The sequence below is a fragment of the Phalacrocorax carbo genome, chromosome Z (assembly GCF_963921805.1).
Source record: "Phalacrocorax carbo chromosome Z, bPhaCar2.1, whole genome shotgun sequence".
NCBI classification, from domain to species: domain Eukaryota; kingdom Metazoa; phylum Chordata; class Aves; order Suliformes; family Phalacrocoracidae; genus Phalacrocorax; species Phalacrocorax carbo.
Window position 1 is genome coordinate 56,474,368 of NC_087548.1, and position 112,790 is coordinate 56,587,157.

At 43.2% G+C, this 112,790-nt stretch overlaps 1 protein-coding gene across 1 annotated transcript; it reads right to left on the reverse strand.

The window, feature by feature from the left end:
- Positions 1–13,457: 13,457 nt before the first annotated feature.
- SHB (SH2 domain containing adaptor protein B) lies at positions 13,458–94,244 on the reverse strand. The gene is made up of 6 exons (XM_064438166.1): positions 93,155–94,244; positions 70,223–70,340; positions 43,555–43,770; positions 34,393–34,564; positions 29,524–29,643; positions 13,458–16,402 (listed from the first exon to the last, which is right to left on the reverse strand). Exons 1-6 carry the CDS (start codon positions 93,725–93,727, stop codon positions 16,219–16,221), a joined length of 1,383 nt encoding a protein of 460 aa, XP_064294236.1. The 5' UTR covers positions 93,728–94,244; the 3' UTR covers positions 13,458–16,218.
- Between the last annotated feature and the right edge of the window lie 18,546 nt (positions 94,245–112,790).

Consider the following 112,790-nt stretch of genomic DNA (forward strand, 5'->3'; position numbering starts at 1 on the left):
AAGTTGCTGACTGGGGCTGAACCACAACACACAGGAACAGCAACCAACATAGCAATGATTTGTCATGACAAACCTTGCTTTACAAAATACATAGTGACTCTCAATGTCTCTTCACATGATTTTCAGCAGTTTCTGTGCAGGTTCTGTGTTAAGAAACCAGTAGGAAATATAAGCAATTCTGGAAACATTGGCATCTGGATAGTAACATGATTTCCTTCCTAAAAAAACAAGTTAAGAACAGTAAAAGGACTCATTTTTGCTAGCATGTGTGGCTGCATGCCTCATTAAGACATACAGGTACAGATTATTTGCTTAAGCATCTATCAGCTTGACAAGCATGTGCCTCAATATCCAGCCGTGAAATATGTGCAGAAACCAAAAAACACTGCAAGGAAGGCCAAAGTTTTGCTAATCTCAGAGATGGTAAAATTCCTTGGCCCACATGGCAAACTGATTGTGTAGAACCTCTCCCTCAAACACCTGAATCTCCTTACTGGACTTGAAATGGTATTGGGCTTGGAGAAAGCTTTCCATTGCTGAAGAACAGATGGTCTTGCCACAATGGCAGGGCTTAATCAATGATTTGCTGATACTCCTATGCCCTCAGCCATGCAATATGACAATGGCATGCACTTTAAAAATAAAACTCTCCAAGGATGGTGTGAATGCCATGGAGTCACCTGGATATTCCAACTGCCCTGTAGACCTCAATGTAATGGTATGGTTGAGAGGTGGAATGGCATTTTAAAGCAAGATCTAAGACAAAATTAATCTATAGGAAAATGGGGCAAAGTCTCACCTAAGGCCTTTTGGTGTCTAAACAACAAACAAACAGCCACTGTGTTTCACCCACAGTGAAATGAGCTCATTTTCCAACTATCCAACCCCACAAAACCTCCAGAGAGCCCTCTCATAATTTTTCTCAGGGTGACACTGTTCTTATTGACCACTCTTCAATGGGTAATATGTCTGTCACTTTACCCTCTCCACAAAAAAAGGCATATGGATAGCCATTTCCAAATGGGGACTCTCTTTTACCATCAGTGAGGATTGGCTAATTATCAAAACTGGATAATCTCTTCTCTCTTCCAGGTAACTGATTGTACCTGGATAGACTCTTTGGCCTGGACAAGACTAGAGTGTGGACTAGAGTGCACACAGGACATCATAACCTACAATATCCATGCCATCTGTGGTACTGTGCTTATCCTTATTTGTATCTTGTTTTTCCTTATCCCCAAAATGGAACAATAATCCTATAATTCAATTTATGCATACAGTTTCTCAGCTAGTTAAAGTGCCAAGTTGTTGGCATTGCCTACACCGCCCTCAATCGTCTTTTTGGATAGTTAGCTGAACCTGTTTCTGAAGCATCTTGATATCAACCTGATTTGGCACACTTACCCCCCAATATTCTTAATTACCAACACCAAGCTTTTAAGGCACAGCCTAAAGGCTAAAGCCCCATGGTGCATTAGAATGCCCTAGAGCACAAATCAACCTGGGTGGGAAAGCAAGCAACTGTGATTACCCAAACACATTTTAATTTAAATGTAACACAGTGTACACTTGTATTGGTTCTGCCCTGAAATCTTCATGGACTTGCAACAATGAGTCAGAAATAACAAATGTTCATGGTTTTGGTAGTCGAAAGCTCTGGAATCTTATATCTAATATTAACAATAACAATAATGACGTATTCCACAATTTCAGTGGTCCTAAATTAAACATGTGGTCCTGGTGGCACATCTGGCTGTTTAGGGCACTACCCCTTTTGGATAAACCTATTAAGCCAAACATGTTTAATGAAATTTGATTGTCCTTCCTATCCGTTATGCTCACTTTGCTGATATTGCAGAAACTGCTGGCAAAACTGGTGACCTACCATTCTGACAATTAGATGGTTCTGGGTCAGTGGCACAAGTGCCTATAAAAGTCTGCCACCATGATAGGCAGGTATTTGGCTTGCTCCCTATGTATTTCAATAAAAAAATGTAACTTTTTCCATTTTACACAACCATTAGCCTCTACGCAATAAGTTTAATGTGAATAATCCCTTGGTAGAAAGACCAACCAAATTCCACCAATCTATACATGCATTGTTTCCAATTTTGAACTTTTCCAAAATTCAATTTTGAATCCAATTTTGAATGTTTCCAATGTTGAACTTGAAACAGCTATTGTAAATATGTCTGCTATGTTGGAAGTTATCCAGAATGATACTGCAAAGGCTTTAAAAGATTTACAATCTGAAATTGGCTCACTTTATCTAATAATAAAACTCTAATTATAACTACAACCTTGTGGCCAGTTTTCTTTCTACAAAGAATCCTTAAAAGAACCTGTCCCTGTTGCATTGCATAGCATTGGGTGACACACACTACAGGGTGACATGCCCAACCAGCAGCTCCAAGACTGGGAAATGCTTCTTCCTGGGGCAGGAAGTGCTGTCACTTTTTCCTTCTAAGCAGAAGTGGAACTGTGAGGTGCGCCAAGGGTGCGTGTGGTTGTGTGTGTTTGTGTGGCATTGGCACCAAGATTCAGGGGTGCCTGTTGCGATCCAAGCTCTGAACTCACAGCTCACCCAGGGCCAGATTCCCGGTGAGCCACAGCTTTGGAAGGCCTGACTAGCTCTGTAGGGTCCCAAACCAGCTGGGCAGTTGCCCAGGTCAAGGAGGACTGCCAGACCTGTTGGACTCACACCGTGCTCCTACGGTAGTGCTGTCCTGCACACGCCTGAGAGAACACGGAGTAGAGACAGAAGCCACACTAAGGTCTTAGCTTCACAGTAGGGCCTGGCTGAGAGACCTAACCTGTGTGAGGCTTCCCTCAGAGGAAGCTGAAGGCTGCAGAGCGTTAGGACTCATAGATGGTGAGTGTATTGGGTCTGCCTGGGATAACTGTCCCTATAGCAGCCAGTATAGAGGTGTGCTTTGTATTTGTAGCTAGAATGGTGTTGATAACACACCAGTGTTTTGGTTATTGCTGAACAGGGCTTGCACAGCATGAATGCTGTCTATCCAAACCCTGCCCAAAGGCCAGTAGGCTGGGGGAGGGTAATATTTGGAGGGGACACAGACAGGGCAGCTGACCCAGGCTGACCAAAGGAATATTCCATGCTATATGACGTTGTGCTTAGCAATAAAATAAAAGCTAAGAATTTGGGAAGGGGTTTGTTATTAAGGTGTTTGCCTTCCAAAGCAACCACTATGCATACTGAGGCCCTACTTCCCAGGAAGTTCCTGGATATCACCTGCTGATGAGAAATAGAGAATAAATCTTTTTGCTTTGCTTTGCTTCCATGCATGAACTTTTTTTTTCCTTATTAACCTGCCTTTACCTTGACTCATGATAATCTTCATCTAATTTTCTCCTCCATCATGTTGAGGAGGGGGCATGATAGGGCTCCTTTGTGGGCACCTGGCAGCCAGCCAAGGTCGACTCATCACAGTCCTTTCTGGTGCCCAACATGTGGCTTGAGACAATGGGAGTTTTTAACTGAGCATGCTATAGCTACAGCAATTATTAATTGGCAGGCTTCTGTATCTGTGGCGTTTGCTTGCTACATTGAATGACTCTTTATTTTGCTGAGCTTGGGTACAGAAAGAATGGCCATGTGCTTGGCCCTAGCACTGATGTACTTAATGTGTCGGGGGAGCTATCTTGTGGAAAGGATGAGAACATACACCTCCCTCTTCTCATCTGAGACTGATGTGGGTGCTTTTATTGCACAGGCTCTGACAGCGAACGGTCCTTGTCCACCCTTATGTGAGCTGCTTAATATTACTAACTAACATTTTTGGCTCATTGTTGCGTTTGTGGCAAAACCAGCCCTATCGCGGCCAGTCTTGAGGCCCCATGTGTCCTTGGCATAGACTAGTTGGGGATAGCATACTTCAAGGGCCCAAAAGGGTACCACTGGACTTTTGGTGTAGCCACCATGAATACAGGGAAGTTTAAAGAGCTGTCTAGCTGGATGGGCCCCTTGGAAGATCCCTTTGCTGTGGTCTTAGTGTGGGTTGACAAACAGCAGGTGCCGATTGCTACAATGACGGTGCACCAGCAGCAATATTGCACCAACTGAGATTCCCTGGCTGCCATCCATAAGCTGTTTCATCCACTGGAGAGCGATCAGAAACACTCAGTCATCTTTTAACTGTCCCATATGGACAGTGCAAAAGTCTGATGAAGGGTGGAAGTTAACAGTGGACGATCATGCCCTGAACGAAGTCACACCACTGCCAAGTGCTGCTGCACTTGATGTGCTAGAGCTCCAGTATAAACTGGAGTTGAAGGCAGACAAACAATACGCCACAAGTGATATTGCCAAAGTGTTTTTCTCAATTCCTTTGGCAGCAGAATGCGAAAGTTTGCTTTCATGTGAAGGGGTGTTCAATGCACATGGAATTGATGGCTCCGGGGTGGAACCACAGTCCTACCATTTGCTGTGGCGTAATCCAAGCTGCACTGGTGATCCCCCTGACCACCTACCATGCACTGATGACATCATCATGTGGGGCAACAAAGCAGCACTGGCGGGCAGCAGGGTCTGGGGTAGGAGCCTGGGAATTGATGCCCAAGGAATTGAGTAGCAGGGTATCTAGGGGCTGGCAAAGACCGTGACACCTGGGTTCTTTTGGTGTTGAGAAAAAGAGTTGGGGATAGCAGTGAGAGCAGAGCAGGGGCAGTGAGCAGCAGGGCACCGGGGCTTCCTGGAAAGCAGCAGGACCCAGCGCTCCTCTCCCCCGCCTCTCCTCCCATGAGATGAGCATCTCCAGCCAATCATGCCTATGTTATTCCTGCGTCCCTGCTGCTGCAGGTAGTGTTTCACCTGAACCTGGAGCCTCAAACGGCGCTGCTGAACGCTGCCGGGTGGGGGCGCGGTGTCCCCGGCCCCGAGGGGCGCCGTCGCCCGGCCGATGGGCCCTGCAGACCCGCACGGGGCTGCGGGAACGTCTCCTTCCCCCCTTCCTGCGCTGCCTGCCCGGGGGTGCCGCTGCACAGCTCCCGGTGGTGCCACCCAGGGAGCCCGGGCTCCCTCCAGCCGCTTCCCCTGCAGCCCGGCACTGCCCGGGCCCACCGCAGCCGCGCTGCCCGCCCGGGCCCAGCGGGGCCGCAGGGGCTGGGGGTGGCCGCGCCCACCCAGGCTGGGCGGGAGGGGACGAAAGAAGCGAAGAGGCGGCGTTTCCGTCCTCGCCTCAACACGCGAGTGCTTTTTGCCTCTTACGAGGCTGAAACGGTGTTATTTGGCGTTTAGATTTGAGCTTCTCCAGGCGGTGGCAAAAGCAGGAGGAGACGAAGGAAAGGAGAAATGCGGCTGGAGAGACGAACGGCAAAGACTGAAATGACCACAAGCAGGCCAAACCCCTTTCTGTTTCCCTTGGTGCTGTTGCTGAAATAACCGAAATGCTAGGGCTCGGAAATAAGCAGACGCGGTGTGAAGAAAAAGCTGGAATATCATGAACGTTAAGTTAACATTAAGCTTAACTAACTAACTAACTAACTAACTAAATCACGAGAGCCCCTGCTCCAATTGCTCCGGGCTTGGTCAACGCGTCCTTTCTTCAGGAGCCGGAAAGCCTCGTTTTGCACGTGAAGCAGCCTCCTTCCTTCCTCCGCCGCCGGTGGCACATGGCGGTAAGCTGGGGAGGCGCGAGCCGCGGCGCCAGGATGCACACCTGAGCAGCCGGCGCTCCGCGTTGGCGCAAACACAGCAGCTCCGCGCCTTTGCGGATCCCAGGATGACGTCACAACGCGCGTTTTCAGGAAGGCTTTGGGCTTCGCAGAACGTGGAGGACACGAAGGTGCCTCGAGCTGCGTCGAAGAACTCCACGAAGCAGTTTGCGGTAGGTCTGATGGCGCAGGGAAGGGCTTTTCCCCACAGCTGAGACGGTGACCAAAGCTGTGTTGGTGGTTCTGTGTGTTGCAGCTCTCTGATGGCACCTGCCGTGTTACAGAGTTCTGGAAACAACAACAGTCAAACAAACAAACAAACAAACGACTCAGAAGGAACCAGGCAAAAAGCAGCTGACCCTAATTTGCGTGATTTCAGTTCAGTCTCGCATTTTTAGGAGAACCAAAGGAATGATTGCACTCTCATATTTGCACAGAGTTGAATCGGGAAAAGTTAAAGCTAATGCAGTGAAATTAAAAAGGACAAGCGCCACTCAACAGGGACTCAACGGACACCAAAGGAGCCAAAGTTGAAGTTTCAAGGTCAACAGTTTTGTGTTGGGCCTCTCACCTGCCCAATGTCTCTTCTGCATTTGGAATTCAACCTGGAACAAGAGCCGTGCACAGACACACACTGACAGAATATAGTCAGCCATTTGATGTAATTGCACAGGGAAGCTCCCTTTAAACAAGCAAGAACACAGAACCCACCCGCCCACCCAAAATGACTTTCATCACTGTAATTCTTTTTCTCCATCTTGTAAAATTAAACCTGGGAAGAATTATAACAGGAAAAATAAGACTGCACAGAGTCCCTCTTGAGCAAGACTTTCTCCCTGTCTAGTTCTCCGCCTCCCCAGAATCAGTGGTGTAAAAAACCCCCAAAGTTGAACAGATCAAAGACACCAGTTCACTAGAATTGTTCTAGACTAACTGAGGACACACAAAAATATTGTCTCTGTGCTGCCACAAAAATTACGTTAGTTTTCATCAAGCCTTGCCTGCGAACAGGAAGGAAGAACAAGGCAGAGTGGGAGGGATGCTTCTAGCTCCAGCTGCATGTTAAAGGTCTATTTCAATGAAGTGTATTATTCTTTACTGAAATGTGATCACGCATCCAGAAAAAGCACCGCTGGTGACCTCGCTCAGGCCGCAGTTACAGTCCCATAAGTGAGAAGTGAGTTTTTGACGTGGTGAAGTTGACCCGGGTCCAGCTCTAGAATTAGGAGTTACAGCACAGTAGATTCTGTGAGTGCGGATGGGCTCAAACCATGAAACCAGAGGAGGAAAATAGCGGGCAGGAGAAAAAGGAAAATAAAATAGAGAACTGCTGAAGGAGGTAACTGGTGATGAGGGCTGCCTGAGGGCTCTCTCTCCTGCTCAGCAGAGCGCGCTCACTGCCATCCAATAGCGTGTTGAAACTTGTGGCATATTTTCCTGCCCCCACAGCTGCCTTTTTAGATAAGATTTCCTGTTTTCATGGCTGAAGGCAGCCCTGCTACCCCGCGACAGCAGAGGATTGCAGTGACCAAGATGGAGAACATGCCCAGGCGTGTCATTTCTCTTGCTCTTTCATGCCATTCTTTCTTCCACCTGTGCTACAGCAGCATGTGACGTGTGTCAAGTGTCACTGCTGTGACAAGGAGCAAACCCAGGTGCCTTTAACTCACTGTCTTGACACTCTTTCCTTCAGCTTCTCTCTGCCCCTCTCACTCTGGTCCTGGTTTCATTGACACATACACCCTAGTTTAAGTAAGCATAATAAACACAGATAGCGCTAACTATGCCAAATTATTTATTTCTTTCTAAAAAAGGATGAAGTTTAGGAACCAGTGCAATGGAGAGAGCTGTGGTGCTGAAACCTCTGTCAGTGCACAAAAAAACCCTTTCTTGAAAATGGATGGAACATAGGGCATTGTGTGGAACTAACAATGAGATCTTTCCTTCAGAAGTTCTTCTTTTCCTTTATAGTTAGATTAACTCCTCAAGTGCTACCAGGAAAAAAGTGGGGAAAACACTATGGGAAAATGAAAGTCTCTTCAATTTAGAGTAAGAAAGACAACTTATCTTGTTCTCAGGGAACACATCCTTCAGTACAGCCAAAATCCAGAAGTTGCTTTGGACCAGACTTTTTGGGGAAGCTTAATGTGGAATAAAGTTCTTCCTTCCCTCCTTGTGCAAACACAAGAATCTCAGCCTCAGATCTATGTTTCTGGTTTCTTTTTGGGAAGCAAAGGTTAAATAAAACTTTGACCATGATCACCACAATTTACTTTTCCAAACAGGCTCAGATTTAGTGCAAAATATTTAGTTCTGCAAGTGAACTGTAAATTTAGGTTTACGTAAATATGTGTTTAGTCCCATGTAAATAGGACATAAGGCTTTTACAGAAAGCTTACTGTCAATCTGGTTAAGTACTACTTATCTATTCTATCATCCAGTGTGCTCTTGTGGCTTCTCCAGAATATGACATATATGTACCTCGGTGTACTTGTACTCATTTATAAAAATATTATTTATAGCCTTGGCCTTGTTCATAGAACAGTATATATTGAGGTGATATTTTTAAACTCAAGAAACTTGTTGTGGATGTAACAGGAATCCTTCAGAGTACAAAGCCTGAACGCTCAGTAAAATAGTGGTGGTCTTCAGCCAACTGGGATGAATAGTATTTGCATGGCTCTCTTCATTCTGTAGAGATTAGCAGGACCTGCTTAACTACAGCTGAAGCCAAGAGGAATTCCAAAACTTATGGGTCTGAGCTTGTTAATTACAGCGCTCTTCAGCAGAAAAGGTGAACAACCAACACCTCCTCCACACGATTAAATAACAGTATAATGCCATTTTGATCTGATGTCAGTATTCATGTCAAAGATTCAGACTTAAACATTCCAGTCTATGGGTGTTCCACAGACAGGAAACAGCAAGGAAAATCTAGGACAGACAGACTACTTGCATAGGGAAATATCACAGTATTGAGCCTGGACACGTTTGGAATACATTTTCATTTGAAAAAAAAAAAAATCTAAACAGCACCAACAGTTTTCTTTCACCAGAGAATGTTCTCAGTTATTCCTCTGGAAAATGTAAGGATATTCAAGAACTGTATCAATATCACAGTCCTGCCTTTTTCCCATTCTGTGGGATGTGGTCTCAAATTCAGAAGGGGATGGGAGGGCGTAGGCAGAAGATAAAAGCTGCTTCATTCTCCACCCACAATTATTCATGCAAAATTTTATTTCAACCTTTTAGAGTGTGGATACTTTTACAGATATTCTATATATCCAGTTCATCAACAAGGATGAAGAAAAAGAGAAATTTATAAGCACTCAGTGTAAGAACCAAATATTTGGAAATTAATGTAAAGAAGCAATGATGATCATCTGTATGAGTTCATGTGGCAATGTTTTGGTATTGGAAGGGCTACAGGGGTGGCTTCTGTGAGAACATGCCATAAGCTTCGCCCATGTCAGATGGAGCCAGCTCCAGCCAGCTCCAAGATGGACCCACTGCTGGCCAAAGCTGACCAAATCAGTGACAATGGTAGCACCTCTGTGGTAAGCATGTTTACGAAGGGGTAAAAATCTGCTGTGTAACAGCACCCAGGAAAGAGGAGTGAGAGAGACAACTCTGCAGACACCAAGGTGAGTGAGAAGGAGGGGAGGATGTGCTCCAGGTGCTGGAGCAGAGGTTGCTCTGTAGCCCATGGTGAAGACCATGGTGAGGCAAGCTGTCCCTCTACAGCCCATGGAGGTTAGTGGTAGGGCAGATATCCACCTGCAGCCCATGAAGGACTCTGCACCGGAGCAGGTTTGTGTGCCTGAAGGAGGCTGTGACCCCATGGAGAGCCTCTTCTGTAGCAGGTTTCTGTCAGCACCTTTGGCCCTGTGGAGAGGAACCCATGCTGGACCAGGTTTGCTGGAGGACCTGTGACCTCATGGGGGATCCACGCTGGAGCAGGCTGTTCCTGAAGTACTGCACCCCATGGAAATGACCCACGCTGGAGCAGTTTGTGAAGTACTGCAGCTCGTGGGAAGTACCTACATTGAAGTTCATGGAGGACTGTCTCCTGTGGGAGGGACCCCATGCTGTTGCTTGGGTCCCCACATAAAGCAATCTTGCTTACACTACTGTTTATAGTGGTTTCACTAGTTGACTCTATCCAGGAATGTGTGTTTATCAGAATCCTACCGTTCCAAGGGAGCACTTGAGCTTCCTTTTTGTTGGTACCTTTGGGAGACATACTAATCTTTTCTACCACTTCACTGGATATGTCAGCTTCCATCTATCCATTTTACTTGTAGTAATTGTATTTCTGTATTGGACTTTGGACTTCTTGATGGCCCACCTTGCCTTCAGCAGGATTTTAATGACAGCTTAACCTTTTTTCAAATATTTAATCTTTTGTTTGTCCCCAGATTATTATGTCATCAGTGTACTGCTGGTGTTCAAGGGGACTGCTCATCTCTGAGGTTTCTTGAATCAGCCATGGCAAATGATAAGACTATGCTCTCATCCCTGGGGTAATTGGTTCCAGGTGCACTGGATTCCTTCCCAGGTGAAAGTAAACTGAAGTCTATGCCCTTCCGTTATCGGAATAGAAAAGAATGTGTTGGCTATGTCAGTGCTGGTATAGCATTTTACTACTTCTGCCTCCAACTCTTACTACAGGTGGAGTATGTCCCTTCAAATTAAACACGGAAATTAATCCCTTATTCTTGTCTACTTCCTTGTAACTAAGTTTAGCCAAGTCCAACCCCGGTCAACTGCCACACTGACCGAAAAACCAAAGGTTGTTTTCAAACCTGCATTGTGGCTGGGTCTGTGTGTGTTCCATATGCACTTCAATGCTAAATAAAGTGCCTTGCTCGAAGCCCACATTGACAGGCTGCTTCAAAGCAAATGGTAGTGATGAAGATAGGGAAGGTGCTGGTGGCAGAAGATGGCTAAGCAAACTCCCACCCTCCATCAGATTAACTGATGTCAGAAAGGATCTGCTAAAATCCCTACCACCCGATCCCCCACACTGAGCTTGCAACACCAAAACACCATCTGTGTGTTCCAGTGATACCTTCCAGAGTATCTAGAGAGCAATGCAGGAGGGAGACCTCAAGTCATCAGCAGCTTGAGGTGATGCAAAGCACCAGATTAGAAGTAGGAGCAACATTCTTCTCCTTCTAGGCCAGGTACCCGGGCCCTGGGGTAGCCCCCTTTTGCCTCATCTTATTCCAGATAAGCAGCCTGATTCCCACTGCCAGTCCTCATACATCATGTGTTCCAACCCCGAGACCATCCTAGAAGCCCTTATCTAGACTCAGTTCAGTTTACTGACACCTCTCCTTGTACCCGGAGGCACCCAAGCCAGACAGAGTATCCAGATGCAGCCTCACCAGTGCTCTGTGGAAGAAATAATCACCTCCTTCACCCTGCTGGCTACACTTCCACGACAGCCCTGACTGCAGTAGGTCTTCATAACTGCAAAGGCAGACTTCTGACTTCTGTTCATCTTCTTGTTACTCTTCTCCCACTGGTGACCCTCCAGTTTGTCCTTTCGCAAGGCGTCAGCGCATCCCAATGCAGGACTGCCTTTATGGAACTCCAGTTGGTTCATGGTAGCCCATTCTTTGTGCCAACCAAGCTCCCTCTGAATAGCTCCCTCTGAATTTCACTCCAGTATAACAAGAGCTAACAGCCATCTCCAAAATATTGACTGCCAGATGAAACCAGTCCAGGATGTCTGTTGGAGACTCAGACATAGGAAAGTAATTGGATTTACTTTTCAATAAACTCTTGGTCTACAAGTTTTGTACACTTTGACCTTTAGCTGACAGGTAAAAAGTCCCATTCTGGTGGCAAAATAGCTTGACGCAAAACAGGAGAGATGGTGATATGAGTCCCCTGAAGTAACTTCTCCAAGCAGTGTGGCTGGCAGTAGGAACCTTGAGATTTTTCTGTGCCTTGGTAGTGCTGTAGGCTATGCTGTAGTAATTGCATAAACCCCAGAAATAGAAGTCAATTACAGAAATGCCACATCAGCTTTGCTTATAGGTAGCCACTGAAGGCCTTGTGTGCTACTTGGGGCAATACCAGGACCAAGGAAGACTCTGATAGTCTGGCACAGAATGCAACGTTTTGTTTTTCCTAATGCTACTGCTGCAGGTATCAACACTTAACTGTTACCTGTATCCAGTGCAATGTGACAGTAATACTCATTCCCAAACCAAGCTTAGAAAGAAAATTGAGCCCTGCAAAGCTGCAATGAAGCTACTGTATTTGTGTCTTGATTGACAGCAGCGATAAATAAAATCCAGAGACCCTGAAATACACTTGAGAAAGCACGGGCTAAGATTGGATTGATCTTGTCACTGACCTAACTAGAAGGTCCAGAGCACTGAGGGCAACTCTGTGACATTGAATTGTGGGTTCTCAGAGTAAGCTCAAAGCTTGAGACAGGCAAACGTGCTGCAGAAAATAGGATTGTACATGGTCATCCCTTGCAATCGACGAACATCCTTTTTCAGTAGGACTTGTATTTGCTTCCTTTCAGAATAACAACTTTAATCAGCTGCTACCATTTCCTTCTTTCCTTTCGTTGTCCCTTCTTACTGGGGACTCCAGCAAGAAGGAATAAAAGGAAGCAATTTCCAGTGTTTTATGTGGGATTGTTGCAGATCATTAAAAAGGAAAGAATGTATGAAAAACAGTTGACTTTCCACTATTCATTCCCTCCCCTCCTTGCTCAGACCAGGAGTGCAGACAGGTCTGTTTCATTTCTGTTTTGTTCTTCTTCCTCTCCAAGGAGCTAGTGCAGCAGTGTGTTGGATGGGGTTAATTTATTTATTTATTTAAACAAGCATTAAGACCTTGCTTGTTCTGCTCAGGCATCACCTTAGTTACAACCTGAGGACAGCATGAATAACGAACAGCAGCAGAGGACGAACTGAGTACCCCGGAGTGTAGCTTAGCAGTGTAGCAGGGTGAATATGGAATCATAGCCTAGAGGAAAGATGGCATTTGCAGCCTCTACCAACATTGCCACACCGTGTTTGTGTTGCCAACTTGAGCCTTGACAGCAAGAAAAAGGGCAAATCCTGAACCTCATTGTGATGGTAGGGAGCAGCACGTAAGTGTGTCATCTTCCAAAGAACAACTGGTTTTCCTCAGAGAATAGACTCAGGCCATGTTCTCTGAGAAGCTGGAAATGTGTGTTTTGTACATTTGCACTTAAGAGAGCCCTGTACTTTGCACCCTGTGTCTAAAGACTTAATTTCGGAATCAGAGAATAAACTATTATTAAGTACAGAACCCATGGTGATGACTGTACTTCCAAAAAACTTAATGATTTTTCCAATTATGGAAGGAGCTGTGAGATGTAATCTTGGTCACTAAAACTCACCTACCCATTATACACACGTTCACAGCTTGGGAGCTTTCAGCATGCTGTGAAATACTCATCAAAATAGAAGTCTAATCAACACCTCTTATAAAGTCTGCAAAAAGTGATTCACCAGTGTTACGTTGTAAACAGCAATAACTGGATTCCTTGAGCACCTCAACTGGACAGCAATGCCATTCACATACACACCTGTGTTGTTTTGGCAGAACCCTTGCAAAGGTGCACATTGTCAAGAGAATTACTCAGGGCAGAACTGAACCATATGATTTTCCAGACCAGATTATAGCCTAATGATTACTTTCACTACACAGTTAAGACACACAAACACAAGTTGTCCTGAAAGGCCACTTCAACTATTAGTTGTTCAAGACAATCTGAGTACACATTGACAATTGGAGGAAAAAAAGAGAGAGGTTTATAATTTTTTAAAATAAACTTTTAATGTGCTATATAGGCATGATTGCTATGAGATCTTCCACCTATACGCAATACTACACACTGCAACACACCATATTTTTCACTGTACATTAAAAAGTCTGGGAAGAATATTCCTTCACTGGAAAAATATCATACAATCACTTAAATAAAGTCAACATTACAGTGCAAACAAAATCCTGGTTTTATTTATTCTGCAATTACTGAGTACCTTCTAAAAGTCTTTTAAAAAAATAATCAAAATAACCTTCCCACAGACAACCAACTTTTTCTGAGATTATTTCATCTTGCTGAACCAAGAATCCTGATCTGATCCTTGAAGCTATAACAAGCTGTACACATATTTGTATGATGCATATTGACCTGATTTGTATGAAGCAAGGGATCCCAAACCAAAATCTGCAGACAGCAATAAAGTGGCACCTGCTGGCTTCAGCTGACTTTCAATCAGGCTCATGACAAAAAAGATTCAGTACAACAGTCATCTCCATGAACTAAGGACAATGTGCTTAAGGAAGCCTGGCAAGGCCTTGGTTAGTGATAATGTTGGTTTCTACTGGTAATTGCTGTTAGAGAGAGTAGGGGCTTATTCTTTCATTACAGAAGAAGAAAAACATCCAATAGAACAGCAACAATGCCAGATTCTCAAAAATGCACTTACACATGCAAAAGAAGAAATATGTCATATTTCTGTCCCAAGGGACATGACGGAGTTTCCAGAGCCCACACAGGCAAAGACTTAGCAGCAGATGCAACCTGATTCCTAATGTCTGTGAGCTCTGCCACCTTCACAAACTCCTACTCTGCTAAGAGAAGAATATGCTAATTTAATAGTGCCTATATGCTCTTGCTAACTGGGTGATGTTAAGAGGAAAACGAAGAGTTCTGCAAAGACTAGTGAAATAAAAGGCACATGTAGGTGAGTACATGAAAAAGGGATGTCTGGTTTCACTTGGAGAACATTGTCTCTTTCTACTCCATTGTGCCACCCTTCTCTCAGAAAACCAGTAAGAACCTAGTCCAATGCACCTTCAAATTCTGGGTGAGACAGGGACAGCTTGACTCACTACTGTTGCTGCACAGAATGACACTGGGCTCCTCACATATGTGTGATCCACTCCTGCTCAGACTGTTGTATGTCATATAAAAGAACAAAGCATGCTTAAAAGGAAGCAGACATTCATCACAGATTACATTACATGGGACATCCTTGAGATTCTTATCAGATTAGACAGTACAATGAAGCACTACTTTTACAGGCAGTAAGTGGTTATTCCTTTACAATTTTCAGATTTGCCCTTCTTTCTAAGCATATATAAAAGGGAATAGTAGGTAAGAAAGCTGAATTAAATAACACACAATTCACAGTCCTATTGCAGTCCATAAAATACATAAACTGCATATAACCAGTTTGCTACTACAACAGCTGATGGGTTAACACACAACATTCTAGACATAGGTGGGAGATGGAACAAAGTAAGGACTACCAGGCTATTTATTGATTCCCCAGTTCCAATTTCTGCACAACTATATTTTTTTTCACTTATCCCATTCAACAAGCACACAGAAAATGTAGAAAATATCTCTCAGATGGATGGGCAGTTGGCAGGATTAAGGTACAGGGCAGCTTCTGCAGTGCTTCTGGCTAACAGTGACTGAAATGCAGCAAGGGGCTTCTGCTCATGGTGAAAATGAACACTGGCCAGAAGGTATGTGTCAAGGGACCATGTTTAAAGAATGCCTTCCTACACCAGAAAAACAAATTCTGCTCTGCAGTTCTCATTTACACAGCTGCAAAAGCCATCTTATGGAAAGGCATTGTGACACACACTTGTTAGTCTGCTACCTCAGTGGAACAACTGTTTGATCCAGATGAATGAGCAAGTGAAGATTTTGCCTACTAAAGCTTTATAAAAGCCTTTGACCACCCTCATGCATAAACACTAATCTACATATGAAAAAGACTTTTTTCAACTACTTAAAACTTATGGATTAAGTGCCCCAATCAGAATTAGCTGCCTGCATCTATGAATGAAACTTGCAAATGAAGACAGTAACCCTTAATAGATTATTGTACCAAAAAGGATAAAAATATATAACAAGCTATTTTTTAATCACATGCCCTATTCATAAATAATTCACCATGATTTGCTCTTACAAAATTATTTTAAGATTGTGTGCCTAATAGGAGTTCAACATTTGACTACCCCAAGAAACTGCATTAAAAACCCAAAACCCACCAAGCTAAGTGACAAGAGCTAAGGGACTTGCCTGCTCAGCAGCTCCTTCTTAGGTCCACCAAGAACCCTCAGAGTCAGGGTCCCTCAGACAGGTTACTCTTTCACATGGAGAAGTTTCTTAGGGTAGCAAAAGAATAAGAGTTGCTGGTGTTTTACTGCTGAGAACCTGTTGATTCTGCTCAATACATGGATGAAGAATTTTTGTTGGGAAGTACCTTCATTTGTAGAGAAGCTCTGGGAAGGTTATCTGTTCTCCTTGCAATAAAATACGATTTCTTTCTCTTATGTAGAAGCACAGTCCGAGAGGCATGCTGCAGCACGGGCCATACACAGAGTCCTATACACAACTCTGCAGAGTGCCCATGTTCCCAAGATTAAAGGCCGCCACTCTCCATCACAGACTCAAGCACTGAATTCTGTGCAACCCAGCTTATCTCTCACCTCCCAACCACAGGAAGGGGTGAGACCAGGTTATTAGAGGGTCCGCACAGCCACAGGGTAGAGCAGTGACAAGTGTTCTGCTCCTTTGATAGGCAGCTTTTTTGTGGTGTAGTAGTGGATGACTTCAGGAACACTGTCGAAGGGAGGGCTGTTCTGACCCAGGATGTATTTCTCTTTGGTTTTCATCAGTTTCATGTGCATAAAACCTTGACTGCTCCTGCAAGGAAAGCAAAACATTAGTTCATGCTTGTGTATCAGGATGAGGGGAGCAGCACCACAACCGGCTCTCCTACATGATGTAGGGGAATGTAGGAGAACAAAATGCAGGTAGTTGCTGGGTGACAAGCCAAGACAGTGGCCAGACTCTGACAGACAGTGACTGCTAGCTGCAAACCCCTATGCACAGTCCAACACAAAGGCAGCCTAAGTTAGTGTTTTGTTTTCACCACCTGTGCTCTCTGGATCCAGGTGCAAGGCTGTCTTACCCTGGAATTAATGCAGAGGTGTGCCAAAGCACAACCCTTTTCCTGTCCCCCGCAATGTTTTCCTGTGAAAATCTACGTTTTGCTATGGCCAATCATTACTTCTGGACCAAAAAAGTATCATTGGTTTTGGCCTGTCAGAAGCCCGAGACTCTGTTCATAGACACATAGGCAAGCCATGAGTTTCACTCAGATGAGGCAAGGCCTGCCCTGCCCTGTCCAGTGGAGGCCTCAGGACAGACCACACCCATCCCACCCTGGCAGCAACTGCCCAGAACATGGTTATGTGCAGAACCAGGTGGCTTCAGCTGGGAAAACTTCCTCAGATGAGCCCATTCCCAACATTAATAGCAGGAAGACTTTCACCTGCACCATACTGAGCAAAGGCTGCTATCCTGCAGCCTTTCTGTATGCAGAAACAAGTCTGTGACTTCCGCACCAGAAGAGTTCGATTCCTAGATGACTTGCCTGCCTGCACAGCAAGCTGCCTCTTTGACAGAAGGCTTATGATTACACAGGGAAGAGAAGAGTGGCATGGTAACTGCCCTGTCTGCTCCTGCAAAAGCAACCCATCCCACATAACGCCACTCTGACAGGTAGCACGCGCACTACCATACAGCACATTAGATGGTGGAGTTGACCTCATCTCTTCCCAGTAGTGACCCTTCAACATCTGTATTTTGCATGCCATAAAGGCTATTTTAAGAGTGTAGAGTTTAGCTAGGACAAAACAAGAGCAAAGGACAACTCCTACACTTCAAGATGTTAAATGAGGTCTAGAGGATTTTTACAGCTTGCTTGATGTCCCACTCCCTAACTTTCTGGCTCTAAACCATTGTTTCTTCCAAGCGTGTCCAGGGACAAAGACAATAAGTTAAGTTAAAACTGGGGTTGGTCTATGTCAGCAAAGAAACCCAGTTTAAGATGACAGAGACAGCTACAGCAGGAAAACAAATCATGCCATGTTAAAAGCAACTTCTCTAAAATCTGCCATTTTCTAGTTAGCAGGCACAGCATTCCCTCCAAAAGTGCTTGTAGCACAATCAAGCTCATCTCTTTCAGATATGTTCAACAATTCTCAGATTAAGTGACCCTTTCTGGTGAGCAGAAACCACTGCAGGCACTGTAATTATAGCTCTACATGCCTAAAATCTTGCTTTAAATATCAGTTTCTTAGAGGAAAAAATCTCTTTCAAGTCATAGTTGGTCTCTACATCATTTCCTTTAAACAAGGGTGGCATCCTTAAATATTTTATTATGAGGACAGATAGAGGCAAGTCCAGAGCAGGGCTACTAAACATGATCTGGGGGTACAGATGATACACGAGGATAGGCTGAGGAAACTGTATATGTTCAGTCTGGAGAAGAAAAGGTGAGATGGAGGGTGTCACATTGCAGTCACCTATTGCCTAAATATGAGAGTTACAGAGAAGATGGAAGTTTCTCAGAGGTACACAGGGAGCCAGTAAGCACAAGCTGCAACAGAATTCCTACTGGACATAGGGAAAATCTTCTTCCTCATGAGAGTGGTGCAGCCCTGGGACCAAGCTCAGACAGGTCAGGAGGTCTCCATCCTCCCAAGTTTTCAAAATTTGCCTGCACAAAGCACTTAGCAACCTGATGGGTGTGTCCTGCTTGGAGCAGGGTGTTGGACTAGACACCTCCAAAGATCCATTTCCAACTAGATCTCTCTAGGATTCTATGATTAAACTTTACTATTTGTATATTTTCAGAAACCACTAAGTAGAGCTTCTAGTTCAACAACAATTTTGATTTGAAACATTTGTAAAACTTTACTATTAAAGAAAAAAGATCAAAAAGAATCAAAGAAACCTGTGAAATGTAATTTCAGTACTTCTAAGTAAAACTTTCCTCAAACTGCAAATGTGGGGTTTTTTTCTGCAATTATTTCACAAGAAAGCACATGAAAATCCACCTCTATTTCAAGCTAGGCACAAAACAGTATTAAGGGGAAGGTCTGCAAAGAGGACAAGTTTTGACACCTCAGAGTTTCAAGAAAGTGAGAAGTCTATCCAATGCCTTGGCAGAGACTACAAGGTGCAGGCTGCACGGCAGATTGCTTGCCTCCTGCTCTTTGGATTTGCCCTTTGCCAACCAGCCAGTAGGGATGACATCACCTTGCAACTGTCTGTAGAGAAATTTTGCGGCTAATGGGGACAGGACTGTAGACAACCTATTGTCCTGCATGCAGGTCTATGCTAATCTGACACAAATGCTGAGGAGCCAGCTATACTAAACTGGGCAGAAGAACAACTACTTACTCTTGGAAGAAGGAAACACTGTACTTTGTAGTTTCCTGTGTGGCTGTACATTTTAGAGTCTTCCATTTTCTTTTGTTTTATTGGTGCCAACTGCAAATTGTCAGCTAAGACCTGGGAAAGAAGAATCTGCTTCCATGGTCAAAGGATGAAAACACTTTAGCATAATGGGCTTGCCAGACAAATACAGTGGAGACTATTTCCATCAGTAAGTTAGAGCCATGGCCAGGTAAGAGCCAGCTCCTTTGGGGTAAGTATCCTATCCTATCCTATCCTATCCTATCCTATCCTATCCTATCCTATCCTATCCTATCCTATCCTATCCTATCCTATCCTATCCTATCCTATCCTATCCTATCCTATCCTATCCTATCCTACCCTACCCTACCCTACCCTACCCTACCCACAGTTTCAGCTCCTTTAGGGCAAGTGTTCTGGCTTAGCAGTCAGAGCTTTAGACCATTTACTTACAAACAAGGGAATATTTCTGCTGCTGTTTTGCTTCACTGCAAAGCAGCTGAAGTACAGCATGAGCTAATAGTTCTATGATCATATTGTTTCACCAAAGCACTATCTATAGCTCATAGTGAAGCTGCACAAGGCAGCTCCGGTGGCTTTACTTCCTATCAAAAGAAGAATCTTGTCAATTTATCTTCCTTTGATAAAACATGTTTGAAGAGCAAGCTGCAACCACAGAGAACTCCCCAGCAGGTAACACATCTCATTAATGTATGCAATCTTTAATGCAGTTAACACCAATGCTGGATATCAATCATTATCACAACAAAAAAAATTTTTTTTGATCAAGACGACCATGAAATACTGCTAATGAAACTGACCCTAGTAACAAAATCACCCTCTCCTAAAAATCAAGGTATTTAATAATACATTACATAATTTTGCAGGTGCTGGTGGATATTGCTGGCAGCTAGTATGCACCTCTTACACCTCTTACTTTTCCTGGTAATTGCTCAATGACTTTTTCATGAAGAATATAGGGCAACACTTATACTAAATCAAATTCCTTTCATGACAGATGACTTAAAAACACTTGCATACAAAACTGATATGGCCGGAAGTAGAAGGGTCACTCTCATCTCTCATAAACATTAGTATGCAATCCACATACAGTTTGCATTTCGAGGACCAAAACTCCATCACTGTCTCCTGAGCCTTCTATCTTATTTCACAGCAATGGAATGTCACCCCACATCCCTTCCTTTCAGGCAGTTTCCATTACAATTTTCAAGCTGTATAGTCCTCCAATGTTAAAACCAATAACAAAGCAAACTGACTTGTGGGGTAGAAGGATTAAGCTCCGTGAATGAAGGACCTCTCCTTGCATTCACGGAATCACCATTTTATCATCAGAGCTCTCTGTGATATTTGGCTTATTTAGCTATTGAAAACTGACTGCCTAAGACTAACAAACCTGGAGATTTTATTTGCACATAGCTTTTCTGTTAAAACCAACTGCTACCCAGGATCTTTGTGGAACATCCCAGATGATTCAACTGTCAACTGGCCATGTGTAAATGAAAACTTGTGAAGCTATCCTTATTCAGTTATCAGTAATCTTCTGTTATCTTCATACTCAGAGATCTCCTCTGATTATCCAGTAACATCTATAACAGCCCTCAGTCAAGCACTATCCCCCATTTTCTTTTCAAGGCAGTATGTTAGAAAACTGGGAGGAAATGGATGGCCACTTAACCCAGCATTTTGGCTGCTGAAAAGTAGTTATTTCCCATCTCCATTCTATCTCATGTCCTACCTCCTTTGTATCTTCTCCCCTCCAGCAAAAGTGGCGTTTCTTCATCCTTTAGAGTTAGAGTATGTCAAAACCTTGTTTCCCTTTTGCAGGTATTCCCCTTAGTGGTGCTTTGTAGCTGGTTTGAAACGGAAGTGGATTTTGTTGTGGTTTCTTGTGAAATAATTCCACAAAAATCACATTCCAATCTATTTCTTCCCATGTATTTCTATGGTGTTTTGGTTCTCTTGAGAAAAATTGAATTACTTTTGTTAAGTAAAACACAGTCTGCATGGAAAGCTCTCAGAAGCAGATTTCAGAGGCCATTTTGTGTGAAGGTTGAGGAAGAGTAGAACCGGCAACTGGGAGCTATGTGAAATTGACGTCAAAGCTTTGCAATGTGAAGCATGCAAATTTTCTGTTCACAAAGCAAAAGGAACTGAGAGGCAAGAACGTTCAGCCAATGAACTGATTTTACTGATTACTCGTGTTTGCAGCCAATAGTTATCACCATGTTGTAAATGATGGGCTGAGTTCTAATTTCTATCCCAGCCGTGTTTTCTGGATGTCTCAACTCTTTAAATTGAGCATTATTCCAGGCTTACCGGAAAAAAAAGGATTATGAAAGTAAAGATTAAGTTTTCAAAAAACTCTCCTCTTTTACTCCCTTCCTGCCTCCTTTTAGTTTCCAAAAATTACATTGTGAATCTGTTTTCTGTGTTCCTTGTTGCAAGTAAACCAACTGAGCTGTCACTAGTTGCAGCTAGAAATATCAAACCAGACATTTCTCATCTTCCAGAATGAAGATCAAATTAAGTTGGAAGAAAGTCAGCTTATCACCTTGAAACCATGTGCTTGAACTAAGCACTTCCAGGTGTAAAGGATTTGAAACTGTTTATGTCTACACTAACGACCCTTCTGTGCTCCTTGCCCTTCCCCCATTTGTTCTGATTGTGTGTCATCCTGGGTTTGGAATATGGATTTCTGAGCTGTTTCAACAGCAATAACCATTAGAACCTGCCAGGCCCATGGTTTTCAAAGAGCAGAACCTAAACGGCAATCCCAAATTCACATACATGAACACTGATGAAAGCCAGCACCTTGAAGAGGTGAGACATGTACATTTTGCAACAGAAGATGCTGGGACCTGAATTCTTGATGTCACTAAGGTTTCTCAAATGTTGCAATAATTCTTTCCGAAGTTTTTGTTCAACTGAGGGAAAACAGTGACAAAACAGTGCCACCACAGGCAATATTCACTCCTTCCTTTCCATATTGCGACCGTTCCCACGAGTTTCAAACACAGAACAGAATTCCTAGTTGCTAATCCCTGCAACAAATTGCTTTGGAACTCTCAAGCACAGATGTTTACACAGACACAACACTTGATATATGACTAATACTCACACCTTGTTTAAAATATTTTGCAGCACAACCATAAAACCAAGTAACTTTGAATTACAGTTTCCCACACATTTTCCTTCAGTTTTCAAAACCCAGTGAGGATGAGAAAGGAGTTGTGCAGACAGCTTATCAGACTGTGCTTTTTATCATCTCATGCCTGAAGTGTGATATAACAACGTTCAAGAAATATTAATTAGATATTAAACCCAGTATTTCTTCCAGAAAAAGTTAATACCTTTGAAACATCATTCAAATTCGCAAACAGAAAAATTAGCCAAGCCTTCCAAACACTGTTTTTGCTAACAAAAAAAAAAAAAGTTGCCGTTTTGTCAGAACGTATTTTTGCATTCATTTTGGTAAAATGTCACTTGGACAAGGAAAAAAGCAACAACTTTGCAGTAACATCAGAAAAAAAACATTCTAGCAATGTACGAAACGTGTTGTTTTGTTTTTCATTCTGCAGTGCCTTTCCATTTCGAAATTATATTTTATGTTATATGCTGTCACTTTGAACAAAGCCTGTAACGTTTCATGCCAACCTACAGCAACAAAGAAATAAATTAAAATCTCATCTGAAAAACTCTGCCCCCTCGCCCTGATGAATGATTACTTTGAAAAATCCTTTACTGGAGACATTCAGAGGCTGACCTGTCCGCTACTTTTCTGTCTCAGCTCTCTTTTTCAAGCACAGAACACACAACACTGTCATTCTGTATCTGACAGCTGCTGCCTCCGTGGTACAAAAAACAATGTCTCTTCCCCTGCTAGCAATGGCTAGCGGTGTCCACTTGCAACAGCATTCAACATGTGTGAAGACCACCCTACTGCGCTCAGGTTTCATTCTCTATAACCAATACTCATCTACTGCTTTGAAGGTAGTAAGGAAGTTTAGCTTGCTGGAGTTCTGTAGAAGTGACAGAATCCTTGCTGTCTGCTAACAGCCAGGTCCCTATCATTTTTGTTTAGGCCAACAGCAGACTACTTATACACTTTTAGAAGCTTTTATTCCACTGCTGATTTAGAGAACCATTTTTCATGGTAACAAAAAACTTTGCTTGCAGTCCCCTTTGCTATTTAGGGAAAACCACGTGCCTGCTTATGAGTCCACAGGATCAGGATGTCAGCAGACAACATCCTCTCTGAATTAAGTTCTGTTCTCCCTCCAGTGGCAATGATTGTGCAGAAACTATTTGACATAGCAGAAAGCAGAGCCCATTACTGTTTTTACTCACAGTTTGCACATTTAGATGACTTATGAAATAACCCTAATCTAAAATTGAGAAAAGCTACATTTCACAAAATTGAAATGTGAGTCAGGAAATGAAGTGGTGCAGGCGTGCTGCACAGCCTTGTTAAGGGAAAATCCTGATGGAAAGAAGTAGCTGTTAAGGCCCAGCGGGTGGCTGGTCTTCACTGAGCAAGACTGACACCTAGTACCCTATACTGAGATGTTCTACTGTTACATTAGGAAGGCACCTCTATGAGCTTGATGTGCAGTGAAGTCATTGCTCAACACCTAAAACACAGTTGTAAGTGAGAGATGGCTCTCCTCTTCCCTTTGCCCCTTTGCACATCTGCTTCCACTTCTTTCACTAGCTTGCTTGTTGGTAAAGAACAGACCTAATATAAGGAGCTCGCGACTAGGCGTTTCAATGGCAGCCAGAGACTGGGAGCTCTGGTCACAGCACAGATACCAAGAGTGCAGATCTCCAGTTTTTACCCAGCCTTACACAATCAAAACTAGGTGTAAGGAAGGAGTGGGAGGATATGAGTGAGCCAAATACCTACAACCCTGAAGGAATACAGAGAAAAGGAAGCACAAGGAACAATTCAGGGCTGCTAGAGAAGATTCAGAAGAATGCACAGCTGCCCCCTCAGGCTGATGGGATCATTTTATACTGGGGAGGTAGTTCATATTCCTTCCCTCTTCTGCTATAGAGAATTTAAACAATGCTGACTCTGGATCACAATCCTCTGAAAGATGCTCTTTGCCTCAAACACTTGTCAAAATTAACAATTCCTTGTTTCTAACTGAGATGAGCAACACATGAATCTGTACCTCACAAACCCTTCTTTGATGCCCGCAGAAGTAGCCAATTCACATGCAATTAATTTTCCCTGGGTAAACTTCGGTATCTCAAAATAACAGATGTTGACATGAGCAACTTAAATTACCCTGGTTAATATTTTATCTACAGATGTATTTTAATTTGGTAACAAAGCAACTCTGATGCTTGTTTCATACATTTGGAATGGTCATTCTGGGACTCTGAATGAGACAAACAACTCGTGTGCAAATTCCCCACGCCAGTCAAGCCTGTCTGCCGCTCTCAAAGTCCATGGAACACAGCAAGCTTTCCTGCTATTGGAAAAGATTGTCTTCAGAGACATCTCCATTGCAAAATATTCAGTTATATTAAACAAAATTGAGCAAGTACTACCATCTTCTAACTTTTCAAGTACAGGTAACATTTGTGTAGACTCCCATTGCCAGATCTTGCTGTGTTTTGGGAAACCTGAAGTTAGTCTTTTGTTACTAAAGAAAACGTACACCCAAAAACTAGAGTAAGAGGGGGTTTTTTTGTTTGTTTTGTTTTTGTTTTTTTTTAAATAAAAAACATGAAGCTAAAGAATAGACTTTACATTGCTGTCACTTAATCTCAATTCAAAATCAGGGTGTCATTCTTCCTTTTTCCCTGAATCAGAAATATATAGCATTTAACTGAAAAAAACGCTGACTCACACATGCTGGTGAAGGTCTCTGAGAATCACAAACACACCTAATAGACCAACAGTGAATATGAATGCCGAGAGGATGCATGCCACATTTAGACAGGAATAGATGCTGCAATTTTTGCTCATGATCTTAAAGACACAGAGCTACACAATTACTGTGCACCAAGGCAAAGGGCTCCAGAGCAGAGGATCATGCTGAGGGACCCTTCCTAAAGCAGCAAAACTGCAAAGGGAAAAGCACAGAGAGAGAGGGTTCCCCTGCACCCCTCCAGAGCAGGAAGGAGTGTGCTCCTGATGAGCGGCAGCCCTGACTGCGTGTGGGCGGGGGACAGCGGCTGAACCCCTTCACGTACAAGAGCAGCCCCCAGGGAGCGCGAGCGATGAGGAACGCGTCAAACAGGGTGTGGTGTGGCAGCCTGCACAGGGAAGGTGAAGTGTCTCTCCCAGCTCAAGGGGTAAGTTCAGTAAGTTCAGTAAGAGGGAGCCTAGCCATGGCATCCACCTGGTGGAAGGCTCTGTCCTCTGCACTAGCCAGAAAGGATGTATGAACCCAGACTGAACTCCCAAGAAAACACACAGCCGTCCAGGTCTCCGGCTGCAGGGAGTGCCACCAGCTTGCACTGAAAACAGATGACAAGTAGAGGGAACAAGTGTGTAAGGTGTGATCAGGTGGACTATCTACTTAGGTGATGGCAGATCTAATTGAGGAAGTAGATAGGCTAGGGAGCATGTGGGAGTCTGAGCAACAGAACAGACTGGTGGAACCATGCTCTGGCCTCCTGGAAACGTGAACAGGGGCAGCCACCAGAAAAAGCCTCTGATCAAAGGGATCCAGTATCATCCCCCCACCAGGATGTAGGCAGGTTCTTAAAGGGAAGCAGCGAATGGAAACAAGCCCACAATTGGGGCAGCAAGAGAACCCTTCCCTTGCCCAGAAGACCCACCAGGTGCCTCTTCACAATAGGTATGAGGGTCTACATGTGGAGGACCAGTCAGTGGATGATGTGGGTGTTGATCCATCTATACTAGAGGAGTTGCCAAGACCAGAAAATCTTACCCCCCCATTACTACGACCTCCACAAGGAAGAAAAGACAGGTCACAGTTGTAGAAGACTCCCTTCTGAGGGGAACAGAGGGTCCAATATGCCGGGCTGACCCTACTCATAGGGAATTCTGCTGCCTCCCAGGAGCCCAAGTTGGTGATATCACTAGGAAACTCCCTAGCCTGGTACAGCCCTCAGACTACTACCCGTTACTGCTCTTCCATATGGGTGGTGATGAAGTTGCAATATGTAGTCCAAGGGTGATTAAGAGAGACTTCAGGGCCTTGAGATGGTTAGTGAGGGAGTCTGGGGCATAGGTTATCTTTTCCTCTCTCCTTCTGGTTGTGGGCAGTGACAGTGGAAAGAACAGGCGGAGCCAATCTATCAACACATGGCTCCGTGGCTGGTGTCACTGAAACAACTGTGGGGTTTTTGACAATGGGATGGTCTACATGGCACCAGGATTGCTGGTGTCAAATGGGAACCACCTTTCTCAAAGGGGAAAGATGGTCTTTGCTCAGGAGCTTGTGGTGCTCATTGACAGGGCTTTAAACTAGAAGCGATGGAGGAGGGGGAACATAGGCTTGCCTGTGACAAGCTGTGGGATGATACTCAATGGTTAGAGGGACAGGCTGCTAGTATAAGCCCTCAACATGTTAGGAGGGCCAAGATGCAGCTGGAGCTGAATTTGGCAAGGGATGCAAAGAATAACAAGTCAGACTTCTATAGGTATGTCAGCCAGAAAAAGAATATCAAAGAAAGTGTGACTCTTGAGTTAATGAACCTCAAGCAGGGACTGGGGGAGCAAAGTCCATTCCACTGTAAGAGAAGATCAGATTCATGACCACCTAAGCAACCCGAACATACAAAGTCCATGGGACCCGATCAGATACATCCCGGAGTCCTGAGGGAACTGGCTGATGTAGTTGCAAAGCCACTCCCCATAATATTTGAAAAGTCATGGCAGTCACATGAAGACCCTGGCAACTGGAAAAGGGGAAACATTGTGCCCCTCTTTAAAAAGGGTAGAAAGGAGGAACCAGGGAACTCCCGACCTCTCAGCCTCACCTCTGTGCCTGGGAAGATCATAGAACAGATCCCCCTAGAAGCTATGCTAAGGCACATGGAGCACAGGGAGGTGATCCAAGGCAGCCAGCACGGCTTCACCAAGGGCAAGTCCTGCCTGACCAACCTAGTGGCCTTCTATGATGGAATGACTGCATCAGTGGAAAAGGGAAGAGCAACAGATGTCATCTATCTGGACTTTTGTAAGGCCTTCAACATGGTCCCCCACATCTTCCTTCTCTCTAAATTGGGGACATATGGATTTGATAGGTGGACTGTTTGGTGGATAAGGAATTGGTTGGATGTTTGCATCCATAGGGTAGTGGTCAACGGCTCGATGTCCAGATGGAGACTGGTGACAAGTGGTGTCCCTCAGGTGTCCATACTGGGACCACTGCTGTTTAACATTTTCATCAATGACATAGGCAGCAGGATCATGTGCACCCTCTGGTGTAGATGGACCATCACCCACATCATCCATTGACCGACCTTCCACATCCAAAGCCTCATACCTGTTGTACAGAGACACCTGGGAAGGCAAGACAGGCAAGGAGGGGATTTGCCTGCTGCCCCAAATGTGGACTTGCCTCCATTCAGTCCTGCCCTTTAAGCTACTGCCTTCTGCCTAGTGTGGGGAGGATACCCTCAATCTTGTTTATTTTCCTGGTGGCTGTTCCTTTTCTGTCTCAGGGATGGCAGAACATGGTTCCACTAGTTTATCTCAGGTGACTCCCTGATGTCCTTTAACATTTCTGCTTCCTCTCACAGCCCTGCCACCAGGCTGAGCAGATCATCCACTTGGTCACAACTGTTCTCACTACTGCCATCTGTTATCAGTGAAAAGGTCTGGCACGCCCTGCATTCACATTTCAACAAAAGATGAAGGAAGCAGGAGGTCCTGCAAATCAAATAGTAATGAGGATGTAAGATTGCATGGCAATGAAAGGGATTTCTGGCTGACCTCAAGGTAAGCATGCATAGCTGAAAAATAACCTCATCACAGGCTAATCAAATGCCTCTAGGCAAGGGAATCAGAACACAAAATAGTATCATGTGTTTGGCACTTTGAAGGGCTAGCTTTCCACAGCTAAAAGTAGTCATAAGCCAGTCCGATTGTGAGGAAATGTTTTAACCAAGGATTGTGATTGAAACCCGAGAACTATATAATAACTCTTTGAGCTTAAGGAATAAGATTTCCACAATTACCAAATCTCTTCAAAACCTTACTTCGATTGGAAAACCATCTTCACTGAGGAGAGGATTAGAAAATAACAGTGAATCGTAATATTGAAAATATCTAGAGGACTACTATATCAGAGAATACACAGATCAAATGAGAAAAGGGACAACAGGAGCTGAACCACATTTCTAAAGCAGGTGCGTTCCTGTTCAAGGAGGACCTCTGTATTACAGCGAGATGCCAACAATATTAGCAAAGGAATTGAGAATTAAGAAATAATGCTACAAAATATCTTTTTTAAGCCCTGGAAAAAAATCTTAAAACTAGGCTAACAGATGCACTTTCACTCAACCCAAAGATGGGATATAAAACCAATCTGAAATTTACTGTTTAGACCATCAGACTAAACCAGTGTAGAGAGATGTCACCTTTTATTTCTAATGAACTTAAGAACGTAAAAAAGATCAGGTCTGGTGATGTCTATGAAAGTGTCACCTTGTTAATATCAAGTATTACCATTGTCCCAGCAGTAAAATGTGTCTCCAGAACAGAGCTATGAAGAAACCAAGTAAAAGCCAAACAGTCAGGAATGATGCTAGTAAAAAAGGCAAGTAGGCTTGTGTTCCCAATGTACTTGGAAGGGTAGGTTCCACATCAGACCCTAACCTGTAAGAAGGAAAGAAAGGAAACAATTCTCTTTACACTGGTACAGACTATACTAAGGTCAATGGGCTTCTTGTTCTGCACAGAAAACCTGGAAACTTTTCCTCTGCTGGAAATACAAGTAAACTTATGTCTCTGCCATAGCAGGAGGGCTGCACTACATGATCTTGGAAAGTCCCTTCCAACTCAAACCATTCTATGATACATCACAGCCAACATCTGTAACATACCCTTATCAGCCTAAGGTAGGTGAGGCAAGTTCAAAGCAGCACTAAGTCTGGAACAATGCTCATTTCCTAATTCTGTAGATCTTTTATCCTTGATCCTGGGCGTTTTAATTTCAAGAATTATAGCAATACTGTAAAGCGCTACCACAGCAAACCAAAGTCTTTCCTCCATGTATAAAGCAAAAGGAATAAAATCCCCATACAATACAGTTCCTTGTTCAGCCTGAAACAGAAGCAGCAGGAACATTTCAAATCTGAACCAGAAAAAAAACCCCAAGTTTATTTATTTAAATGGGCAACAAATGAAGACTAAAAATCTCTTAACATCCCCAAATTGCAAGGTCTTAATTCAGTGACTGTCACTATATGCAGACCCAGAGTCTCAAACTCTCTGAGTGCCCTTCTGAGCTGAACGAGTGCAGCAACAGACTGGATCATTTTCTCTTCCTGCACCAGAGAAGTTATGGCTTATAAATTACATTTATTATGTTTTACTGACAAGTACTTACTTCAGAGAAAGGGAATAGTCATGCTTGCTTGTTTGACTATTTCTTACAAGGTAGCTACACTCTTTACATAAACGTAACAGGTTTTCTGCATCTGTCCGACTGATTGCTCCATGATACCATCTAGGAGAAAGCAGAGAGATTAATAAACATGCATATTCCAAATCATACTCCTTTAACTCCTTTGTTTCTTTAAGGTATGAATAATGCTTAACATCACATGGATATCCTTAAGATCTAATACATTATGGATCAAAAGCACATTGCTTGCATTATCTGAAGTTAACTTTACACCTTGTGGAGGCCTGTAGTTCATGTCAGCTGAAGGAAAAACTTAGATCAGGAGAGCATGCAACAGGATTGGTGTACGTATTTATGTAAGAAATTCCCACCCAGAGCAACACGTTATAATCTCTGACTTGCAAGGATTAGAACCACAATATACATATTTACTGTGTTTCATTCCTGTGATATATCAGTATTTCAACTAATATCAAAAAGTACAAAAAGAAAACAAACAAAAGCAAACAAAAAGAAAATCCCATCTGAAGAATACTAAGAGTTAGTAGTGGAAAAGATTTCCTAAAATAAATCTTTGAGAAACGAGACAATTGATAGTGTGAAGATCTATAACAAAGACACTTGTTCTAAACACAGCTGTGACAACTCAGAGAACTTTAAGTAAATCTCTTGTGGATCTGTGGAATGGGTGTGATCAATTCAGTGAAGAAAGAAAAAGGGGAGAGGAGCAGTGGGTCTTTCACTAAATTGACCACTGCAAACAAAGAACCTCCTCAGCACATGCTACTCTGTATCAGCAATTAAAATCTCACAGTCCAGTAGTAAATGCTTTGACTCTTCCCCCAAGTTTACTGAGCAATGTAATGTGGCTGGCCCTGCACTGGGTCAATCACACCTCTGAGGAAGGTTTCTCCCTTCCTGCAATTGCCAGATACACTTTGAAGCATGATGTTACACTACTATGCCTGCCTAAGCAGGATACTCCATACATCAGAAGTGCGCTCTCTTTGTTATTACCATTTGTTCTAATTTAATTTCTCTGTTCAGTCTTCTCTTCTCCAGGCTGAACAAACCCAAGTCTCTCAGCCTTTCCTCATAAGGGAGATGCTCCAGTCCCCTGATTATCTTGGTAGCTCAAGCTCAAGCTTGAGCCCAAGCAGTTCCACATCCTCCTTAAACTGGGGGTCCCAAAACTGGATACAGTACTCCAAATGTGGTCTCACTAGGGCAGAGCAGAGGGTGAGGAAAACCTCCCTTGACCTGCTGGCCAAACTCCTTTTTATGCATCCCAGGACACCATTGGCAGCCTTGGCCACAAGGGCACATTGTCAAATCTTATGAATGCGCTAAACAGAAGCTGGTGCTCAGATTAAAAATTCACTGTGTACCTGGTTACAACCAAAGTCCACATTAGAGAAATCTAAAAAGAGGGCTATACTATTGTATATTCAAGACAGACTAGAAAGGGAGGCCCTGATAGCTCCATCACAACATAAATAAAACACAAATAAAATTGAGGCACAGATGCGACTGTTTTCAGGCAGTATTCTCCCTAACCCCCATTAGATATTTACTGCTGAAGAAGCAATTTAAAGACTAAAGGTTGTCTTCTGAGAGTAAGGGAAGAATATTAACAGTAAGTGCAAATCAGAAAATGGATTTGGGAGAGTCTAAAAATTATTCCTATTAGCAATAAATAATTCTTCTTTATTTTCTCCCCAAAGGGCCAAATAAAACCAAAATAAAATATGACCCAGCTAAAACCAGGGAGATAGCCTGGACTCTGATATTGTGAGGAAAGTATTTAATATATTCTTCAGATCTGGTGGTCTCAGTTGGCAGAGAAGTTAATGGAAAAAGAATGCAGGGCTGGTTCCAGGAAGCAAAACCTGATTTTAAAACAGTTGGAAGAAAAACAGCACAGTATGAAGACAAGTACTAATGGGAGAATATCTGATTCAGAAGTGATGCTTGGAAGCTGTTTTGGCTACAGCTGAGAGTAAACAGCAGTATCCAGAAATGGAATTGCTTGTGAATCATATGCCCATGTAAATGGGACACTCAGGTTGCTCCTGTTCCAGCTAGCTAGAGAGATAAGTACAGTGCTATAATCAGCTTAAAAGTTCCTGATTAATTTGCCATTTCAAATGTATTGGGGCTGTTTGCCCTGGGTGTGTCTATTTTTTAAATGTCAACATACAGGTATTTGTGCAGCAGGGTCAAAGATTCAAATGTCAATGATGTGATCACAAAATAGTGGAATGACAACTTGTGAAAGATACCAATGCAAAAGCATGGAAAATAAAAACCTGAAGACCCACATGTCTTCTAAGATATCCTGGAAAACACAGGAACACATTGCAAACCTGAAAGTGAAATTCAAACGTAATCACACACTTCAACCTTTACCAGGTTCTCCTCCCAGGACTGAAAGCATCCTATCGTGGTTTATAGAGTATTCTTCCTGATGTTCCTTACTTTCTCAAGGGTCAGCTTTCAGCCACTAAGTGGCCTCAGCTTCACTGAAGACAGGACAGCTGCATCAATTATACAGTAAGTATAATAATTTTTTACAGCTCATATAATGCACAACATTACTCTGTTTCTGAATTGGTGAGAGCAAAACAGGAAGTTACCATATCTTGTATATAAGGCTGGGAGGAATTCACTTTCAGTAAGACAATGGAAACAGCAGAACACACTTTTTTCTTTCCACTGTTATTAAGGAAATGAGCAAATTCATTTGATTCCCCTGGGCCCATGGATTGCCAAGTTCGTAGTTATAGAGTTATAGAGGGGAATTTTTCACAATGAGGACAGTCAACCATTGGAATAATCTCCCCAGGGAAGTGGTTGACTAGGCCACATTGGACACCTTTAAGAGTCATCTGGACAGGGTGCTGGGCCATCTTGTTTAGACTCTGCTCTTCCCAGAAAGGTTGGGCTAGATGATCCCTGAGGTCCCTTCCAACCTAAGATTCTGTGATTCTGTGTGATTCTGTGATTCCTTATTCACATGCAACTAGAAGTATTTTCTTGATACATTATCAGACCCCGGTATCCCTGTCAGTTTGGGAAATTTCCTGATCTACCTGTTAGAAATCCACTTGTCAATTTCCATGCTTTCCTTCCTCTTGCACTCTTCTTTACAGAAACAGACTCTAATATGGAATGGCTTGGCATGTTCTGTGGACAGGTCTCACACTACTAAAACTTGACCAGTTTGAATGATTATGAATAATCTAAGATACAGTAAATCTAAACTCTTCACTTTCTGACACATTTTTGTTAACTATGCATTCATTTCAGGTTTGATCCTGCATAATGAAGAATGGAAGAGAATCTTGTGATTAAAGGAAGCAAAACTAGCTCTGCAGTTTTCAGATGTTATTATCAATTGCAGGTATATATAATTGCAGATATATTAAAAGAGAAAACCACACAACAGTATATTTATAAGTCAAAAGTTAATTAGCAGATGCTCAACTTCCTTCAGTATTTCAAATTTATTTTTGGGGGGTGTGGTGGGCTGCAACTACCCATATTTGAGGACCAAATTTTACAGTCAAATTTATAGCATTTTAGTCATTTACCTAACAGTATCAGTGAGTGATTTCACAATAGTGATTGCTACTTCCTCTGTTGGAGTTAAGTCTACAGTCTGTCATGGTTGATTGTGATGACCACCAGACAGATGGTTCAATGGCTGAGGTTCCATCTAATCAGATGGAATAAAACACCATGCGGATGATATTATTCTCTGTTTCAAGCTTAAGTTTCCAAATATTTACACAAAGATAGAATGTCAAAGGAAAATGAATTTCTGGAACTACCTCTCTCAGACACAATTGGCAGCATGGATTCTCTCCTTCTGAGGATCTGAAGTGCAAAAGGATTGCTAATCCTCTCAGTACAACCACCATTCAGGAACAAAGTATTTTCACAAAAAGCATACTCACATCCATGCTAAATTACACCCTCCATCTCCTGTGAAAATAATTTCTGCATATAACTTAGAATGACAGTGTCTGGAGTGGGACTGCCTTTGGGTATTCAAGACGCAGCTCCCTCACTCCACTGTGGGAATTCATTAGTCTTCTCAAAGCTCACAAATACCAGTGTAACCTGTGTAAATTGCTCCACAAGAAGATTTTTCTTTCTTTGTGTAATAGGAGATTCTAGCCCTTTCTATGAGGCTGAGCCTTTGCAATGATACAGGACAGTGGGTCATTCCATCACACAAGCCAGTCTGTCCAAATGGTTCAATGAAGGGTAACAATGAGGCAGGACAGACACCTTTGTGGATACCAGATATTCATGCCAGGGAATTCCCCCAGAACTTGAGTCTGGAGCTGATAAAACTGCCTCTAAACAACTCCCTCAGGTTTGACACCACCAGAGTAGAAATAGCAGTGTCTTTTCTAAAAGCTTTATAAGTAGTCTTATCAGTATCTCCCTGGAGCAGTATTACAGCCAGATGCAAGGAATGTCTGAGGTACGAGAAACATGCTATGCAGCCACAAAGATATGGAATTTGTGCAGCTTTAAAACACAGTTTGCATATATGTGATATACACCTGTTTTCCCTAATGCAATGTAATCAACATGGTTAAAAGCAGAATAACTGCACATACTTGGCAGATAAAAATCACTGTTCCTGAGATTAATGCCCTGTTTAATTTTATCCCCCCCAGAAGTTACTTACACTTTGCAGGATTAATAATAGTTTTTTTGTGAGCACTAACACAGGGGATACTGAGGAGGGGGAGCTGGACAGCAGGATTTGGGACACTTTCTGCTCCGGTAAGTAGGGAGGCAAAGAGCTAAAGAGCAATTACTGTGCTTACTTACATCTGCTTTTCCAGTGGAATAGTTGGATCTATTCTCTCTCCCAGGATCCCACAAAATTCTGGACTGCCATGTTTGATGGGTTTAAAGCCTCCTCCAGGTGCTCTTAACTGCCTGCGCTGGTCATTTGAGGGAGAATGAGATGCTTGCCGTTTCTCACTTCCATTAAATTGGGCTGCAAGATACACAACAATTACCTCTCCAGGCAAGGTTAACATGGACCAAAATTAGTTGTAGTGCTTAGAGAGGTTTCACACTTCCCAGCGAGAATAAACATGCATCCACTAGCATTAAGATGTAGTGGTTTACCTAGAAAGTTATAGGTATCATGTAAAGGTGTTTCTAACAGTTCTAAAACTCTCTTGCTTTTCCAGTAACATCATCCACACTCTTGTAAACCTTGTTATAATAACTGGTGCTTATCTTAACATTTGATACTTTCTTCCCCAAGAGACGATACTGTTAAACAAGCAAGCGTAACAAAGATAGGCTTTCAGTCCCTGCCATAATTAAAATACAAACAAGTGAGAACATCAAGAATCCAGCTTGCCTCAATTTACTTGAAACCATCCTAACAGTGATCTGGGCACAAATCCAGAGAACTAATACCCCTTAGCTTATCCACATCAGAAACACTGGCAAGCAGCAATGAATTACCAATATATCCACAAAGCTTTTGTCTTGAAACACTAGGGTACAAAGTGATTAAAATGGAAAATAGCATTTGTTAGTTTCTCTCTCAAACTATATTATTCCAAGAATAGCAATATAACTTAGTTAGTAAAGCTGTAATTTCTTAAGGCAGTGCAACATCTGTAGCAAAGCACATACTAATGACGTCAGCATCCTCACTCTACATTTATTACACTTATATTTACAGATTCTACATATCTATAATTTCAAGAATTTGAAGGACAGAATATTGACAGAAACAGTGAAAGGAGCAACCCACACTATCTTCCTGACTCTCACTGCCCTCTATGGTTTCTTCTTCATCAAAAACTAACACTCCCAGATGCAGATGGAGTACTGTTTTAAGGTCATCTAGTGGGGACCAGGCAGAAAACTTCACTGTGCCAGGAGGCAAACAGCACAAGGTGCACGAACACAAACAGTGCAATCAGCTCCTCTGTGAGTTTCAACAGCAACATCAGAGAAACTGTTAGAAGGACAATTAAAGGGACTCCCTACAGCAGCTTATTGTAGATCTCACGCATTTAGAACTCAACTTATAACACACAGCCAGTTGCGCACGTGGCCAGTAGTAATTACTGTTTAAAGCAACATTACACAACAGGAAGACAGCTGTAATGTTCAAAAAGATAATCCATACAGAATAGAGATGTGTTGGAGGTGGAAAATGTTTTGGAGCTTTTTGGTTTTGGTTTGTGAGTTTGGGGGTTTTTTTTGGGGGTGGGTGGGGGTGGGTGGGTTATTTTTTAAATTTTATTTTTATATGCTTTCCTTATGGGGCTTTGGAATTCCTTCCAAATTCCCCCTCTACTCAGAGAAAGTAGGCACAAATCATTGCAAAATTGGCCAAAAGTATTAGATCATGTTCTGTAGTATGCATGACAGAAGTATGCTGGTTATCTCTGAAAATGGAAACTCAGCTTTAACCTCATTACTGGATAATGAAAGCTGATTAGCATAACAAGGAGAAAGTGTACTTGCCAGTGACATATACAAACAGCACAATTAATTCAACTGTAAGAAAAACACCTGGATGGAACTCTATGGATACTGGGGAACTTAACATCAGCTTCTGACCAAGCAACATCTTTCAGACACCAAAAGCATTCAGTTCACAAAACAAACACGGAACTCAGTTCTGACTGTAAACAGCAATATCTTTAACTTATGACGGTTGGAAGTAGGATCTGTCCTCCAAAAATAGCACAGACAAAGTTAAATTTTGGATGTTTTTGAAAGTTTTCTCTGTTGGAAATGCTCAGACATGTCTCTGGACTCCTGCCATATTTCTTTTTTTCTTTTTTTGTGAATTAAATTGGCATGAAGAAGCAGCCTGAAAGAGATATCCAGGTGGATTAAACTGACAAGCATGATATCCAGTCAGGCACCAACCCATGCAAACTTGTTATCAAGACTGAGTTTCAGCTGCTATAAATCCCCTCTTAACCAAAGCTGCAGTATATACAGTGAAGGTTCAGCAGCTCAATTCCATGCAGTTGGAAGTGTGAAGTTTTTTATTGCTATGGTGTTTCTGTTTACATAGCCATTTCAGTTACAGATCTGACTGCATACCTGACCCTTCCTCACTCTTCACGTGGCCTCTCTTCCTCTGCTCTGTAGCTGGTGCCATGCCCCTCTGGCGGTGGCATGCCAGAACTCTCCAGCTTCAAGTCCCCCAGGGTCCTAGGCACCAGTTTTATGTACAACAACAGTTGCAGCCAGAAAAGTTGACCAAGTTTGGCATCTACAGATCATCCTTCAAGAAGTCCATGATCATTGCTGAAAACTACTACCAGAAGGCCCTCTTTATGTCAGAGGGACATTTATTTTGTAAAGCAATACTAAATACTAAAATGGGCTCTACACTCTTCACGTGCATTTCCTTTACCAAAAGGTTTGCTATCTGCTTATGACAGTCTGGAAAGGCTTGATTTCTCATACACCCAAATGGGAGCCAGTGTCAGCGTGACAACCCCTGAATGGGCTCTCCGGTGTTGCTATCTCCTTTTCCAGACAGACTTATGTACCAGAAAGCTACTTTGTTTCTGTTACTTTGCCAGCCTCAGCTCTTCTGGGCAAACCAGTTTGCCCAGCTCAGCAGAAGGTCTAACAAGACCTGCCCACTTCCTGTAAAAGCCATCAAAAACACATTTCAGCTTCAGCTGTACAGCCTCCGATTAAACAAAACCCAATGTGTTTGTGACAGAACTCAAGCTGCAGACAGTCAAAATGATGCACTCCAGCTCTGCTATGCAGTGACACATCTTTCAGCACTGCAGTTAACAGCTGAAGTCCCTGAGGAAGGCTATACATAGCTTGCTCCACAAGTGTCAGCATGACACCAGCCCCAGTCCCATGCTTAGGAGCCACAGCACAGACGCGCTCCCCTCAGCCTGAACAGACTTCACAGCTTGTGTGCACTTTCAATCTGGCACATCTAAAATCCCAGTTTGGAGATAAACAGGTTCTACCCATGCTTCAGCAATAAATTTTGAAATCAGGGCGGAGGAATAAATGTTTCCCTTAAACTTGCATGAGTAATTAACTTCATGATAATTCTAGTGTTGCTTGCCATTTTGGTTTGTTTCCTAGGTCTGTCACCTGACAAATTAAAAACATTTGCTACCTGCCTCTCTTGTCTGCATTTCACAGCACAGATGTCTGTTGTTCCCTTCAGATGAGCTTCTCAAAATAGGAAAGTTTTAGCAGAAGGTCCCTTCAGGTTCACAGCCTCCACAACTCAAAGTAATTGGGGGATGGCAGTTATGGGCCTGTAAAGGGGACTTGTCCATTGCTAGAATTTCTAATACCACTTAGACCAACATTGTGCTCTTCAGAGAAATCCATCTGAAGAACTGAAAAAAACCCCACCTGGTCTAGCTACATTACAATCCAGAGTACACAATAAGTCAGAAAAGCACTTCATACACCTCAGCAGAGGGTCAATACTTTTCCACTGCAAGCTTTCCATTATTTCAAACTTTGAAGTTGGACCTCTTATTTCCTTACTTTAAACATTCATAATTCCTAGCAATTAGATTATATATAGAGACACCAGATGAGACAGTAGCTTGAATCTATGCTTGCAGCTGATCCTTACACATTAATTTGTAACAAATAATCAGGTACCTAAGACATACTATGTTATAAAGAATGACAGATGGAACCAGAGAAATCTAATTAATCTCAAAAATGTTTACTCTCTAAACATTTGAAAACAGAACTCCACATGCTGAACCCATAAGGAATTCAACTATATCTTAATATTTTTCAGTTAAACTTCTTCTGAGTCTGTTACTTTTGTAAAGCTATGCATTAATTTAATGTGCTTTCATAAGAGTTAACTAAATAATGCTTAGAAGAATACTTACACATAGGCCAATCGTAAAATCTCATATTGGATGGATTGTGCCATATTAATTTACAGTCACATGTAGACAAACTAAAAACCACAAATGATGAAAAAAATTGACAAAACTAAAATTCTCTTTTGTAAAATCAACACTCAGAAAACTATTTCAGAATTTACCTATAATACGGAATATCCCTTTGGCCAATTTGAATCTGCTCTCTTGGCTGTGCCCCCTCCCCTCCCGGCCTCTTGTGCACCTGGCAGAGCTTGGGAAGCTGGAAAAGCCCTTGCCTAGTAACAAGCACTAACTAGCAACGACTAAAACATTGGTGTGTTGTCAACATTGTTTTCATACTAAGTCCAAAGCACAGCACTATGCCAGCTGCAATGCAGAAAATTAACTCTATCCCAGCTAAAACCATGACAGCCTAATAAAGACCAAAAAAGTGGGCATGAAGATGATTACAGAGCTTAAAGACTTAGTGAACACCAAATGAATTGCGCAGAAAATGGTATGCAGTAGAAACTAATAAATCTGTTCTCTGGATTCAATGAACTAAAAATCAGCCATTTCACGTCATGTGCACAGTACGTGCATATGGTCTAAGATTTACATATGCACACGTATGACTCTTAAGAAAATAACCCTTAAAACTAATAATCCCATTTCTGTCGCTGCTGTATTACTAACTGAGAAATCCGTGAACTGTGATCTCCCTCCAGACAGATGTGTACTGGTCCCATAGCTTTTATCTTAGTGCTGCTAAACAACAGAATTTCTGGTTTAGGTGTTTTGCACACTTTGAAAGAAAAAATACTTCTGAGTAGCACATAATCACCATTCTTGAGGGGGGAGTTCACATTAACTCTGATATTACTCCTAGCCTTTAGAAAACTAGTATGTAAGGAATACAGGGAGTCTGTAGCACAGAATCCCTGTGTTACACCAAGCCACAGAAACAAGCTGCAGAGAGATAAAAAGCCCTAAAGAATTCCACATTTGAAGACTTAAGTTTCCCCTGCCCTTCTTTGCAGTCCAAGGGCTTTACTTACCCTCTCACCCTCAAACAAAATATTCTTTGCTCAAAAGTAGCTCTAACGTCAAACTGTCCGAGAACACATGCAAGAATGGCTGAATGTGCCTCCGGCCAAGCAAACACTGGACAGGTTGGCAAAAAATAACTGGAAGCCTTTCAGCTAACACAGTCAGCAAGAATTAACTGTTCAGCTTACTTGCAGGAGCTCTTCAACCACAACTTAGCCACTGTAGCCCAGACATGGCACGTGGCCTAACCCAGGGGGCTAGAAGCATGGAGATGAACGTTGAAGTACACCATCCTTCTTCCTTGTGGGTAGAAATGAACACACAGCTAATAGGAAAGGGTCTTGGGTGATGGGGAGCAGGTGTCTGAAAGTGGGAGAAGAGAGATCCAAAGGAGATGTAAGAAAGTAACAGAGTGGGTCCAGGTGTCAGGTAGGAGGATGAGTTAGTCTAGACATAGATGCAGTCCTGTGGGACAAAAGAAAGGGGAAAAGAAGACCACAAACAAATGAAAGAAAGATGGGCAAGATGCAGATGTGACAGAGGGAAAAGAGTGGAAAACCTTCCGGAATCTGGTTTGGAGAATAGAGGAATTCCCTGGAAAACAATACAGAGAGCAGTCTAAGGTCCACTCCTAATCCATCACTTGTGGCTCTGCACAGCCCCTACATGTGCTGTGGGTAGCTTGTGGATACTTCCAGGTAGCAGACACCCCACCTATACAACAGAGTTACTGAGGACCATGCTGCTGTGTAGTAAGGCTCACCTGTCAGGAGATGGAGGCTACACATATGTTCTAGGCGAAGGCAGCATTGCTGCCCTCATAGGGACACATGAAAAGGCATGGAAATATCTGCTGAACTGGGGCAGACACCAATGCCATAGCATAAACCCAAAGCAGAAGGCTTTACACACATATGACATACTAATATTCAGCATCTGCAAAGCAGCCATTGTGGCACTGCAAACCTAGTGATATACGTCTCTGTTGATTAGCCTATCCTGACACACAGTACATACCCCAGATCATAGCTGGGATCTCACAGCCAGGCAACCTCCCAGCACAAGTCTTGCCAGCATCTTAATTGGTCAAGCAAAGGGGATGAGTCAGCTCAGGCAAGCCTGAACCAAAGCCTGCTTCCACCAGGCAGAGATCAGCAGCAGAAACTCTATATTCTAGCCACACAAGCAGGTTAGACTTTAATGTATGTCATGCTCTTTAGGGAGAGAGACTACTTTAGCTGCACAGCATCCAGCAGAACTGGATTCTGGTTTAGATCCAGGCTCAAAAGAACTATCAGCATAAGCTTAATGGGAAAGTGACTGAGCCTTTATTCCGCAAGATTATGAACAGCTCACATGCCAGAGCAAACTATGCTGCTAAGAAGTAGAAATCAGTTTTCTCTAATGCCCTATTCTGTTCCATAGGAGCCCAACAAGAGGAAAGGGGATGCTGAGCGGGAGGTTTCTTTTTAAGCAGCTGCTTCAGGTTCTTCCATGCACCTCTTGCTCCCACCCACATTTCACAGGATAGATACTGCAGACATCAACTTGGCTTCGAAACAAACCCAACTCAACCTCAACCTAAAGATGCGAGAACAAATGAAGCAGAGGGGCAGAATCACTCTCACAACAGATCGTCACTGCTTTACTCCACTGTCCTAGAAGAGAAACACATTTCTGTCACCCATGTCCACCTACTTACTGACTGATCAGGTCAGAAACACCCAAGAAGGGCATTGTCACAAGAGGCTGTGTTTACAGAACAGTAGCCCAGTATAGCTGTGAAGTCACTTCTGTTTTCTGTAGTGTGGCAATATCATGGCACACAGGATTGCAAAATCGTAGAATAATTCAGGTGGAAAGGAATTGTGGGAGGTGTATAGACCAACCTGCTCAAGGCAGGGTCTGCTATGTGATCAGATCAGGTTGTTCAGAACTTTATCCAGTCATCCCTTCACAAAGGATGAAAAAATCTAAAGAAGGAGACTGCAAAAGCTCCCTGGACAATTGGCTCCAGTGCTTGACTGTCCTTGCAGAGAAAAAAAGTTTTCCCCATACCGAGTCAGAACCGCTCCTGATTCAACTTCTGTCTGATTTTCCCATCACACACCTGATGATTTGTGAAGAACCTGGCTCCATCTTCTTGAAGATCTCCTCATAGGCATTGGAAAGTTGCTGTTACATTCCCACAAAGTGTTCTCTTCTCCAGGCTAAGCAAGCCCAGTTCTCTCAGAGTCTTCTCACAAGTCATGTACTACAGTTTCCTGTCATTTTGGTGGCTCTCTGCTGACATCAACATTTATCAACATCCTTTGTGTATCCAAATACTGGACACAGCATTACACACATTGTCCAAGAAATGTAAAGTAAAGAGGAACAGCCACTTTGCTTGTTCTACTGGCTATGCTCCTGTTCACACAGGCAAGGATGCTGCCAGCCTTCATCACTGCTGGGGTACACTACTAGCCACATTTAGTCCACTTACTCCCAGGACTCCTTAAGCCCCTTCCAGCAAAGCTGTAACCCAGCAAGTCAGCCAGTCCTTGGTCCATATCACTGCAAGGGGTTAATCTGCTCCATATGCAGGTCTTTGAGTTTGTCCTGGTTGGATTTTGTAAGCCTGTTGTGAGCCCATTTCTCCAGCCCATCCAGGTCCCTCTGAATGGCATCTCTGCACGCACATCAACTCCCCGCCATTTGATATCATTCCAAACTCCGCGAGGTGCGTGTCCTCTCCTCCTCCTCTGGGTTACTGATAAGGATGCTGAGCAGAAAGGGTTCCAGAACAGATCCCCTGAGGGATCACGCTTGTAACCAGACTCCAGGAAGAGTACGAATCATTAAGCCCTACTCTTTGCAGTCAATGACGCTGACAGCTTTTCACTTACCTAGTAGTTCACCCATCTAGGGTACAGCATTCCAAACCAGGTAACACAGCTGATGTCACAGCATAACATACTAAAGGCTAAAGTCAACACAGATGACATGTACAGCTCTCCTGTTAACAGATCTAGTAGTTTCAATAAAGAAAGCAAACAGATTTGTCAAGAAGGATTTATCCAGGGTAAATACACACTAACTACCAATCATTGCTCTCAGGCTTTTTTGATGCTGCCTCCCAGAGTCACATCTCTTTTCTTCCCTCCTCGTCCTCACAATCATCACCACACACTGTTCTCCTTTCCAAGCCTTCTGCCAAGCGGACACCTAAAATGGAGGGGAACAACCCTGGTCCTAGACACAGCTTTTCACTAAAACATGCCATTGAGGGAAAAATCACAGAGCATGTATGAATCTATCAACCCACAAGAGCATTCTGGAACATGGTCAGACCAACTGATACAGCTGGGCTTTGCTGGGCATACACAGGCTCTACAAATGAAAAAGTCTTGGCCTCTAGAATCACATCCTCACTGAATGAAGTCCCCCTCAGCCATTTCTGCAAAGCAACAGAAAGGAGAAAAAAGAGCAGTGTAACCAACACCAAACACAGACATACCAGAGACAGAAAACAGTTTTTGTCAGATCTCCCTGACTGACAAGTTCTGATGTGGGAGAACTTGAGCAGTTCAAAAGGATTAACCCAAAACCAAGTTCTACATACACATAGAAATGCTTGCAATTATAACGAAAATATTCCAAATACCGAGAAAATCATCACCAAGTAGAAGCACTTTACTGCATGCAAATTACACAGCTATTTTTCATCCTGCCCCTTTAAGAATTGGCCCACAATTTAAGGAGCTTGCAAAGCAACCTTCTAATCATAGAGCCACTCAGCAATAAACACTATATCACATCCATTAAAATGGGGGTAGGGGCAAGGAGTGGGAGAAACAGAAGTTTCACTAACATGAACCAAGTGCTCAAATGGTTGACAACAGGTCCACTGAAGCACTAAACAAAAAGTGCAATGTTCCACATTTCTGCAGCAGGTAAAGGTTTGAAACTACCCACATCTGCTTTCCAGAGATTTCTACACACACACACACACACACACACACACAAAAAGAGCAGAAATACTTGAATTCTCCCAAAGACAGAGAATTTCCTGGTTGGGATCTAGGAATCCTACCTGCCAGAGCTGGGATGGTGACTTTGTTCCACTCCCATGGCTGATCATACTCATCTGCAGGCCTGTCATCATCCTGTGGCAATTTGCTTTCTCGTAAATGGTGACTCACCACACTTTCAGAGTCAGATTCCACACCACTGCCTTCTGGTTCGTAAGGTGTGTCATAGAGCTGCATGTTTTTCTGATGGGACTTCATGCCTTCCTGCTTCTGAAACTCTGTTGGCAAGAAAGAAAATTGTATCAATATCACTACTAACCATGCCTTATCATCACAATCAATAATTTTAGAACATTCAACTTCCATCCTTTCCTTAATAGCCACATAATCATATAGAGGGCAAGCTTGTACAACACTTCTAAATTCTACCTCTACATTTGCTAACTGGCTGGAAGCAAAAGTTTTCTCCAGCTAACAACCATAGCACAAACAGTATCATGCCTCTACCAACATTCCCCAGCTTGCACAGAGCCAGATTTCAGGAAGCACACAATCCCTATCAACCTGTGTAAAGCACATTTACAAGCAATTGTGCATAAATCCCCAAGAACTCTGAAATTTGTATATGCAGTTAACTCTTTAAGAGGATATTGTTCAGAGTTCCATTTGAAGGTACAAAGATTACACAAAACAAATCCCACAGTGTAATTATATATGCTGATAAAAAAATCCTCTGCAGTTACCTCTACAGAATATCAGCAGGAAATGAGCTAGGACTAGAGTAAGAACAATAAACAAAAGCCTTGGTAGCTAGAGCTTAGCTCACATTGTATTAAGGAATGCATATTTCTTTAACACTGGCCTTATCAAAAAATAAATGTGTTGAAGCTTCACAGAAAGGAACAGTGTACTGCCCTCCTGAATATAGCAAACTAAAAACTGGGCTTTGTTAGGAGGAGCACAGGTAGCTAAACAATGGGCAAGCTGTCATGCCTTCACCTTTGGCCCCAAGGAGGCTGCACTCATCAGCAGGTGGGTTCTCCTGTGTCCAGTCAGCACACTCCCTACAAGGAGTGTGCAAGGAGTGAGTGAGTTCATAAAACAAGGAAGGAGCCAGCGTAGGAACCAGCATAGCAGGGTCGTGGGACCTGTGATAAGGAGACATGGTTTTGCTAGTCTGATGAGGGTAAGGTCAAGGGGGATGTAACAGCAGCCCTCAGCTGCTCGAAAGATAGTCAGAGCCAAACCCTTCTCAGGCAGTGCTGGAAGATGCAATAAGGAGGAACAGACACAAGATGCAGCTTGAGAGATCCAAGCGGAACACTGGAGGAACCTTCTTCTGGTGTGTAGCGCAGCCCTAGGATAGGTCACCTGGTAGGTCATGGGAGATGTCTCCATTCTTTCGAGTCTGCAGAGCCTTGGCTAGACAAAGCCAGGGCCACTTAATCTACTGATACAAAACTGGGTGGCGTGGATGATAGATCAGATGGCTGTGCTGCCATTCAGAGGGACCTGGAGAATTGCAGGTTAACTCACTGGAAAGCAGTTCAGCAGAGAAGGACTTTTGGGGTCCTGTATGACAGCAAACTGAACATGAGCCAGCAATGCAGCCTCATGGTAAAGAGGGCCAATACTAAACTGGGCTGCATTAGGAGGAGTACTGAAAGCAGGTCAAGGTAGGTAATTCTTCCCCTTTGCCTCAGCACTGGTGAGGCCACATCTTGGCAGCTGGGTTCAATTCTTACCTCCCCAGTGCACGAAAGACACAGATATACTGGAGCAAGGCCAGCAAAAGGCCATGAAGCTGATAATGGAACTGAAGAGTTTTTCGTTCCCAGGGACAAATCAAAATACATCAAGTTCCATCTGAACACAAGAAGACACCTTTTTACTGTGATAATGGTCAAACACTGAAACAGGTTTCCCAGAGAAGCTGTAGAGTCTCCATCTGTGGAAATATTAAAGACCTGACTGGATATAGCCTGGGCAGCCTGTTCTAACTGATCCTGCTTGAACAGGGTTTTTTATTAGATGATATCAAGAGGTCCCTTCCAACCTCAGCTGTTATGTGATTATCCTGACTGCTGCAAGGACGAAATAAGAATTTCATTAACTGTAGTAAAATTGCAAAGTTAGCTAAAAAAAAAAAAAAGACTCAGGGAAAAGGGAGAGAACTTTTTAACCTACAAATGAAGTAAAGATTTAGAGCAGCTCTCTATGTTACTGTAACAAAAGTCATTCATCAGTTCATCTATAAGCAAGAACATTATAACCAAGCAATTGCTCCAAAAAATTTCAAAAGTACTGTGAAATGTCTACAACATGACAGTGCCCTTATAGCTTGGAAAAAACCGCTAAGTTTATACATTACAAATAAAGCAAACCTGAAGAAATATACAACAAAACTAATGATGTAAATACAAGCAAGATAGGTTACAATAATTCCAAATTATGAATGATAACCACATTACCACTTTTCAATACAAGCAAAGCCTAGAAAAGGGTATCTTAAAGGGCAGCCTATTTGAAAAAAAAGTGCTTTAAACCTTTTCAGTTAAAACACTCTTTGTCTTTCAGCTATCTTTTGAAAATAATTTTCCTCAAGGAAAAATGCTGCATTAAGAAAAATCTGTATTAGAAAGAACACATAGCTCATACTCTCTTGGATGCTCCTGGATAAAAAAGACAAATGTTTTGTTTCTTCTAAAGTCAGAAATGTGGTTTGTATCTGTCTGTCTTTCAGTACTGTGAAGCCAGCCACTGCTACACCAGGAAGTGTACATTTCTGAGGAACAGAAGCCATGATCCTACCAAATCAAAGACTGTACAAAAAAAAAAAACAAAACCAAAACCACCAACAAACCCACAAGCCAAACCAAACCAAATTATTCACTTTAAGTGCCAAACACAGCTACACCATTGGCTTCTGGTGTGTAAGTATATTTCAATATATAAGCTTATGATCAACATCTTTCTTTTCCTCACAGGATCAAAGCATCACACTGCACAGAAAAGATTACCTGTAAATAGAAGGCAGCACACACAGTTCATGTTCAGGGACCACAATTAGAAATATTACAACTATGTCATCCTAAAGTAGAAAAGTTTATCTAGGAAAAACTCAAACCTAGGGAGAAAAAGAAGTGGATGAAGGAGAATATATATACATACATATATAAAAATATATGTGTGTATACACATGCACACTTACACACACATATATACAGCTTCTTATATAAAGCTTCCTACAAATTTGCTTGAAAGGCCATCTTTTACTTAATGTATTGGAAGAGTATTTGTAAAGAAAAATAATTTTACTAAAAGTTAAATCAGAAACAGTTCCTTTCAATAACAGGCATCAAAGCTGAATGTGTACCACAGGCAGTATTAACATTATATACACTGATAGCTCAGTGCAGACTTTATATTTAAAAATTAGGTAGTTGAAGACAACAGAACATGTGATGAAGCATTTCTCATGGTTTTCATGCATTCTCCAACAATGACAGCTCTAAGTGCTAAAACAGTTACTGGAAGGACCAGGGAGTTAAAACTAACTGTGTTCATTTTACTTTTTTTGATTTTCCACTTTTATTAATTTTATCCTTTGAACTCTTACTGCTGATAAAGAAAAGTACATTTTTACAGAGTTATGCTCATTAACTAGCTATTAGAAAAAGAAAAAACTGAAGTTTTGAAAGAACTTATTTTGCTAGCAGGCTGGAAGACCCCCCCAAATAATTTGTATTCTCGCAGATTAGCAGTTATAACAGAATCAGGCTCCAGGAGTCTGGACTCCTGTGTAAAACTGAGAACCTGACCAGCAAAGTACAGAAACTGAGACATCTATGAACTCAAGATTATGAGATGCAAGATTGAACTTGACATTCTCCTTCCCATTTGGTGAATAATTTTAATGAATGCTTACATACAGAACAGACAAAGCTCACAGGACAAGTAGATAACCCTTCCAGCAGCCACACTAAACCCCTTAATAGTCTGCAACAATTCAAGAGCATTACTCATAGATGCACTGTATTCCTGCGGTGAGTTTGGAAAAAATTAGGGGATATAACGGCAAGAAAACAGAACGACCATGACACCAACAAAAGGAAACTTTGAAGACAGTACTACTAGCTTACAGAACCCAACAGGTGGGCTTCTACAGTTTTCCTTCCTAGAGGGTGCAAGAGACAATGAAACAACCAGATTCTCCTACAATGTACAGATGCCAGTAGATACTTCCTTCATCTCAAATTAAAGCATGTAGTAACAAGAGGTGAAACAATGTAGTTGCACTCTTAAAAAACCAAAAGTTTTCACTCACCAGGATGTCAGATTCCAAAGTATACTGACCCACACATATCAGCTGCAACTGCGATAAAACAGACCTGTCTCCAGCTACAGATTTCGGGACTGGTGCAGGATTTAAAATAACAGTCCTACCAGCTCCTCAGCTGCTTTCTCTACCACACCAGCCTTATCCTAGTGAGCCAAATATGACTATGAAGGTAACATGCTGGAAACACTATTGCTGTGCAAGGCCAACTTTTGAAAAGCTAGCCCTGAAATTGACTTTTAGGCAAAGTACGAGGGCTATCAACACCCTCTGTAGCTGAGAAGCCTTAGAGCAGAGCTCAGGACAGATAACAGAATTCTACTGCTGGGATTCTACACAGCACACTGAGTTTTGTCCATCTCCATTCAACTGCACAAAGCTCAATGTAGAATTGGTTATACTAGTCGTGCTGGTGGATAACGCTTCACCCTATTTTCTAAAGCATGGCAAAAAATACTCGGCAATGCTCCTCACCCCAACAAATAGCAGTTGACAGAAGCCCTTGAACGAAGTACAATGATTTTTCAAGGTCATTTGTGCATGTACTTACCTTTGTTCACATACATAGCTATTTGAAGGAAGCCCAGCAGACTGTTCACTCATTTATTTAACACACATTAACATGTAAACACTGTGCTGGAATAGGATTGTACAGAGCACAGCTGTCAGTTTTAAGAATTTCTGCTCCCCTATCTCTGGATTCAGAATACAGGTATCCTCCAGATGGTTGTTTCACTTACGCTGTCTTCCCAGAAGTCAGCATTTGAACAGCTTCAATCCAAATCCTGGATTTAGTTTTCTGCTAACCACATCAAAATGAAACCTGCTATCAACTACACAACATAAAAATCTATAACAGGCGTGGAGTGAATACCACTGTGATGTAATTCTCAGTTTGCACATTTCCACCACTCAAATCTACTAGATAATTCCAGCTGCAAGGATCTTTGCATTGAAGCAACTTCATCTGGAAACCACATATCTTTCTCGTATCAAGTTTCCAAGACATACAGACAAACTAAACATTTATCATCAGAAAGATCTGGATGTTTAATTAAAGCAAGCAAGCAAACAACAATCCCTTGCTAGAGCCCACTATTTGCATCTTCTCCTCCTGTATAAACAAAATGCCCCACAGGGAGAGGGCGTGTTTCAGCAGTTAGGGAACAGGCTAAACTGTCTTCAACTAGGATAGTCAGAGAAGAGTTATGAGCAGCACAACTTTTGAAATGTGGATTCAAATATTTTATATCCAATATCCCCAGAAGGGGAGTCTGCAAAGTGTTTGGAGGACTTGCTGTAGCACATTTAGCATACTGGGTTTCTATAGATAAGCCTGGGATAGCTGGAAGAGTACTATACTTAAAAAAAAAAAAAAAAGAAGAAGAAGAAAAAAAGGTACTTGAGAACATAACTCAAGAACAAAGCCTGTTTGTGGACAACAGCCACTTGTAATCCTTGTAGTCTCTCTTGTCACTGAAAACCTGAAGTTATCAGTGGGAGTAGAATGAAACTTGGGAAGGCTTGCACTCATATTGAGAGATACTGGTGAATACCTGATAATGTCCCCTGACATTACACTGACAACCTGGCCGTCTCTAGCAGGTGAAGGCTACATCAGAGCCAGGTCTGAACACAGAAAACCGCCTTATCTGGAGTCCTCCTTACTCTCTATCAGGGAACAGATCTTGCTGAACTGGCCCAAATCTCTGCTCTCCACATGCTCTACTTTTGCGGCTTCCAATGGAGAGCCACTGAACCAGCATGTAACTGCATTAAAGGGCAGTGAGGTGTTTGCACCAGGTGTATGAGTAGGCTACACATCAACCAATAACTTGCCAGCTTGCCAGAGGCATAAGACATAAGATGCTAATGCAATGCTGACACAAGAACATTTGCTCCCATTGAATCCAATTCCTTTCCATCTCCATGAACAGGTCAGAAATACTTAGCCAACTGCTTGCTTATTCCAAGCCTCACCATTAATGTTTCTTTTCACACCCATCTTGGCAAGATAATCTGGAAACATTTTAGAACTCATGCTGCAGAATTCTCAATACATTAGTGCAAAGTCTATTCACTACAGAATTTTCACCTCTGCTTAAATTTCACTTCAAGCCACCAGAGGTCAAACTGCTTTCTGCTCTGCTTCCACATCCAGCTAGGTGCCTCCCACTGCTAGGACACAAGAGAATACCAATAATATTCCAGTAACAGGGAGGGCTGTTTTGCTTTCAGGCTGCAGCAAGTGCCTCCCAAAGTTCATGATTCCAGATTTGCTGCAGGAAAAGCTGGGTATGAGAAGATTTTCCTTCATTTTTCCTTCTGAACAGAAGCAAAGTGACACAGAAGTGAGTCACTTTCCAGGAATGAACAACTGACATTTGTTTCCTTGACTTGGTCTGAGAGCTTGGCCTAACCTCTTTATTTGAAAAGCAATGTCTTAAAACAACCTGCATCATGATGGAAACCTTACTGAAGTCCAAGTATAGCTTATTACCCTATAAGCATAAGCATCTTATAAGGAATAAGCATTCAAAGCAAATTTACATTCCAATAATCCTGATAAAGAAGGACTATTAGGCTAGTTAGAGCAAGGACAGGAGAGAAGTCCCTTTATAATTAGTATCAATAAACCAGCAACAAAAAACATTAATACCTTCCCCAGAAAGTATGTACTGAAATAAAACAAACAAGCAAGCATACCCTGCCCAAGAAGACAGGAAACACACATTTAGAAAAATAGGGGTGGGGAGGGGCAGAGAAAAGGAGGGGTGGGTGTTGGTGGAGTTTAGGGAGGCTTATTTAAAAACACAAACCACGTGGGAAGAAAAACTAAATCTTGGTGGATTGGAAGACCAGCAGTACTGCTTCCAAAGGACATGAAAACTGTCCTTGGAGACATCTATCTTTTATGTCAGAGGCAAAGAAAAACATAAAAATTTAAATTTCCTCAGTTCCCTGAAGGCAGAAGTTTATTCTACTAAGCCTTCCTCCTCAACACTTAATTTTCTGTTAAATAAGCAGTGATTAAACATTATAACTGCCATTTTAAAATTTATAATTTCTGCAGACTTTAGCTCTTCAAAGGTGCTTTGATGCTCTCAGCTAATTAATCCTCACACATTTTTCAGAAAGACATAGAACAGAAGTAGGGATGCCATTTTTATTTAGAGGAGGTGAAAAAGAATCCAAAAAACCTCCACGGATTTCTGTACAATAGCAAACTCCAGATGTTGCTACAGCCAGTTGCATCATTGTCACAGTTCTAGCTGGGATAGAGTTAATTTTCTGCACTGCAGCTGGCACAGCGCTGTGCTTTGGACTTCGTATGGAACACTGATGTTTTGGCCTTTGCTGGGTAGTGCTTATACTAGCGAAGGGCTTTTCCAGCTTCCCGTGCTCTGTCAGGGGCACAAGAAGCCGGGAGGGGAGGGGGCACAGACAAGAGAGCTGATCCAAACTGGCCAAAGGGATATTCCGTATCATATGACATCATGCCCAGTACGTTAACTGGGGGGAGATGGCTGGAGGAAGAAGTGATCATGGCTTGAGGACCGACAACATCGGTCGGTGGGTGGTGAGCAGCTGCATCACTTGTGGGTTTTTTTTGTCTTTGTTCCAGGCTTCATTTCTCTCTCTCATTATTTTTCCTTTTTATATTATTATTATTAATAGTATTAGTATTATTAGTATTACTATTATGATTACAACCATTATTATTATCATTACCATTATTATTATTACTAAATTATTTTAATTATTAAACTGTCTTATCTCAACCCATGAGTTTTCTTGCTTTTGCTCTTTGATTCTCTCCCCCATCCCACAGGGGTGGGGGGAGTGAGTGAGCAGCTGTGTGGTGCTTAATTGCTGACTGGGGCGAAACCATGACAGTCCATTTTGGCACCCAATGTGGGGCATGAAGGGTTTGAGATAATAACAGTTGCTGGTCACAGCATCGACTCTGTTCTCAATATTAGTTTATCCAATCTGCACCATGCTCTTGTTTTTGCTGTGCCTGTTAAAAGACTGGTGTTGGTTTTGTGGTCTGCTGTGCTCTGCAGTGACTAGCCATGTTTTGCCTGGGAGAGTTTTTGTTAAAACACTGGCCTTGAGTTTTATTTGGTATTTGAGGTTTATATTGAAGCCATTACTGTACTTCAGGTACCACCTCATGGTGACAATTAGCAATTGTAACTCCTCCTCTGAGAGGTTTTTTATGGAGGAAATACAGAATGGCACCTTAGCTACCATCTTATAAAATGCCTCCTCCCGCATTACAACAACTTTTCAGTGTCTTGAACATCCTTGGGTAGTTAAGATATATCTGTTGGTATTCCTCTGGCAGATTGTTTCAGTTTTGTCTAAGGTTAATAATAAATTTAAGAATATCATCCAGAGATCTGCCCCACGGCTCAATAGTTATGAGTGGAAGGGCATGTGGGATCGTACGGGCAAATGCCTAGCACAGTGGGCACCCCCAGTGTTCTGGAACTTAACCCCTGAACAAGTGCAAAATCCTGAACACTAGTAGAGTATTTGGATAAAGTTTGTTGTCACCCTAGCAACTCCAGAGAGACACAGATCACTGCAATGTGCTGGGGCCTGGCCCATGCATACCGAGCCCTGTTCAACAGAATTCAGCACTCCCAAGGGGAAGAGAAGGTCTCTGGATCTAAAAAGACAAAGAAAAAGAAAGCAACAGGCACTGAGGTCAGTCCAACTTCGGCAACAGGCGCCACAGCCACTCCAACCCCTGTGACAGGCACTGCAGGTGAGTCAGAGAATCAGCCCATGCCAGTATGACCATGGAGAGGACATGAGGAAGTGGGATGGAAAACTCACCTCGACCCTAGAGCCACGGGTATGTGAGCTGCAAGGAAAAACAATCACTCAGGGAGGCTCTTCCAGGAAAGCTGCTGCTCCAGTTTCCAGTGAGCAGTTCCCCAGACAGAGGAGTAGAAGCACTGATTTTATTTCTGATCCTAATAGAGGCACTTGTGATTTGCATTTACAAGAAGTGAGTGACGAATACTACGATCAGGACTAGAGGGGCCCTGCCTCCAGCCACGTGGAGGAAAGGGATAACCGGGCTTACTGGACTGTGTGGATCTGATGGCCTGGCACATCCGACCCACAGGAGTATAAAGTTTCAGCGGACACCGGCGCACAGTGCACCTTAATGCCATCAAACTATATAGGGGCAGAACCCATCAGCATTGCTGGAGTGACAAGGGGATCCCAAGAGCTAACTGTATTGGAGGCCAAAGTGAGCCTCACTGGGAATGAGTGGCAAAAGCACCCCACTGTGACTGGCCCCGAGGCTCTGTGCATCCTTGGCATAGACTACCTCAGGAGAGGGTACTTCAAGGACCCAGAAGGGTACAGGTGGACAATCATAATACTACATGCATGGTTTATTTCTTTTCTTCTTAACTGTTCTGATCAGGACCAGTGACCTTTGGGATTCGAGGATCATTGTTCCATGGGCTAAATGGAGCAATTCAAGTGGCAACAATGCAAAACAGAGACTTTGGCTCAATCAAAATCCATGACTTTTGTTCCATGCTCCGCAGCTTCTAAACTGTGTAAGGGGATTCATTTCTTGTAGTAAGTGGGAATGGAAGCCCTTCTGGAAACAGAGTGCAGCACAGGTAATTTCATGTACACCTGTTAGCACAATGGTTCTCACCACCCCCTGACACAAACTACAGTGTCCCAGAGTATTTGTTCTTAGCTAGGCACAAGCAGAATCAAGTCTCCTTGAAAGACATTCTAATACCAATGTGGTGGCTATTTTAGACAAGCTAACACTCTCCAGTGTCAGGACAGAGAAGCTTGCAGCTGTATACTATGATAAATATACTATGGCTATTATTTCCTGCAGTTAGATCAGTCTTGCTAACAATGCCCTTACCAGCTCTCTTCAAGCACTCAATCTCACCCCTTCACAGGAATCACCTTGATCACGAGAGGAAAGGAGTCAAAGAAGAACCCATTCATAATGTAAATGCCATTCAACACTTACACAGAAGGAAGACATTTTCTCGAATCTTGTCTGCCTGTAAGAGTCTCTGCTTACTGAAAGCTTACTCAAAAGCACTGAATGAGATAATCACTGATCAAAAAGATTTTTAGTGAGTATACACGTTCAATATGATATTGCAAGGGATATCTAGATATGAGCAAAAGTAAGCTTATTAAAACAAGGACAAAATATGCAACTATTTCCCTGATAGCTGGAGGTTTAAGTTCAATGAGAATTACCCAGAGAGGAGTTACCTTCTCTGCATGTAACTAACTTTGATGATGGCCTTACGTGGGATGGGGGAAAGTGCAGAGAAGAAGAAGTGGATAGAGGCCTTTCTCCAGACTTAATTGCCCTGTGATACATAGTGGGGAAGAAGCTGCCTATAGGAACAATATATATGGCAGACTGAGGCAGTAAACTCATGTAGCCAGAAGAGCTGCCACATCTGATTTAAAAAAAACAGATGAGATGTCCTCTCAGTCAGATGAGATGTGCTCTTATCTTCTTTTAGCCACCTGCCTTGTACTATATGGGGAATTTAAAAGCCTGCTGCTTAAAAACTCCTAGAGTATATTTCTTCCATAAACGTGGTGTCCACATGGTGAAAAGCAGCACAGAAAGGTGAATTGCACATTCTAAAGAAACATTTAGTCTTTGAATGATTGTGTCACTATGATTAAAAAACCAAAACAAAACTGATAGCTCAAAACATAGCCTGAAACTTCCCTGATGACTAATAGCCATTAGTCATACTTTATCTTTGTTAGTCATTTTTTCAGAAAAACGCCATGAAAACAAAGAGAAATCAAAGCTTTGGAAGTGATATCTAATGCATCTACATGAGATCTTTCCCTCTGACCATGACCCCAGCATGAGCAAGCACTATCAGTACTTTGTTTCCTCCTTTGGCAGGACTTAAAAGCCACGCACTATCTGCATACTAACCCATCTGGTTTTTTCCTGTTCACTGCAAGGAACAGCCACAGTGATTATTTGCCACAGTGATGATTTGCAATTTTGCAAGGCAAGCTGCAAGGAACAGTGATCAACCACAGTGATTATTTGCAATTTTGTCCACTTTGACTTGCTTTCCCAAGGAAAGTGTTATCCTAGTTGAATCTTTCTGGTCTGTCACTCACATTGAGCTACAGGCACAATCTAGGAACTCTGATCAGTACCTAAACACCTAATGAAGACGAATGGAAGATGAATGAAGATCTGTTGGATGTAAAAGCCTTCAGATATTACTCCAAATGTTAGGATGGGAGATTCAGTAAACTCAGAAGTCCAGCACGGTCCTGCACATGCATACAGCAAGGATCATAAATGTAGACAAGGACGGTCTACATTTGTTGTTCAGCTCTGGAGACAAAATGGTTTAATTTGGAATTCTACCTCCATGGGAGTAGACCAAGCAAGCTGCTCAGTTGTCACCACATCCAGCCATAGATTTTTGCTTTTCACAATCCAAGGCCTTGCATGCAGTAAAAGACTGCTGACTTGCTAGCACAGGAAAAGTGACAGAGATATGACCATTGAAATCACTGGGAAAATGTTTAAATTCATCCCCTTTGGCCCATGATCCCTTTACTCATCAAATCAGCTCAGCAAATGATGGGAGGAACAACTAATACTCTACACTGAGCTGTCCAGATGCTAGTATTCAGTACCTTGCACTTGTTTGCCTGTTTGTAGTTATTATACTACTCAGGCAAACCCTGACCAGATGCCAATTCTCAGTTGAAAGCCCATCTTCAGAGTAATTTGTTAGTTGTTTTTTTACCCTTGGACAACAATTTTATATAACAGTACAAAATGTGAAGCGGTGTTTGAATGCATGCAGCTATTGATAAAATGTGCTGAAGCATACAGTCTATCACATCATCAGGCAAGAGCATTTGTGGTTACACAGATATCTGACCACAGCAAATAAAACTGGTTAGCATTCAAGCAGAGCATCATTAAGAACAGACCCTACCGTTAAGGAAAGCAAGCCACAGTCATGTGAACACCATAAATCAGTCCCCCTCTTCCCTTCTTGCAACAGAAGCATCACAAATCGTGAAGAGCAACATCTGGTATTTTCCACTTAGGCTGTCAGAAAATGTCATGTTATAAAAATTCATTCCAGTCATAATCTTGAGGCATACAACTGACTCAACACTTTCTGTTAATTTTTCCAGTTACAGTCTTATTTTCCAATATACATCTCTAAACCACTAACCAATGTGCATGTAAACATTTTCAATGCACGAAGCTGTACCCAAAGAGACAATTGTGGACAGCTGGATCTTTTTTTCCGGGTGGTTTGTTCTTTATTTGTCTTTAAAGAATGATCTGAAAAGATCCTTAGAAAAAGCAATTAGGAGAGGCTATCTGTTAATATGCTTTACATTCTACCATGACCCCAAGTTTTGTCAGTGCAAGTGCATTTTACAACCGAAGGAAAGGGCAATAATAAGTGCTACTCAGCTTAACATACAAAAGCAATGGTATATCTGAAAGACACCACATTTTTTTGTCTCCCTCTTCCCCTTTTGATTTCAAGTGAGACAGCAGCACAGACACTTTCTAGCCCACCTCAGGGTGCATTACAGCCATAACAGCTGCTGCAGGACTTGCTTAGGAAAGGCTCAAGAGGGCTCAGCTATGCCATCACACTTTTCTGCCTTGCAGCTCATCCCAGCCAAGTGCAACTGTTTGACAGACCATATGAGAGCTACAACAGACAAGAGCCACAAAACCCACTGCTTCTTCACATAGTTTTTTGAATTACCCACTCCACAGAAAATGAATGCAGAACTTGAAGCAAGCCCAGAGTTCCTCCAGGCAAGTCTCATTTCCCCCCAGCATGCCTGGTTTGTTCTTAATTGCTAGTGTGACCTTCAACAGCATCGGTTTTGCATATCTACATCCTGCTTCATAAAACCAAGCTGTATGTGAACTCTCCCACTCCAAGCTACCAACACATGAAACTGAACAAGACAGAACCAAGAGCAAGCTCAGACGAACACTGAGTATTTCCATCTTCCTTTTGCACATATTGACGTTGCTCAAGGAATTCAGTCACAGTAGCACAACACAGCTCAGCAGCAAGCAGAAACACACTGCAAGCTGCCTAGATCTTTGCTTGGGTAGGCATGACAGAAAGAAATGCACTTATCAGCACTCCAACATGCACCAAAACAAGATGAGGCTTCCAGGCTGCTCCCACAGAAAATGGCCTTTAATAATTTTAGCAACCAGAATGGTAACGGACAGGTGAATTTGCACAGGTATTTGAGCTCCTTCAAAAGAGCTCTTTCAAGCAGAGTTCTTCAGAGTCAGAAACCAGAGAAAGATAAAAGCTGTATGTTGTTGCCAGCCTACACAGAAGGCACATTGTACAAAAGAAGTTGTGTCTCTGACCACCTCCAACTGAAGTTTTAAACTCATTATACAACACTGCTGTGAAGCCACATTAAAATGTTGGTAAACTGATATGGCAAGATGTTCAGTCTCTGTGGCGAGCAGACACAGAACTGGCTGAATTGTCTTCCCTCATTTACTTTTCAGAATGAGAACATTTCCTTTAGTTTGGTTTACAAAACCAAAAAAGATGCAGGAGAAACTGTAGCTACCACATTACAGCTGATGTCAGAAACAGACTCCATTTACTCAAGGCTTCACTCACTTTTTCCCACTGGACATTATCAGAGTTTAGATGCAAAGACAGCAGGTAAAGATTCTATCCATTTATTGGCAAACTAAGCACAACAAAGATGACAAAATATCACAGCTGAAAGGGTATCTTGTTCCTTCCAAGAAGTATTATGTTTACTTCATCACATACTTAGCTAATACTTCCTGTACCATATTGTTTGAGCTTACTTAACTTTTCTGTACAGTACAGAGAAAAAAACAAAGTGACCAGAGAAATAGCTAATGTAATATGAAGAGATGACTGAGAAAGTACTTCCGAGAAAAAAAAATCCTCACCAATTTAAAAAAACAAACAAACAAACCAACAAACCAACAAAATAAACCAAGACACCCAGCAGGACCTTTGTCCCGAGTACAACTAGCTGGGAAAACCATAGAAGTTCCTTCTGAATTCATAGCACATGCAATATCCACTAATTTTCTTTAAAAATAATAAATTCAGATTAAGGTAGAAATATTTATTCCCAGGGTTGTAATTGTGATGCTAACTTGGTTAATAAAATGCTGCTCTTAAAACTTTTCACATGGACTTCAAACACTTCCTTTGGCTAAAAGCCTCTTTGCAAAAGACAAGAGGAAAGAGAAGAGGAAAACAAAGCATAACTTTGAAAAGGCATATGAGCGCAGCCAGGGACTTTTGTCTCGCTTTTTGTCTCAAGTGCTGCCAGTCTCAGTTTTTCTTTTGGCACCACTGTCCTAGCTCCAATTAACAAATCTGTGTAAAGCTCATCAGCAACGCTCCATGTCTCTCCCAGACTGCTGACTCTTCATGTAGCAAATTCTCCCCATTCTGCTTTTGAGCAATATTGCAGAAGAGCAATAGAACTGGGACCAGTCTGGGAAGATTGAGGGCTGAACTGATAAATCAGTTAACTGGTAAGATGTACCATGGATGTCCCCCACCCAGTAAAGAAACACTCCTCCCAGTCAGAGCCAACAGCAAGAACTTACAGTGCATGGTATCAGTCACCTACATTTCCATCTCACTTCCAGCTGGAAAGCACCCAGAATTCCTGCCAACAGAGTCCAGGCATGCACATACAGGCCTGGTCCAGCCTGCAAGCCCATCTGTCCAGCCTCTGGTCCTTCATCCCAAGAAGGGATGGTGAACAGCTGTCAGGAATCATACTCACTGCTGCAACAGCAATAGCATGCTTTCATCATGCATATCCCCCACCCAGTGTTACCTCCAGAAAACTGAAATATTTATGGATGAGCCCCTGCACAAGCTATATTTCAGCAGGTTGCTTCTTCATGCCTCACAAGCACCTGCCTGGTCTTTCCAGTGATTAAGTTTAAAAATACCAGTACTGGGAGCATGCTGACATGGTAGCAAAGCTGGAAATGGACTGAGACCAAACAAACATGGACTCCCACAAGCTAGCCTGGGATATCCTGATTCTCACAGCCATTTATCACTTCTGCAGAACAGCTACAGCTTAGTTGCAGGATAAGTTATTTTAAATAAGATCTTGTAAGGGAGTCCTCTTGCTCAATCTTCTACTTAAAGATGTCTGTCTGACCCCTTGTATGAGGTCACACAAGGTTACTCAGGATCCTCAGTCCAATCTTGAAAAACTCTAAAGATGGATACTACACAATGCCATTGGACAATCTTCTCCACCATTTGAGAGATCTCGGAGTGAGATTTTTTCTTCCTTCATTATATTCAGTTGGAACCTCTCATTTCAGTTTGTATTCACTGTCCCTCACTCTTCCCTACATGAAGAGGACAGATGGAACACTGAGTCTACAGAATTCTGCTTTCAAGGGAAAATGCAAAACAGTTCTATTTTTAATTTAGTTAATCCAGTTTAAGGGTTTACACAACTCACATGGATCTTTACAGGACAGGGAGAAGCTCCCTTAGCTGCCACCTGCCCTCATGCACAGGTGTGTTCTACATAAAAGAATCCTTTGCAGCAAGCTGATGTTCAACTCTTCTATCTCACTGGATGGCCAGAGCAATGAGATGTCTTCCCATTCAATTCAAAATACCTGGTACTAGGGGGTCAGTGTGGGGGGAGAAGGGTGGAAGTGACATGGGAGGGAAACTAAAATGACCTTGAACAGTGGCAGCAGGTTGCTTAATCCAGCAAGATATGAAATGAGAAAACGAGGAGTTCTTTCACCTTTGTAGCCAAAAAATTTCCAAGATTTCCAGTTAATTCAGATTTCATTGAATTCTTCTCACTCTAGTGTCACAGCTCTCTTTTTTATATTTCTCAAGAGACAGCAGCTAGGGTTCTGAAATGACAGATCCTCTTGGACCACACAAACCTCAGTGCTCCTCACACTGCTGCCAGTAGCAACTCTGTCTTGAAGGGACAGGCAATTCACATCCAATATTAAAAGGACCACTGTTTTTAAGAAAAGCAGCCCAAAGACTTGAAACTTGTCTGCGGGTGAGGGGGATGGGATAGAGGGAGAGTGAAGACCTATGCTAACCAGCAGGCTAAAACAGACACAGAATTGAAGCAGCATGTTAAGAAACTTAGGTATAACCACCTATGCCAAAGGCAATGCTATGTTCAAACCACATACAGGCACCAAGGAATAAGCACGACCATGTGTTACAGAAGTAGATTGTATTAGGAAATCAGATAGGTTTTGTCTAAGTAACCCTCTTCATCAACGTAGCTTGAAACTACTGCTCCTTTATCAACATGATGCAGAAAGTCTTCAAACTGGGGGCAAGGGTTTAACAGCATTTTGAGCTCAATGGTTTCTCTTTCCCAACCATCCAAGCATCCATTCCTTCACTTCGCTTTGTGGAAGAACACAGGCCAGATTCATCAGACACTGAGCAAGTAAATTACATTAATGATGTTAAGTTTCTTTCACATAGACTCTCACCTAGTCTATTATGATGCTCACCTACCTTTCCAAAGTTCTGGAAATCTTGTTCCCATTATTTTGGGTGTGTAAGTTGGGTGCCACTTAATGAGAAGAAGTGGCAAGAAACTGAAAAACCCCTCAATTTATATTCAGGCTTGTAATTATTCACCACTTTGTCCATTTCCAGACTACATCAAGTCATAAGAGTAAGAAGAGGGTGTTGAAATGGGGAAGGGGAGACATTTAAAACTTGGTTTAAACCTATTCTGGATGCTATGTTGTACAGTGAAACTGAGCAACAAAATTCTGTGCATGCAACCGATGCATTGAGTGGCAAGACACAGGCTCTCTCTCTAACTCCTATTCTAGACCAAGGTCATGAGATTGTTACCGTTTCAGGAAAAGGCCGATTTTACAGTTACCCAGCTATACAGAGTAAAGAAGAAGAGTTAGCTTTTATTTTCACGCATTTGTAAGCTGGTATGCACTATTCAAAGCAGCAACTACCACCATAATATCAAACATTAAAGAGAATGCCTCAAATTATTTTAGGGGAGGAGACAGATTTAAACATAGAGGAATGCTATTCATTATGCATGGCTGGTTTCCACCCCCACTTATCCATCTAGTTGTAACAACCACAACACATCACAGTCTCCCCTGACATGAGAAATAAGACTTTATACATTCTGGCCTTATTATCTCATCACAGTCACTGATGGGGTGTGAAGTGCTCCATGAAGACAGGCTGAGAACTACTGATAATTGTGGCAACTGGCTATGGATCTACAGTGGTACAGTTTCATAGCACATGTGAGATCTCTTGCTTCATTCAGAAAGAAGGTAAGGACTGTGTTGAAGCAGATCCAGCACAATTTCATGGTCAATGCATGCACATCAGACCTAATGCAAAGGAAGAAGTCCTCTCTATAACTGTCCCTAGATAACTTCTTTCCTTTAAATCATAGCTGAATGAAATCTCTGTCCAAATTTCTAATGAAGTAAGATACAACTTGAAATAGATGTTGAAGCCCAGGAGGTTTCTAAATAACATTATATCTAGCATATTTTAAAGAAGGAGCACAGCTGTTCAGAACATACGTCCTCACTTCTGCTGGGCTGCAGGGAATTCTGCACTACAATCAGGCTAGCAGCAGGTGAGGGTCAAGCTCTATAAACACACAGAGTAATACTAGCACTATGCTCCAAATGATGAGCATGCTCAGGACACATCAGACAACCCCTTCTTTGTCAGCTCTAAGAAGAGCTCCCGAAGATTCCCAGTGCAGCCCTTTAGAAAAATCCCAAGATGTAAGAGTCACAAAGCTTACTTCTGTGTGCTGCTGAACTTCTTCAGATCTCACCCAGTGGCTCTCCACATTGCAAATGATGAGTTGAGAGCACACATATATCAAATTTCAAGACTGAAGATTTATCTTGTACTTTCTCCTCTGCATTTTTTAAGAAAAAAAGCTTAAAATGTGTTCTGATAGAATGACTAGCATGTAGTCTTATTCACATAATCTGGCAACAGGACAATGAACATAAGAGTTCTAGTCAGGAATCCACATATGAGACGGATTCATGATGGATAAATTCTCATTTTGGGCTGATTTCTAGTCATGGCTATCCCAGTGTTAGATCCTCAAGTAGAATCAAGAATTGGAACACACACAAATGTGGGAATAAGAGAGGAAGCTTAAAAAGTCTTTTGAAAACTATGCCAGCTGTTGAGCTTAGAGGGCAAACAGACTATCTCTTCTGTGTTGTCTACAGCTGTTTGCCATGTTCAAATACAAACCGATAGCAAATCTTAAAACAGAGCCACTACAGTTCTTAAAGACCACAGGTTGGCTTGCTAGGCTCAGTGACCTTCACAGGCCAGAAATGTTCTTTCTAAACATCCCATGCTATATGTGATAATCTTTGCAGCCTAATATTTATCAAAGTAATTGTCATTGCTATTTTTACATTATTTCCAGTGGTAAGCTCGGCGCCAACAATCAAGATGCCAGAGGCCACCTGGTAAAGGATTTTACAAGAACTGACTCACCACCACTGCGCTGTAGTGACTATTAAGATGAAGTTACATGTCTGAACAAAAAAATGGCCTCTCCAGTTACAAGGGAAACTGACACCCAAGACCTTTTGAAGTAGGTCCACGTTTATGGGAATGCTGTTTTCCCAACACTCCCAGCATTTCTACAGTAGCTTGCAGCAAGACAGAGCTACTGCTCCCAGCATGTCCATGGGGAGCTCCCAGTTAAGGCAGGTGCACTGCTTTTGCTAGGCCACCTGTCATGCATTGGAGATCCCATTGTGATTCAGGTGCAGTCCCTGGAAAGAAGCAGTGAAGTATATGAAGGCGTTTGCTTTTCTAACACTGCCTGGACCTAGAGAGAAGGCCTAGCTTTCTGTATCCATGGGGAGGGAGGCAAAGCGCAAAATCCCTAGGTGTGAGTTACTTAAACTTGCACACTGATGTTCTACAGCATAGCCAGGATGATGTATATAGAGACAGGATGATAAATACACAGAAAAAGAAGAAAGGAAGGAAGAATCTAATGTGAGCCTGTGAACAAAGCTGTTAAATTTCCTTTGGAATTCTCTCCAATATCCCCCTTGTTTAACATCAAAAAAGCTCCTATTAATAGAATACTCACATTTATCAAGGCTCCTCTGGATGGAAACTCTGCACTTCCTCATCAAGCACTACCATTAGTTTATGTTCACCCTTGCTGATAGTGCAGATTTGTCATCATTCAGGTTGATGAACTAATTGAACAACACAGGCAAGACAACAGGTATCTCTGTGCCATGATCCAATGCTCTAGAGCATTCCTAGAAACAACTTCCAGCTCTTCAGGTCCAGCACACAGAGCCTTCTTCTGTACCAGTCACCCACCCCTGGAGCATGTACACAAGCTCATCTATTTATTCTGCCCTACACAGAACAGGCTTGCGTGGGAAAGGACATGTTCTTTTCAGATTTAACTATATCTGGGAGACTTGAATTCAGCTTTCCATTCATGGCCAGAAGCCGTTTTGCAACTAACTTAGAACTTCCAGTCTTCAAGAGATTCTGGCAACTGTGATTGATTGATCCAGGACTGACTCAATGAACATCGAGCACTTCCCCTGATCTTGTGAGTCAGTATATCCCACCTACAAGATCTAACATGCCCAGGTCCCAGGCCAACTGTGTGACTAGCCTCTTGTGAGAAAAGGATCGGTAACAAAACTGTATTCCTTCTTCCTCAAACACCTGCCTTTAACTGTCTAGAAGGAGATTTTTTAATGTCCCAAGAAGCCTCTAAAGTAACCCCAAACAGAAGAGAGGCACAGTGCATCTTTTATTAATAGTGTTATTACAGCCTTCTGAAGACTGTTCACAACACAGCATTTGCTGTGGAGGAATACCACATGGCATGTTACCTCTCAGGGAAAGTAACCATTGAAGTATACAGAATTCTGAAATATAAGAGGGGTTTCTCCCTGTCTAGCATATCCTTGAGGCAGATGTATGATACATAGGCCAGAACCCCATTCAGGGGTTGATGCCCCTGGCACAGTTCTAGATGATGCCTAAAAAACCAAAGGAAAAATATGGTGTACATTCAAACTTTCAGGTAGGGTACAGACCTGAGGCACTTCTGGGCCTCTAAGAAATCAAGGCACTGATGTACCATATGTTTCCCTCTATTTTCAAACCACTGTCCTAACTCAAGGGCCTAGTCTACCCCAACTCTCATTCACTACCCATTCTAGTGCACAGAAAACACAGATCCTAATCTGGAAAAGACAGCAGTGTTTCTGCCAACACACATCCGTCAAAGTAGGCTTGTCCCTCAGATAATGCTTTTTACTTCCCCTCTCACAGACCCACCCCACCCATTTTTGATAATGTGATTCCAAATTAGTTTGAGACTTGAACTGACCTTAATTTTACTATTGTTCAAGTAAATTGACTTTTATATTACAGAATGTATCATGCTAGGCACCTTGTGCTCAAAAAATCGTGAGTTGACAGTAAGAGGCCCCTTTCAAAGCCAAGCAGCAAGTTAAGAAGGGCAATAGATGCAGTCTACGATCTCATTCTTGTACCCAGTATTTTTGATAATATCTTAAAAGGATACAGTTCTTTGTGCAACAACTTGGCTGACAGTATATCTCCATCTGAGAGATGATCCAAAATTGGATCCTCCTCCAAAGGTGAGTTTTAGATACACTCTATGATCCAGCACACAGATGGCTGTCGTATACGCTGCCTTGCTTTGGCATTTAATTGCACATATTTCATGTAGTGTGAGGACTTGACTTGATTACTTCTGAGAGGCAGAGATATCTGGAAGGCCTGTCAACACATGCAGTTGTCAGGAGAAAGTGGAAAGACACTATCCCTTCCAGTTCACAGGGTATGGCTGAGACAGGGCCTTATGACTTTATGGGGATTTTAAAGGGAAAAAAGATACCCACATTTTTCCCCAGCACAGCCAAACCTATGAATTGAGGGCATCTTTTCTCCTCTCAGGTAAGGGATTACCACAGATAACAAACATACCCTTCTCCAGTATTTGATATCCAGTGCAGGCTGATGGGAGTAAATACTCAGGTGGAACCTAACTTCCCTTCCCTTAGAAGAATGGATGACAGAACAACCTGGATGTTACGGGCAACACCACTCTGGCCTGACAGTGTCTTAGCTATTCAGTTCTGTTCAAACACAGCATCTCCAGCCACTGCTTCTCTGGGGAGCTCTCTCTCAAAAATGAAGTACCTCCTACATCTGATCCAAGCAATGATGCTTGGTTACAGGCTTGGTAAGGCAGCACAGTCTTCTTTCTGTGATTGGCCACATGTTATTGAAGCAGCTATTGCAGCAGCTACAGGCTGACACTAGGGGAAAAATAAGATTTGAAAGCTTGCATAAGAAAGCAGTGGAAACACCATACTTGGATAGACAGTCTAGGCCTTGCAAGGGAACAATGGCAATTTACACTGTTGTTCCAAGACAGAACAGTGCTTTCAATTGTTAGATAGCTTAGTACCTGGGATTGCAGCTTTGTGAGGAACCCCAGTCACAGTAATATTATCTTGCATTGTTTCTTCTTTCCTCTTTGCCTCCAGTCCTTCCTCATCTATTTCTTGCTAGGGTGTGGTTACCCGGGCAGTATCAGCAATGCTAGTGTCTTCTTAGCAGGTTACTTTCTTGGCTCTGGTCAAGCTACTTCTCAGGATACTTTGAAATCAGCATCATCTTAGCTATCTCTCCTTGTTTTCATCATGCATACATGCATGATAGCAGCCAGGCCAGGATCCCACTCTATGCATAGTCCAGGATACAGTATGTCAGATATTAAGATAACAGAGAAGTTCCTTCATACATCTGAATTTACTCTGGGACATCCACCCCCAAACAGGTTGGGGATAAGGCAAAGATGCAACACTCTTCCTGTGGCTGTCAGTGCACACCCACCCAAGCTGAGACTCAAACCGCACAGTATACCAGGGAATGGATTCCCAGGAATTTTCTCTGAACCTCTGGCATAGACTTCCTGAAGACAGGACAGACACTTATGAATGTCAGCACAAGCCAGCAGATGTGTTTGGCTGCTAGGAGATGACAGCTTCTTATAAGCATGCATTTGTTCTCAACGTGCTCTACTTTAGCCTCAGCTCAAACCTTTCCCCAAAAAGCTTTTCCAAACCTTGACATAAAGGTTGCTTTCTTTCAATCAGCATAACCTCAAACCTGGGAAGACAGTATTTTTTGAAGCCACTAACAGCAGAATAAACTTTAAGCCTGATTAAACCCAATTCTAACCACAGACAGATCATTCAATAGTTTATTGAAATTATCAACTTCAAGGACTTTTTTTTTTAATTGAACATCAGCTGAGAACCAAGTGCATCACAACTATGACCCCACAGAGCTTTCAGGGAGGAAGAATAAGTTTTGAATGGACGCATTAGTTATTTCAGACATCACATTTTTCTATTCAGCAGTAAGCTTAGCTTCTCAAATTGAAATAATAAGGTCTTATTTCATATAGACTTTTTTTTTATCTTATCCACCCAAGGGTGTTGAGAGAGTTGGCTGATGTCACTGCAAGGCCACTCTCCATAATCTTTGAGAAGTCATGGAGAACGGGGGATGTCCCAGATGACCGAAGGAAGGCAAATGTTACCCCTACCTACAAGAAAGGCTTGAGGGAGGATCTGGGTAACTACAGGCCCATCAGCCTTACTTCAATCCTTGGGAAAGTTATGGAACGAATCCTCCTGGGGGCCATCACAAGTCAAATGAAGCACATGATTGGGAAAAGCCAACATGGCTTCTCTAAAGGCAGATCGTGCTTGACAAACCTGATGGCCTTCTATGACAAAGTGACTTGCCTGGTTAGCATGGGGCAGGCAGTGGACATTTTCTACCTGGACTTCTCCAAGGCCTTTGATACAGTCCCCCACAGTCTCCTCCTGGAGAAATTAATGTGTTATAGCCTAGACAAGTGGTCTGTGCAGTGGGTGGGGAACTGGCTGACAGGCCGCACCTAAAAGATGGTGGTAAATAGCTCCTTTCCAAGTGGCAACCTGTCACAAGTGGGGGTCCCCCAGAGATCAATATTGGGCCCAATGTTATTCAACATCTTTATAAGTGATCTGGATACCAGCATCAAGTGTAGCCTGATGAAGTTTGCAGATGACACCAAATTGAGTGGGGAAGTAGACATTCCAGAAGGGAGAGCTGCTCTGCAGGGAGATCTGGATAGGCTGGAAGAGTGGGCCAGCAAGAACCTTATGAAGTTCAACAAGGACAACTGTAAGGTCTTGCGCCTGGGTAAACATAATCCAGGAGTGCAGCACAGACTGGGACCCACCTGGCTGGAGAACAGCTCTGTGGAAAGGGACCCAGGGGTCCTGGTGGACAGGAAGCTCAACATGAGCGAACAGTGTGCTGCTGCGGCCAAGAGGGCCAACAGGATGTTGGGTTGCATCAAAAAGGGCATCACCAGCAGAGATAAAGAAGTCACCATCCCACTCTACTCAGCGCTTGTCAGGCCACACCTGGAGTCCTGTGTACAGTTCTGGTCCCCCCTATACAAAAAGGATGTGGACAGGCTGGGAGGGGTCCAGAGAAGGGCCACCAAGATGACCAAAGGACTGGGAAGCTGCCATACGAGGATAGGCTGGGAGAACTGGGTTTGTTCAGCCTTGAGAAAAGGAGGGTTAGAGGGGATCTCATCACCATGTACCAGTGCTTAGGGGCAGCTAAAAAGAAGATGGAGACTCCCTTTTTACAAGGAGTCACATGGAGAGGACAAGGGGGAATGGACACAAATTGCTTTTGGGGAGATTCTGATTGGGCATGAGAGGGAAATTTTTCACAGTGAGGACAGTCAACCATTGGAATAATCTCCCCAGGGAAGTGGTTGACTCGGCCATGTTGGACACCTTCAAGAGTCATCTGGACAGGGTGCTGGGCCATCTTGTCTAGACTGCGCTTTTCCTAGAAAGGTTGGAGTAGATGATCCCTGAGGTCCCTTCCAACCTGTGTGATTCTGTGATTCTGTTTTTGCCTAATCCTTTACTAAATCAAGGAGCATACAGCCCACACAACAATTTTAGGCTCCTATTTCAAACTAGCCCTTACACCTCGTTTCCAGAGTTGATCAAGAGTTAGGGTACATCTGTAAACAAGGAATAACCGACAAAAAGCTGTTTTGTGTTCTCTCTCTTCTAAAGTGCATTCTGCTGAGGTATGCAGATTTCCCCTCTCTGGGATTAACCCATGTTAAATACAGTCAGAAGGACTTCACCAGATTAGTTAATCTAAGTGGATAGCCATATAACTTTCTTTTGTTCACCAGACAGCACAGCTAATAAACAAACATAACAAAAAGCAGTAAGAATTCTGAGGCCAACCAAACTGCAGCCAAAAGGTCTTCTTTAAAAGTAGTAGATACATAATAGAACTCACCTGGGAAATATAAACTGAATCTTTAAAAACTCTGCAAAAAGGTGCCTTTGGATTTTCATTTTCCAAGCAAAACACAAAGGCAATATCCATACAATAAAAAAACAAAAACCAAATACAAACCCACATGTTTTAATATAGTGAAATACAACCTGACCTCACTGAGGTTATTGGGAAGACTTTCTCTATTTCTACCAGCATTAGGACAAGATGACTGGAAAACAAACACCCAGATCTCAAAACACTAAACACCTTCAGGGAGATATCAAGCATATTCTACTGGCTCAATCAAATGCACATTCAGAACACCTGCTGTATCATACTCAGTTAAACCCCAGTTTTGAAAGTGCCTTTAGCAACTTTGAAAACTCCTCATGTTTGCTTTATAGTAACATTCAGAGCAGATATAAAACCTTATCAGCTGTACCAAACATCAGTTTGGCAAAAGGGTGTCTTGGAATTGCAAGGGTACACAAATCTACTTTCCCTTATTTTAACTAAGCCACCCAGTATTGTCCACTAAACCATTCAATTTATTGTGGTTAATCTGGAAGATGAGATAGAATAATGCCCTGTCCTAAACACAGGAAGAAAGAAATCAAAGCAATGTAAACTTCATAACTAAAATTACAAATGTTCATCACTGCTGTATAAAAAGCAAGAACTTATTGGGACTAATTTGTTTTTCTGAGAATTACTCAACTAGAATGAATAGATTTACACTAATAAGTAATAAAAGCTCCCAGCCCCTCTGTAAGACACTGAAAACTTCCAAACAATATAGTCTACATGTAATTTCCTGTGTCTCTCTTCAGAAATGCTATTTAAGAAAAGAAAAATAGGAACACTTGCATGAAAAAAGGATCTTTGCATCCAACAGCCTCATCTTCCCCCACTGATTAATCTTTCCTGAGGGCCCAAAACAGGAGCTGCCAATAGAAAAGGAAAGCATACAATCAACTTAACTGGGTACAAGAGTGACTTTTACCTCATAGTGAGAAAAAGAAGACCTCCTGTACAAAACTGAGACATGTACAATTGATCTACACAAAGATGTGTGTTTACTAAGTCAAATCATCATAAATTAAAAACATATGGCCTCATACCCCAGAAAAGTTTACAGACTGCACAGCTGACAAGTAGGAAATGGATGCAGATAATATGAGGAAAATACAAGGACAATACAGTCGCATAATGCCAGGATGAAAGATTCAAATACTCCAAACTCCTACCACAATATCACCATTAACCACCTCCCTACATGACAGAAAAGGAAGGACACTACCAAGCATAGCAGTTAAAGGCTCACAGGCATCCTAAAGTGTCTCATTTTGACCACTGATACAAAAAACATCGGAGAAGCAAGGAAAGAAGGAAGGAAGCTACACAAAGATGTAGCTTCGCAGCCCTCCTCCAGCAGAGGAAACACCAAGAAGTCTGAATCTGATTGAGGGAAAAAAGGCCATAAGAAAATTGATCAACTGTTTTTAAGTGAACTAACACAATGTCAAGTTTTGGCCATACCTACTACATACACAGATGACAGCCTTGAAATTGCCAGGCTGAGCAATACACACTCCAACTCCCACTGTTCACATTTTCATCTTCCCACGTGACAGTACAAACCACCTATATTCAACAGTGAGGTCCAGAGCAGTATTTTTAGATACCAAGGCATGTGCAGGTACATGAAAAGCCTCAATGGCATTTGCTGTTGACTACCCAAGCATCTTCAGAGACATGGTTTTGCATGCCAAAGGACAGTTCTGTTTCATAACAGCTGTAATATCCATGTGAACTGCCACGCAATTAAAGCTCACATGTGTAACTGTCTTTTCTTACCAGTCATTATTCTCTGGGCTTCATATGGTTCCATATAACCAGTGTTCTCCCCTTTTCCCATTCTGTTCAGCTCACTCTTGGCATCAAAAGGATCTGAGTAGTCATCAGCTATCAGCACCTGAAAGACAGGAAATTAGGATGTTACTAGAATCTCCAGTCAGATGTGCAAACTAGAAGGCAGTAACACTCAACTAGTAAAAAACCCAATTTTACACAGCTGCATCCTATGCCATTTTCAAAGCGCAGTATGAGTTCAGAGGAAAAATACACAATTGCCACAAATCAGTTAGTAAATGGTGCTGAAATAGAAGTGTACTCCTGTTCATACCAGAAACCTCACAAAGGCAGACTAGGTCAAGAGTTCTGACTGGCACAAGGTATGGAATAATTGGAGGACGGACAAATTAGAAAGATCCAAATAGTCAGCGCGTTCAATCCAGTGCAATTCTTATCAGAGAAGTTTGCTAATATTCAGCAAAACGGCACGCTTTTACTTGCACTTACTTCACCTCCACTGCTTTTTAGGTTTATCAGCTACAACCAAAGAAATACTCAAAGGCTATTCTTCTCACTGCCTTAATAAGAAGCTTTGTAATTTCAGTTCTCAGTTAAAAATGAACAAGACACTAAACAAGCTTCTTGTTTAAACTTAGTTTCTTGAGCTTATCTGTGCCGATCTTTCTCTCAAAGGAACATTATATTTACATATATTTTGTGAACTAGGACAAAAGGCAGCAAATAGAAATTACCTGTCAGAAGAACAAGTTTCCTTCCTCCATTAGGAGACCAGAAAAACCTGAAGGTTAGAAAATTTCACCCCATTATATTACCATTCTCCCCTAACCCCTGCAAAATCATTGTATGCTGTGTAAGTCCCATTGGTTATATAGGCTTTTAAATCAGCTGATTAAAGTAACAGGAATCATTCCTCCCTGTTATTGAAGTGGTTGAGTTAATCTTGTTTTCTAGAAGTTGAAAAGGGGACCAGGGCAAAGAAAAGAATCCTCACGTGAGAATTACTGCAGAGCACAGAGGTGTAATGTAGGACAGGCAAAAGAGTCTGAAGGAGGGAAAGCAGAGGCAGGGCTAAGCATGCCCACAGAATCATAAAATAATTCAGGTGAGAAAGAACACCAGGAGATCACCCTGCTCAAACCCTCACTCAAAGCAGGGCAAACCTAAAGGAGTCTACTCTCTTTAAGAGGGATTTTCAACCTAGAATCTTTCTGTCCCACCAGTTACTTTACATCTTTAAGACCAGCACCAGTAAGACTGACAGCAGACTGCTATTCCAACAGCTCCAATCTTTTCAACAAAGAACCAGTACGTTGCCAGCGATGAGACTGAACCTGCATGGTTCTGTCTCCTGCTGACAGCATATCCCACCAGACACAGCAAAATACAGGATATACAAGCATTTCCAGATCAAACACCTACAGAAATGCCATGGAGCAAATTAACACTGTACTAGAGAAGGCAGAGATCTCCTTTAAGATTATGAAATGAAACATCTAACACGCTTCAGAGTCACTACTCAGGCCCTGCAACACTGCCACACTGCAATTTTATACTACTTATTTTGCCCACCAAAAAAAGAATCCCAAACAAAACAAAAAATAGTCAACCAAAAAAACCTCACCACATTCCTCAGCATAAGCTCCCACCCTTGGACTACAGGTCACTTGTAAGTACATCCCAGAGAAGTGACATTTTGGAAGATGTGTTTGTTATCACTTAACACACAGATGTGGGTGTCAGAGCAAGACTTAGCTGTCCTATAGTCACAGTTGGGATACCAAAGTATCTGGGATTGATCTTTTAATTATAAATTAATTGTGTTTTCCTCCACTCAAAGTTTAAAGTGACTGGAAGTTTCTGTTTGACCAGAAACCACCAGACTGACATGGATAATAGGGGGAGGAAAAAATAATTAGTGTTCGAAATTACTGCCTCATTATTGCAAAAAACAGTTAACCCAAAGGAAAAAAAGTACCCTCCCCTATGTCTGGCAACATCTACCCAAGCAGCAAATCAAGTGATGGCAGCTGCACGTACTTAAGACAAAGACAACAATGTTTATCACATGCAGCAGTTATTTCTCCTAGTCACATGGACAGGTTTATCTCTAGAAGTGCTGCAGCTGAAATGCTATCCATCTAGTGTTCTGATGCAATCTTGTCAAGAACCGCTGGATGTAGCATGGGCTCTGTGCTGCTCTCCTATTACAAATGTTGACAAGTAATACTTGCCAATCCTTAGCATAACTCTACTAAAACATGGAACAGAAAGCAGTCTAACACAGCTGTTTGATATTTCTTCTTCTCCTTTTGCCAAAAATATACTAGGAGAAAAATTATACATATAAAATGCTGTCACACAAAATAAAAGTCAAGACTGATTTGCTTTAAGCATAATGGTAACATATTCAACAGCTTACTGTACTGAACATGAGCATAAGGACTGAAGCAACTAACTTGTTATTCAGAAGAGGTCTAACAAAGCAAAAGCTGCTTTCTAACAAGGAAATTAAAAAAAATAAGGAGGTCCAACCCCACATTATTTCATTATTGTGTTTATTACTAATATTTTATCTGTAAATCTGTACCAGATCAGACTGAGGCTGGAAATATATCCACTACAGTAACCCCTGGAATGAAAACCTCCCCCTAGTTTGGACACTGGATGTAAACCCCTCCACTTCAGATGAATAATAGTGTCACAAGCACTGCGAGTTTCTATACAGGTCACCAAAACTATGTTTTCAATCAGGTCACCTATCGAATTTGTCAGATTGGGCAAACCAGCTCCCCCAAATGACCACCCCCCAAAAAAAAAAACCCCACACCACCAAAGCAAAAAGAAACAAACAAACAAACAAAAGCCCCCAGACAAATCCCAACCCACTTTTCAGCACTCAGGCAGAAAGAGCAGTCTGCTTCACCACCCTGGAGCTGTGTATCTATATTTCCTTATTAAAAGTAGCTTTACAGCTCTGAGCTGTCAGAGGGCTCCCCAGATGATTTACTGTTTCTGTATGTATTAAAATTTACTAATTCTCAGCCTAGATATAGCAGCTGGCCAGTGTCAACATTTGATTTCTTCTGTACTTGCTAACAGCTATAAATTCTCCACTTTTAGGAAGGCTCAGTTTTTTCTACTTCTTTAAAAAGGAAGCCTTCATTCGAAAAGGCTTGTGCCAACTCCCCAGAAATTACTTTTGCCTTAGCAAGCTCATCTTTCAGGCCTATATGCAGTAGGCCAGACAAAGTACAAACTCTTTTGGTGAAAGACAAGGTGCTGAGTACAAGAGTTTTCTAGTCATGCTACACACAGTAAAGCATTTGCTTCATGCCAGACGGTATGAATACATTGGCCTCATGCCCCTTCCTGCCATCCTCATAAAGCACAAGTTTGCCAATCTGACCTGCAAATTCTGTTCACAAGCCTATTAGTATGCAGAGTGCAGCATGCAGATCATGATCTTAATCACCTCCGTGCCATGTGGGGAAGATCCAATGTGAGACAACCCTGCTGTCACCTCTCCCTCATAGGCATGTAGGAGCAGGCCTTTCATGTGATAATCAAAGTGCTTCCATGTTCACCAGGGCTCATCAGTGTTCCAGACAGGGATATTTGTGTTGTGTTTTTCCGTCCCAACAACTTTCTTCCACTGCCCAGCAAACTGGTCTCAGTCAGACTTTTGTTTTCTGCGGTCCAGAGGCCAAGGCCAGCACAGAAGATCCTAGCTTATGGCCTGCATGCAGTGCCCTTCCCACATCTTTGGTTAAGTGCACTTCCAAGGCAAATTGCTAAACTTGTTCAACTGGCCTCCAAATTGATCTTTCATGTTGGTGACTGGCAACACAGAACAGGAAAGAGAAGGGAATGGATGACATCCATTGTCTACTAATGCATTCCTTCCAGAAGTCTCAACTAGTCAGACTGCCCAGGATCTAAAGCTATACCTGCCACATCTTTCTTAGATACAATCAGAGTGGCAACATGCTGAGGTTTTGTAACTGCAGGCTAGAGAGGGCATTCACACACAGGATCTGACCTTTGGAGGGATGGTTAACTTGCCTCTCTTCTCTGCCAAATCCAGCCCCCTTTCATGTGGGTCCTACCTGTCAAAATGATCACAGCTACCAGGGAATCCCCAGAAGGCCTCAGGCAGCCATTTAGATTCCAAACTCATGTCTCAATTGGCTGCATTTGTCAGGGCTATTGTTAAAGACCTGCGGCTTATCTCTTAACAAAATGCAAAATTTTCAGAGTGGACTGTGAGCTCCTACAACTACTAACTCCTGTCCTATACAAGCCCATCCTATGGCACCCCATACACAAATGATATTATTTTCTATTATGTAGATCTAGTAATAGTAACTTGATACACAAGTAACTCCAAACAGAAGAAACTCCAAAACATAAATAGAAGTGCACTAATTAAAAGTAAGTGAAACTTGTATTTGAGCTTCCTCAATCGGAGGCAGTAAGGATTTAGGGAACACTTACAGGAGTTCTCCCTATCAGTTTATCTGTTAAAACTCAAAGGCAAGAGAAAACGAGTATGGCTCAGTTACCAGACAAGTTGACAAATTCAAAACCATAGCTCTAGCTAAAAAGTCGGTCAGCAGATACAAGATTAAAAAGGGCAACAACAACAAAGTCCCCCAGAATATTAAATACAAGATGAGATTCTGGTTTACACCTCTAATATATATTAACTAAAGTGCAAGCGTCACAGCCGATGCATAGTCTTTGCTCTTCTACAGTCTTAAAAAATACTGTTCAAGACCTACATGTATTATTATATTAAATAGAAGTCTAACTGAGTATTTACAGATGCAAAAGCATTATTTTATGTGCAGCCACAGGAAGAAAACAAAGAATATACCTAAACGCATAATTTTGCAGATATGTCTATCTGACTGAAAAACACTTTTTAAAGGGAACAAACAAAAAAGAATTATGGAATCATAGAATGTTTTGGGTTGGAAGGGACCTTTAGAGGTCACCTAGTCCAATCCCCCTGCAGTGAGCAGGGACATCTTCAACTAGATCAGGTTGCTCAGAGCCCCATCCAACCTGACCTTGAATGTCTCCAGGGATGGGGCATCTACCACCTCTCTGGGCAACCTGTGCCAGTGCTTCACCACCCTCACTGTAAAAAATCTCCCCCTTAAATCCAGTCTAAATCTACCTTCTTTTAGTTTAAAACCATTACACCTTGCCCTGTCACAACAGGCCTTGCTAAAAAGATTTTCCTTGTCTTTCCAAAGTCCCCCCTTAAGTACTGAAGAGCTGCAATAAGATCTCCACACAGCCTCCTTTTCTGCAGGCTGAACAACCCCAACTCTCTCAGCCTGTCCTCACAGGAGAGGTGCTCCAGCCCTCGGATCATTTTTGTGGCCCTCCTCTGGACCCGCTCCAGCATGTCCACATCTTTCGTGTACTGAGGGCTCCAGAGCTGGACACAGCACTGCAGGTGGGGTCTCACCAGAGCAGAGTTGAGGGGCAAAATCACATCCCTCGACCTGCTGGCCTCGACCTAATTTTCATGCAGCCAAGGATATGGTTGGCCTTCTGAGCTGCAAGCGCACATTGTTGGCTCATATCCAGCTTTTCGTTCCCCGGTACCCTCAAGTCCTTCTCTGCAGGGCTGCTCTCAATCCCTTCATCCACTGGTCTCTATTGATACTGGGGGCCTTGCACTTGGCCTTGTTGAACCTCATGAGGTTCTCACAGGCCCACCTCTCCAGCTTGTTCAGATCTCTTTGGATGACATCCCATCCTTCTGGCGTGTCAACTGCACCGCTCAGCTTGGTGTCATCTGCAAACTTGCTGAGGGTGCACACGATCCCACTGCCTATGTCATTGATGAAAATGTTAAACAGCAGTGGTCCCAGTATGGACACCTGAGGGACACCACTTGTCACCAGTCTCCATCTGGACATCGAGCCGTTGACCACTACCCTATGGATGCAAACATCCAACCAATTCCTTATCCACCAAACAGTCCACCTATCAAATCCATATGTCCCCAATTTAGAGAGAAGGAAGATGTGGGGGACCATGTTGAAGGCCTTACAAAAGTCCAGATAGATGACATCTGTTGCTCTTCCCTTTTCCACTGATGCAGTCATTCCATCATAGAAGGCCACTAGGTTGGTCAGGCAGGACTTGCCCTTGGTGAAGCCGTGCTGGCTGCCTTGGATCACCTCCCTGTGCTCCATGTGCCTTAGCATAGCTTCTAGGGGGATCTGTTCCATGATCTTCCCAGGCACAGAGGTGAGGCTGAGAGGTCGGGAGTTCCCTGGTTCCTCCTTTCTACCCTTTTTAAAGAGGGGCACAATGTTTCCCTTTTTCCAGTTGCCAGGGTATTCACGTGACTGCCATGACTTTTCAGATATTATGGGGAGTGGCTTTGCAACTACATCAGCCAGTTCCCTCAGGACTCTGGGATGTATCTGATCGGGTCCCATGGACTTGTACATGTTCAGATTCCTCAGGTGGTCACGAATCTGATCTTCCCTTATAGGAGGATAGGCTTTACCTCCCTGGTCTCCATCTTGTGATCCATCAACCATTGGTTTCATAGGGCAATGCAGGCTACACAGATGCTGCTGTTGCAAGTTTATAAACAGAGTTCTACCTGCTTCTTGCTCAGTAAGGAAAGGGTCCGTCTGTGACCCATCCACTCAATTATTTTAAATTTGAGAATACATCTATACACCTTCCAGCATCTTCCAATAGATCCAAGAGTTATGGAAGGATGGTGAGACAGATTAACTAATAGGCTTTGTTCTCTTCAGAAAAGCAGGTAAAAAAGAAAGTCCAACAAAAAAGTATTTGTATCCCATGCACTGCCATTAGCAAAGTATGTTTTGTAAACTGATTTTCTACACTTCATGGACAATTTACAAGTACTCCAAAACCACACCTTATCTGTTTCTTTGTCAATGGACTGCTTTACAGTAACGTTTACAGAAACAGTGACATATCTAGGAAGATCTGTACCATAGTTCCTTTCCTATCTATCACCAGAATCTACCATAAGTTGTTTCAGCTGCCACGCCTCATATTACTTTCTTCCCTTCAACACAGTGCCTAGCATATAGTTAGTCAAGGATAAAATCATACTGACATAGGGCAGCAAAAGAATGTGAAGTCAAACCATATTCTTTACCATGGGGCAGTGCTCTTCATGAATGTCTGAGAATGAGACACTATAACCAACTGCTGGTAGGCAAGGACATAGACAAAGATGTTTAGGGACACAAACATCTCCCCTATACCAAACAGCGCCAGTGAGCCCGGGGAGCAAAGGACCTCATACAAAAATATAGAACAGGCATTTCTTCAGTGATCCAAGCAAATGCAATTGCAAACTGGCCACACAAGATCAGATTGCAAACCAAAAGTTTACTGGTGAACTTGAAGGTTAAAAAGAAAAACAAAGTTTCACCTTTTTCCTTTCTAGATCCTTTCTGCTCATTAATCAGGCTAAAAGCCATTTACATACATTCCAATACACGTTCCTACTGTGCCTAATTTCTTCTCATTTAGAATTAAAATGCCCTTTAAATCACAATAAACTGCATAACCTTATTCTGTCTATAGCGGGTTTCATTTCCATATATACCTTACAATAGAACGGTTCTAATGGTAACAGTTTGTTTGTAAACTTGCCTTAAGTTGAATCTGTAAATCAGTGTAACAGACGTCTGTCCTTATCTGAGCAGTTCTGAAGGAAAGGCTGCAGATAATAGCTATGATATCATGCAATAGTACGAAAGCTGGATTTATTGTGGCCCAACTGTTGAAAGAGTTGTGTAATGATGTTTTAGTTATGCTTAGTGTCTTGGCATTTCCGTGTTCACATGCAGACTTAACTAACCCAGCTCCTGCACACATCCATGTGAAAATTCAGAGGACAATCTACAGAAGTAAGCACAATTCATTCTTCTTGCTGCTCAGCACCTGTATTCGGCACTGCTTTAGTGACCTCACAATATCATTCTCTCCCATTGACTCACCCAGCCATGCCCAACATGCACTTGATCTGAACAAAGCCCTATTCATTCTTTCATGCTTTTGCAGAAGGACGTATGCTTGTATGCTTTAGAGACTATTGTCAGATTAACTCCACATTCACTTACTGCACAGATTCATCTATAGAATGGGGAAAAGCACTCCAGCTTGACAGATCTGTACCTTAGATCCTGCACTACTGTTCTTACAGGGATGCATTATATTAACATCATAAAAGTCTGTCAGCAACACTCAGGCTCCAGGGCAGTTTTTGAACATCAGAGTTACATTAAGACCTAGGTTCCATGAGACCTCTGAAGACAATTAAACCACTCTTCTGCTCAAAGCAGGAGTAATATGAAAGCCAGACCAGGTTGTTCAGGGTCTTGCCAGCAGAAACTTTGAAAGTCTGCAAAGTCAGAAGGTCCACAACCTCTTTCTCAGCAATATGCATGTTTATGTATATAAAATAACACTTAATAAATGGTAACTATATATTTTGTATAGTTATCACATTTTTGTATATGTGTGTGTATGTACATACTTATAATGTTGATTTTAGAACTTTACAAATTATTTGAACATATGTAACAAGAAAACCTAAATGTATTTAAATAAAACTGGAGACTGCAGCAACAGTTTGAGATCAGACAGAAGATGCATGGACCGGAGGATGTGATTAAGAAGGCATTTGGATTCAGTTCACAGATACGGTTCCCATGAAGATGGAGGATGAGCAAGTGCTACACTGATGGTATGTTCTGGACTCAGCTCAATAATTTAGGAAAATGCTTCCACAGGCAATATGTGGCATCCACCATGTACTTTTCACTTATATTTTAAGTCAGAACCTGTAAGGCAATAAATCTGCTGTTGGCATTTTGACCCTTTTCACCTGCCTTCTTTTGCCACACATGCAAAGTCCAACACTGCATTCATTTTTAGGTAGATTTTTTTTTTTCTTTCATAACCAGTTTAGCCTTATCCAACATTTAGCCATGTACACATCACTACCTTTTGAGATTAAACAATATACCTCCTCCTTGTCTCCTACAGTTACTGGCTTTATCAGTCCAAAGACCTTAATTAGAATTGCTGGCTGAACATAAAAACACAATGACTAAAGAAAGTGTAACAATAGGGACATATTATTTGCTCCTCTAATACTTTTGGTAAGTTAATGCTTGTTCACAGATGCAAATTTAACTTTTACAAGGAATGCTTCAGGGTCTTCATATGTGACATAGACACTGTGAGAACATGAATTGCATCTACAGCATGCAGCATCCTCTTCTGTCTCCAAGAAGTTGTCAGCTGCTGGAACCAGGTCAAAGTTGTCACTACTGAATCAGCAAAGACATGTAAAAGCAATGGATTACTTTCCTCTCTCCCACAGCTGGCTTTTTTGAGTATAGATCCTCATAGCAATAAACAGATAGAAAGATTAAGTAGTGAACTTACGCAGAAGCACTAAGAGTAAACCAACTGCGAAACACACAAGACAAGCTTCCAATTGGCATGTTAGTGCTAGGACATGGAAGGCTACTGTATGCAGTGATATCCATCCCGGGCCTTCCCTGCAGCCCACCTGACCTCTCAAAGAAAAGGCACCAGTCTGCTGAGCAGCAGTAGGGCCACACGGCTCCTCTTTCTGCACCAGGACGCTGAGGGTAGGAAAGAAAGAGGTGCATCCTTCTGGCAGCTCACAAAGGCCTAGCTGTGTAGCTCCAGCCTGTCACCCTGTAATGAGGTGCAGTCATCCAGCCAGTCATCCAAAGATCCAGATGAAGTCAAGTGCACATGACCCATGTGGTGGAAGTTTGTACGGAGCGCACCATCTTCGCATGCAAACTCATTGGCAGTAATGTCCTGGAAAGATGACAAGGCAGCAACAGTGGCGGAGGTGACTGATAACCTCTGGGATTTCAAAGCAAATATCTCTTCCTCCCTCATCTCGGCTGTGGAGAAACTGTCCCAGGAGTTCCAGCAATTAAAGGAGATATGTCCTACTCCCCACTGGTATGGACCAGCCATTAGGAGTAAGCATCCTTTTGCTCAAGAGAGAGGATACATGCCATGGGCCACCCTATGGTTCTACCTGCATGACCATGGAGAGGACATGAGGAAGTGGGATGGAAAACTCACCTCGACCCTAGAGCCACGGGTATGTGAGCTGCAAGGAAAAACAATCACTCAGGGAGGCTCTTCCAGGAAAGCTGCTGCTCCAGTTTCCAGTGAGCAGTTCCCCAGACAGAGGAGTAGAAGCACTGATTTTATTTCTAAGTGTAATAGAGGGACTCCTGATTCACATTTGCAGGAAGTGAGTTGTGACTGCCATGATCAGGACTAGAGGGGCCCTGCCTCCAGCCACGTGGAGGAAAGGGATAACCGGGCTTACTGGACTGTGTGGATCTGATGGCCTGGCACATCCGACCCACAGGAGTATAAAGTTTCAGCGGACACCGGCGCACAGTGCACCTTAATGCCATCAAACTATATAGGGGCAGAACCCATCAGCATTGCTGGAGTGACAAGGGGATCCCAAGAGCTAACTGTATTGGAGGCCAAAGTGAGCCTCACTGGGAATGAGTGGCAAAAGCACCCCACTGTGACTGGCCCCGAGGCTCTGTGCATCCTTGGCATAGACTACCTCAGGAGAGGGTACTTCAAGGACCCAGAAGGGTACAGGTGGGCTTTTGGTGTAGCTGCCTTGGAAACGGAGGAAATTGAACAGCTGTCTGCTTTGCCTGGCCTCTCGAAGGACCCTTCTGTTGTGGGGTTGCTGAGGGTCAAAGAACAACAGGTGCTGATTGCCACCACAACAGTGCACCAGCAGCAATATTGCACCGAGACTCTCTGATTCCCATCCATGAGCTCATTCACCAACTGAGGAGCCAAGGAGTCATCAGTAAGACCTGCTAATCCTTTAACAGTCCCATATGGCCAGTGCGGAAGTCTAATGGAGAGTGGAGGCTAACAGTAGACTATTGTGGCCTGAATGAAGTCACTCCGCCACTGAGTACTGCTGTGCCAGACTTGCTAGAATTTCAGTATGAACTAGAGTCAAAGGCGGCCAAGTGGTATGCCACAATTGATATTGCTAATGCATTCTTCTCAATCCCTCTGGCAGCAGAGTGCAGACCACAGTTTGCTTTCACTTGGAGGGATGTCCAGTACACCTGGAATTGACTGCCCAGGGTGAAAACACAGTCCTACCCTTTGCTGTGGACTGATCCATACTGCATTGGAACAAGGTGGAGCTCCCGAACACTTTCAACACATTGATGACATCATCATGTGGGACAACACAGCAGAAGAAGTTTTTCAGAAAGGGAAGAAAATAGTACAAATCCTTCTGAAGGCTGTTTTCATTAAAACAAAGCAAAGTTAAGGGACCTGCAGAAGAGATCCAGTTTTTAGGAATAAAATGTCAAGATGGCTGTCATCAGATTCCAACAGATGTGATCAACAATATAACAGCCATGTCTCCACCAACTAGCAGAAAGGAAACACAAGCTTTCTTGGGCATTGTGCGTTTTTGGAGAATGCATATTCCAAATTACAGTCTGATCGTAAGCCCTCTCTCTCAAGCGACCCAGAAGAAGAATGATTTCCAATTGGGCCCTGAGCAACAACAGGCTTTTGAACAAATTAAGCAGGAGATACCTCATGTAGTAGCTCTTGGACCAGTTCAGCCAGGAGAAGATGTAAAAAATGTGCTCTACACTGCAGCTGGGGACAATGGCCCTACCTGGGGCCTCTGGCAGAAAGCGCCAGGGGAGACCCGAGGTCGACCCATAGGGTTTTGGAGTTGGGGATGCAGAGGGTCCGAAGCCCGCTATACTCCAACTGAAAAAGAGATATTGGCAGCATACGAAGGGGTTCAAGCTGCTTCAGAGTGGTTGGTACCAAGGCACAGTTGCTCCTGGCACCCCAACTGCCGGTGCTGGGCTGGATGTTGAAAGGGCAGGTCCCGTCTACACACCATGCAACTGATGCTACATGGAGTAAATGGGTTGCACTGATCTCCCAGCGGGCTCGAGTAGGAAACCCCAGTCGCCCAGGAATCTTGGAAATGTCATGGACTGGCCAGAAGGCAAAGACTTCGGATTATCACCAGAGGAGGTGACACGTGCTTGAAGAAGCCCCACTCTATAACAAACTGCCAGAAAATGAAAAGTAATACACCCTGTTCACTGATGGGTCCTGTCGCCTTGTGGGGAAGCACCGGAGATGGAAGGCTGCTGTATGGAGTCCTACACAACAAGTCACAGAAACTGCTGAAGGAGAAGGTGAATTGAGCCAGTTTGCAGAGGTAAAGGCCATCCAGCTGAACAGGAAAAGTAGCCAGTGCTCTGTCTCTATACTGACTCATGGATGGTGGCAAATGCCCTGTGGAGATGATTACAGCAGTGGAAGCAAAGCCACTGGCATCACAGAGGCAAACCCATCTGGGCTGCCACACTGTGGCAAGATATTGCTGCCAGGGTAGAGAACCTGGTTGTGAAAGTACATCGTGTGGATGCTCACATCCCCAAGAGTCAGGCCACTGAAGAACATCGGAACAACCAGCAGGTAGATCAGGCTGCCAAGATTGAAGTGGCTGAGGGGGATCTGGACTGGCAGCATAAGGGTGAATTATTTCTAGCTCGGTGGGCCCATGACACCTCAGGCCATCAAGGGAGAGATGCAACATACAGGTGGGCTCGTGATCGAAGGGTGGACTTGACCATGGATGTTATTGCACAGGTTATCCATGAATGTGAAACCTGCGCTGCAATCAAGCAAGCGAAGCGGGTAAAGCCTCTGTGGTGTGGGGGACGATGGCTGAAATATAAATATGGGGAGGCCTGGCAAATTGGCTATATGACACTCCCACAGACCCGCCAAGGCAAGCGCCATGTGCTTACAATGGTAGGAGCAACCACCAGCTGGCTGGGAACATATCCTGTCCCCCACGCCACTGCCCGGAACACTGTCCTGGGTCTTGAAAAACAAGTCCTGTGGCGACATGGCACCCCAGGGAGAACTGAGTCAGAAAACGGGACACATTTGCGAAACAACCTCATAGACACCTGGGCCAAAGAGCATGGCATTGAGTGGGTGTATCACATCCCCTATCACGCACCAGCCTCTGGGAAAATTGAACAGTACAATGGACTGTTTTAGCAATGGACTGTTAAAAACTACATTGAGATCAATGCGGGGTGGAACATTTAAACACTGGGATATATATTTAGCAAAGCCACCTGGTTAGTCAACACGAGGGGATTTGCCAATCGAGCTGGCCCTGCCCAGTCAGAACCCTTACATGCTGTGGAAGGGGACAGAGTCCCTGTAGTGCACGTAAAAAATATGCTGGGGAAAAGAGTCTGGTTTCTTCCTGCCTCAGGCAAGGGCAAACCCATTTGTGGGATTGCTTTTGCTTGAGGACCTGGGTGCATGAGGTGGGTGATGTGGAAGGATGGAGGCATCTGATGCGTGCCTCAAGAAGATTTGATTTTGGGTGAAAACAGCCAATGAACTGAATGGTATGCTGTTAATTGCTATATAATGTTGTATGTCATCACTACTATGGTTGCTATATACCATATCAATGGTATCATGGTGGGAATCTCCCAAATTAATAAAAAATACTTTTCATTGAACCAAGAAAAGTGTAGTAGTGATAGAAGGAGGACTAACAGTGCAGCGGTGATGGAACAAGGACTGACTTCAGCATGCCACAATCCAGTTCCACACATACCATCTCTCCAGCCCTGAAAGACTCGTACAATAGATGAAGCCCAAAGTCATGGACTAAATGAACTAAACGGACATTTCACGGACATTTTACAGGGGTGGCCCATAGACTAGGGGAATGATAAATGAAATCTATATATTCTATTAAAGGATGATAAGGTGGGTAGGGGTTCTTGAAGTTCTATTGGACAGTATGGGACCTGAGCATGTTGTAAATGGTATGGAATAAGGGGTGGATACTGTCATGGTTTTAGCTGGGATAGAGTTAATTTTCTTCACTGCAGCTGGCATAGTGCTGTGCTTTAGCCTTAGTATGAAAACAATGTTGAGATAACACACCAATGTTTTAGTTGTTGCGGCATAGTGCTTGTACTAGTCAAGGGCTTTTCCAGCTTCCCATGCTCTGTCGGGTGAACAAGAAGCCGGGAGGGGAGGGAGCACAGTCAAGAGAGCAGATTCAAACTGGCCAAGGGGATATACCATATCATGTAACGTCATGCCCAGTATGTTAACTGGGGGGAGCTGGCTGGGGGAGGGAGGCAGCAATTGCGGCTTGGGGACTGGCAGTGTCAGTCGGTGAGTGATGAGCGATTGTATCGTTTGTGGTTTTGGTTTTTTCCCTTTTTCCCTTTTCCTTTTTATTACATTATCATTATTGTTATTATAATAATAATAATTATTATTATCATTATTCTTTTAATTATTAAACTGTTCTTATCTCAACCCACAAGTTTTTTTTTGCTTTTGGTCTTCCAATTCTCTCCCCCACCCAGAGGGGTGGGGGGAAGTGAGCAAGCGGCTGCGTGGTGTTTAGTTGCTGACTGGGGCTGAACCACGACACATGTCCTCCCTGTATAACACAATTCAGCATCTCTTCTGTGATACCAGATCAGCATTTAAAATTACTTCAGTATTCAGCAGACACGTACACCACCAAGCATCCTCAGAGGTATGGTGACAGTGGCCCCAACTCAACAGCCCCCATGTTCCCTCCAATACTTTCCATCATCCTTGAAAGCCAGCTGGAAACCTGTCAGCAACACCTGTGCAGTTCAGTGAACCCAAACCATGTAAGTCATCCATTTCAATACACATAGCTTCACAATCATATACAGGCCAAATCAACCATTCATTGATTCACACAGTGCAGTGTTACGCATAACAGTTGGGAGCTATTCCACAGCCAAAGACCTCTCCAAGTACCCCACTGGACTCAGAGAATGGGGAGGAGGGAGGGACAGAGAAAGCAGGCATTTGTCTGCAGCTTGGGGACACCTGTTCTTCCCAAAAGATAATGCAATAAGCATTCTAGGCAGCTCTCAGCCTTCCTTTTATGATCTTGGAGCATCTGGCAATTTTTAGTTTCTCGTAGGTTGCAGGCTTCTGATTCTCATCTATCTTTGAGTGATTTGCCTAATCCTCACAGCAGAAAAATTGCTCCCAGGATTTACCACATCATCCAGCTCACCTTCTTTATTGCTGCTGCAATCTCAGTAACTTTGCACTGCCTTTATCAGAGATACGTGTCTGTCAGCCACAACGGAGCTTCTCAAATGAATTTCAGGTTTTAAACTGCCTGCAGTGGCCTTCAATATCCCCTGCAGATGTCTGGCAGTGCAATCATGCCAATCACTATGGCTAACCAGCTTATTTCTTTAATGTAGATGTGCCAGGGTATGGGAGACAAGAGAACCTCTGGAGGTGGATGCAAAGGAAAGTCTCTCTAATCTGAAACAGAGCGCAATTAGACACAGATCACAACAGCCAAAGCAAGCTGAACCAATGCTTTCTCACTGACTGGCAGGACATTCTCCCAGTTTAACACTAACCGCGCATTTACTCCTTTCTACACCCACCACAGGCAGAGTTAGACAGAATACATGAAATCTAATAAGCATGAAATCTGGCATGAAATTTAATGTGTTCAAAAGCCAGATTCTGCACCTGGGATGGAGTAACGCTGGGCACAAGTATAAATTGGGAGAGAAATGGCTGGAAAGCCACCTGCAGAAAGGGATCTGGGGGTGCTGGTCGGCAGCAGGCTCAATAGGAGTCAGCGGTGTGCCCTGGCAGCCAAGAGGACCAACCGCATCCTGGGGTACATCAGGTGCAGCATAACCAGCCAGTCAAAAGAGGTGATTATCCCACTGTATTCAGTGTTGGTGTGGCCTCACCTTGAGCACTGTGTGCAGTTCTGGGTCCCCAATTTAACAAGGATGTTAAGGTACTCAAATGCATCCAAAGGAGGGCAACAAAGCTGGTGAAAGGGCTGTAATACATGTCCTCTGAGGAGCGGCTAAAGGCTTTGGAGAAAAGGAGGCTGACGGGCAACTCCATTGCTCTCTACAGCCTCCTGAGGAGGGCAAGTGATATCCAGTAACAAGACACGTGGGAATGGTTCAAAACTGCGTCAGAGGAGTTTCAGACTTGACATCATAAAACGTTTCTTTAGAGGGAGGATGGTCCATGACTGGAAAAGGCTTCCAAGAGAGGTGGTCGATGCCTATCAGTGTTTAAGAGGCATTTGGACAATGCCCTGAATAATATGCTGAAGTGGTCTGGCAGTTTGACTAGATGACCATTGTAGGTCCCTTCCAACTGAAGATGTCCTATTCTATTCTATACAAAGGCCAAAAATCTGCTTCCTGGAACAACAATGGTTGAAACTACAGAAGAAAGGTTGCAGCTGAACAGTAGAACTGACTTTAAAGAAAAAGACTGCCCTAAACCTTCACTTGGAGAGAATCTATTGGATGTAACATCTTCCTTAACAAACTTCTGCAGCAGGCCCACTTTACTGAGCTACAATCTAACAATCTTTATAAGGTCCCTACACAGAAACTACCCACAGACTATGTAGCACAGCTGTAGGCCAGTTTGTATCTCACGCTTTACATACTCATCTTTAAAACTACATTTGGGACACTTGTGACTTTTATTTGAATATTTAAGACTATCTTTTGTTACTTCAGGGTTTGTTTATTTTTTAAACCTTGCAAGACTAAAACAGGTCTTTAAATATCTCAGAAGAGCACACATCTGAATTCCAAGAGGGTAGTATGTTCACACACACTCCTCCCATAGTAACCTTCAGCAGCCTTTAGTCCACAGTCATAAAGAAATATCACATTATAAACTGTAAGTGGCTGAAGTCCCCCAGTAGTCACTACTACTCTCTTACATAAAGCCTGTGAAATGTTTTGAAATCCTTTGGGAATATAGCCACTGAAAATCCAGTATCTAGTATTTTTGCAAAGCCACATGGAGAAGACACAAGAATTCAAGCATTACTGTTTGACATTGATGTATGGAATTCAGCTACAGAAACAAAGCCTTAGAGAGCTGTGACTGTTCACCGTAGACAAGAGAAAGCTCAGGGAGGATCTTATCAATGTGTATAAATACCTGAAGGGAGGGTGCGAAGAGGACACAGCCAGGCTCTTTTCAGTGGTACACGGTGACAGAACAAGAAGCAATGGGCACAGACTGAAACACAAGAGCTTCCATCTGAACCAAAGGAAATGCTTTTTCCACTTTGAAGGTGACAGAACATTGGCACAGGTTTCCCAGAGAGATCATGGAGTCTCCACCCTTGCAGATATTCAAAAGCTGTCTGGACATGGTCTTGGGCAACTGGTTCTACGTGGCCCTGCTTGAGCAGGGGAGGCTGGACAAGATCTCCCTTCCAAGCTCAAACATTCTGCAGTTTTGTGATTCTGTCCTTGCAGTAAAGGCTAAAACCTTGGTGCCAATTTCAGTCATTACCAAATGTCTTCTGGTAACTATTTCAAAATTCTACCTTGATACAGATGGGGAGAAGAAAGATAAAGCACCAAGCTCAGACTAACTCTGCTCCAGAACACACACCAGTCAGCTCTCATGACACAGATATTCAGAAAACAAGTTGAAGAGACAGAAAAGCTCACATGTTAATTCTTGTTGTCCACAAGGACAGGGGCACTACATCAGGACTGAAGTGTCTGTGATTACAGGTGCAACCAAACAGATTACAGCTGGACAACACAAGGAAAGACCAATACAAACACAGGCACTTTTAAAAAGAAAAACGTGTCCCTTCTGAGTTTTTGCCTAGAACTTTTAACCTCATACCTAACAGCCTGTATCCCTCACACTCTCAGTCCAAAAGAGATGAGCACTTTGTACCATGCAATGAGCCCAGAAATTAAGCATATGATAACTCAGAGTCTGTGTTCCTAAGAGCAGTGTGGATCTCCTGGATTTGGGAAGACAGTCCAGCACAGAAACATGTTAGTCTTGCATGCTCTCCTGTGAAGCAAGAGAGGGTACATGTAAAAGCATGGTGCAAGCATGTGCTCATACTCCTGGGGGGCCAACTGAGCACAGTTCATAGACACTAGATACACAGGTTGCATGGAAAGATCAAAGGTCCACCACTCTGCCCAGCTCCCTTATGGGCATTTGTACTGCAGTATTAGCCTTTTTCAGATTAAGGCCACATGAAACACTGTCAGTTACAGTTTCCCAGTAAACAGTTCAATAAGCAAATCCTAGTTCAGAAGGGGCAAGTCATTCTTGGTGCTTGAAGCCAGTAACTGAGGGACTTTCCTTCAGTGGTTTGTTTCTGCTTAATGCAAAGTATACACGATACACCCTTCCAGAAGACTAAGACGCCCTCCTTCAATCTCCAGGTGTCCAATTGCTTCATACTCCCCCCTAATAGACCTCCTCCTCTTGGATCTCTCTGTGCCCAAGAGCCTGAAAATTTGGGTGGTTCCCAGAACTGAGACTGTTCCAAGCTGTGCACTAAACTGCAGATGCCAGGAATACTGGTAACTGAACAGCCTACCACATCACTTCAAACTGCCCTAAAGTCACTAAGACTCCACAGGCTCAGCTAATAACTAAACATCTTCCCATTTGTAAGACTGTGTTAGTCCTTGAATCATGAGACAGACGTGTGGAAAAATGCATTTATAGTTGCACTATAGCAACATGAGATACAAGGTAAAAAATGCAGCTTGCTGCCTTTATTTGTGGCTTTGCCCAAGCCATTCGTGCAGGTTCACAGGACCAGTGGCCACCAGTATCTTTTTCTTAAGACCTTTGACTCGAAGATAGACCCATACACCAATGGGAACCACATGCAGAGAGGAATACTGTTTCAGAGTAGAACCAAGTGTCAAGAGTGGCAGCCTGACACCCTGCAGCAATCGATTAAACATGGGATGGGAATAAGACACAGTTACATTTGTGGTTTAGGATCTCTAGAAACTATATACTTTGCTATAAATAACCCCAACACTGCTTAGACATCTTCCTAATGTTTTCTCAGTACACCTTGAAATACCAGCTGCAAGATTCTGTTAAATACACCTGACTTGTTCTCACTTGCAAGGTCAAAAAAAAAACTTAGACCTTCCACACACAGAAATAAGACAAACGTCTTCTCAATGTTTACTAAAAGGTTTTAATTATATGCAGATATTAATAATGTTCCATGGAGCCTAAGCACTTTCATGAAAGACCTTCGAAGTTCAAACAGCATTTCCAGAGTCTATTGCAATGTCAGAAAGGAACTTTTTTCTTACATAATGGGGGGGAAAGCTTTCAAGGAAAATAGGTTTAGCTAGCAGCCAGATCTCTACACCACACACTTCTGAGGTGAATCCCACGGAAACAATGGGTTGGGTTTTTTCCTTTTACAAATGTAGAATTCACACAGAGACATTGTTTTCAGACCTCTGTAAATCAAGTCAGCAACTATGCTGCCCTGAACAGCTTCCTGCCTGATTGCTGCTGCCACACAACATTTGCATACTTTTGCACTGGATCTGCTCTGCCTGTGCAGAACTGATCTATTTTCTACAACACCAGATATGTCCTGTCCTGTGGAAATGGATATTGTAACTTGCAGTGTCTTCTGCATTCAATATCCAGAACTGCTGCACAGTTCTGCCTGTGCTGCACAGAGGGAATGCAAAATGGTGTTTATTATGAAATAATTCTCTTTTAAAGGACAAGTATGCTACATTTCCAGATTTTAAATCTTAAGCATATCCAGCAACAGAGTATCATACAGTTGCTCCTTGAATAGTGTTCCAGGTTCTTCAGCTGCAAATCCAGGCAGAGAAATGTTTAGGTTCAAAAAAAAAAAAAAAAAGCATAATAGGTAAGAAAATACACAAAGTATACTTTCACACAGACACTTTCCCCTCAACTATGTCTACTTTCATGGATTTACACATACCATACAATGCCAGATAGAGAGTCACTGAGGAAGGCGTCAGCTCATTCTTTTAGATCTCCAGTTCACCAAGTGGTTTGCCAAGGTTAAGCCAATTCATGCATTTATTCTTACACAAATACAGTAGCTGACAGGTTGTTCTGGCATATAGCCACATGTTGTTCCAGCTTGCCTACAATCATTTGTCTGCCACAGGAGAGCCAAGCAGTTAACATCTTCCAAGCCAGCACTAAAGATGGAAGCCAGTAGATTTTTATCCTCCATACTGGAGGAACTGAGCTGCTTCTGCCATGAATTCTGACATAGCCTGCTCTCCCTTGTTTGAAGATGAGCATCACTGTTAAAGCCCCAAAACCCGGCTGATTGTACTACCTAAATAAGAAAATACACCCACCAATTTGAATTCAAAGACATGTGGGAATGGTGACTCTCCCTGGGCATCTGTTATAAAGGTTAGTCACATCACTATTAAAGATGCATGGCAATTTGGGTGTCTGCCTCAACTTTAGTTGGTACTTCTACCACTATACTTCAAAGCCTCCTGAACCCCAGATACATTACATCTCTGTGGTTACTTTTATAGCCTATGCCTGAAGTCTTGCAAAATACAATCATGCCTGCCATTGTTTTTAATCTCCATCTCCTTTACTCCCTGAATCAGCTAGCCTACCATTTTCTCCTGGGAATTTAGACTAACCAGTCTGTCATTATTCATACTTTGCCATTTGTCCTTTAGAAATAACCACATGAAACAAGCATCTTCCTGAATCTCCTTCCCATTCAAGTAACTCTTTCAAGTTTAGCACACAACTGAGCTCTTCAGCCAACTCTTTACTGATGACCAGTCACAGAAGTTATACATTTCCTCACTGAATTTGTTGAAAACCAGACTTCTCACTGCTCAGTTAACTCATAAAGGAAAACAGCACTCTATCCTTGTATGTGAAAAAGAAAAACTTACACAGTTTATTTCCACTTGCTTTGTTTGCCACTGAACTATACACACTCTGTTAACTAAATTCCTCATTTTTTTCTCATCATTGAATGACACATGAGGAGAGCAGCAGTTCTCTGTGTGCCCACTATGACAACTGCTTAGCAGGTTCACCTGCCAGGCTTTACATTTCAGGGCTGTGAAATTGAGAGATTTCATTTCCACTACTGGGAGGAAATAGCAGAACTGAAAAGAAGGCAACCAAATTCTGTCATGGGTGGGGGCAGGCACCCCTATTTTTTGAGGTGTAGGGATGATTTTATTTTTTGACATGTTAAGATTTTCTGCTTGTCACATATAGTTCTCTCTCTCAAAAACAGAAAGAATGTGACTATGACATAAGTTCTTTAGAACAAATTGTAGGCTGCTCATTCCAAACAAGTTTTAGAACCTGCAACAAGGGCTTGGCAGCAGCACACAGATTTATGACCACACAAGGTAGCAGGTTACCTAGCAACAGATGCAGTTTTTGCTTTGAAAATTGATTCAGTAAGGTCTAAAATTGAAATTTAATTATTTTCAGAAAATCATGCCCTATTAAAAAAAAATAGTAGTTGCACTTGGAAGCATTTTGCCCTAAGCAGTTATTTTCTCTGAAGTATGAAGCTGCTGAGAGTATTTGCCTAAGAGCACATACATGGTTTCAACACAGGCAATAGAAAGAAGACTGAATATACTGAGACTGTAACATAGTAAGACTCTAATTTTAATCATTCACTTCCACAGAAGAAGTTGCTTCCAGACAGGACCTACACCTAAAACAACAATGTAATAAATTATAAACTTTTGATCTGTATCATCATCACCACCACCACAAGCTGATTTATCTGGAATTCCACCTGGACAGAATATAATTCATCAAGTTGTCACGGAAGTGTGTCACCGCTCAATGCAATGATGTTACATATTTAAACATGTACACACAGATCATTTAAACTGATAACATTCAGCACATACTTAGAATTGCTGTGATATGACTATTACACTGAACTCCTAAATGCCAATTTACAACATGAAGAAATATTAACTTCCAAGGTATGAAGAATCTAAACTATACTCACAGGACCACCAGAGATTGAGGCATATGTGCTGTGCTTGCAAAATAACTCACACTCCTTCCCTCTGCACAGCTTCCCAGCCGTAAGCAGAGTTCCTGGGCCCAGCACTTTCTAGTTCTATATCTATAGTATTTCCTTAATATTTGTAAAGAGCAACCAGTAAAAGACAGGAGAACATTTGCAACTGAGCCAGTAGCTATAGAACTTGCTTCAGGTACCTGCCAGTTGGAAACACAGTTATCATGGAAGTTGTGATGCTGTTGTCACAAAGGACTTTAAACTACTTCACCTTTGACACTGAACTAGGAGGCAAAGGAGTTATTACTGAACATGTGACAAACTCTCTCCTTAAAAACTGGTGGTCTGACTCGGGATGGCATCGGGTTTGATTTTTTTTTTTTTTTACATGACCTTTCAATACCACGTGCAATGGGGATGAGGCCACAACTTTGGGTCACAAGTCAGTTTGGGACTTCTCAGGTGACTTTAGAGCTCCCCAAGCACCCTCTCAGAATACTCACACCCTGTTCCACAGGAGCATGCCAACCCAAGAGCCTTGATACCAGCCATGAGGTTGCAGTGCACTGTGCCCAGAGCAGGGCTAGGCACACCTGCAAACCAGCCCCATCAGAAGGGAGGTGAGTTTGAAAAGCCAGAGGACAGGGCACCACCACTTCATGTGCCAGCCTTGCATATGCCCTGCCTGTCCCGAGATGTTAAAAAGGGCCAGGCCACCCAGGGGAGCATGGTGGAGAACAGAGGCCACTCCAGGTGTGTTCAGACAGGAGCTAGTCCCCTCACCAAAAATCCTTCCAGGGGCTGACATAGCCCCAGCCCTACTACCTAGTCTACAGCGGCGGGAACAGGAGCACAACACTTACTTTATCTTTCACAGCAGAGGGGACAGATGTTGCCAGCTGCTTGGTGAGTTTCTTGTCCGCGCCATCGTTGCCACCGCCGCTCTCGACCTTGATAAGCCGGTGCTTGGGGGAGATGTACTTCACGTCGGGCGGCGTCGCCGGGCGGCGCTCGCTGTGGCTGCGAAAGAGGTGCGGGGAGTCGGCTGCACAGGTGGCGGGGGGCGCGGCGCAGCACGACGAGGAGGAGAACGCCCTGGGGGCCGCCTCGCCCAGGTCCTCGGGCGCGGAGTAGTCCGGGCGGCACATCGCGCGCAACTTGCGCAGGGACGAGCCGGGCCCGCTGTAGGGGTCCTCGAAGTCACGGTCTTTCTGAGCGCGGTAGGCGCGGAGCAGGTCGCTGGTGTCGTCGCGCAGGCGGCGGTGCGGGAAGCCGGGCGAGGTGTGGTGGTGAAGGTGGAGGTGCAGCGGCCCGTCGGGGCGAGGCGCGCTGCCGGCACCGTTGCGTTTCTCTCGGTAGTCGGGCCGCGGGGGCTGCGGGGGGCCCTTGGTCTTGTTGTTGCCCAGGCTGAAGTACTTATTCAGCCATTTGGCCATCGTCTCCCCCGGCCGCCGCCGCTCAGCTCCGCGCGCTGCCCGCGGCGCCGCGCGCGCCAGCCCCGCTCACCGCCGCCGCCCGCATGGAGGAGCGGTGCGGTGCGGCGGGGCGGGCCGGCCGCCCCCCTCCGCGCGCACGCCGCTCTTCCGCAGCCGGCGACGGGAAGGGCCTCGCTTAGGCCCCCGACTTGCCGGCGGGACGGACGGAACCGTTCCCGGCCCGCGCCAGGCGCTCGCCGTAGCTCCGCGCCCTCCCCCGCGGCTCCGGGGCTCTCGCGAGCGCAGCTCCCGCTCCTCCGCTCTTGCAGCGCAGCCCGGCCTGACCTCAGCACGCACCGGAGAGGCGGAGGACGCATCTGCATGCACGCCAGGGCCCGCCCACCGGCACCGCCACCGCCACTGCTGGGGGCGGGGAGCGGCGGGCGGGGCCGGGCCAGGTGCCGGCGGGCGGTGTCGCGGCGGGGCGGGCGGTGCGGTGCGGTGCGGCGCGCTCCGTCCTGGCCGCGGGGCGGGAGGTGAGCTGGCCGCGCGTCTTCCTGCAGGGGGCCTGCTGCGGGGCTCATCGCTGCCTCCTCGTAAGCCCTGGGAAGGACAGGACGCGCATAATCATCACCATCATCATCAGCAGCAGCAGCAGCAGATGTAGCAAGGGTCTCTGGGAAGCGGGGGAGTGTCGGTACGGCCTTTTCCTGCGCTCCGCGGCAGAAAGGACGCGGGAGGGGGGGTGCGTGTCAGTCCCCGCCGGGCCGGTGCTGCGGAGCGTGGGAACCGCCGAGGCTTCCGCTCTGCGTCCATGAAAGGGTGGGGAGCGGAGCTGCTGCCGCCAGGAGGCAGGAGGTACAGGTGCTTTTCCTTTCCTAGCTGGCCTGATGTTTAGGAGCCTCTGCCTGTCCTCTAGCCTGTCGTCTCGAAGGCCTAGGACGCCTGCAGCCAGGGTGATGTGGTTTCCGCCACTGTCTGTAGTTTGCTGTCTGACTTTTCTAGTATTGCTACCTGTGTGCCCACCTTCACCTCAGTGGAGTAAAGGGGGTCTTAGACTGGTCTCAGCTGGCCCCTGTCAAAGGGCAGCAAGCCCTGTTGTTGGCTAAGCAAACAGGATATTTTGTATTTTGTTGGTGGGTGCCTTTCCCGGGTGCTTGGATGTGTTCTTAACATGAACACCAGAGGTCCTAACATGCTTTCTGTGCCGAAGGGTGACCTGAAATTAGACTAGAAATGTAAGCACTTTTTGAAGATGGGAAAGGCAATTGTTATGCAGTGTTTGCAGTGTGAAGATGTCAGGAGCTAATCACGTTTTGCACTGTTGCTTTTCATCATTTGGAAAGATGGACGTCTTCTTATCTTCTCCTTTTATATTCAGAACAGGGGAGGGGGAGAGGAGGAACGTTTTATCTACTTCTTATTACAAGTCCCCTCTGTAGTGCCATGTTGCATTTTGGCAATCATCTGTGCAGTGCGCCGTTGGCACTGTTGAAGCCCAACATCATACCTGTAGTACATTTTACACACCCACTCCTGTCATGAATTCTGAGGGCAGAATGGAGTCAGTTACCATCACGAGTTAATTATCATCAAGAAATTCCTTGAGTTTGGTCATTACCATGCAGCTCACTCAAGGTAACTGTGTCTGTATGTTTTAGTGACCTCCTGAGAACCAAGCTCCTCCACTGTGAACACAGGTTCCATTATAATTCCTTCCTCACAGGACTTACTGAAGCATTACCATCAGCTTTTGTGGAAAGGAGGATAGCATGCTCCCTTTACTGGTTTGGGCAACTGGAAACATTTCTTCTTCTACATCCTTAGTGCTGCTCTCCCATTTCTGCTCAGCACATTCATCCTGTCTGCCTTTAGTTTTTTTCAGAGCAGCTTCTCAGCCTGAGCCTGAGAAGTGTTGTCCTGTTTCTTCACTGGCTAGTACCAGGGCTTTTCAGGGGGTTGCAAGACTCCCAACAGTTGCTGTTTCTAGAAATGGCATGTTCTAGGCCCTTTATACAAGGGTGAGGTTTTGCCCTGAAGCAAGATGAGTTTCAATTTCTATAAAACACCCATTACCCAGAAGTCTAGCAGCTCCCTAATTCCTGTTCTTCCAGTCTTTCCATTAAGAATTTGGCTCCAGCAAGGGGGCATGGGAGGGGTAGCAAGGCCCTAGGAGCACCCCAAACCCAGGCCAATACTGTCCCTTCTGGCTTATTGAGGAACTACATTTTCTCCATTGCATTGACAGGCAGCTTGGAGTGACAGGTGAGCAAAATGATGCCAGTGCACAGCAGGTTCTCTAATATTTCAGAGGTTGTCTTAATTTACCTACCATCAAGTCTCAACATGTGGGAAGATAGGGTTACTGGATAAATCCAGGAAAAGCTAAACTTGGATAATAGCTATGAATGAAAATAGAAAAATCTTTAAGGCATGACAGAGAAATGAGATTAATATTTCTACTGCCTGTGAGGCATGCCAATCTCAGAGGTTGTTCTGACCTGAGTCTGCAAGGACCACAGCACTCTCGGATGTGCATAAGCTGTTTTCCAATCCCAGTCTGCTCACGCAGTGCTGCACCTGCAGCACTCCTAGTCCCTGCTCTGAGTCATTTTCACATGGCTTTTTGGGGGAGCCAGGCTTCATCTTTTCAGAGCTTTTACTGGAGTTATGAGTTCTGGTTGGTTGGTTTCTGGCATATTTTTTTACCAAACATAGGGATGGAGGGTTAGTGGTGAAAGACAACTTTCTTAAAACTTCTCTGTGAAATAACAAATCCTAAAACGTTGCAATCTGAATTGAATGTCTGCTTCTGCTTGGCTCCTGCTTGCACCTCTTGAAACAGAAGTACCAACTGCAATTTGTTCCAACTTACAGAATGAGTAATAAAGAAATTCTTATCTCCACTGAGACCAAATGAAGAGCTGGCATTTTGATACATGTATATTACTGCACACAAGTCATTCATTTGTGCTGTACTCACTAACTGCACACTCCTAATCATGTTAATTTAATTAAATAATGAAGTTAAGTACCAACTACTCTAGAATTTACAAGACATTTGTTTCCTCTCATGCTTCTGGTTTCTGTGTGTAATAAGTGTTGCAGTACATGCAGTGCATTTCCTGTTAAGATAACGAAGAAAAAGTTGCAAGTGACATACAGGGGAAAGAACTTTCTGGATTAATAAACACTCCAGCAGTGCTGCCATATCTAACTTGGCAGTTATCCTACAAGAAAACAAGTCCGGTATTTTTAGATGAGCTGAAGATCAGTTCTTCCTGTTGAAATATCCAAACAAAACTGGAAAGGATGAAAAGCCACCTGGTTATTATGGCTTTGGGCTAGGCAAAAAACCCACAAGCATTCAGCATGTTAAGAACTGCCATCTCAAAACAGAGAAACGTCCTCTTTCTTGATACACTTCTTTCTTGGTGACTAATGTTGGATAATTGTCATTGTGGCCAAGAAGGCCAACAGTATCCTGCGGTGCATAAAAAGGAGTGCGGCCAGCAGGTCGAGGGAGGTTATCCTCCCCTTGACTCTGCCCTAGTGAGACTGCATCTGGAGTATTGTGTCCAGTTCTGGGATCCCCAGTTTAAGAAGGACAGGGAACTCCTTGAGCAAGTCCAGTGGAGAGCTACTAAGATGATCAGGGGACCGGAGCATCTCCCTTATAAGGAAAGCTGAGAGTCTTGGGTTTGTTCAGCCTGGAGAAGAGAAAACAAGACTGAGGGGGGATCTTGTCAATACTTATAAATATCTGAAGGACTGGACTCTTTTCAGTGGTGCCCGATGACAGGACAAGGGTCATGGGCACAAGTTGGAACACAGGAAGTTCCACCTCAATATGAGAAAAAACTTCTTTCCTGTGCGGGTGACAGAGCAGTGGAAGAGGCTGCCCAGGGAGGTTGTGGAGTCTCCTTCCCTGGAGACATTCAAAACCAGCCTGGGCACAGTCCTGTGCCCCCTGCTCTAGGTGTGCCTCAGTGGGGTTGGACAAGGTGATCTCCAGAGGTCCCTTCCAACCCCTACCATTCTGTGATTTTGTGATCATCTGAAACCTTCATCAGGGTACACTTGATCCCATCATCCATCCCATCATGTTTTGGTTAAGTCCAGCAAATTTGTCCCATATGTTCATGCTGCAGGAAAAGAGAAACAGGAACCTTGAGGCTGATATGGAGGTGGAGAAGTCGTCTGCCTCATGTGCAGGACACTCAAGACCTGATGAGCAGGGGAAAGAGGCCTGATACATGACAAGCTCAGTCACAGAGAATGGCTGTGTGACTTATAATATGGCATTAGTTATGTTAACCATATTACCAGGGGTCGTGAGCAGGGGTTACTGGTCACACTACTTTGCCATCTTCCCATTGTATATTGCTTTGCAGTTGACTGCTCAGTGCTTCTCACTCTATCTAGTTTTCCTAGGTCTCTTGTGATATCCTCAAACTCTTCCCTATCTGTAGGTACCTACGTGAGTTTAAGTCATCAGCATATTTTACCAGTTCAGTGTTCAGGCTCTCTTCCAAGTAATTATAAGTTAGTGAACCTCAGTAATCCGAGTATATATCCCTCAGGCATGCTGCTGTCAGCCTCTTTCAGAGGTGAGAGTTGGCCATTTATTCCTTCTCTTAATTTTCAATCTCTTAACCAGTTTTTAATGCATCACAGGACTATAACTGCTATTCTTTTGTTACTTCATTTCCTTGATAGCATTCTGCGAGAAACAGTAATCAGAAGCCTTTTGAAAGCCTAATTACATCCTATCCTCAGTTTATTCTTTATCTATCACTTTAACTTTTACTGAAAATTTTAACAGTAGCTAGACAGGACTTCATCTTCCAAACCTGCTTTTTACATTGATCTGGGAATGTTGCTATTAATAGATGCACTTCAGGAATTAAAAATACTTAGTTGTTCCTAATCATACTATTTTCAAAAGAGATTTAACAGAATTCTTTGCAGTCTGATGAATTGCAAAATCTGACATATCAGCTTTACTGGAGTATCTTTGTGGCTAGAATACAACTGAGACCATATTTTGACAATTAGTTTACTGAGTTTCCTGTGAGTATTCAATCCATGTAAAAATACTGTTGATTACATCATTCTGGGAGTGACGTAGAAGGCCATGGTAGTTTGCTCTCTACTGTAGCTGTAACTGTCAGTGTGCCCTTCCAATGACAGATAGGGAAACAAGAGCTAAGTAATAGTGGCTCAAAGTCACCAGCTAGTTTTTATCCAGGCTTCAGTTCCAGGTAAACACAGCTATGATTTGCTTTGATATTTTCACTTTTTTCCCCACACTTGATTTGTAATAAATATTAGTCTAGGTTAAGGCAAGAAAAAATTTTGTCTTCTTTCTTCTACACTGTTCTTCCATGCCCTTCATCTGAAAAAAAAGATTGGGAGAAAAAGAAAACCAGATTAGTCAACAGCTCCCCCTCCAAACCAAGATATCTGGGCTCTGCAAAGATTGAACACTGGAACTGGCATCCTATGACCTCAATCACAGACCCTAAACCACTAGAGAGGTATTTGCTGCCAAGTGCTGACAACATTACCTGCTCTGGTGTAGTATTGCACAGGCAGGGAGATGATCCAGAATAAGCAGTAACACTGTAATTTGTTGTCATTGTCATGACATATGAATCATTTGCAGTGACATTTTACTGATAGAAATATATTATCCTGTTTCTCTGTAATTTTTATTCATTATTATTCTAGACAAACCTCTGTTCCATGGCAAAATCTGTCATACTGTGAATTTGGTTAATTTTCCTACTACCTTATACTTACTTACAAACTTATTTGTTTTGAAAATGAATTGTAGTCCTTAGCCTTTAGTGTTGTAGAAGGTGAATAGAGAGGGTAGGATCTATTTCCTCACCATTCAGAAGAAGTGGAGCCATGTTATTCTGGTGCGGTGACACAAATGAGTAGCTATGGGGAGAATAAAAGGGGTGAGAGATGGGATAAAAGACCAAAATGTGCTCCTAAGGCTAAAGAACAGGATGGAAACTTGGATTATTGGATGGTAAAGACACTTTGCAATAGCACTATGTGAGTAGGAAAAGCATAACTTAAAACCTGAGTAAATAGGACCAAACATGATGCAGCAGTGAGTTCACTAGGTTAATCAGTATTGCTTTTTCACTGGAAGTCCACTCCACAAGGCCAAATGGGCCAGCTGATGGGGCAGAGGCCTTCCAAAGACCATAGCCTGAAGGCAGGGTCTGACCCATGCAGATCAGCAGCTCTCTCACCTGTAGCCTCTACTAAACTGAGCTAGAGGAAGATTTGCAAAGGGAAGAACTCCAATATGCATACAAAGAAAATAATTCACATTGTATTGGCATGTAAAAGGTAGTTATGCTATAAGAAAGAGAGGCTAGCAAACCAATGTCAGCCCATTCAGCTTGTAGAAAAGCAATTCTTCCTGAATACCAGTTTGGGATGGAATCAGCTTGGTTGGATTTTCTTGTGGTCTACAACACCACCAAGTTACTAAGTACAGCATTTACCTTAAAAGAGCATTTCTGGAATGCAAGAAGAACCTGTGTCTCTGGCATACATTCACAGGAAGTTCTGGTCTTCAGGAAGAACCTTGGGTGAAACCTGAAGTGTTTTGTTTCCAGGTAGTGATGCAAGCTTTAGTCAGGTGGTATGGGGGGATACAAAACAAACGGAAAAAGCCAAAGAACATGGAAACAGCTACCACCTAGGCAACAGACCACCATGTCACCCATCTTTGGAGGGAGAGAGCCTAGCTGTCCCAAATCACTTCTGTGCAAGTTTTGCCATCAAATGGTTGTAAAAGGACCGAGCCATATGCTTCCAGCCCAGCTGCTTCTAGCCAGCTTCCAGCTGAAGCAGAGTCACTGGCAGATTTCTTCCTCCTCAGCACTACATTGGGGTAATGAGGAATCTGAGTTTCGCCTCTTCTCTGTCATTATCTGAAGACAACAGATTTTAATACCACCTGCTGAGAAAGGTGCTTGAATTGAAGTCCTGTTGTCAGTATATACATAAAGAATATAGACGAGAAGAAAGGAGCATAGCCAGGCTTGCTGGCTCTGGTGTGATGGGAGGAGTGGGTACTGCAGTTGTTGTCACTTGGAAGAGACCATTCTTCCCTGCCACTGCAGTCGGTCACATGGTCATGATCTCCATAGGGATGTAATTCAAAGAAATCAAGATAGAGAAGTAACACCTGGATGCCAAAATGGCCAAGATGATCTCCAGAGGTCCCTTCCAACTCCTATCATTCTGTGATTCTGTGATATATACATCAGTATTGAGTCCTAAAGAGGCCTGTTCTAGTCCATGAAGGAAGTTAAAGATTTCTTAAGTCACAGTGAAGAAAAACCCCATCTGAGGCAGTCACTGGAAAAAGAGGATGTTTCATGTTTCTTGTCCATTCTGATCTCTTCCAGGAGTCAAATGCTGCAGAAATCCCAGAAAGCAGATTGTCTTGGCCATCATTTTTCACTTCTGGTTGGCAGAATTTGCTTTCACATTAAGCAAGCAAAGTCTCTTCATTTTTTGTCAGTGATAGATAGTTCCTGAGAAAAGATTGTGAGCTAGGACTCAAGCTGGCTAGCAGTGAAGCAGATAAGGATGTAATGTGTATGGGACCAGAGGATTGTGGTAATTCACATCAGCTAGGGGCCTGGCTCTAAATTATGCTTTGGCTACCTGGAGAATTTCAAATACGGTCAGTTTGTAGGCAAGTCTTCTACAGCATATACCTTTACACAGCCTGGCATACTTGCCCAGCAGATTTCAAGAGCAGATATTCAAGTACACATATTGAAGTGCTTAATCCAGGTTTGCCACTTGGTGCTGTCTTTAAAGAAAATACAACCCTAAATATATCCATAAAGTATCATTCCTAACTGTACAATGAATTTAATCTCAGGTTCCTCCTTTCCTCCTAACTAAAAAGGGTGTTCTGGCTGCGTTCCACTCACTCACGAAAGTGGAGTTGATCACTTGATTGGACAAGCTGCAGCAGACCAAGAAAAGAGGAACAAGTGGACAGGGTGGTAGATCTGCTGTACTCTAGCACCAGGGTGAAACAGCATGTCTAAAGGGAAGGCGTGGTCCACATCCACACTGCACCTTTCTTCTCTTCAGCAAGACTTCTACCCACAGGCCACTGGAAAGCTGACTGACCACATGCCTGAAAGGTTTAATAGCACAGCAGTAGTGGCTGGGCTTGTGAATCTGCTTGCTGTCTCTCACAAAGGAGATTTTGAGAGGATTATAGAGTGGGGCTGGATTCTGGACCCCCACAGAGTTTCCTAACACAGACCTCTGTACTACAGCTCATGGAGAAAGCATCATATGTGTGAGTCTCCAATCAGCTTTGAGGGACAACTCTTGCCACCAAAATGAACAGGAAAAAATACAGATATATTTATCTCTCAAGGCTGCAACTTCGAACACCCTTTAACATGTTAATGAATTTGTTTATCACCCTTTCACACATTCCCTTAAGAAATTATGCTTTGTCTTTTATGCTGACTCAATGAAACATCATTTTGGGGGCTGTCAGAGCTTAATATCCTTTGAATTCCTGATCCTGAGTCCAGATGGTTATTATCTGAGAGTTACAGGTGTCTGTTCCGTGAACTTGGTTGACTCAAAGTGTGGAAAGCAATTATGTCTTTAATTGTCATTAATTTTCCGCTAATGATAATGGAGTCTGATTATTTATGTTTTCATTGAATACAAAAACTGAAGAAAATTCTATCTTACTATAATCTAATTAATTCAACTGCTGCTTTACCAAACTGACATGTGGTGTCCAGATGACAGGAATGATCCTTACGCAGTTACAAAACTACAAAATATGTGTTGTTGCAATCAAAGTACCTCTAACTGCTGCCTTTCTAGTAACAAAAGAATGGTGGGAAAATAGAATTTTCCTTTCATAGGAAACACTGCAATTTCCTAGTTGCATTATTGGGTGAATTATTGAAAAGCTAAAGCATTCCTGAAATATCAGAGGTAAAGGGTAGATTATTTATTTTGCAATACATTCAAATAAATCATAAAGTAAGTAAGTAAATAAATTCCACCTCAAGTAGTTGGTATAAAAATTATTATTATTTAAAAGCAGTAATAATAATTGGAAGAAAAATAGAAAAAGCCTTAACACTTAAACCATACTTTCCTGCAGAAAATTTTTATTAATAGAAATGGGAGTGATTCAGTGACATAATTGCCTTTTTTAGCTGAGAACTGGAATTTGGTGACCACAGAAACATCTCACAGTTCTACATTTTTATATACATCTGGCTGAATACCACATCTAGCTAGTCAACAGTCCTGCATGGGAAGCTGGTAAGAATGAAGAGCCCTACACATTAGTTGTATTTATTTAATGTTATTGGGAGGAGCATTAAGTTAATCAAAACCAATGTAAGTCTGCTCTCATCTCCTACATTAGTGATTAGGTGACACACAGACTCTTGAAGGTATGCCCTGTCCATTCTCAAACCACTCAGCTGGCGGTCTGCCAGACTGATTCTGAGCTCTTGGTCTTCTGACAACAGGCTTCATGGGTTCCATTATCTTCTGTCATCTGAGTTATCTCTGTTTCTGCTGCACCCATCTGAGCCATGTCCTTGTTAGACATTCAACTTAGACATAGAAGGAAGCTGCTTTTAAGTTGTATTTCATGGAGTGTTCTCCACTCCAGCAGGACCGAGTAGCACTATTAAATGCTGCCTAAAGGCCTAAAGCCTAAAGGCCTGACTCCAGGAATCTCTGGCAGCCTGTGTGTTCCTAATTTTTGCTGAAACATGTATTCCATGCATGCCTTCTCTTGCTCCTTACTGCACCCTACCCCAAACAGTATCCCATTTTAATGGAATTGTACAGTACTTCCTAACCATGTCTCAATAGATTCCACTGCAGTGAATTTGAAAATAAAAGCATTTTTCTAACTAACTTTACCTGCAAAATCTCCTGTGCTTTCTGTCTGAGGTGGGGTCTTTGAATCTCCCATGTCTCATTCAGCTCTAACTGTTACAGAAGTTGAACTTTGCCCTCGGGACACTTGGAAATCTCCAGTGCCTGGAGTCTAGGTGCTCATGAATTAAGAGAACAGATTGTCTATGCAACAGCTAATAGAGGTAGTACAGCTGACATGTAGAGACACTTACCTTGAACTGAAAGACATTTATCATCATTAGAGATTCATGAGAAGTTAACAGTCATCTCTAAAGCCAAAGGGAACTTGTACAACTGACTTACTATACTTACTATCTGACACACAAAATTCAGCCACATTTGGCTGTAAGTTTTACCCTATTGTGTGATCCTTTAATTTAATTTAAATTTTCATAAAGACCCAAGGCAGGACTCCTCCAGATCTGTTCTCTCCTGTCCAACTCAGAATAGACAAAAGGGGACAACCTAATTTTCAAGAGTGCAGTTGGCTTTCCTGAGGCAAATGATTTGAGAAGTGAAAGTGACTTCTAGCATACTGAGAGTAAAAACTACTTTAGCATAGGCTGGCTTGTGGGAAATGAACCTGTTTAATGTGTAAAACAAAATAATTTTCTAATTTAGATGAGTCCGTTGGTCGTGGGCGTGGGTGCATATACAGAGATCAGGTTTATCATCAGTTTGGTATAAAATCCTTCCAGCACAAGCACAAAAATATTCTGCTCTTATTATCCCAGCAAAAGATGTTTTAGCTCTGTGTCTTAAAAGCAAAGTATGTTGTGAGCATATTTATCATATGAAAGAACATTTCAACTAATTTAGCCACAGCTCAATGTATAATCTGCTTCATGTCAGTACTTTTACTGGCTGCCCAGTCTCTGCTGGTCAGTGCAACTGTTTTCAGGGCCAAGTTTCTACCTACAGTGTGGGAGGGATCTCCATCTATGTTGGCACTTTTGCTTCTTGCAGTCTTGGAAGCAAAACTCTATACTGCTGAGCGCTTCACTAACTGCCAGTTGGTCACCTGAGTGGTCCCATTCTCCATGGAGGATTCTGTCCCGTTTTCCTCTGAGGTCACAGTGCAATCTGCTCTTCTTTACAACAAGGAAGAATGGTCTAAAGAGAAAGTTGTTCCCCTCCCTATTTTCCTGAACATGACCTGAGTACTTTCACCGTTTAAGTTAACAATGCGTTCCCACCACATATCCACTGTCCCAGGCATGTCTGCAGTGGAGGAAAGTCACTGCATTTAGCATAAACATTTTACGTTTATGCTAAAAGCGTAAACAGCATTTAGCATAAATCAGGGATCAGCTGTCTTTGCCAAGAGCAGAAATAATTGTAGGGTTTGAAGATTCTTCAGGAGATGGAGGTGGATATTAAGCAGTCTTTCATGTGTGCTGCTTGGAAGAGAAGAATGAAAAACCTCTTGTCTAGGCCCATACAGAAAAGACTTCTGTCTACCCTCTGAAACCCAACCCAGGGCCCATTTTAGATGTCAGGTAGGTGACTTAAGATAAAATCCTCTACCAATCCTCACAAGCATACCAGAGTAGTGGATCCCTCTTCCAGGAATATAATCCCCAATGAAATGATGCTGAGGAAAGCCTGGGTGAGGGTTTACAAGATTTCAGTAGGTTGCAGATAATGCATCAATGATTTAGCAAGGCCACACTGCTGTTTCTGCAGTGTACTGTAGTGGAAAGTTAGAAAAGGCTCAGGTACCAGCAGCAAAAAAAGACCTCACTTGGACCACAAAATCCACTCTAGAAACAGATTGATAGTAATGTCAGTTTAAATGCCCTCAGAAACCATGACATGACCTGGATTGCACTCAACATCTGACACTTCTGCATATGTGGAACCCCTGTGTCACCCTTGCCCCAAACACAGAATAGGAAGTGTCCAAGCCTTAAAGCAAGTTTCTAGAGCTATGGCAAGCCATGTATAGTAGATCTAAAGGTTTGGGCTACCTGTAAAATGTCTATGAATATAATTTTTATACAAAGTAGTCACTAACTCCTAATTTTTCAGTTTCTTTCAACCTCAGTTTGATTACTCTGTGTGTAATTTGTTTTGCCCATTTCCATTGCATGGGTACATATCTTCCTGTGCTTTTGCACAGAATAAAACTGTCATAAGCCAGTCAAATTAGTATCATTCTACAGTCCTTGATGCTATTAAAAATACAGATTTTGCTAAGCCATTAATGATCCTACTTTAATTTAAATAAAAACCTTTGACCCAGAGTGCTCCATGTTTGTCCCAAGATGTTCATATGAATACATGAATTTTGGTGACAGGAAGAGCAATGTAAGTAGGTTCTGGTAGTGAAGATATATTTCAGGGTAAGACAAATTCTGAATTCCTTCTTCGGGACATCAAGTGTGGAAGCACAGGAAAGAGCAGCACAGTTTCTTTTCCTCCGGAAAGCTCTTTTCATGGATTAAGCAGTCACTTAAGCAGTCATATTTATTTGCATGGGGTTGGGTGAGTAGAGTTGCCAGGTTTGAGCGGTCTCATTCCTCAGTCTTTGCTAGTCCTGTGAGTCATGTTGTACCAAACATTCAAGGAAATGGAATTAGATCCAGGTAAACAGAGCGGGCAAATAATCTGCTCCTTATACTGCTTCCATATGGGAGCGGAGAGTTATCAGGAATTTCATGAGTATGTAGTCCAATGACCACAAATAATACAACTTCTCTTCCTTCTCCCATGCTTTCCTCTGCCCTCACTTCAGTGTTTTCTAATGAAGGATTTCATGTAGTCAAAGCTTCCTCTCCCCTCCCTCAACAGAGTTCTCCTACACAATTCAATGGGAATGGGAATCTCTGGTTTTAACTAGGTTGTGACAAACAGTCCCAGTATTCCAAAAATACATAACCCAGTGAGAAGACTACTGCTGGATTGAACCAGGAGTCTCTGGAGATTAGAGATTGAGCCACTGCTGAACCACCGGCCTTTTTTGAGTCCTGAAACCTTCCCCTTCTCCTTGACCTGTGTTGGGAGTTTGAGATGGGGAAGACAGTGTCTGTCCTGGCATAAGCCACTCATCACAGAGCAAAGTCGCTGCTCACAATGAGAAAGAGTACTAACTGTGCATGAGCTGCATGTCAAGGCCCAGCTTGAGAGAGCCTTCCTTTCATTCAAGAAAGTTTTTTGTTGGGTTTCTCTCCTCCTCTCCCTCCGGGGTGTTCTGGATTGGCCACGTTATTTATTCCTCAAGCATTTTCATTACTACCATCTTTAAAGGTGAGTAATTGTCAGAGAGGGAACAATTGGAACAGTACAGCACTGACAACTTAGTCTGAGGCCTGCACAGTTTCTAAAGGCTCCTTCAGCACTGTACATGACAGTTGTGGTTTAACCCCAGCCAGCAACTAGGCACCATACAACTGCTTGCTTGCTCCCCTCCCCCAGTGGGATGGGGGAGAGAGTCGGAAGAGTAAAAGTGAGAAAACTTGTGGGTTGAGATAAGAACAATTTAATATTGAAATAAAATAAAGTAAAATAGTCTTAGCGGTGGTGGTAGTAGTAGTAGTGGTAGTAGTAGTAATAATAATATACAAAGGAAGTGATACACAATAAAATTGCTCACCACCTGCCAACAGATGCCCAGCCCAACCCCAAGCAGTGATTGCTGCCCCTGGCCAACTCCCCTCAGCTTACATACTGAGCATGATGTCATGTGATGTGGAATATCCCTTTGGCCAGTTTAGGTCAGCTGTCCTGGTTGTGCCCGCTCCCAGCTTCTTGTGCACCTCCTCGCTGGCAGAGCATAGGAAGTTGAAAATTCTTGACGAGGGTAAGCACTTCGTAGCAACAACTAAAACATCAGCGTGTTATCAACATTATTCTTGTACTAAATCCAAAACACAGCACTATACCAGCTACTAGGAGGAAAATTAACTTTATCCCAGCTGAAATCAGAACATTGACGTAAGCCAGTGCAGCAACATCTTTTCCCAACCAGTTCCCAGGGAATAGTTAACCTGCCTGATATTCCTCTCAAGCATCTTACTCAGTGAATGTAACTCAATGTTTAATAAGGTTTAATGGATGGGCTGTATTGTCTTGACAAAACAGATGTGCCCAGTGCCTTATATGTCAAACATAACCCAGGGAGAAGATGTCAGAGTGCAAAGTGAAAGTAGATACTGATTTCGAAAAGGAATGGGCTCACCCCATATTTGTTAGAGGATTTGATTGATTAAGTCAACCTGGATCTGTCAGAAAAAGCTCACATAAGCCAATTAACTGTGCTCAGAAGGTCTAAGAACAGGCTCTGCTAGGGCAAAACCTAATTTGGTTGAGAAATTTGCTGCAAAAATAGCTGTCCCAGGGTTATTTCAGGCTAGAAATGTGGCCACAGTTCTGCTGTACTGTGAATCAAACAAAAAGGTCTTTCACATTGGGAAGTGTTTACTCTGTATATCAAAGAGCAGAAATACTCAAAGCCTCACTCCTAAGGACTAGTGGCTGGACCAATGCAGATAGATTCACATGTGCTCTGACACGTTTCCAAAACGCCAAAACTTCTGATATCACTGTAATTCTTATAAAACACAAGCAAAAGCTTGGTACAAGAGCTGTCAGTAAACATAAACTAGGGCACATCTTATTGCAGAGTGATACAGTGTCGCAGGCACTGTGAAACCAGGTTAACTATACAAGCTCAGTCTTACAGTACCTGTGTAAGATTGCTGGGGAATACTTACCATGTTCCCCAGAAATCAGTTTTGCTGTAACTCAGCTTATCTGCAGCACATACAGAAGCTACAGAACAAAGTCAAGATCAGGTTCAAGTCTAAGCCCTGTCCCTCTCCCAAGGGCTGTTTTTAACTTCTTCAGGTCCCAGGCAGAGCTGAAGCCAACCTGGTAACAGTGGGAAGGACTGTGTGTCTTAATTAGGAGTAGGAACATGAGCTAAGATAATAAGGGGGGGACTTAATGCCTGTGGCATAAATGCCATCTGTTCCCACCTCTGCATAATGCTCCCTGTGCAGTTCTGACCACTTTATTTCTCTGTTCATTGTTTTCCCTGTGTAAAACAGGATTATTAATTTGTGTTTCCTAGAATGATTCAAGGACACGTTTGTTAACGTCTGGAAGATCTTTGCTTGCTGCAGTGACTTGAAATACACATAGTTAAGGAGAAAGACATGCTGCTGCCGTTAGTGTTTCATTGTGTGTTCAAGAACATGTATTTACTTCAGTAGTTCAGTGGAAATAAAATGTGTACTGGTAATGTTTCTGAGAAGTGATTATGGTTACTAATAGGACAGAATTGACAAATGCCACTGCAACTGCATCTCTGTGTCATGTTATTAGAAGAAACTTTCTGTGACCTTTCTGGCACTTCTCTTCTGCTTTTCATAGTAAAGGAGGCATGTGAAGGATTTCATTACTTGCTATTTTGCAACCACAAGATTGCACCAGCATAAGTGAATACGTGTTGCCCTCCAGCAAAGCTTGTGGAGTGGTTGAGTTTGAATAGATGCTACAGATATTTTAACATTTTAAAAATTTCCTTTGAAACATATTTTCCTCAGCTTCAAAGAGATATGCATGGATTTATTCATATTAGTTTTAATTTTTTTAATTCACGTTAGGGTATTTTGTGCATTGATTCATACAGCTTGTCCAGATGACCAGTGCCAAAAGGACAACAGTATTCAAGGACTTAATTACGTTTCATAAAGCCTATGTTTTTAGGCACAACCAAAAGTAAAAGTCACAGATTTACATTCCTCTCACCTCAATTACAAATTACCCATGGAAAATGTCAGTACAAGCAGTTCAGCAACCGATCGCTTCCAGACTACAAAGACAGTGAACAACACATGGTACATGACTAAAAAAAATTGGACTGTGAAAATTGTGACGGGTCTTCACTCATCCTGGGTTGGTACAAAGCAACAAGCAGACCTCATCATACTAGATATGGAACTGCCAGAAAGGGAAGCTTCCTAGGAACTTTTCCTTAACTGCTACTTTCCCATCATTTGCCCCAGAGAAGGAGTGATTTGAAGTTGGAAAGTTTTGATTCTAAGTTCAGGTGATCTATCTTAGAAGTAATAGATCCACAGTTCCAGAATGTCTGTAAATTTTCCATTGGAAAAGCACTGAGATAGAGAGAAAGAACTCTAACAGAAAATACTTCGTCTTGGTACTTGAGAAGCTCACTTAAAGGTGTGAAAAAATAAGACAAGACAAAGACAGTAGTGGCAGTAGCACTTATATTTCAGTAAAATATGTAGTATTTTCTTAATGACTGTCTTGATTAAAATAATATTTTCTAAGGGAAGACTTACTCTAGGCTTTGTCATGTTGTGATCAAAATTTCAATCCTACAAGGATTTTTTCCAAATGAACCTGTTGTGGAAAGGGGCTTTTAGTAGCCTAAGATGCGAAACTCGCAAATAAAAGCAAAATAAATAAATAAAAAGTCTAGATAATTTATCTCGGGTATATGGCTGAGCTTGTCTCTGGTTCTTTTGGTATGACCTGAGCAGAGCTTCAAAATGTCTGTGAGATGGAACAACACTCAACTTATTAGTTTTTATTTATGTGGAAAACAGGCCTGTTTGGGAGAGATAGAAATTGCTTTCCCTACTACAAACGCAGTTGGCTCTGTCACTGTCCTAAAGACTAAAGCAGAAGGAGAATGTGGACACAAAAGTTGAAGAGGTAGAAATCTGAGTGGAGCTGAGGGTAGGCTATTTTAATTGTAGGAGCATGTAACCCATTAAAACACCCTTCCTTGTGTTGCTAATATCTTCCTCATTGACACTTTTACTAAGACTGATTTCTTTTTCTTAGCTTTCTTTTTAGAGACTGTTTCAAATGGGAATTAATTCAGGGAGGAGTTCTCTCTGTTATATGGGGGTTCTCAGAATAGCGGCTCACAGTTTGGGACCTTCTAGCCTTTTACTCTTGTAATCCATGTTTTGCTGGTGGCCATGAGGATACTTCAGATATGCTAAAATTCTCACCTTGTACTTGTCACTTCCACAGCAGTTATTGCAAATAAGTATTGCCAGAACTTACTTTCTCAAAAAAAAAAACACCCCACAAAAGAAAAACAAAACAAAAAAACCCCGCCAGTGTTTCCCCATATTTTAGAACCAGGTAGGTCAGAAGGAAGATGTCCTGTAGTGTCAGTCCTACAGGACTGAATCAAGGATAGTGTGGGATCTCTGTGTACTGTACTGTGTTATAGGCAACAGGTGTTAAGGAGCTCTGTCCTGCACAATTCCACATCCTCAGTCCTCACCCATTTCTCTTGCTGCTCTGAGTGTGGAATCCTGGGGATCCTGACAGCCTACAGTAGTTTTGTATGTCTTACTGCTAGACATGAGAACCTACTGTGATCTGATTATGTGGCCAAGAGGTTCAGCACAGAGCTTAGAAGTCTCTTTCTTTCCTGAGCCTCTGCAAAGAGGTTAGATCTGACACCAGATAGGTTTCCTGAGCTTTAAGTACATGCAGTACTCTGATCAGAAGGTCTCAGAACATCCATGCCATTAAAACAACTAATCCTCTTCAGATTCAATCTCTGAACATCACCTGAAGATGAGAAATCTTCACGGACCTGCAACAATAAGTCAGAAATAACAAATGGTCATGTTTTTGGTAGTTGAAAGCTCTGAAATCTTATATCAAATATTAACAATAACAATAGCGACATATTCCCAATTTCAGTGGTCCTAAATTAAACGTGTGGTCCCGGTGGCACATCTGGCTGTTTAGGGCACTACCCCTTTTGGATAAACCTATAAAGCCAAGCATATTTAATGAAATTTGATTGTCCTTCCCATCCGTTATGCTCACTTTGCTGATATTGCAGAAACTGCTGGCAAAACTGGTGACCTACCATTCTGACAATTGGACGGTTCTGGCTCCGTGGCACAAGCGCCGATACCGGTCTGCCCAGAGCCTCAAACGGCGCTGCTGAACGCTGCCGGGTGGGGGCGCGGTGTCCCCGGCCCCGAGGGGCGCCGTCGCCCGGCCGATGGGCCCTGCAGACCCGCACGGGGCTGCGGGAACGTCTCCTTCCCCCCTTCCTGCGCTGCCTGCCCGGGGGTGCCGCTGCACAGCTCCCGGTGGTGCCACCCAGGGAGCCCGGGCTCCCTCCAGCCGCTTCCCCTGCAGCCCGGCACTGCCCGGGCCCACCGCAGCCGCGCTGCCCGCCCGGGCCCAGCGGGGCCGCAGGGGCTGGGGGTGGCCGCGCCCACCCAGGCTGGGCGGGAGGGGACGAAAGAAGCGAAGAGGCGGCGTTTCCGTCCTCGCCTCAACACGCGAGTGCTTTTTGCCTCTTACGAGGCTGAAACGGTGTTATTTGGCGTTTAGATTTGAGCTTCTCCAGGCGGTGGCAAAAGCAGGAGGAGACGAAGGAAAGGAGAAATGCGGCTGGAGAGACGAACGGCAAAGACTGAAATGACCACAAGCAGGCCAAACCCCTTTCTGTTTCCCTTGGTGCTGTTGCTGAAATAACCGAAATGCTAGGGCTCAGAAATAAGCAGACGCGGTGTGAAGAAAAAGCTGGAATATCATGAACGTTAAGTTAACATTAAGCTTAACTAACTAACTAACTAACTAACTAAATCACGAGAGCCCCTGCTCCAATTGCTCCGGGCTTGGTCAACGCGTCCTTTCTTCAGGAGCCGGAAAGCCTCGTTTTGCACGTGAAGCAGCCTCCTTCCTTCCTCCGCCGCCGGTGGCACATGGCGGTAAGCTGGGGAGGCGCGAGCCGCGGCGCCAGGATGCACACCTGAGCAGCCGGCGCTCCGCGTTGGCGCAAACACAGCAGCTCCGCGCCTTTGCGGATCCCAGGATGACGTCACAACGCGCGTTTTCAGGAAGGCTTTGGGCTTCGCAGAACGTGGAGGACACGAAGGTGCCTCGAGCTGTGTCGAAGAACTCCACGAAGCAGTTTGCGGTAGGTCTGATGGCGCAGGGAAGGGCTTTTCCCCGCAGCTGAGACGGTGACCGAAGCTGTGTTGGTGGTTCTGTGTGTTGCAGCTCTCTGATGGCACCTGCCGTGTTACAGAGTTCTGGAAACAACAACAGTCAAACAAACAAACAAACAAACGACTCAGAAGGAACCAGGCAAAAA

Coding starts and splice junctions, on each gene's coding strand:
- SHB (XM_064438166.1), bottom strand. CDS start 93,727: ATGGCCAAATGGCTGAATAAGTACTTCAGCCTGGGCAACAACAAGACC. Junction 29,644..34,392: donor ATTCCACTGGAAAAGCAGAT/GTAAGTAAGCAC, acceptor GCTTTCTCCTAG/ATGGTATCATGGAGCAATCA. Junction 16,403..29,523: donor GACTATTCCCTTTCTCTGAA/GTAAGTACTTGT, acceptor CTTTCCTTGCAG/GAGCAGTCAAGGTTTTATGC.